Source organism: Emys orbicularis, chromosome 11 (genome assembly GCF_028017835.1).
Source record: "Emys orbicularis isolate rEmyOrb1 chromosome 11, rEmyOrb1.hap1, whole genome shotgun sequence".
In the NCBI taxonomy this organism is placed as follows: Eukaryota; Metazoa; Chordata; order Testudines; family Emydidae; genus Emys; species Emys orbicularis.
The window spans coordinates 41784649-41928827 of record NC_088693.1 but is presented as its reverse complement, the minus strand read 5'-3'; the positions used below and the strand labels follow the sequence as shown (position 1 = coordinate 41928827).

The 144179-nt window shown below is 41.9% G+C and overlaps 1 protein-coding gene across 1 annotated transcript; it reads left to right on the top strand.

Annotated features, from left to right (window-relative positions):
- The first annotated feature begins 74343 nt into the window (after window positions 1-74343).
- Window positions 74344-122978, top strand: CHN1 (chimerin 1). Its single transcript, XM_065413430.1, has 7 exons — window positions 74344-74595; window positions 89333-89417; window positions 105293-105466; window positions 106337-106414; window positions 107586-107723; window positions 118796-118901; window positions 122807-122978. The coding sequence occupies exons 1-7, from the start codon at window positions 74344-74346 to the stop codon at window positions 122976-122978; spliced, it is 1005 nt and encodes a 334-aa protein (XP_065269502.1).
- The last annotated feature ends 21201 nt before the right edge of the window (window positions 122979-144179 follow it).

Below are 144179 nucleotides of genomic sequence, written 5' to 3'. Positions count from 1 at the left end.
GCAGATTTGTGCAGGATACAATTTGTTGCACATAGATAGCTGCTGAGTGTAAAGTTTAAGGTATTTTTAGGGCCCTTCATTTTCAGTTTTTATTTTATTTAATTTTTCCTGGGAATTTATCAGTATTTATTACCACAACAAAAACAGGTGAAAATCAGTGCAAACCACTATTTAATAATTTTTCTGGGTGAATATCGGGGTTTATTTTGGTGGCTGGAAAGATGGGGAGGGGGGAGTACTCAGTAGATTAATGCTCTGAATTCCATTAATCAATGTGGTTTGCTGCAGAACTAAAGCAGAACTCAAAACACAGTGCCAGCTCTGAGTTTAAGAAAACAATAGATCTCTAATCCCCAAATAAAACTTTTCATTTGAAAAAACAGTTTACTGTTGTACACTTAGAACTATTAGCCCATAAGCATTTATGTTTAATAATTGGGTCACACCATTTGCAGTGCGTACACTCAAGTCTATCCTTTTCTCCTGTTCGTTTTTTTTAAACTTGCAAATACTTCCTTATGTTCTGAAATGTATTCTGATACAGATTTTCATTTTCTTCCCATTTTAGTGTGTCAAATCTTTAATCCATCATCTGCTAACAGTTTGAAATGAGTACATGGTGGGCATGAGATTCATCAGTATGTTCAGAGGTGCAACGCGCTTCAGAGCTTGCCTGCGTGCCTTTTGTTTATTGTGTGTATCTTCTAGACTAACACACAGCCTTATTTCAACAGGCAGCTTTGCATATACACACAGACTATAATGTATTATCGTAATACGTATATCTCATGCAATGATTGTATTTTCCTAATAAAACAAGTTATTTTTATATATTTGAATGATACAAAAGTAGGGGGAGAATTGGGGAGAAAAAATGAATAATACTTTTTGTAAAACCTGGGAATTTTCCAGCAAAAATCGGTTTAAACTGAAAATGAAGGGGCTTAGGTATTTTTTTTTAAATGGAAATGTTCCATTTAAAAAATCCTATTTCTCAAATAAGGTCAAAACGATGACCATTTTGAAGGATATTTTTACATCATAAAAGTAAAATTGAAATAATTATAATGTAGCATCAATGTGTATTTTTTGCCTTTTTTGGAGGCAGGGGAGTTGATTTCAGTGTCTTGCCCATAACAATGTTTTTCATTACAAGTACTGAACATACTGTACAGCTGAGCCAAAGTGGAAGTGAAAATATATTCAGTGAGTAGAAAGGTGTTAACCTTTCTCTGTGGTCTAAGCTCTTCCTGCTAGTGCTGAGCTTCGATCTACTCTTTCTCAACTGGGTTTCTATTAGCAGCCATGAGTGAGGTGGTGGGGAGCAGAATCTTCTTCTAAGTAACTGAATAGTTCTGCTGTATAAGTAATTTTATAAATATTAGGAAGATAATCCCAGAGGTTAGGGGGAGGGAGTAATATGTAATTTGGTATGGTACTAATTATGTTGTTCCTCTTGTTGAAATAAGCAGGACAATTAAAGAAAAAAGTACTGGCCAAAGAGTAATTGGCAATCACACCATAAATAATGTTTATTCAAGGTGCAAAGGCACATGCTGCTACAAGAGATAATGTAGAGAGACATTACCAGCAAATAACCCAGTAACTTGAAAATGGTTCTAAAATACGCCGACTATCCACTCTAACTCTGCTGAGGTCAATGGGGTTACACTGGGGTAACGCCAGGATAAAGGACTGGAGAATCAGCCCTTGTTTTTTGGTCATGTGATGGTGCAGCACAGCTAGGCATTTTGAGTGAAAAATAGCATTGTGGGTTAGTGCTGTAAATACTTCAGGATCTTTGAATTCTACATCAGATTCATATTGAGATTATAATATGAAATGTCGGTGCATTGTCCAAAGCATATTGTGATTGCCTCTCTGGGCTGTGTGTGCGTGCACGTGTGCGCGCATGAATATATATGTATAGTTAGAATCTGTCTTCAGGGCACCCCTTGCTGTCACAGCAGGGCACCTCACAATGAATTTAAAATAATCATATGTGAAAGGATATCAAGCCAGCCAAATGATTGAGTTAATTAAAATTACTGCCCTTTTTCGCCTCATAGTAAGACTCCATCCTAATCTTGTGCTAATTGCTAACAAGCCTGAATGAGCAGCATCTCTAAATACCCTTGTCAAAGCAGCCTCTGTGGGTAGCTAAGAAGCATTTGATCATGCTGAATGGGGGTATTTAATGTAACTTGTTAAATTTGATCTCAAAGACGAGTTCATATGAACAAGATTCACCCTGGGTGACTTCCCAAGGCACAGAGGACATTTCAGAATGACACAGTCAAGTGTGAGGCGCATGCCAAGTCTACACCATTTATCTATTCACCCACTTCAGTTTTATTAGCCATACGCCAAAGTTTAGAGGGGGAAATAGAAACAAAACCAGAGCAGAACCATAGTGACTTGTGTGTTCAGTGCCTAGCACAATGAGGCCTGGATCCTTCCTGGGCTCTCTGGGCACTACTACAGTACAAATAATAATAATTGATGACAAATACCACATGGGTACCACTGTTAGTTTCCATTGTCAATACAGGGGAAAGTGTGCTGACTCTCAGACCACAGAGTAGTAACTGGGGGTAAATGCTGACTTTAAAAAAAAAAAAAAAGGTACTAATTAGAACTGTGTGAATAACTGATTTTTCAAATCACTGGCAGTTCCAAAAAATAAAGTAAAATAAATTCTGTTTGGGACAAACACGAAAAAAAAGTCCAGAATTTCCAGCACATTGAAAAAGGCATTTTGTTTTGGGCATAGAACATATCATGTCATTCTCTTTCTGGCCCAATGACTATTTGAGTATTTTATAGAAAGTGGAACAGCTTCAATAGGAGAGACTGAGAGAGTTCTATCCCAGAATCCTCTGTAGCCTGGTGGTTAGGACACTCAACTCAGTGGGGGACACCTGGATTCCAGTCCCTGCTTTAGTGAATATTTAATTATTTATACAAAGTGGGACACCTTCAACAGAAGACATTGAGAAACCCCCAACCCTGATATACCCCATCACCCAGGACACTCACCTAAGATGTGGGAAACCTTGGTTCAAGTCCCTGCTCCAGAGCATCCCCATCCCACCTCATTCTTGGGCATCGTGCTGAAATCTTCTTGGTAATGTAGCCCAAGACACTGAAATGTTTCTTTTTGATGATATGATTCATTTAAACATTTCTGAAGTTTTCTCTTTTTTTTCATTTTTGACTAAAACAAATTGTCAAAATTGACCTGTATTCGCAGAATGTTTGTCTTCCCAAAGCTGCATTTTTCGGAGGAAAAAAAATTTTGGCCGAAAATTTTTGCCTAGATATAGAACTGACATAAAAAGTCTTTGCTAATACAAGAATCAACTTTTATGAACCCTGTACAAACCATCACTATGATTATTGAAATGATAAGGCAATTTACAAACTACTCTCAAAAATTTCTGAAACGCAAGGAAATTTACACTGACATTTACTTGGATGCAAGAAAAAATGAAGCAGTTGGGGACACAACTTATGCTTCATGTTAAATAAAATTTTCAATTTTAGTGGCCCCCAAATACTGCAAAAAGCAAAAGACATTATGGAGAGATGGGGCACAGCTGAACTGACCTTTCCAGCAAGAATGGATTTAATTAAAATGACCATTCTCCCTCAGCTGCTTCATTTTATTATGGCAATATCCATATTTCATCTCAGACAGTAAGTGGCTCCAATCTTGGAAGGCATGATTTTGCTCCTTTACATGAGGGTTGAGAAGAGTGAGAATAAGCATTATGAAACTCCATCATGGAAAGCAAAAAGGAGGGTTAAACTTACCAAATCTGTATAGTTACTTCGACAGCTAACTTTAGCTATCCCCGGATCTGTATTGACCAGGATGACATACGTGGTGACTCGGAGAAAATAGTGTTACAGGAACTTTGTGGTATCAAAAGAAACTTTGCAAAAGATCATGGCAAGGTCAAACAGTGCTTCCAGTTCTGATGAACTTAATGGCAATATCAACAACTAAATTATGAAAAATGCTAGGTGCTGACTAAAGAGATATGCCTATGGGGAAATGTTTATGATAATACTCATAGAAAACATTGCAGAAAATAAGAGGCATATAATTTCCTGACCTACGTTATATACTTGGCCTACAGAATACATACAAATCAACTCTATTCTAAAGGCACAATTCAGCTTCTGCTAAAGTCAATGGAAAGACTCCCATTGATTTCAGTGGGAGATGGGTCAGGCCCTTTGTGAATACATTCAAAAAATACAATAGAATGGGGTAATGAGACAACATGGGAGGTTATAAAGAAACAGGCATGTAAATTAGGTGGGCTCAGTTTATCTCCAATCCTGAATGGGTTCCCATTGTATTAGATGCTGTACAAACACACAGTGAAAGGTAGCCCCTGTGCAAAGAGCTTACAGTCTAATTGGAGAAAAGTGGATGTAACAGTTTGAAGGAGTGAGGGCAGTCAGGCCCAGGTTCAGAGAAATGGTAATTTCTCCTTTTAATTTAATTTATCATCCAGAAAAGTCAAGTCCCACACCCAGTCTGAGTGTAGTTACTCTCCAGCTGAGTTTTTCTTTGACAGTTTGCTCTAATCTTCTGCCACTTCACATTCTCATCTTGTTTGCACACTCAGATTTTATTGTGATTTGGATATTTTCTTGGTGTGCCATGTTGACCATTAATCCCATGACAGGCATCTAAGTTTTTTAAAGTTACTTATACACAGTTTTTATGCACAGTATTGCTGTGTGTATGTGTGTGTGTGTTTAATGCTTTCATTTTGTCTAATTTCATATTGTTTCTAATGTATAAAATGAAGTGGTTTGCTTGGCAGGAGGAGGGAAATTAGGACCTGATCCTACAAATTTTTATGCATGTGTTTGCCTTTAGGCATGTGAGTAGTCCAACTCAGAACAATGGGACTACTTGCATGATTAAAGTCAAGCATGTCTTTGCAGAGTAGGGGCCTAATTTTGCTTCTCTGGTAATATAGGCTTTCTGTTATAATCTAGACAGAAGTATAAAGCAAGTTGCAAGGCAGTGGTTACATAAGTTAACTCTTGTTTCTTCTATTATAAATTGTATTCTACATCTAAATTAATATATATGCACCAATGATTATAAAGGAAAATGCACACTTTAAAACATTATTGATCACTTCAATAATGAACACTGATTTTCTAAACTGATCAACCATCACAATAGCTCTTTATTTCCTGTGACTATGGAAGGATTGTTGTTGCTAGACTCTGCATCATATTTAATTTTTGACATCTTGGACTTTTAAAGATCCCATTTAAATGCCATCTCAACAACAAGGGCGAAATATTTATTTTAGTTTGACATTTCCCTGAAAAGATGTGAGGATGAAACTGAAGCGGAAATAAACTGTGAATGTTTTGCGCTTGATTATAGCTGGATCATCAATGACTGCAATGGTTAAGGTTGCATAACTGTTGAATTCAAAGCCCAAAAGATTTCCCAGTTCCATAGTCAGAGGAATGATGGTCTTGGGGTTAAGGCACTGCATTGAGATGTGAGAGAGCTGGGTTCAATTTCCCAACTCTGTAACAGGCATCCCAGCATCCCAGTTGTAAATTGCTTTTCTCAGTGCCTTGTCTGTAAAATGGGGCTAATGATACTCCTTTTCTGCCACCCTTTGTCTGTGTGCACATTTAGATTGTCAGCTGTTTGGGGCAGGGACTGTCTCGTACTATGTGCTTGTACAGCAACTAGTACAAAAGGGTCTTGATATTGGTGGGGCCTCTAGGTGCTATTTTAATACACAAATATGAAAGTTTTGGGTGCACAAGAAATGCAAGACTTGTATAATATTTCATTTACTGCTGAAATGTAGCCACCTCTCAGGTGAAATATGGCAATGGTTTAACAGTGCACAGCAACACTTCGAGAAACTTTAGAAGAGGAAGATGACTTGTAAATTGAAGATTTTTTAAAAAACGTGTTTCTAGATTATCACACGTACTTATGCCAAGAAAAAAATGGCATGTATCATTTTAAAAAAAATTCAATATGGGCATATAGTAGTTGGACAACGTTACTAATGTGGCTTAGAAAAGCACCAGCATGCACATGGTTTCAAGAGACTCCATTTCAGCATTTAAATAGGCTGCTTCCTCGGGTTGTGTTTAGATTGTTGGACCTTTCAATGTGTCTTCTTACACTATACCCACTGGAAAAGTACTGTAGTGCTGAGTGATTATTATCCTTTCCCTTCAGATACGCTATATGTTCTCTCCTATTTTAAAAAAAGTTGTTCTATACAAGATGTTCATTATGTGCCATCTTTTCTGAAAGTAAAATATTTAAAATGTTGTTTGTTTTTTCAATAGGTAGAGAACAGACCCAAATATTATGGAAGAGAGTAAGTAATGTGCTGCTGTGAATCACTGAGTCTAATGTGAGTGGGTTCAGTTCATGTTCAGTGTTGAGTAAAGGTGCCGCAAGTGCACCCCATGGCCTTTTCATCGCCTTTGTGTGTTTAACACCACAGGAATGTGGGGCTAGCTGTGCTAACACTTTTAATTTGCAGGACATTTTGCCTTGCAAAGTAGTGACTCTGCAACAGCCTACCCTCTTGGCTGTTCAGCATACTGTGTGTGGGACCTTGTCAAGGTCATGCATTACATTTTGATGGGTACATCTTGAGTGATCACTGTGAAATTGTGCTCTGCCCTGTTTCTGCCAGTCTGCTCGTTGGGCATGTACAGCAAAGAACTTTGCTCCACTTAATCACACTACTCTTGCTTCCCTGCAAACTCTAATTTGGGTATGGCATTTTGCCCACCTCACATCACCCCTGCAGTTTCAGATGGATACGGTATTCTTCAGTTCTGCATTATCTAGGACAATATAGTGCTGCTGTGCTTCATGTGGTTGGTTGGTTCACCCCAAAAGTGAAGGTCCTGCAATGAGTGTATGTGTGTGTAAAAATCTCTTTGGGGCCATTTGAAATGCCACATGCTATAAAAATGCACATTATCATTTGTATTTACTTGTCCTCCATTTCACTGCATTAAGCAAAGATTGTTCTGTTTAGCACAGAGAATGAAAGCAAATTTTATGTTTGTGTTTATTTTGGTATCAGTGTATGTAAATTTTGCACTTTGTTATGCAGATTATTAGTCAGATTAAATGGATCCCTTGAGCCCCTGGCAAACTAGCAAACTGTCCCTCAGTAAGTGTGAGTACCCCTAGCATAGAATATTAAGCTAATGGGTAACATGGACACTTGTCTATTAAACTAATGTAAGATAGCCATGTTATGAAAAGAATGCGCTTGTTCTGTAACGAAAGAGTGTTCTTCCCATGCTGTCTGTTAAGTGATTTTGACAGCTAAAGCCTACCAGCCGCAAATAATCATGCTGGCGAAATGCCAAGCAGAGAGAGAAATTAACATAATGAATAGGTTCCTGCTAATTACTGTAGTTTTTATGGAAGCTTCTTTTAAAAAGCCACATTTTTTTGTTTTTTGTTTTTCTTTTTCCTTAAAACCAAACAAAGGTGTGGTCTAAGATGGAAAAACAGTGTGTTTTGAAACAGCTTTGATTGCTAATAAAAATGAGTTTTGTTTGTTAGATTCCATGGTATGATCTCAAGAGAAGAAGCCGACCAATTATTAAGTGTTGCAGAGGGAAGTTATCTCATTCGTGAAAGCCAACGGCAACCAGGAACCTACACTTTGGCATTAAGGTTGGTAATTACTATTTTATTTTAAAAGTTATAGAATATTTGTTATCTCATGGTATTAAGATGAACTATTATTTAATTCCTTTATAGAATGTTTTGTAATAGTGATCATTTAATGACATTGTATTTTTGTGGCCTGGTTACTGTCCAGTATCTTCAAAGTACAGTACTTTAAATCTTTCAGTGAGAGGTTAATGTCTTGGATTTGAAATACTGGGATAACTCTCTATGGCCAATTGGTTTTATTTTAGTATAGATTTCCCGCCTTCTCTCTTTTCCCACTGCCTTTCGGTTGTATCCATAGATGCCACATCTGGATATTGAAAATGGAGGTGGAGAAGAATTAGAAAGTTCTTCTGTGATCCCATGTGACTAAACCCAACCTTGTATCAAGATTGGTGACCTGTTATAGGAGAGTAACTGGCTGTCCTCCAGTGACTCATGATACTACTCATACAACCTGTGTGCCAGCCTAATCTGGCCTGGGAACTAGTGTCTATCCTTGAACAGTTATGTGCCAACTGGGTGAGAATGCATGCCACCACCTCTATACCGCTATGAAAACTCAATCAGATTGTTTCCTAACTGAAATAGTTACAGAATGACTTTATAGTATCTTTTACAATTTTTTAGCTTTGTCATTTTATTGTTCTCAGAGATAGTATGTGAAATGAATTGACTCTTCAGTTCTACATACACCTCTACCCCACTATAACATGGACGTGGGGAGCCAAAAATCCCTACCGCATTATAGCTGAAACCTGGTATATCGGGGTAGGGGCGGCAGGGCTCCGGCGGTGATTTAAAGGGCCCAGGCTCCCTGCAGCAGCCGGAGCCCTGGACCCTTTAAAGCTCCGCACGAGCCCCGCTGCTACCACGCTATACGCGAACCCGTGTTATATCGGGTCGCGTTATAGCGGGGTAGAGGTGTAGTTTAACTGAGTATGGCCCAGATCCAGGAAAACATTTAAGCATATGCTTAACTTTAAGCACACAAGTAATCCTTCAGTAAGACTGCTCATATTAAAAGCAGGCATATGCGTTCCCAGATCAGCACCAGCTTTTCCATATCAGTGGTCACGCATGGTTTTTCTCATTATGACTGTACAGCTGAAAAGATTCTGAATTGGATAGCTTCTTTAGTAGCTTTGGGTCCAGTCCTGTAAACTGTACTCACATTGAGGCCAATAGTAAGCACTACTCAATGGGACTGGTCATGTGAGCAAGCGCTATGCAGTGTGAGGAAGGGTTGCAGAATTAGGCTCTTAGTTATGTTGAGTCCTGCATCCCATGTTTCACAGAGGGGAATAGAGAGCAACATGGATTATGGGCTTACATTTTCCTGGATACCAGCTGTATTGATGGTAGATGGTCTGCCAGTCTGACCTGGAGGAACATGCCGTCCTGACCCCAAATATGGCAGTCAGATAGGGAGCATGTCGGTGCGACCCACCAGCCAGACCTGAATATTTTTAGTGATGGAGCCTCTGTTTCTGCCCTTGCATTACTTCCAACCACTCTAAACAGACACCGTGTATAGGAAGCCTTGACAAAGCTAGGTTATGCATTCCCCACATGGTCTTTCCAAACCTGACTCCTGTCACTCCATGGAGCCAAATGTCACTATTTCTATTGAAAAAGAGCCCTCCAAACCCACAAAGGAGGAGACAAGATTTCCCCTTAATTTTGACCTGTATATCTGATGATACACCTGACATGCAGATCTTGCAAGTACTGTACATATTTAAAGGGACACTGAGAGATTGAGAGAGTCCTAAAATTTGATCCTCTGTTGTTTTTTTAATCTGTCCCACTTTGTGTTGTGGATGTTTTTTTAGCATCACTATTCTATAACAAGAACTGCAACCATTTCACCATTTCATAATCTCAGCTCTTCAGTGAGACAAGCCAACAAATAATGCTGTTTGCTGCTGTGCATAAGCACGCATACAGCACAAGCATACAATGTACAGGTTGCTCCATCCTTCCCTATCCTTGTCATCTATGTTCTTGCAAACAAACTGATAATAGATTCAAGTTGATGAGACTCCTGCTCTCTAAAGAGCAGGAAACTTTTGAATTGCAATCTCTGCCTAGCCATGTTCTTGTGAGCGCATAAGAATAAAATAATACACACAGTGGAAAACAGTATGATGTATGAGTTATCACATCACAAACAAACTCCTGGCCCAAAAAACTGTCTCTCTTTGGTTAGTCATTTTTGCATTGTACCCCTCCAAAAAGCAGGAATTTTAAGAGAGTTATTTGGATACGTTAACTAGTGAGTCAGTTAGTGGGTATTTAAAACAAACACACACAAAAACTGTTCTCCAGACATTCCATCTTCTCATACCAGATTTCTAAAATTCTTCCAAAATTTGTAACCTACTGTTGTTCTCTACAAGAGTTAAACTGATGAATTGCAGTTCCTCTGGAGCAAATATAGGATACCAAACTGAAAAAAATATGGTGAAATATCAGTAAATACCCACAGGTCTCACAAAGAAACTTATCCAGCAAATGTTTATCTTTAGGACATGCTGGACATCTGGAAGAGCAATAGCAATTAATGAACGTATTATACAACAAAAATAGAAATATGGCTGAAATATTGATATCCTGGAATAATACACTGGGGTGAATGCGTTTTCTTAGAAAAAATTACCGTATTTACATTTTAAAAAATAGACTGCAGTAAGATATTTGTCTTTGCAGTAATATGATTCGAACAGGAACATGAATTGACATTTATATTGATTCACATGTGTGAATACAGCGGTATTATTATTTTTCATGATCTAATGACTCCTTCCAGCCCTGTAATAAAAATAAATTCAAAACTGAACAAACTGATGCAGGCCTTGTTTGAATGGCTGATCTAAAGAGAGAGAGATTCTGTCACTGAATTTTGTTCCTGCTTCTGCAAAACGCACAGTGCTTTTGACCAGCAGGTGCTGAGGTTGCTGGGCACCTTGCATGATGATTCTTGGTGTGGCTTATTTTATTTGAAAATGAGTAATTTTTTCCCAGGGTAACAGATTGTACCTATATTTTAGAAAGAGGGAAAAACATGATCCGGGCAATTACAGATCTGTTAGTCTGACCTCAGTAGTATGCAAGGTTTTAGCACAAATTGTGAAGGAAAGAATAATTAAATTCATAGAGGTAAAGGGGATGTAATGTAATATGGATTTACCAAAGGTAGATCATAACAGCCTAACATGCTTTTCTTCTTTGAGAAAATAACTGATTTTGGAGATAAGGGAAGTACAGTAGATCTAATACACTTGGACTTCAGTAAAGCATCTGCTATGGAACCACATGGGAAATTATTGGTTAAATTAGGGAAGATGTGGATCAGTACACACATTGTAAGATGGATAAGGAATTGGCTGAAGGGGAGAAAGCAATGGGTTGGACTGAAAGCTGAATTATCAGACTTGAGGAGGTTACTAGTGGAGTTCCTCAAGGATCGGTCTTGGAACCAATCTTAGTCAACATTTTTGTTAATGACCTTGGGACAAAAAGTAGGAGTGTGCTAAAGAAATTTCCTGATGATAACAAGTTGGGAGACATCATCGATACAGAGGAGGATTGGATGACCTTGAAGACTGGAGTAATAGGAATGGGATAAAATTCAATAGTACCAAGTGCAAAGTCATGCTCTTAGGGGTAACAATAAGAATTTCTGCTTCAAACTGGGGGATCATCAGTTGGAAGTGACAGAGGAGGAGAGAGACCTGGGTGTGTGTCTCGATCACAGGATGACTATGAGCCACCAATGTGATGCGGCTGTGAAAAAAGGCAAAAGTGATCTTGGGAGGTATCAGGCAAGGCATTTCCAGTAAAAATAAAGAATTAATTCCATTGTACAAGGCACTCGGAAGACCTCATCTGGAATACTGTGTACGATTCTGGTCACGTGTGTTCAAGAAAGATTAATTTAAATCGTAACAGATTCAAAGAAGAGCTACTAGGATGATGAGGGGAATGGAGTGTCTATTTTATGAGTGGAGATGGAAGAGCTTAGCTTGCTTAATCTAGCAAAAAGAAGGCTGACCAAGAATATGATTGCTGTCTGTAAATACCTTATGGGAAGTAAATACCAGGGAGCGTGAAGAGCTATTTAAGCTAACTGATAATGTTGGCACAAGAACAAATGGATGTAACCTAGCCATGAACAAATTCAAGGTAGAAATTAGAAGGTTTCTAACCATCACAGAGGTGAGGTTCTGGAACAGCCTCCCAAAAGCAGTTGTGGAGCAAACTACTTAACTGGTTTTAAGAAAGAGCTGGACAGAGTTATGGGTATGATTGTATGACAGGATTGCTTGTGATGGTAAGGGATAGTACTCAACAGTCCAGGGGCTCACTTCCAGTTTCTGCCTTATATTCCTAAAGCTCATGCCACAAGGTTTCAGCTGGCCACTGGCAGGGGTTAGGAGGGTTCCCCTGTCCCCGAATGTATTCGGTGAAGTTTTTTCAATTTCCTTCCTTTGAGGCATCAGGGATGGCCATGGCTGGATATTGGGGATGGGTGGGCCAGGGCTGTGAGCATTCTCTCTGTGTCTCAGATGCTTGATTGGCTGGTTCTGGCTCACATGCTCAGGGTCTAACTGCATGCTGTGTGGGGGTTAAGAAGGAATTTCCCCCCAGGACAGATTGTAGTTTTTTGCATTTCTGTGCAGCATGTGGATGCAGGTCTCTTGCCAGAATTATTTGATTATGTCTCACTTAATCATTTGGATGTAGAATCATAGAATATCAGAGTTAGAAGGGACCTCAGGAGGTCATCTAGTCCAACCCCCTTCTCAAAGCAGGACCAATTCCCAACTTAATCCCCATATCCCTAAATGACCCCCTCAAGGATTGAACTCAAAACTCTGGGTTTAGCAGGCCAATGCTCAAACCACTGAGCTGTCCCTCCCCCCCTCCCTGACATTATTGGCACCTCAGGTTCTGGTGCACCTCAGTCCCTCCTGTTCTCTGCCAGTGGCGCACAATAATCTAGACTCCTGTGGGCTGTAATACTTTGATCTTATTTTGGCTGTTGGATTTAGTGTGGGGTGCTGGGTGGTGTAGGTGGCCTATGATACAGAGGAGGCCAGACTAGATGATCTAATGGTCCCTTCTGTCCTTAAACTCTCTGACTCTAGGAGAAAGGTTAGTGTCTTCAAACTTTAACATTATCTTTTTCAAGGTAGAAAATCCCCTTGAAAGCAACTTTTGCGGACAGTAAAGTATACATAGTGATGGATTTTACTACACAAAAGAGCGTAAGGCAGCTCTCCCTCTGAAATTTCGTTTTTCTGCTGGTTTGGGAAAACGTTTAATATACCAGTTATAAAGAATGTTTTCAAATTATGGCCAGGCTGTATTTATGTAAGAGGTAACGTCAGTTGGATATTACATGGCAGGAAAATGCTCTGAGACCTCTTTAAATGCAGTGTTCGTGCAGTTAACCTTAGTTTACTTTAAAGAAATTAGGATTTGGAATTATGCATTGAAATATAAACATTGTACATGCAGATGTCATTTTACTGTGATTAAGCATTAGCTTGACCATCCCGGTTTTACCAAGGAAAATGGCTTGTGATGTTGCTTTCCATTAGAGAAGCAAGTGATACCATATTATCCTGTTCGTTGCTCTCACTTTAAAATGTGTGAAAGTGAATCCACACACTCTGCTATCTCATATGCCATAGCTGAATATGAGTGCTTCAGATCTTTTTGGCAGCACTGTGTTTCCTACCCTTGGAGTTCCTAATGCTTCCAACATTTATTTTCCTTCCTAGAAGGAAGGAAGCAGCAGGCATATTCTTTCCATCAGCTGCAGGCAAGAGTTTTGCTCTTTGTTTCAGTTTTTCTCTCTCTGATAGAAGATATTCATAGTATACCCATGTTTCCACTAAGTGTGATGTTGGCTTTGCTTACTTACAACTAGTGTTTAACCCAATCCTTACCCTGTCACTGTGGTTACTATTACTACTGTATTCTACTCTTATTTCAGCTTTGGGAATTTTGCTGTGCATACCTTGGTAGGTAAAGATAATTTTGCCTGTAAACTGCCAGATTTTTTTATGGGACCACTTAATTTTTTGCCCATTGCTACAATGTCAGGATGAATGGTCAGCTTCATCTGCAGCCTGAAGGTGACTTTGATAGCTGTTGATCTATATTCTGAATATCATTTCCCAGACCAGAAATGAGGAATGCCAGTGAGATGTGTCTTTGCACAAAATCCTGCCCCCTTTGTCAAGACTCCCATTGATTTCAGTGAGCTAGGATTTCACCTTCTATGTCTAACTCCATGATTCAGTTTGATCTTTTCCTACTAGTATCACAGGTGGACCTAATCCCTTTAAGGGAGAGTGGTCCAGCCCACCTGTAATTAATTAGGCAGTGTCCTCTTGGGCCTCATGAGCATGGATGCTAGAAATCTGTTTGCTATGGGAAAATGTGGAAAAACACGAAATTTGCATTTTTACAGAGAATCTTTAGTTTTTACGTTTTGTGAAAAAATACAAATATATATTAACTATTAAATACATTTTGCTGAAAGTGCCAGTGTCATGTATTCAGTGCATGCAACCTTCCCCTCTTGTGGTTGATTTTTGAATGCACTTTAAATTTACATAGCTAAACATACTCAAGTAAACTGCTTCCAGCGTATAGAGGTTACTCAAAGGCGTATAGTGGTTCGGGTTCTAATGGATCTCAAATTTCACTTCAGCCTCCAGACGTGAGTAATTAAAGTTATGAAAAGACAGTGAAAACTTCCCTAAAGACGGTGTCACTGCGTTTGGCAAGGAAAAAGTTCTATGTTGATGGCAATGTGCTGTTATGTACTGTATGCAGAGCGGCTTTAGATTATGTTCGAAGGCAGACAGTTGTAGAACACATGGAAAGCGCTGAACATAAACTGAATGAAAAAACATGAGAACAAGAGGCTGAATCAGCAGGGCCATTGACAATAGTAAAGAAACGATGCACTGTGACTGGATCATTCCAGTGCATTAAAAAAATTTTTTTTTTCTAAAAATCTAGAAAACAGACAGAAGTAAGAAATACAAATTGCAATTCTATTAATTTTATTATAATGATTGATGGCACTGGTAGGCTTCGAACTTGCTTAAAAATAGTAAATATACCAATAAAACATTGTGTTCAACTAATACCTATTTATATTGTGGCTAGGGAAACTTAAGTTCAGCGTTTCATTTTAAACGAGGAAAAACACAGATTTTTTTTTTATCAGAGAATTTTGGTTTTTTAATCACAAAAAACTAGGTCCCTGCTGATAAGGGATAGCTGGCTCCTATAAAGATCAATGCAGAAGTGAGGGAAAGCGGCTTAGAGTCCAGAAAGGCTCTGAAAGGAACCCAGGGTGGCTGGGCAGACAGCATGGGAAGGAGAGTGAAGGCTTCCAGGGGTTCCCTGGACAATAACAATGATGAAAAACTGATTGAGATAACACTGGGTAACACTGTAGCAAGCTCTTAGGCAGATGTCAGCATTAGGACCCAGAGTTTAAGGAACTGGGAAGAGATGCAGCAACAGACTAACATGGAGTCAGTGGGGAGCTTGTTTGAAGGGAGGGACATTTGGGGAGGGGGGGGCATGAGAGGAAAGATAGTACATGGTTTAGGACATGGAACTCAGGAGACCTGAATTCAATTCCCTGTTTCAATTTCCAAGTTTCTGTGTGACTTTGGGGAAGTCACTTAGTCTCTCTGTGCCTCAGTTCCATCTGTAAAATGGGGATCACAGCACTTTCCTACCTCACCAGGACGTTGTGAGGATAAACACATTAAAAATTGTGAGATGCTCAGATACTATGATGGTGGGGAACCATTTTTTTATTCATGGATGTGGGGTTTTGCGGGGAGACAGACCTGAAGCTCCCAACATCCCCCACTTCACAGCTCTCACCCCCTTTTCATCCCACTCTTTTTTCTGTACTGTTCCAACTCGCACATTCCCTCCAACTGCTTAGACTCCCTTACTACTGCTCTGACAGTGCTCCATCTCCTCCAAAATTCCTTCCATCATCCCCAATGCTTTGAGGCTCCTGCAACATTCAGATCCCTATTGCTCTGAGACCCCCACCCACATCCTCTGCTGCTTGGAGCTCTCCTCCTTCTTGCCACGGGAATGCATGGAGGAGTAGTGGGGAGGTGGTGGGTCTGTAAGGTGTGCATGTACCAGCTGGATGCAGAGATGGTCAGGAGCGTGGAGATGCATAGTCCCTAGTCCAGATCTGGGCCTAGTGTATGGGAAAGAGGCTCTTCACATCCATCTGTAGCATAGGAGGCACAGAAAGGTGTGAAGTGACACATTGATCTCAATAAAATGTTCTCAGCTAAACCAGAACAATCCATGGGGATAGATTCAGCATGAAACAATAGCTCTGAGATGTGTGAACTGCTCTATTAATTTGGGTGACCCTTAAATATGGGGAAAAGATAATTATGACTTTGCTGCTGCCACTCAGAGTGTTCTTTCCTCCCACAAATTCTAAAGATAAGAATAAAAGTGAATGAAAGAAAATAAGAATCATATAGAAGCAATCCTGAAATCAAATCTGTTACTCGAATAGCAGAGTGACATTTGAGTAATGTTACAGGGTTGTCTCCTGAGCGCCTCTTCCTGGCTGCTGGCCCACTCCTTTCCCAAGCAATGTACAATGCAGGCCCCTTTCTTCCCAACTTTGCAATTTTATTTTCTATGACAAAGTTATTGGATACAGAACGTTCTCTGCCCCAACCAGGCTTCGTACAGCTTTATACCATGTTCTCACAAAGTCTTTTGCCTGCCAGAGCTTCCTACAGTGTTATCCAATGTTATCTCAATCAGTTTTTCAGCATTGTTATTGTCCAGGGAACCCATGGGAGCCTCCATGAATTTATCTAGTTCTTTTTTGAACCCTGTTATAGTCTTGGTCTTCACAACATTCTCTGGCAAGGAGTTCCACAGGTTGACTGTGTGTTGTGTGAAAAAAAACTTTCTTTTGTTTGTTTTAAAACTGCTCCTATTAATTTCATTTGGGGACCACTAGTTCTTGCGTTTATGAAAAGGAGTAAATAACACTTCCTTATTTACTTTTTCCATACCAGTCATGATTTTATAGACCTCAAATCATATCTCCCCTTAGTCGTCTCTTTTCCAAACTGAAAAGTCCCAGTATTATTAATCTCTCCTCATATGGCAGCCATTCCATACCCCTTTGTTTCCTATCTTTTAACCAGTTACCAATCCATGAGAGGACCTTCCCTCTTATCCACTGGTAGCTTACTTTGCTTAAGAGCCTTTGATGAGGGACCTTATCAAAGGCTTTCTGAAAATCTAAGTACATCAATGGCTATTAGCCAGGATGGGCAGGGATGGTGTCCCTAGCCTCTGTTTGCCAGAAGCTGGGAATGGGCGACAGGGCATGGATCACCTGATGATTACCTGTTCTGTTCATTCCCTCTTGGGCACCTAGCATTGACCACTGTTGGAAGACAGGATACTGGGCTAGATGGACCTGTGGTCTGACCCAGTATGGCCGTTCTTATGTTCTTATGTTTTCTCCTGTCTATGCATAGTTCTTGTCTTTATGAGAAGGAGTAAATAACACTTCCTTATTTTTGTGTACCCCCCTTTCTGAAATTAAATGCTACAGTGTTGGGCTGCTGTGATGTTTTCCCCGCCGCAGGGATGTTAACAAAGGGATGATGCAAGGGCAGCGAAGAGACTAACATTCAGCCAGTACGTTCTGTGGCTGGTGTAATCATACCTAAGGAGTCCAAGGCAATGGAGGGGGAGAGCTGGGCTGTGGTATGTGGAGGTGCTAAGAAATGGTTTTTTGTTTTGTTTGTTTGCCTGTTTTTTTTAATTAAATGCTTCAAAACTTTAAGGCAGCATGAAGGTTGCCCAGTCATGCCTCATGCTCTTCTATAATGCAGGGTGTGGTTAAACTCAAACCTCTGAAAACCAGGAAATGAGTTAAGGTTTTAAACTGCTGAAAAACAGGCAATACAAAGTTAAGGTGCATGCCACCCCCACAATGCAACATTAACACTGTCCTCTTTGGAGCCAGCAATAGTCACTGGGAATGGTTCAGTAAGGGTAATGCAAAGGTTAACAAACTACCAAGGGAAGTGGTGGATTCTCCATCTCTTGAAGGCTTCAAGTCAAGATTTATTAAGCTCAATACATCAGTGTCTGGGGTAAATTCTGTAGTCTGTGTTTTATAGGTCAGACTCTATGATCTGGTCCCTTATAGCCCTAAAATCTATGGATCTACAATAAGAACATATAAGGACGGACTAAGAGAACATGCCATTATTTGTGTTGTGTTCCACAGATAAGAATTCCAGCATTTATCTGTGTCCACTCCAGCTGTGTTAACTGTACCTGCACTGAATGGAGGAGGGATTAACGGGAGCAGCTTGGCAGAGCTGTGCCTGTGATATAAAGAGAAGTGCATGTGCACTTTGAAGGATCAAATATGCCTCATTTTTGCACTGAATTTTGTAGCTTGTGGCAGTAGAGGTACACAAGGCTGTCGTCTTGCTATGGGGATTGTCAGCAATGTGGTGGCATATATATGACAGCAATATCCAGGGGTGAGTGAAGACAGTATCTCAGAAGGAGTGCTCAGGTCAAGAGTGAAGCAAGTCCAGGATGGTCTGTGTGGAGTAAGCTCAGTGTTTGGGTGTAGGTAGCTCCTGTTTGCTACGCTTGATCTGAACCCATGGTTTGCCTTGGAAAAGAGACAATGTTAGACTTTATCCTACAGTGCTCATGTGCTCTATTCCCAATGTGTTCTGTGGCACAGTGGTTCTCAACCGGGGGTCCGTGACTCCCTAGGGGTCTGCAAGCCCTTTCGGGGGGGGGGGCGCGGAGCCCCGCAGCTGAAACCCGGTGTCCCAAACCCCAGCGCTGAAGCTGGGAGCGGTGCATCACTGAAGCCGTGAGTGTCCCCCCGCGCAGCCAGGAGTGGTGCAGGGCTGAGGCTGGCACCCCTGCCCCGAAGCTGGGAGCGGCGCGGGGCTAAAGTCAGTGGCCCCCGCCCCAAAGCTGGGAGCGGCGCGGGACTAAAGTCAGTGGCTCCTGCCCCGAAGCTGGGAGTGGCACGGGGCTAAAGTCAGTGGCCCCCGCCCCGAAGCCGGGAGCAGCGCGGGGCTGATGCCAGCACCCCCTCAAGCCCCCGAAGCTGGGAGCGGTGTGGAGCTGAAGCTGCAAACCTCCCCTCCCCAAGCCTGGAGCCCCAGGGCCCCCCCGAAGCTGGGAGCTGCACTGGGAGCCCCCCCTCTCCCGTAGACATCCCCTAGCTACCCCCCGCCTGCACCTTGAGCTACTCCCCTGCCTGCAAACAGCCCCTACCTACCCACTCCCTGCACCCTGAGCAGCTGTCAAACTTTTTGAACTAAGTCTCCCCTTGAGTTATATTTTTTGTTGCGTCCCCCCACAGACTGGATGGCCTCCTGAGTGAGTCGGGGGGGTGGAGGTTGCACGCTCTCTCTCTGGATCCCGCTGTGCGGAGCTGGCTCAAGCCCCCCAGTTCTTCCCCCCACCCCCCATAGAAGTAAAATTATGCCTGTGCCCAAGGGTCCCCCTCTGGCCCAGAACCCGGAGTTCCCCCCTCCCAATCTCGCTGGGCCCTGGCGTTTTTATAGCATGTTGAGGGAGGCCTCAGCAAGAAAAACGTTGAGAACCCCTGCTGTAGCATCTGTGAGGGTAGAGTCCTAATACATGTGTTATGGTCATGTGTTACAGGTTTGGTGTTTATCTTCACGCTTCCTTTCTGGTTTTAAGAGGTTTAAAATTAGCCACTCTCCGCATTCTGGAAGGGCACAAAACACCATTGGGCAACCTTAATGAAGTTTTGGGGCATTTAATACATAATTACTCTTGTAGAGTTGGTCTAAAAATTTTAAAGATCATGATAGAAGTTGAAAATTCAAAGTTGTTTCTGTTTCACAGGATTCAGAACACATTTTTATTTTTAAAAAAGTTTTCTGGGGAAATTCTTTTCATCAAAATCAAAATTTTAACTGAAATAAAAGCCATGGCCTCGGCCCTCTCATGGCTGCTTTGTACCTCTCCCATGCTGCGAAACTGCTAAAGCACCATTGAATCTAGCCAGTCAGAGAATTATCCTTGTGTAAGGAGAACCCCCCCAGGTGTCCCCTGGTGACATAGGCCCAGCATAAGTCAAATGCAAGGGGTGTTCCCATGGAGAAAGTGGGTGTGGCCAGGACATCTGGTGATTCACAATTGTCAGTAGAGCAGCTGGAAATAAATCAGAGCAGCTTGAGGGGCCTCAATCACATTAGTGTAAAATTTGGTGTAACATTCCCTGTCCCACTCCAGGGTTGGAGGAATGTAGAGATGGCTCAACACCACATTGGCCACATCCTTTCCAGGATCCTGCACCAAGTGTCTCAAGTGAACCAAAGAATCTCCCTCCTTGCGTATAGAAATTCTGTCAGTTTCTTTTAGTCTCACTGGTGGACACTTGACCATCTGTGTTAATCTGAGTCATTGCCTTCCTTCTAAATTTGTGAAGCAAGATTCCCTTACAGAGAGAGAGAGAGTGTAGGAACAAGAAACCACCCACAACCCTTCTCATTCTGTTTCTAACTCCTCTGCTTATTCACACCTTGTCAGACTCTCATGACATGAGATGTTCAGATTCACTTCACTTCACACTAAAGATTTTTACTCATGGAACCCAGTGTAAAGAGATGGAGTATACTGTAAGCATTACAAATCTAGAGCAACCTTCCAAATCACTAGATAAGTAGACTTAAGACACGGGACTGCGTCATCGAGTCCAGTCCACTGCTATTGCAGGCAACACCCTTGTATAACCCCATGCATAAATTTATCAAGGCAGTTGAGTTACACCAGGAATCAGTTTACCCCCATGTATCCCAAATAAATCCATGCCAGATTCACAGTGTAGCAAAGGTTTTTTTTGGGAACAGAGTGAACAATAATAGCAGGCCACATCCTTGTGTACAACCAAAATGCATAGAATGCCAATTGGGTGGTACACAAAGGCTCTTCTTTGCACTGTCCTAATCCCAATGTTGCTCTCTTCTTGCTATTCTTTTTGAGCTCTCAGTATGGTCTGAGGAGTACTCTAACTTAGTCTGGCCTGTAACAATGTGGGCTAAAAATATTAGACAACAATCAGTATTCCATAGGTGCATCCTGGTATGTCCCCTTTTTCTCTTGTATGCCAGCAGCAGGGTGGGTGTTTGGTGTATGAGCCCCGTGTAGACATTCCAATCAGGCTGGAGCTCAGGTTCTGAGACCCATACCTTCCCTGAGCTTCAGAGCCTTAGTTCCAGCCCTAGCTGGAACATCTGCATGACTCTTTTTAGCACCATAGCACAAGACCAAGTCTGTAGACCTGGGCTCTGAGACTCACTGCTGCAAGGTTTTGTTGTTTGTTGTGTAGAAGTACCCTATGTCAGCTCTACAGTACAGTCACCTTGGCTCGGGGGTGATCCTAGGTTGTGTGGATTGGGTTTATGTCCAAAATGGCTGCCCTACATCTAGTGATCTCACTTCAGTAGTGTCTTTCAGCCAAGAACCACAGAGCCCATCATAGTTAATTAAACCTCACAACTCCTGTAAGATAAATAAAACAAGACAAGATGAAATATGGGGTTTTAGGTTTTCTAACAAATATTTATTTCCTGTTCTAATAAGAAAGTGGACCGACAGTTTTCCCCCAAATAACCTTTTAAACATGAAGTTTCTCAGTTAGCTAGGTTATCTATAGGCTGTACTGAAATATGCTTTCCATTTTCATGGGGAGCTGTGTTTTGATTAGTCTTGATGATTACTTTCCTTCCTTGTTATTAGTTAGTTTGCATCTTTACTATTTTTGTTCCAGCTCGAGTACCCTTTTACATCCATACATGACGAAAATGCACTTCTGTTTAAAACCTTTCCTAAGGAAAACAAACATGTCATAGTTTGTCTCAAGGGTAGAAGTGAATTCACAGGACAGAAGAAAATGATAAAGCAAATGCATTTTTACCCATGTTTTACAAATATTACTAGCAGGAGCAAATTGTTGCCTATATATTGGAGTCTGTATGCAAGAATAAAAGTGTTATAACATACATTGTAATGGAAATGAGATATTCCTAATGGATGAAAAGACCTGGAAATTCCTAATTATTTCCTAGAAGTTTTAGATTTGCTTTTAAATGTCAGCAAAACAGTAGGTCCATGCTTAATGCCAAGACCTAGAGCAAATGATGATAACAATAAAACATCACTCACAATGTAGGTTTTTGTGATTGAAAGCTTGTTTAATAATTAGGATGAGGATAAAAAGGAAATGGGGAGAGAATGTACTTGTGGTAGGCGTTGAAGTGCGATCGCACTGTATGTTCTTTTGCGCTGATATCTGCTGCAGCAGGTTTAGTTGGTTACCATGGTTTCCTTTCCTGCAAATCCTATTGTTTCAATATTGTGAATAAATGGAAATAGGTTCTGCAGTCTGATTAAAAAAAGGTAATTCTCTTAGTTGTGATTAATAATCGCAAGTTTTGTTTACAAATGGGTATATTCAAAGGTAGGTGGCATTGGGATATAATTCTTGAGAGAAGTTAAATGTCAAAAAACTTACTAATTCTTAGTTTATTTCACTGATTTTATGTATTGTGCAGTAATTAGAAGTATATTTTAATAGACTGCACAGTAAAAAACACTGAAATTTTGAGGTGTATGTAAAGAAATTTGCCACTAATATTAATTATTAATATTAATTATAGAATGAATTTTTACTTTAAAGAGTACATAATCAGGGGTTCAGGGTCAGGGGTTCAGACTCCGGGCAGCACTTATCTCAAGCAGCTCCTGGAAGCAGCGGCATGTCCCCCCCTCCTGTTCCTTCATGGAGGCGTGGTGCCGGCCAGGTTGCTCTGTGCACTGCCCCATCCGCTGGTGCTGCCCCTGCAGTTCCCATTGGCTGTGGTTCCTGGACAATGGGAGCTGCAGGGCTGGCACTTGGGGCGGGGGCAGCGTGTGAAGCCCCATGGCTGCCCCTAAGTGTAGGAGCTGGAGAGGGGACATGCCGCTGCTTCCGGGAGCCATGCAGAGCCAGGTAAGCCTCTGACCCCACTCCCCAGCTGGAGCTCGAGGGCCGGATTAAAAGGTTTGATGGGCCAGATGTGGCCCACAGGCCATAGTTTGCCCACCCCGAGGTAGAATATCTCTGGCCTAATCCAGGGATATCTAGGAATTTCCTTAGATAGATACCCATGTGATTTCAAGCATCTCTATTTTTTCTTCATGGCCTATTCTATTCTCTTTATTAGGCCATGATTGATTGTTCATTTCTCGTAGGTATCACAGCAAATGTGTGATTGAGGAGGGGTTTGAAGGACGGGATGGTTTCATGTTTCTCTCTGTTTATCTGCACTCAGCTGTGCCAAGCCAATTTGTGTGTTGCTGTGCTCAGCCTCCTTTTGGTGGTCTGTAGCATGGTAGGGCCCTCTGAATAAAGAGTTCTCTCTGTTCCTGATGCATGCCTATTTGAGTGCTTTATTACCTAACGGTGGTGCTTGTTTTCTCTACGGTTTTATAAACTCTAACTTTGTGGGGACCTCATCCTGTGTTTGTCACCCTCCTCTTACTCCCATGGTACTGTCTTGTTCCCTAAAAGGCTCTTGCAGTTCTGTTATAGTGCATTTTACATTTTTCAGAGAAGCTGGCCTAGAAATCTCTATTCACTCCTGTATTTCCTTGGTTGTGATGTGGGTTGAGTGAAAATTACTGGATGACTAAAATTAGGGTTGTATTTTACGTATTCGTCCAGAGTGCATAAATCCAGGGCTAGATGCTTGTTGTTATGTTTGCATAAATCTAAATAAATTAGAGCTGTCGATTAATCGCAGCTAACTCGTGCGATTAATTTTAAAAATTAATCGCGATTAAAAAAATTACTCATGATTAATCACACTTTTTATTGCCCTGTTAAACAATAGAATATCAATTGAAATTTACTAAATATTTTTGAATGTTTTACTACTTTTTCAAATATATTGATTTCAGTTACATCACAGAATACAAAGTGTACAATGCTCACTTTATATTATTTGTATTACAAATATTTGCACTGTAGAAATGATAAAGAAATAGTATATTTCAATTCACCTCATACAAGTACTGAAGTGCAATCTCTTTATCATGAAAGTGTAACTTACAAATGTAGATTTTTTTCTTTCTATAATTGCACTCAAAAACCTGAACAATGTAAAACTTTAGAGCCTACAAGTCCACTCAGTCCTACTTCTTGTTCAGCCAATCGCTAGGACAAACAAGTTTGTTTACATTTACGGGACATAATGCTGCCTGCTTCTTATTTGCAATCTCATCTGAAAGTGAGAACAGGCGTTCCCATGGCACTTTTGTAGCCTGCATTGCAGGGTATTTATGTACCAGATATGCTAAACATTTGTATGCCCCTTCATGCTTCGGCCACCATTCCAGAGGAAGTGCTTCCATGCTGATGACACTCGATAAAAAAATGCGCTAATTAAATTTGTGACTGAACTCTTTAGGGGAGTATTGTATGTCTCCGGCTCTGTTTTACCTGCATTCTGCCATATATTTCATGATACAGCAATCTCGGATGATGACCCAGCACATGTTCATTTTAAGAACTCTCACTGGAGATTTGACAAAACGCAAAGAAGGTACCAATGTGAGATTTCTAAAGATAGCTCTAGCACTTGACCCAAGGTTTAAGAATCTGAAGTGCCTTTCAAAAATCTGAGAGGGATGAGATGTGGAACGTTCTTTCAGAAGTCATAAAAGAGCAACACTCTGATGCGGAAACTACAGAACTGAACTACCAAAAAAGAAAATCAACCTTCTGCTGGTCGCATCTGACTCAGGTGATGAAAATGAATATGTCAGTCCACACTGCTTTGGATCGCTATCGAGCAGAACCCATCATCGGCATCGACGCATGTCCTCTGGAATGGTGGTTGAAGCATGAAGGGACATATGAATCTTTAGTGCATCTGGCACGTAAATATCTTGCAATGCCGGCTACAAAAGCGCCATGCGAACGTCTGTTCTCACTTTCAGGTGACATTGTAAACAAGAAGCGGGCAGCATTGTCTCCTGCACATGTAAACAAACTTATTTGTTTGAGTGATTGGCTGAACAAGAAGTAGGACTGAGTGGACTTGTAGGCTCTAAAGTTTTACGTGGTTTTATTTTTGAGCGCAGTTATTCTTTTTTGTACATAATTCTACATTTGTAAATTCAACTTTCATGATAAAGAGATTGCATTACATTATTTGTATTAGGTGAATTGAAAAATACTATTTCTTTTGTTTTTTACTGTTCAAATATTTGTAATCAAAAATAATGTAAAGTGAGCACTGTACACTTTGTAGTCTGTGTTGTAATTGAAATCAATATATTTGAAAATGTAGAAAACATCCAAAAATATTAAAATTAATGGTATTCTATTATTCTTTAACAGTGCGATTAATCACGATTAATTTTTTTTAATCGCTTGATAGCCTTAAAATAAATGCAGACTTCTGACAGATCCTGAATTCACTGACACTAGCAGTGACCAGAAACCTGCTTTCCACCTTCTGCTGGCTGCATGACTGCGTCATTACCTCTCAGATGGCGATATTGCCACACTCCTTTGTTATCTCCAGGAGATACTAATTCAGTGCGCTCTGCTTGCAGTCTTGAATGCTACTTGGACTCTCCAACTGATGCAAATTGCAGCTGTCTGCCATTTAGATTGCTGAGAGTATGTTACACCTCCGCCTTGCTCTTTGCATTTATTGCCAATTTGCTGCCAGATGAAATGCAATGTGATTACTGTCTTCAGAACAGTTCTTTGCTTGGGTTCCAGTTATCTCAGAAAATGCCCTCCTCTCTCTCTCCTCTCCCCCATACCTATTTTCCACCCACTACTTGTATTGGCTGGCAGGAATGCTTTGGATGACTATCCCAAGGGTGAACTCATAGGACCTGGCTTTTGTCTAGGGTAGGTCGTGTCTTCTGGAATTTGCTCCTACTAGAAATATTTCTGTGCTTAAACCTGGCCCATAGAAGAATGCTTTATACAACTTATCTCTTTGTTCCAGGTTTCCATTAAAATCTGCTGTTGAATTCCCATTTCTGGCACTGTTATGGAAGTAAATTTGGGATTATTTGAGGTTTTTGACCTCAAGATTTGGGGGAAATGGTTGTTTTGTACTTGATCTATCTTATGTAAATGCATCTGGGGACTACTGAGATGGGCTCATTGTAAGTGTATGGAATGATGATAATCCTTTCCTAACCTTAATGAGTAATTAACTGGCTACTTGCAGCCTCCCACAGACTGGAATGCTTTTTTTCCTTATGGTTCATGTCTTCTTGCTGTGTTCCTGTTCTCCTTCCCTCCTCTTCCCATCTGTTGTTGTTGTCAGTTCTGTTTTCTTTTGGCTAGAGCTTCAAAGTTATCCTTGGCTGTTCTGTACATTGCAGACTTTTTCCTACTATTATAACTTCAGCACTTTCTGGAGATGTGTTCATTGCTTTAGTAGGTTTTGTTTTCTAGATAACCAATGTCCAAGACTGGGTTCAGTGTGTCTAGCGTATGTCAAAGCTTCTTGCTGAGCACATAGTTCATGTTTCACTACAGTCACTACTGTACTACAATTACCTACTGTAACTCATTCCACAGCAAGGGAGGATGGTCTTGTGGTCAAGGCACTGGACTGGAACTCAAGAGATCTTCCTTCATTTTCTGGCTCTGACAGACTTCCTGTTTTACTTTGGGCAAGTCAAGTAAACTCTCTGTGCCTCAGTTCTCCAGCTATAACATGGGGTAACAATACTTCCTTTCTAGGATGACCAGATATCCCGATTTTATAGGGACAGTCCCAACTTTTGGGTCTTTTTCATATATAGGCACCTATTACCCCCCAACTCCCTGTCCCGATTTTTCACACTTGCTGTCTGGTCACCCTATTCCTTTCTCTCACTATTTGTCTGTCTTGTCTATTTCATATGGAAGACTGGAATTTTGGAAAAAAGACCTAAAGGAGTTAGTGGGAGTTTGTCACCTAACTTTCTTAGACTTCTTTCAAAATCCCATCCAAATCTCTTTGGGGCAGGACCTGTATTTCACTGTGTTTATACAGTGCCTAGCACAATGGGGCCCCAATCTTGGTTGAGGCTTCTAGGCGCTATTGTAATTTAAATAATAAATAAAAATAAAAATCCAGTAGCTCAAGTGTCAGAAGAAGTGTTACCCATATTCTATGTTGTGTTCTCTTCTTGAAGAAGGCCACTATTCTAATTCCTTTCTGGCTCCCACCAGTAATGTTGCTCCCTCCCCCACCTCGTATCTTGAGGGCTGCAATTTAGACACACATCTTCCAGCCAGTCCTTTAGTTGCCCTTCTTCTATTGTCTGCCTTAGCAAATGGGCTGCTTTATAAATATGCATTTGAGGAACCATTTTTAAAGTTTATTACTCATGCATAAAAAAAAAGAAATCCTTCAGTGATAAATACCTTTTAAAGCTTTTTCCCCCCTGAAAAGAGCCTGTTCCATATTGTTGTTTTATCTCATTGTTTTTATCAAACACACTTTTAATTATTCAAGCACATAAAGCACTGTAAATAGTAAATGTATTAGTGCCAAATTTCTCCCTCACTTATACCTGTTTTATACTTAAGGTAATTCGATTGAGTTAAATGGCATTACTCCTGCTTTATGCTAGTGCTAGTGAGAGGAAAATCAGGGCCATTTCTTTTAACATTCATAAACTACCAAACGGAGTTTAATACATTTGGTAACAAATATTTTTATGTGTATATGCGCCACATATACGGTACACACATTTAGGGTGCCAGTTGGATGAAATCTTTTAAATTTATTCTGTTTCACTGAGTCCTACTAAAATGAAAATCACTGGTAGGATAGGTCATTTTAATGGGCATATTACTTTATAATGAGTGTTTATCATCTGTTCTCTCCCATTTGTTAATGCAGCAAGCATTTTAATGGCAGATCACGCATCACACTAAGAGAATTAAATTTTTATCGATGATGAAGCACCACAGAACAGCAATTAAACTATTCCTCCGCAATTGATTTATGTAACCGTGGTCAAGAGAAATTAAGGTGGAGGTGCATAAAAACAGTAGTTTATCTGTTTTGATTATGAGCATAGCACCTATTTTGACCTACTAAGATACGTTTCCCTGAATAGTATAATTATTACATTTAGTTAGTAATTTAAAGCAAAATTTATTCAAAAAGACTTCATAGTACAGAACTTTTTCTTTTTTAAGTCCTAGTAGGTTTTGCCAAGGGAACAGTGGGAAAGACTCTAGACTCTTTCAAACAGTAATATTTTCCTAAATAAGAGCTGACACATGTATATAAAACATGGCACCTTTCATCCAAAGTGCTCACCAGTATATACAAACTACTATGTATAGCTTTCACCTCATAAATCACTGAAATGTGGCCATGTCTTGTAAGGAAAGCAGCAGCTTTCAAATAGCACACAGCAATATTAAACAACAGTTCAGGACAGAAAAATAAGAATTCCTTTTTCAGTTAAAACTACAGGATGACTTTGGAATTTAGAATTAGAATTTAGCCAGAACATGAGGGCAAACACCTCATCTCTCATAAGAAGTATCATAGGCGTTTTAATGATTACAAATAATTAGAACCTTGGTTTTAAATTTCATCAAGACTACAGAACCAGAAGCATTTTACCACCCTTATTCAAAAGTAACTACAAGAATAGCAGCAGATGCTAGTGGTCTAACGGGGGCAGCATACTACAGCTCATGGGACACTGGAGTTGATTGCTACTCTCTACTCTGAAACTGGCCTGCAATGTAACCCTGTGTGAATCACTTAACGATTCATTTTCTTCATCTGTAAAATGGAGGCAAAGCACTTTGAGATCTCTGAATGAAAAGAGCTATGTAAGTACTACTCTATCATTATTATTACTCTATTACTCAGACATAGCCTAAACCCTTTTGAATTTTATCCACTAGCCAAGCATTATAAGTCTTATTCACTAAGGTTTTTGGCTTTGTGCACCATCAATACTAAAGCAAATATCAGTAAAAGCACCTTAGGGCAGGTTTTGAATCTTAAAATGTTTGTTTGTCTTTCACCTGCCATGCTACTTGACACTCTGTTCATCTATATGTACCAGATATCCTTAGATATCCCCAGTAGTTTGCCTTAGATATCCCCAGCCTCCCCTGGTTTATATAAATACTAATATTTTGTTAATTCCATTACTTGTTGCAATAAGAAGGCTTTACTTGCTATTGATTCCCTTTTTTAAAAAATCGGTAATCAGTTTTAACAAATTTGTGTTGCTATTGTTTATTAAATATTATGGTAGTCAAGCAATGAAACTTTATGGAGAACAAAACCAAGACAGCATGATCAGTAAATTGTATTGTGTGGTATACTGTTTACCAAAGAAATGAGTTCAGGCTGCAGGAATTTCAGAGGTCAAACTTGTATTGGAAAAAGTAACCATAAAATGCAATCACAGCCTGTAATTGGTCTTTAGCGAAACTGCAAACTCAATTTTGTCTAGTGAAATAGCCTATTCAATAAAAACCTACTTAAACAATTTGTATTATCCTGGTAGGAAAAGAATAAGTGAATAACATAAATAGTGAAAAGCAAATTGCACTTCTAAAAATTCTTTCAGTTTTAAATGATACAAAGGGGTATTAGGTAAGGACATTTCTTGACTTTTATAACTTAATACTGACCATTCAAGCCATATGTTTTCTTACATTCACAATTTAAATATTTATGTGGGTATAGGGAACTAATTTAAGAACAAGTTGTTTTTAGTATGAGAAAACTATGTAGGCAAAGAGATGGATTATAAACATGGTATGAAAACTGCTTAAATGAAACCAATGGGAATCACGCTAGTGTAAACGAAGGTGTAATGTGGACCATATTCTTACAGAATGTTATAGAATGATGGTCATCTCTCTATGATAACGACTGCAATGAAGTTTCCATTTCAAATCTGATTTTGCCCCCACCCTCCTACAATTTACCAGGAAAAAATTCAGTTCATATAGAACTCAAAATTAGAAGGCTAGATCTGAAATTAAGATAGAATCTTTATGCAAATGTTGAAATTTGGTGGACACCAGGTTTCTAAATTATGACACCCTCACTATAGAAGGGTTAAAACATAATTCCAACTTTTTGACCCTTAGCAAAAAATCAGAAGGTAAAATAAGTTTTACTAGATATCCCCAGCTGAGATGTTTTTCTCAGAACCAAAATTTAGTTGATTAATTTGAATTTTCAAAATTATTGATATTTTATTTAGTAACATTTCTAGAAAATTTCTGCTCCAGGCATGTTACTATAGACATCAGAGGCCTGCTAGAGACCTAAGCTTTCCTTTAAGAAAAAAGTAAGGCTTCTAGCCCTTTCCCCAGCGGCAATAGACCTCAAAGTGTAACCTGACCACTTGGGAGCTGCCAGGTCCAGGTGGGGCATTAGCTCTTCCTTTCCATGGGGTATATTCAGGAGAGGGGAACTAGTGCTCCTCTACCTTCACCACCCAATCAGCCACATGAGGGTCAGCAAATAGAGAAGCGGTGACTAGTTAGTGTGTTCCCTGACTGCTCCTGAGTCAGAGCTAACCGTTCACCTGGACCCCTCTGCTCCTGGCAGCTCCTACGCTAGCATTAGGTCTCTGGTGGGACTTTCCCGATGGGGTATAGGAGTAAGCACCCCCTTATGACTATATTAAAAACTAAGGAAGTTCAACACAAATAACTTTGCTAAGATTTACTTGAGAACTTCAATCTTAACTCTTGGTTTTCTGTGTTTTAACATTTGAGGGATTTTTAAAGTCTGCATCTCCTGAAAGGTAATTTACTCAGCTCATTGATCTGCACCTACTACTTTAATTTCATCTTAACAAATCTCTCTGATATATATATTGAAAGCACACAGGGACTTTGCATGTTATTGACTCTGATTCACCACTGTTACTCCTGTTAGTGTAAAGCCAATGAAATCAATTAAGTGATATGGGCATAAAACAGGAGTAACATAGTGAAATCAGAGCCAGTAAACTTTTCATCTCCATAAGATACTAATTTCAAAGCCAGTTATATTATTTTCATGGTATCTATTAGCAAGCAGGAACAATGTTAGGGAAAAATACTACTACACATTAATAACACAATTTTCTCCTAATAAATTGTCTCTAACATTTGTATAAGGTGACAAGTGAGAAAAATCAAAGAAACTCAGTTAAAGATAAAACAAAACATAATGTACTCCATTGTTTGTTATTATTTTATTACATGTATTTGTAAAGCACTCATCATATGTAGTATCAGCTAGGTACCGCCTCTGCTCTTGAGTCATGCTACAGCAATTGAGATCAGCTGCTGACACGCTAGAGTGTACAGTCTTCAGATTCAACTGGGAGGGCTGCTAGGAGGCAGTGAAGGGTCATCACTTGCGGACTTTGTTGCCCATCCTGATGAGACTGAGTCTAAGTTTGCTAACCTTCGGGGCATGCTACAAATCCTGTATGTTTCCCAGACGCTCTGAATTAGGAGGGTTAGAGAGGTGAGGGGGATGGGTGGCAGTTAGTGATGGCACTAATTCCGGATACAAGTTTGTAATTATATATATTTTGTAAACACACAAGTGCATGTGCCTAGAGCAATGCATAGGTAAATTTTTTAAACAGCAAAATATATTAAGTAGGGGCAGTGAAGCATACTACAGAGGTGGATGACTGGTGGTATGTTGTACAATTGGTTTCACACTGTTGCATTTGTACTTTTAAAATCCATATTCATAGAATATTCTCAAATCTGGATGGTTTTGCAGTTATTAAACATCCTCCCTATGTTTCACCAATGTCTGCTGCATAAAGAGCAGATAGCTGAGAGTCTGCATTACATCTCTTAGGGCTAAGGGACCTAATTGGTCTCTCCACTCCTTTATTTCTGGCCACTATTGCCACTTTAATCCACTTTCCCAGATTGTGTTATCCTCTCTGCCCCACTGGCAGCCAAATGGGCTAGATAGAGCAATCGCCTTTCAAGCAACTTCGAATAAAAAAAAGTCCTTTATCTTTAGGTCAGCTACTTGCAAACAAATGTGCAGTAGATACACTAAGAATGTTTTGATGACATGTCAAAGTCCATTTTTTATTCTCTTTCTTGGCAAAGCTTCCGGTATTCCACTGTTAACTGAAAGAGAGCATATATTGTATATGTCTTGTTTTCTGTTTATTAAACAAAACAAAAAACAGCTGTCGCTAAAGCCTCCCTTTAGAAGGAGAATATCAGGAAGTTCAAGCATAAAATCTGTGACCTACTTAGTTCAATAGCCATGTAGAAATGAACAAGGTGTAGTAATGTTATAGATATGGTAAAAATACCAAAAAAACATGTCCTGATGGAAAAATTGAAACCAAGATATCAATGTAGGTAAAATAAGATCGAAAGGATTAAAACACAATTTTTTTAACAGAGAGCTTGCAGCTGCACCAATAAGATACATGTTGTAATTCATCAGAATAGTAATATTATAGAGTAATAAAGAGATTTTAAAAGGGCACAGGGAAGCAAAAACTTGGAATTGTTGAAGAGAGAAATGCCTTCTGGACAATAATAAAAATAATAATAACCATGTAAAGAATCAGAGGCTCTTTCATGGTAAAGTTTTCTTTTCTCCTTACTAGTACTACCTTGAAAAAATACATAAAGAAGGAGTTGCAGAGAAATAGGCTGGATTGGAATGTAGGGGAAGGAGATAAGGGGAAGCTATTTAACTTTCACCTGTTGCAGAAAAAAGTTTATTTCAGGCATCTTTTCCAAATTAGTGTGTTGCTGTTTGGATTTCACAAACACACATGAGGTCCATTTATCAAGTACCTTGCTTATGAGAGAGCTCCTGGGTTAGGACCATGCACCTGAAACTGATTAGATACCTGGAGAAATACAGCTTTTCAGAAAGAAAGTATGTGGTTCCCTAAAACTGTGCCAAAGAGTGAACATGGAGGAAGTCTGGTCTGTTTGTGTTGTGTATGAGGGAGAGTTCAGTTTGCGGAAGTGGATGCTGGACAGCTGACATCACTGCTGATGCAGAATTAAGATTATGAATCATTCTCTAGTGCAGGGGTCGGCAATGTTTGGCACGCGGCTCGCCAGGGTAAGCACCCTGGCGGGCCGGGCCAGTTTTATTTACCTGCTGACGCGGCAGGTTCGGCCGATCGCGGCCCCCACTGGCCGCGGTTTGCCGTCTCGGGCCAATGGGGGCGGCGAGAAGCCGCGGCCAGCACATCGCTCGCCCGCGCCGCTTCCCGCCGCCCCCATTGGCCCGGGACGGCGAACCGCGGCCAGTGGGAGCCGCGATCGGCCGAACCTGCCGTGTCAGCAGGGCTGGCTCTAGGATTTTTGCCGCCCCAAGCAAAATCAATTTTGGCTGCCCCCCCCCTTTTTTTCTTACCCCACCCCCCAGCCCCGCCTCAACTCCGCCCCTTCCCCAAATCCCCAGCCCTGCCTCCTCCCCCCAGGCTCTCAAGCCTGGGAGGGAGGGGGAGCAGCGGCGCACAAATCAGCTGTTTCGCGCGCTGTGGCCGCTCGGGATCTCCCCCTCCCTCCCAGGTTTGAGAGCCTGGGAGGGAGAGGGAGCAGCGGCGCGTGAATCAGCTGTTTCGCGCGCCGTGGCAGCAGCAGAGGTGAGCTAGGGCGGCCGGGGCACATTTTTAGGGGCGGCATTCTGGCGTCGGCCATGCCGCCCCTAAAAATGTGCCGCCCCAAGCATCAGCTTGTTTTGCTGGTGCCTAGAGCCGGCCCTGCATGTCAGCAGGTAAATAAAACTGGCCCGGCCCGCCAGGGTGCTTACCCTGGCGAGCTGCGTGCCAAACGTTGCCGACCCCTGGTCTAGTGGTTGCGCTAGTGGTAAGATGAAGATCTCTGGGTGAAGGGGTAGAGGATATGTACTGTTAGGCACCTTAACTTTCTATTTCCTTATTTTTGAGTTGTGTGTCAGGTATGTTATATGCAGCATCTTTAAGATATCTTTTTTTCCAGTTTAAATTGAAAACCAGAATGCTTAATTTTAATTGAGAATCAATTATTTTACCTATGTTCTGTTATTAAAATACATACCTTTTCAAGAACATTAATTACTTCTTTTGAAAAATACATATGTGTCAACCTAATACTAATCATACAATTTTGTGCTTTCATCTGTTTAGGTAGGCTCCATTCAAAAGGCATACTTATAGTAGAGCACTTCTGTTTTGTGTTTTGTGTTTTTTTTGTTTTTGTTTTTAAACAGCAATATGCAGCTTTCATTTCAGAAATTAAATCTGAAGGAGGAGGTATTTTGTTTTTATGATTGATTTGGCCAGTTAGACAGCAGCATAAAGAAATCTAATACCCCAAACAGCGGCACTTACTGCTGTCTGGCCAAGGAGTGACATTGGAGTCAGAGGTGAAAGCAGCTTCTTGCTTCCATCCTCTCTGCAGGACAAGCATTGGTAGTTGCCAAATGCACACACTGATGTCCGTTCACGCATGTGCAGATGGCTTCAGAAAGCAAATTGTTCCAGGCTTTCAGTAAGATTTTTGAAAAGGTGCTGGAAGTCAGGTGGAGTCAACACATTCATTTATGGTTATTAAAAGGTTGCATCAAAATGCTATTCAAACCAGGCTGCAGAATTACTAGCATCAGATAGCCTATGGCTTAAATATCCTGTATATTACAAAGATTTGCTTGAAGCATAGCACAGAGGGCCTTTTGTACAAAGCTTGAGGAGTTAGTCCTTGGCATTTGGCCAGCAATAAAGAAAGCTTGCCCTTGTGCCATTCTGTCCTCCACTGCTCAGATTCTGGCAGCAGTTTGACTTCAGTGTAATTGTTGGCACTAAAGCTAAACTGTGCCCTGAATGGCCTCTTCTGACAAAAAGACAGGACTACAGAGGTCTAACACTGCATCAAATCTCTGTATTGGTCTACTGTAATAGAGGAGTCTGTTATGAGAACTTTTCATATCAGAGAAGCAAACAATAGACTACAGAGGCGCCGTACTAAAGAAATCCCTTAAACAGAGTGTGAAGTATTTTTCATTTTTTCCACAGGATAATGAAGTGTCCAAACAGGATAAGAGAACAAATAGCTCGTTCTAGGGCAGGCATTAGTTTGGCTCTCTATCCACAGTTGTTGTTGTTCTACTCTTCTAATTTCTGTATAGTAGTTTAATTTTATATTCCTCGTTCAGACCATACACAAGCATAGTCACAGATTTAAATGATAGGGTATTTTTATTGTTTGCAAGGCTTCACTTGCTTAATCTTTCTTTAAAAAAAAAAATATATATATATATATATGTATACTTTCCCATTTCATTGAGGCAGATTTGGAAATCAAACCAGAAACTTCAGACTCTACTACGATGGAAAACACTTTGTTGGGGAGAAACGTTTTGAGTCCATCCATGACCTGGTGACAGATGGATTGATTACTCTTTATATTGAAACCAAGGCAGCAGAATATATTGCCAAGATGACAATAAATCCAATTTATGAACACATAGGATATACAACCTTAAACAGAGAGCCAGCACACAAAAAACATATGCCAACCCTGAGAGATACATATGATGGCAAAGAGGCTACAGGAGAAGATGAGGTAGCAGAGAAAAGGGTAAGCAATTGTTAAAACACACTTTTTTTTATTAGTCTTTTATTTTATACTCTTAACTCCACTGAAGAATATTAAATATGTTTATAGGTGTTTAATCTAAATGGTTACATCAAATATTTTTGATGAATAGTAAGTTATATGTTAAGATGTTTTAATAATCGTTCCAAGTTTTTAAATGGAAATTTTTGCATATTGCAAATACCTCTGATTCATAAACTTTTATCATAAGGATCTTTGTTTTTTTTAAAGAAATGATTGTTATTACAAATGTCAATTCTCTGATAATCCAGATAGGCTAAAGATATTTAAACTTAGTTATTTACTGTGCAAAAAGACTATTGCCCTTTAATACAGAAATGTATTCCAAAATCTATTCAGCATTCCCCATACAGTGATAGTAAAGTTGTCCACTTTATAAATAAGTCTGTTCATTAACAAGATAAAATGTTAAAACATTTCACATGACTAAGTTCAGCCTGTCAGAAACTGACAGAACTATTTTTGGCCTCAACCAGGCTTATGAAGAAGGATATCTCTCTTCAGAGACTTGCATTATCAACTGAGAGCTAACTGCATTGTGGGGGGGTTAAAATAAATAAATACATTAGAACCAATGCAGGATACATTTCAGACTTTGTACTCTTGCAGAACATCTTTAATGTAATGTAGAAGACCCCAAAAACAGTTTCCATGTAGCTTTGTTAACATGACAGATATAAAACTTGTTTTTAAATTCATATTAATACATTTTTAAAATAATGATAGTTTTTAAAATAACTAGAGGAAAAATTGATTGCATTTGTTTATTACAAATATTTCCATTTATGGGCTTTTTAAGTGTGTGTTTAAAAATATTACTTAAAATATCTGTATATTCACACATATATAATATGCGCTGTAGACTCTCCTGTTACAATGTAATTAAGAGTTTTTTGCAAATTACTGTAAATCACAAAAGAAAATACTACGTTTAGGTTTGATTACACATTCATCTTCCCAATCAGAGATCAGGAACACATTTCGTGTAATCCTTACATGTATTGACATTCTGTGTCTACGCTGCTGTGACTGAACTTTTTTAATGTAGTAAATCATAGAATCATAGAAGATTAGGGTTGGAAGAGACCTCAGGAGGCCATCTAGTCCAAATCCGTGCTCAAAACAGGACCAACCCCAACTAAATCATCTCAGCCAGGGCTCTGTCAAGCCAGGCCTTAAAAATCTCTAAGGATGGAGATTCCACCACCTCCCTAGGTAACCCATTCCAGTGCTTCACCACTCTCCCTAGTGAAATAGTGTTTCCTAATATCCAGCCTAGACCTCTCCCACTGCAACTTGAGACCATTGCTCCTTGTTCTGTCATCTGCCACCACTGAGAACAGCCGAGCTCCATCCTCTTTGGAACCCCCCTTCAGGTAGGTTCAAAAGCTGCTATTAAACTTAGTCCCCCCCCTCTTCTCTTCTGCAGACTAAACAAGCCCAGTTCCTCAGCCTCTCCTCATAAGTCATGTGCCCCAGCCCCCTGATCATTTTCGTTGCCCTCAATATATTGGAAAATATAGCTGTCCATTTTAATCACCTGATTTCTTGCCTGAAACTAGCAGTGGTGTAGGTCTGATTTACCTGGGTTCTGTTCCCTGGTGCCATTGACTGGCTGTGTGATGTTGAGCAAATCACTTAACCATTCTGTGCCTCCGTTTCCTCATTTATAAAATTGATACTAATGCTTATCCGCTTTTGTAAAGTGCTTGGCATGACATACAGTTGAAAAGCTCTGTGAAAGTAGTACTGTGTGACCATCTCTGACTGCCAAAGTTCACTCACCAATGTGAAAGAGAAACAATATGCATTTGAACATGTCTCCAGAATTTATCTCTAGTCCCAAATGAAGCCTATTCCATTAAAAATAGGTTTATCTTATTTACAGACTTCATTTATTGGGAACAAGAAAACTGTTTCAAATCAATAGGTTGGGTCAACATTCTGAAATATCAGTTTGCCCCTATAAATAACAGCTGTAAGTAAAATACCTTTTTAAAATAGCATAGACCAGAGGTTCTCAAACTTTGGTCCGCAAGCTCCATTCAGGTGGTCCGCAGATAGTTCCCTCTAAGGTGCGTGCCTGGGCAGCCGCGCACAAGAGAATGAAGGGCCACCCACCTAATTAGTGGAGCTGCACAGGCGTGACTCCACTAATTAGGTGCCTGGACCCTGGAATAGACGTACATGTAAGGTGGGGTGGTGGCCTTGTGGGGAGGGGGCAGTGGGGTGAGAAGACAGGGTGGGGGGAATTTGGGACGTGCAGTGCTGCGGCGACCAGAGAAAGAGGCAACTTTCCCCAGCTCCAAGGCTGTGGCTACTGGGGAGAGACGGCCCTCCTTCCCAGTCTCAGCTCTGTGGCTGCTGTGGAGGGGGAGATACCCCCCTCCTTCCCAGCCCCAGCTCGGGGGCTGCCGTGGCAGGGGATAGAGGGCACATCCATTGCATTAGAAAGGTAAGGCTACTGATATTAAAATATGAGTTGTATGCTTTTATTTGTAGAACAAAAAAACTTTGTTTTTTTTATATAGCGCTTTTATCCAAAGCGCTTTACGATAGATAGCTAATGGTACAAACAACATTTGGAAAGATCATTAAGTGGTCCACCAAGACCCTCAGGAATTTTCAAGTGGTCTGCGAAAAAAAAGTTTGAGAACCACTGGCATAGACTGTCTAAATGGCCTTATATGCTTTTTCTTCAGTACTTAAGAAGCTTTCTCCTCTCCCAATGAACTCAGAGGGGACTCAAGGGGACTCAGAACCTCACAAGATCAGGCTGTTAGTACTGAATTCTATAGATCCTAACAATGGGGGATGTAAAATATTAGTAGAAAATGTCACCTGTTAATTACAGGTAAAGTTCAGTCCAGTGTAGAAGGCTGACACAAGGTCCTCCACACCACTTACACCACCTAATAATGGCTTACGTCATGTTGGAGGGTCTTGAGTGGGCTTTCTGCACTGGGGTTTCTTTCATTCTACAAGGGTTCGATTTAAGGCAAAACCTTGAACAGAAGTTCTGGAAATCACCAGGTCATGTGGGTGGTGGTGGTTGTGTGGTTTTTTGGTAAATTCAACTCTTATTGCATTTATCATACTTCACATACTCACCACTATTCAAAGCGAGTGCTATCATTGGAGTCATTTTGTGAAGAGGTAATAGAATTTTGTTGTTTAGTGTCATAACATTTTCTGCACTGCTGGAAAAGTTTGGACAGTGTAAGGATTGTAGAGGAGGTTATTATGGAAGGACACAGTTGTTGTTTTTTTCTTAGATGGATGCTGTCAAGTCAGACTTCCATCAATAAAAATGTACATATTTTTTCCTCATGGAATAGATCAAGAACTATTGAGTAGTTCTCTCAAATTGAAATTTTAGATGAAAAGCCTTAGACATGTTAGTCATGTAATTGCCACATCCCACACCCTTTGTTTGGAAGTTATAAGCAGCCAAACTTGCTTTGACTCCAAAATGTATAACAGTCTGGATTGGCCCGAAGCCCAATTTTTATGAGTCTGGTCTCATTATTTGGTTTGGAACCTTATTGATGTGGGCACAGAAACAATGGGTCAGTCTATACTGCCAAAAAAAAAAAAAAAAAATCACAGCAGCGAGACTCAGAGCCAGGGTCTACTGACTTGGGCTTGCGCTACAAGACTAAAAATAACAGTGTAGATTTTCCCACTTGCACTGGAGCCTGGGCTCTGAGGGTATGTCTACACTGCAATAAAATATCAATGGCTGGCCCATGTCAGCTGGCTGGAGCCTGGGTTCTGGGACCATGCGAGGCAGAAGGGTCCTAGAGTCCAGCATCCCATTTGAGGGAAGGGTTCCAGAGCCTGGACTCCAGCCCGACCCTGACATCTACGCTGCAGTGTTATAGCCCTGCAGCCTGAGCCCCGCAAGCATGAGTCAGCCGACACAGGTCATCTATGAGTGTTTTATTGCAGGTAGATATACCCTGATACCCTTCCCCCTCACTGGTGTGAGCCCTAGTCAGTTGACCTGGGCTCTGAGACTCTCTGCCATGGAGGTGAATTTTGCAGTGTAGATGTAACTAGTGAGACGCACACACCATAGCATGGATAAATGCAGAGGCTGCAACTTCATTTAAAACTATTACCAAACTGGAGTAATGCCCCCAAATTACCCAGCAGGTAATTTGTGGACTTCAGTTGGCACCCATGGCCCCAGATACTACAAACCTGAGGGTGGGCGTGTAGGCCATGCCCCCTATATACCCTTAGGCCTGCTCCAGGACCCTCACTGGAAACTGAACCAGGAAACCCAAAATGGCTACTCACCTATGCAGTTGTTCTGAGTTGGCTGAAACCTTGTTATAGGCTGAGTTAAAAAACCTTATGAAGTTAATAGATTCATAGATTCTAGGACTGGAAGGGACCTCGAGAGATCATAGAGTCCAGTCCCCTGCCCTCATGGCAGGACCAAATACTGTCTAGACCATCCCTGATAGACATTTATTTAACCTACTCTTAAATATCTCCCGAGATGGAGATTCCACAACCTTTCTAGGCAATTTATTCCAGTGTTTAACCACCCTGACAGTAAGTAACTTTTTCCTAATGTCCAACCTAAACCTCCCTTGCTGCAGTTTAAGCCCATTGCTTCTTGTTCTATCCTTAGAGACTAAGGTGAACAAGTTTTCTTCCTCCTCCTTATGACACCCTTTTAGATACCTGAAAATTGCTATCATGTCCCCTCTCAGTCTTCTCTTTTTCAAACTAAACAAACCCAATTCTTTCAGCCTTCCTTCATAGGTCATGTTCTCAAGACCTTTAATCATTCTTGTTGCTCTTTGGACCCTCTCCAATTTCTCCACATCTTTCTTGAAATGCGGTGCCCAGAACTGGACAGAATACTCCAGTTGAGGCCTAATCAGCGCAGAGTAGAGTGGAAGAATGACTTCTCGTGTCTTGCTCACAATACACCTGTTAATACATCCCAGAATCACGTTTGCTTTTTTTTGCAACAGCATCACACTGTTGACTCATATTTAGCTTGTGGTCCACTATAACCCCTAGATCCCTTTCTGCCGTACTCCTTCCTAGACAGTCTCTTCCCATTCTGTATGTGTGAAACTGATTTTTCCTTCCTAAGTGGAGCACTTTGCATTTGTCTTTATTAAACTTCATCCTGTTTACCTCAGACCATTTCTCCAATTTGTCCAGATCATTTTGAATTATGACCCTGTCCTCAAAAGCAGTTGCAATCCTTCCCAGTTTGGTATCATCTGCAAACTTAATAAGCATACTTTCTATGCCAATATCTAAGTCGTTAATGAAGATATTGAACAGAGCCGGTCCCAAAACAGATCCCTGCGGAACCCCACTTGTTATGCCTTTCCAGCAGAATCGGGAACCATTAATAACAACTCTCTGAGTACGGTTATCCAGCCAGTTATGCACCCACCTTATAGTAGCCCCATCTAAATTGTATTTGCCTAGTTTATCGATAAGAATATCATGCGATACTGTATCAAATGCCTTACTAAAGTCTAGGTATACCACATCCACAGCTTCTCCCTTATCCACAAGACTCGTTATCCTATCAAAGAAAGCTATCAGATTGGTTTGACATGATTTGTTCTTTACAAATCCATGCTGGCTATTCCCTATCACCTTACCACCTTCCAAGTGTTTGCAGATGATTTCCTTAATTACTTGCTCCATTATCTTCCCTGGCACAGAAGTTAAACTAACTGGTCTGTAGTTTCCTGGGTTGTTTTTATTTCCCTTTTTATAGATGGGCACTATATTTGCCCTTTTCCAGTCTTCTGGAATCTCTCCCGTCTCCCATGATTTTCCAAAGATAATAGCTAGAGGCTCAGATACCTCCTCTATTAGCTCCTTGAGTATTCTAGGATGCATTTCATCAGGCCCTGGTGACTTGCAGGCATCTAACTTTTCTAAGTGATTTTTAACTTGTTCTGTTTTTATTTTATCTGCTAAACCTACCCCCTTCCCATTAGCATTCACTATGTTAGGCACTCCTTCAGACTTCTCGGTGAAGACCGAAACAAAGTAGTCATTAAGCATCTCTGCCATTTCCAAGTTTCCTGTTACTGTTTCTCCCTCTTCTCTGAGCAGTGGGCCTACCCTGTCTTTGGTCTTCCTCTTGCTTCTAATGTATTAATAAAAAGTCTTCTTGTTTCCCTTTATTCCCGTAGCTAGTTTGAGCTCTTTTTGTGCCTTTGCCTTTCTAATCTTGCCCCTAGAATTGCTAGGTGTGAAAACACCCTTCAGTTAGCATAGCTGTATGGCTAAATTAATCACAACCCCCACCTAAGACAAAAGGGCTAAGATCTGGGTGAACTCACCCAGGAGTTTTATATAGGATGGGTGGAGGGATTTTTGCTGAGTATTATTTTAGGTAAATACGTGTGTTTGTGTGTATGTGAGGGAAAAGAGAAGAGAGAACAAACTGAGACACGGAGAGCAGCAAAAAGCGAGAAAGCCAAGTAGCAGCTTGTGAGTATGGTGTATGACCCTGGACAAAGCCAGAAAGAGAGTTGGGGTCTGATGTTGGCTAAAGAGGCTCGGGGCTGTAAGATGATAAACTATTACTTTGTTTCTGATTTCTCCTGCATTTGGAGAAGCAGGACCTTGTACATTCCTTGTAAATAAGCAAAATTGAATCGAAGAAAATACTGGATTCCATCAAGTACTACCCCCAGGTGGAACATGCCCATCTCCCCAAACTCTGACTGGCTGCTTGGGTAAGAAAGGGGCAACACAGCATATCGTACCTTCCTCCCCATCCACTTCCTCCAGGGAGGAGCCAATCAGCCACCCCCAGCACCCCATGGCAGCAGCTGTGGGAGGGATAGACTTCAGTGCCCAGATGTAGCATGCAATACTCTTCCTTCCTTTTTTCCTTCCTTCACGGCAGCACAAGGAAGGGAGGAAAGGGGAAAGAGAGAATCAACCCCCTCCCCGCACATACACATGCTGAATGAAAGTGAGAGGGGGAAGCAGAAAAAGGACACAGAGCACTGCCCTAGCTGCTCCTGGGTGAGATCCTTCACCCCCACACCCAGATATCTACACTACTCCCAGCCCCATCAGAGTCACACCTCAGCTAACAAGGTGAGCGTTTCAACAGTTTCTGGTTCACGTGGTCAATATAGACCCCACTAGTGGCTTCATGCAACACATTATGAGAATTTACCACTTTCAGCTAAGTTTTATAAAGAACATTAAAATTGTGTGATACACAATATGCATTTTTATATAAATGCTGTGTCACTTGTGTAAAATATAATATGTGTTTCAGAAATGCTTAGTGGAAAGTGACCCAAAACACTAGATAATAGGAAATATTTTCTTGCCTTTTCTAAAAACTGCCTGCTATATAACGTATGCAGTGTTGTTATAGCCCTGTCAGTCCCAGGATATTAGAGAGACAAGGTTGGTGAGGTAATATCTTTTATCGGACCAACTTCTGTTTGGGAAAGGTACTGAGAGTGTTACAGCTAAATACAAGATTAAGCAGATAGTACCTTTTCCCAACCTGAAGAAGAGCTCGTGTAGCTCGAAAGCTTGTCTCTTTCACCAACAGAAGTTGGTCCAATAAAAGATATTGCCTCACCCACCTTGTCTCTGCTATATAAAGATATTTTATGGATAGCAATAGCACACAAGACAAAGTACTTGTATCCGCAGTTAAGCTGCAGACCGTAGCCTTCTCCAGCAAACTAAACATTTATTGTCTGCAATAGAAACTTCCAGAGCCCCTTAAAAATATGTGTTGTACAAAAGTGAATACACTGTTGTATTTTTATGGTATGCTGATACTTATCGCTGTTTGTTTAAAGGCTGTATTTATAAAAAATAGGGATGTTGAGCGACTAAGAAAATTAATTGCGATTAATCGCGTGATTAAACAATAATAGAACACCATTTATTTTCCTACATTTTCAAATATATTGATTTCAATTACAACACAGAATACAAAGTGTACAGTGCTCACTCTATATTTATTTCTGATTAAAAATACTTGTACTGTAAAAAACAAAAGAAATAGTATTTTTCAATTCACCTAATATAAGTACTGTAGTGCAATCTCTTTATCATGAAAGTTGAACTTACAAATCTAGAACTATGTACAAAAAATAACTGCATTCAAAAATAAAACAATGTAAAACTTTAGAGCCTACAAGTCCACTCAGTCCTACTTCAGCCAATAGCTGAGACAAACAAGTTTGTTTACATTTCCAGGAGATAATGCTGCCTGCGTCTTGTTCACTATGTCACCGGAAAGTGAAAACAGGCGTTCACATGGCACTATTGTAACTGGCGTCGCAAGATATTTACATGCCAGATGCACTAAAGATTCATATGTCCCTTCATGCTTCAACCACCATTCCAGAGGACATGCGTCCATGCTGACTGGTTCTGCTCGATAACGATCCAAAGCAGTGCAGACCGATGCATGTTCATTTTCATCATCTGAGTCAGATGCCACCAGCAGAAGGTTGATATTCTTTTTTGGTAGTTTGGGTTCTGTAGTTTCCGCATCAGAGTGCTGCTCTTTTAAGACTTCTGAAAGCATGTTCAACACCTCATCCCTCAGATTTTGGAAGGCACTTCAGATTCTTAAACTTTGTGTCGAGTGCTGCAGCTATCTTTAGAAATCTCACATTGGTACCTTCTTTGCGTTTTGTCAGATCTGCAGCAGAAGTGTTCTTAAAATGAACAGCGTGCTGAGTCATCATCCGAGACTACTATAACATGAAATATATGGCAGAATGCAGGTAAAACAGAGCCGGAGACATACAATTCTCCCCCAAGGAGTTCAGTCTCAAATTTAATTAACATTTTTTTTTTTAATGAGCGTCATCAGCATGGAAGCAAGTCCTCTGGAATGGTGGCCGAAGCATGAAAGGGTATACGAATGTTTAGCATATCTAGCATGTAAATACCTTGCAATGCCAGCTACAAAAGTCCCATGTGAACGCCTGTTTTCACTTTCAGATGACATTGTAAATAAGAAGCGGGCAGCATTATGTCCCGTAAATATAAACAAACTTGTTTGTCTTAGCAATTGGCTGAACAAGAAGTAGGGCTGAGTGGACTTGTAGGCTCTTTGAATTGTTTTGTTTTTGAATGCAGTTATTTTTTGTACATAATTCTACATTTGTAACTTCAACTTTCATGATAGAGATTGCACTACCGTACTTGTATGAGATGAATTGAAAAATACTATTTCTTTTGTTTATCATTTTACAGTGGAAAGATTTGTAATAAAAATAATAATATAAAGTGAGCACTATACACTTTATATTCTGTGTTGTAATTGAAATTAATATATTTGAAAATGTAGAAAAACATCCAAAAATATTTAATAAATTTCAATTGGTATTCTATTGGTTAACAGTGCAATTAAAACTGTGATTAATAAACAGCCCTAATAAAAACTGATATTTCTCCATTGTTTACATTAATATAAATAACTAGAATGATTTAACCTCCATATAAAGCAGCTCTATACTCATTCTGTAGTGTATTTATACATAGATTGAGACGTTTTTCTTTGTCTTCAATGATAAAAAGAGGAGTATTAAATCCCTGTTGCTCAAATTGAAATATATAAGCAAACTGGAATTGGACAAGTCTAACAGCAGATGCAAAGAAAATTGTAGAAAGTTAAATATGACAGAAGATGCTGTTTTATTATCTGAATGGTACTTGTGATAATATTCACTAAAGGGGATTATTCCAGTAGATGGAGGAGAAAATAATTTCTGCGGGGCTCTGTATTTTATGAATGTGCCTCTTCATAAGCCTTATCCTGCAGCTTCATAGCTTCTCCCTAATTTTTCACCTCTTAGGTATAAAGTCTTATGTTTTGTCCAAGGCACAAGGGAAGAAAAAGCTTCTCTGTCTAAAGTAGGGATGAGCTTGTACCCAAACCACATGCTGCACACCTGCAGACTCTGTGGACGTTCTGATCAGGGTATAATACAGGCTTTGTGATACAGGCCTGCCTGTCGTCATGAGTGAGACAAATGGTGATGTGTAAAAATAATTTCTGGAGAAGAACAAACAGAGCACAAGGACACACAGGGCTTGATTGGGGAATAGCCGCTGGGGTTGTAATTTCACATTCCGTCATAAAAGCGCAGAGGAAATAGGGCAGCCACAAAGCACACCTCAACCATCAAAATAAAATATTAGAGTCCTAGGCCTAGTAGTAAATTTGGCAAGTGCCAGTGTCTGGAAATCCAAGGGTACATGAGATGTCTCTTTATGGAAATTAACTTTAATTTATAGCAGTAGAAATATTTTGGGTGAATTTAAAAAAATTATTGTGGTTGATGGGAGAGCCTTAATAGCTGGCTTTAGCAAAGGAGAAAGATTTAAAGACCATGAAAGATGCAAAGTTGACAAACTATGCAATATTGGGATGAGGATTGCAAAACACAAACCATCATGATGAGCAGAAGCCTTGAGTCCTGTAAGGGGCATACCAATATATTGTTGTGTGACTCAAGATAGTTTTTAATGGGAAAAGCATGAGACTCTAATTGACCACTTGTTATGTGATTACCTGAAGGACTTTGATTACCTGAAGGCCTTTGATTGCTTGTCATATACAATACAATGTAAATAGAAAATCAAAAATGATTTCTGACTTTCATGACCTCTGACAGAATTAATAAAGTTAGAGAGATAACTGGTGGGTTTGAGAATTGAAAAAGGGAGTGGACTTGACATGGCTGAATGCCCTGAACATATATTTCAGCACAGCAGCTAAAAATGTAATGATAGTTCCTCAAATAATCTGTAGGCTGTTCAGAAAGCAAAGTTATGCTGCCATTATGGTCCTTTGAGCTAGGGAGACACGCCTAAAGACTCTATTGAAAGTGTGTTCCACCTGAAGTGGCCTAATGCAGAAATGGCGATAGTTCCCAGTACCCCAGAGCTTCTTCTGCATTTCACTCCTTGAATAGTTGACAAATCATTGCAACTTCTCCTCCTTCAGAAGGTAATTATCACAGTAGAGTTAGTGGCCCGCAAGCAGATCAATTGATTCAGTTAAATACTTCATGTAAGATGATAGCTCTATTGAATTAATAAATATATAGATACACCTCTACCTCGATATAACGCTGTCCTCGGAAGCCAAAAAATCTTACCGTGTTATAGGTGAAACCGCGTTGTATTGAACTTGCTTTGATCCACCGGAGTGCGCAGCCCGCCCGCCCCCCCCCCCATGGAGCACTGTTTTACCGCGTTATATCCGAATTCGTGTTATATCGGGTCGCGTTATATCGAGGTAGCGGTGTAGTTACTTTGCCAAGGTCACTGTCAATTATCTGGCACTGATTTAAATTAATATTATAATTTTTTTACTTCACTAAGATATTGGCATTTTAAAATATTACAAAAGTGAAGTCTATCCGAGGTTTAGCTGTGCTGCTACATATCTTCTGTCTCTCAGAATGAAGTGCCTAGTTTAAACAGTTGCAGGTTAATTGTATGTTAAGATCGATGCAAGTTAAATTTAATAGTCATTGTTATTTACATAAGAAATGACTGACACTTCTGCAAGAAAAGTTACAATAAAAGCAATTACACTGGCTGTGAACAAGGACCTTCTAGTCCCTCGTGCCAACATATTGTCTGAGATGGAAAGAGTTAAGTAAAGTCTTGGAGAAGCAATCCTCCAACAACAATATTTTTGTTATATTTTTTTAATATTGATAATAGTGACAGCCATTCTTACCTTTCCATGATAAATTTGATTCTGCATGCAATGCTGATCAAAGAGATCTAGAACAGTAAATCTTTATAATGTTCCCAATATGCCTTAATTGAAAACAAGCTCTTCATGCCAGCTCCTGAGTCTAGTTAGTACTAAGAGCCTAGAGGTAGTGTAAATCTCTATATGCATTTCTAATACACCCATCACCATTGTATCCAGGAGCCATAAACAAAGTTAAAGTCACAGTTATATATGTCCAAAGGTAGACCTAGCTTCCCTCCCTAATTTAGGCTGCCATCTTGTTGAGGAAAAGTCTGCTTAAAGAGTTTCCAGTGGGCCTTAAATGACACAGGTCAGACTCAGGCAGATCTGCAGTGGTAGTGTTTTATGTAATAGTCCTCCTACAGGAAGAACATTCTGCCTCTGAGAATTTCACCCTTTGGTCAAAATTTCTGTGACATAGTATGGGGGAAGAGGTGGACGCGGACAACATTTAACCCTTTATCATTGAGAGCTTTAAAGCAAGGACCAGAAACTTGAAGCTGATCTGGAATCTGAATTGGAGTCAATGAAGAGCATGATGTATCCTTGTTGGTCAGTCTTGCTTAGCAGACACAGCATGTTGGACTAGTTGTAGTTTCCATGTGGCCTTCAAGTTGATCCCAATTAGATTGTATTGCAGTCGTTTGCCCTGGAGCTGGTGAAAGCATAGACCACCTTGCGTAGGTCCATAGATGGATGAAGACATTCTTGGACACTTGTTGTTTGGGTGTCCAGAAGCAATAATACGCCCAATAAGGGCTGAGACAGCACCACTTTAACAATCAAGGGCAGAATGTGCCCTCAGGAAGTGGCAAGGTCATAGCTGTTACAAGTTGTTTGAAATACTTTCTTTCTACCAGCACTGCTTCAGTCTTACTAGAGAGTGTTCATGGGAGGATAGTGGGGAGTGGTGTTAAAGCCTCTTTACAAGTCCATTGCAGCTACCCGCCCCCTGCTAGCAACAAAACAGTACCATTAAAAATGCAACTATCCTTCAATGGTAAATGCTTCCCTTTCAAATATGTATAAAGACATTGAGTGCTGAAGAATCCTGTGGATTAACTTGATGAGACTGTCAACTCTTTTCTCACAAATGTTCCCTCACAAGTCTCTAGATGGATGTCCATGACCATCATTCTGTAAATTTAGTATAATTTATAAATAAAACATAACTCTGTGGAAGGTAAAAAAGTCAAGCTATTTATTTTGTGCCTAGTGCTTCTTCTAACAGAGGCGTCCAAGACCACACAGCCTTGTCAATACCAAGAATGTCCCTCACACTGAAAAGGGACCCTTCTTTTTAGGTAGCTGCTTCTGCACAATCCATTTCACTGCACTTGGGCTGCCACATCCTCCTCATCTTTTATCTCCCCCTCTCTTCCCTCTAGCATGCACTGTGGGAGGGATTCCATTTAAAGGGATAGTACCCATTCATTCTGAAACAAGATCACTAATAATTATTTAAGCATACTAGCAGCCATTAAGAATGTTTTATTATTATTTAAGGCCTGATAAAAGAGGATGAGTGGAATAATAGGTGGTTTCCAGTGTGAGGACATTCGGAATATAAAGAACACTTTAAAGTAATATGTAAGGAATCCTTTCTATAGATTGTAGAGAGAGGTATTTTCCATTCGTGTTAACTGAAAGCAATTAACCCCTTACATTACTTTCATGCTATGGTTGTAGTAAAGCAGATACATACAAAGCAGATAGATAAAAAGACCATACAAACTGTTCTTGCTTTAGGAGCCAAAACTCCCAAATGAAATGTAAAGATATTTTTCTTACAATAATCCACATTCTAGCCTTGAAATTCCAATGTGTCTTGCTCAGAAAGGATCAATTAGTCACACTCTAGCCAGTCTCCAACTGTGGACTACATCCCAGTTCCCTGCTTCCTTAGTATTTCTGTTTCTTCCAATCTGAATTCTTGTTTCCCTTTTATCAACCCCTAATGAGCCTTAGGAGGGTTGTCGTGGCACCACAATCCTGACAAGCTGTAGGAACTTGTTGCTTTTCTTCCCCTGTGGGTCTTGGGATAGATGTGGGCCATAACAAGCCCTCGCAGCTATAGGGTGGATACATTAGGGAGCATAAACTTTTGGTGGAGGCCCCAAGGAGCTGTCCAAAGCAAAGAGGGTTTGGTGGGAGAGCTGAGGATAAGGTCTTCACTGCAGGAAAAGGCAAGGAGGGAGGCATTAGCACTTTCCTACCTTCTTCAGCAGACCAAATTCCTGTGGCTCTCACTAGCCTAATTGTCCTTCATCACAGAGGAGAAAGTTAATTGTCAGGTGGAGCAGGGAAGGAAGTGTTGCTTTTTTCTCCTGTCTTGTCCTGCTTTACCACGGAGCTGCTCTTGAGGCCCTCCCAAATCATTGGGTCTGTGGAAAGGGAATGAGGGATCAGGAGGACACCCTTACCCTGTGTCTTGCTCAGAGATATGAAGAGGCTGCCTGGAACAGAGGGGTACAGAGAACGATGCTTAGGATAAGCTCATGGTGCAGCAAGAGAAGTCAAGGAGAAAGATTAATTACCCCATATAATAGCTGGAAAATCAGCTCCGGTGTACAGTTTATAAGATAATATAGCTGTCTGCTCTGGAGAGATGGGCTTCCTGATACCCACGAAGAGATCTCCCATCCTGCAGACCCAAGCATGCCCCAAAAAGCGATCAGATCTCTCTTCCAAGCATAGTTCACCCTGACGTCTCCACCAAAGGACAAACCTATTGTAGTCCATGAGGGAAATTTTTATCACTGCAAAAATGCAGTGAAGTGGAGGAGGGCACAGAGATGTCAGAATCTGGGTGAGAACTGTGCTGGTGGGTAAAGAGATCAGATCCCTCCTGTGGGTCTCCTGAGATGTGAAGGAGAGAAGGTCCTACAGGAGGCTCAGGCAGCTCATCACTCCATAATGCAACATTGTGTTATCTTTATAAACTGTGCACAAGAGCTCATCTTCCATTTTAATAACTGGTTACAAAGAGGGATCTTCAGGGAAAATCATTTCCTTGGTTATTTGAGGAAATGGTGAGGGGATTTTAGGAGCAGTATATTGCGATTTCTGACACTATCTTTCCAATAGTCATACCTAGGATAAAGTGGGTCTCTTGGTCATTGTTTCTAAAGGTGGCATTTAATGGTAATTTTTACTTGTGCAATAGGCCTGCTTACATAAAATACTCTCAAATTGTGGTGCTTTGTAGCTGGTTTGCTGACTGTCAATTCCATCACTTGTCAGGCTGTTTCCTGGGCTGTATATGTTGTTTTTGTTTTGCCCTCCTTCTTCCATCTGCCTTGTTCTAATTATTTTCTATTACTAATCACTTCTACAGGAAACAGGCTGGACTTTTTGAATTAGGAGAACTGTAAAGGGATAATTTTGTTATTTACAAGTTTTTCTTACCTTGCTTTGATTTTATAATGTAACATTATGTAGCTGATGATAATCACCTGGAGTTATGACTGTGTCTAATCTCATAAACTAAGCAGAGTCAGGTCGGGTCAGTACTTGTATATGAGACTCCCAAGGAAAACCCATGGACTGCAGGAAGTGGTAGTGGTCATGGCTCTTTTCACTCTGAAACCGTCGTGAACCAACGCCCAAGATTCTAATGCTTTGTGTTTTAAGGATTAACATCAGACCCTTCTTCAGCTGTATAGTGAGAGATTCCTCATACATATATTTTACCACCTTAATAGGCTATCCCTTTTTATACACAAAGCTCTCAACCATTTTCTCCTTCCTGCTTAAGGTATGGAAATGTTTTCCCATCTAAATGAATAACAAATTTTATACCAGTTATCTTTAAATCATCCTGCATAGGAATCCACATCATCAGGCTTTTATGTAGAGCTCAAAATCGTTTGGTCATCCTACACCTTTCAATCCATGGTAGGCAGGCACATCTGGTGCAATTATAATTGTCCATTAATAAGTGGTTACCCCAACCTTGCAGACCTGTGGAGAGTAAAATACTTGGGTAGAAGTGACAGCAGAAAGAAAATAAAGCTATCACATTTGTGAGAGATCTGGACAGAAATGGTTAAATGAATTTTTTAGATGTATTGGGTTGTAAAAGAATACTGGAGCTATTATATACCCCATGGTTAAAGCTGTAATAGCCATCCTGTTCTGACCCCTATTTTTATTCCTTTCGAAGTGTCACAACTAATCATTTTTAAATTAAATTCTCAATGCTTGGTGTAAGCTCATAGTTGAAAATTTTCTTTTGAGTTTGAATAAAGTCAGGAGAGCAATTTAGTTACCTAGATAGACAGAAATGCTTGCTCTTATTACTGCCCACTTGTCACACTTAGTCCTCAGCAACTGCAAGGATACCAGATGTTTCAAAAATTGGAGTTAGAATTAGAAAGTTATAAACTCTTACAAACCTAGACTCTTTTTTTAAAATATTAGCGCCAATTATTTAGAGCTGTGCAGCTTTTAATGTTCTCCGATGTGCATCTCCTAATGTTTGTGAGCGCTAAAGGAACCATCAGATTCACAAATCTGACACTTGCTGGCTGGGTTATTTTAGCATTGACCCCTCAGCATCGATATCCCTGGCTTTTAGTGGGGCTAGTCATGTGCATAAAGTTAACCACAAGCTAACATTTGCAGGCCCAGATGATCAAATTATACTAGATATACTCAGGGCCGGGCCACAACATTTTGGCACCTGAGGAGGGGAGCTCAAATGACGCCCCCATGCCCCGTTGCTTGGGCCAAAACTTTGAAAGGTCTCAATTCTGCTTTCTTCCTGTTCTGCTCCTCTCATGGTACTGCTCTGCTACCTACCCCAATAAAGGAGAACTAACAACTTAAAATGCCTTGTTCAAAAATTTGAAGTAACACTTAACTTTCAAACGCCTGAACAGCAAATGTAACTTTTCTTGTCTGCATAGTAAACACTGGCATTTTTATCTGTTTGAATAATCAAAGTGGTGCTTTCCATGCCTTCTTGGTTGCAAAGATTTGAACTGCTTCCTGAAGGTCCACAGTCTGGGCCAGCTCATGCTCTATTGAGATGGTCCCAAGGCCGACCAGCCTCTCCTGTGTCATTGTGGAGTGTAGCTGTGTCTTTATTAACTTCAGCTTGGAGAAGCTACGTTCTCCACTGGCAACTGTTACAGGAAGTGTTAGAAGTATGCGCAGAGCAACAAAAGGATTTGGAAAGACGGTGGTCATCTTATTTGTGCACATATGTTCCAGAACAGCCTTTGGAGTTGATTCTGCTGAAAAGTATCTTGAAAGGGCTTTCAGTTAATCACCTAAATCACTCGCATCAATATCGCGCACGTCATCATGTGTCAACACTGTCTCTAGTGCCCTGTATTGCTGGTGTAGGTCTTCTTCAGGTCTGGTGAGGAATTTTGGAATATCATACAACATCCCAAATATACTGCTGTGTTCCTTGAGCTGCATGAAACGTTCAACTGACTGTATTGCACAATCTAGCACAGAGGTGGGCAAACTATGGCCCGCAGGCCACATCTAGCCTGCAGGACCCTCCTGCCCGGCCCCTGAGCTCCTGGCCCGGGAGGCTAGCCCCCGGCCCCTCCCCTGCTGTTCCCCCTCGCCTGCAGCCTCAGCTCGCCCCGCCGCCGGCGCAATGCTCTGGGCGGCGGGGCTGTGAGCTCCTGGGACAGGGCAGCTGCAGAGCTGGGGCCTGACCCAGTGCTCTGTGCTGCGCGGTGCGTGGCTGTCTCCAGCCGGGCGGCTGCCAGCCACCGGTGCTCCAGGCAGCGCGGTCAGGGGACAGGGAGCGTGGGGGAGTGGATGGGGCAGGGGTCCCGGGGGGGAGGGCGAATAGGGGGCGGGGCCGGGCCATGCCTGGCTGTTTGGGGAGGCACAGCCTCCCCTAACCGGCCCTCCATACAATTTCCAAAACCCGATGTGGCCCTCAGGCCAAAAAGTTTGCCCGCTCCCGATCTAGCACCTGGTTAAAGAATTCAACTTTGAATTGTTATTTGGGGTCTCTTACGGGATTATCCTGTGCCTCGTAATCAAAATGTCGTCTTCTTCAGTGACTCTTGTATTCTTGAATGGGTGGGAAAATAGCTTCAGTGTGAAGTTCCTCTGCCAACTTCTGTGCACTCTTCAGAACGTTTTGAAATCCCTCATCTGACTGGTAAGACTGTAGGTATGACTTTGCTTTGTCCAGTTGTTCCATTGTTCCAGAAATATAAAGGTCAACACCTTGGAGTCTCTTGCTTACAAGATTTCTTTCAAACAGTATGTCATGCCACAACACTAAGCCACACAGAAATTTGAAGTTATGTATATTTCTGTTGATTCCATTTCCCTCTGCCACGGTTCTCCCACGAACCGTTCCTGTCATAGCATTATCCTCCATAATGGCAACTACGGCATCATCTATCTTCCCAATTTGGTGTTTGATAGGCTTTATCGCCTCCACTAGACTTTCCCATTGTGTGGCACTCAGTGGTTTCAGTGTCAGAGAGGATGTTCCCAGATGTTGCTTCAAAATTTGCCATCGATGAGTTGATGCAGAGAAAAATACATAGATGCTTTGAATTACATTAAAAAATTCAGGAGCCTCACTAGAAGCTGATGCTGCATCACTGACCACCAAGTTCAATGAATGAGAACTGCATCGGACAAAAAAAGCTCGAGGGTTTAACTCTCGGATCCGTGTCTGCACTCCTCTGTTCTTTCCTCTCAGGTTGGCACCATTATCGTAGCCCTGACCTCTCATGTCAGCTATCACAATTCCCATATCTTCCAGCTTTTTAAAAAGCACATTTGTCATACCAGCTCCTGTAGTATCATCAATGTCAATAAATTCTAGAAAATGCTCTCTGACAGTCACCATTGCAGGGACATTTTCACAAGGTTCTGTTGTTGTTACAAAATGCACCATTAAAGTCATTTGTTCTGTATTGCTGATGTCAGGTGTGCAGTCCAGAATAACCGAGTAATATCTTGCTGACTTCAGATCTGCCACAATCTTCTGTTTGACTTTTGTTGCCAGTAACTGTATGATCTCATTTTGAATTGTTTTTCCAAGGTAGTGGTGTATGTACATTTTTTGGGTGGTGACTCTTCTTAGATGCTCCTGGAGTACAGCATCAAACTCAGCCATCAGCTCCACAATTTTAAGGAAGTTTCCTTTGTTTGGCACATACAGCTGATCTGAAGTGCCACGCAGTGCTAGGTTTTGGGTAGCAAGCATTCTCACCATGGCAATGAGCCTTTTCAGAACATTTTGCCAGTAAAGAGACTCTGATGCAATCTTCTCTTGATGCTGATCATCTAAGGTGGCCTTTAACCTTAGTCTCATCCCAAGCTCCTTCCACCTATGGAATGCTCTCTGGTGATTTGCTGCCTTCTCATGGCATGCCAGATTTCTAGCCAGATTTTTCCAGTCCTTTGTTCCTATAGAACCCAATGTATCTGGAACATTAGACTGGAAGAGTTTGCAACAAAAACGGTATGCAGCATTCTAGGTTTTTGAGTACATACGCCATGGCCTCTCCACTTTATCACCATTGGGGATTTCACGCCAGTAATGTGTTGGATGGAAACTTCTATTTTCATTGTCTTTGGGGAACGTGAAGTTTTTCACTTGCTGTGGCCCATGCACTACAAGAAAGTCCCTCAGGCTGCTGCTCAAGTGGGTACACAGTCCTGGATCATCTAGACTTAAGAAACTAAACTCAGCAGCAGCTGTTCCTTGCGCCTCCACCACACTCTTCTCTGATCTACATTTTTCTTCAGGAATGTGCATGGTTACATCCATTTGAGATGGAGATAGGGATGCTGCAGTAACTGCCAGGTCACCTGCACTCTGACTAACTGGAAGATCAGGCATCTCCTCACCACTCACATCCTCACTGGGGCCGGAAGGCTCACCATGAACATTTGTCTATGTATTTCAGGAGAGCTCCTTCCTGCTTAGATAGAAAAGCTTCCTTTGCTTGCTTTCTTTTCTGAATGCTGCCCCAGAGGGACGTTTTCTTCTTTCACTCCTGACTGCTGTTCTGTGCCAGCGATAGTGGCTCTCAACACTCAATTGAAGGGGACAAATAAGCAGGCTGGTAGCAGGGCCTGAGTGAGGGAAGATATCAGCATCTTAAGGGGCTAACTGGCTCCTACTACTTCAGTTAACTGCCTGTTCTCCTCAAGTGGGTTCAGGGAAGCAGCAGGAAACAGGAAGCTCCCTGAGAAGCTGGTGTTAATCAGTCCAGGCTCCTGGGGGTGCTAGAGAGGTACATAAGAGGCTTCTCCTCCTCTCTCTCCCTGCAGCTCCTGCTGCTTTCTGTTATTCCCTCTCACCTTTTCTCCTGCCTGACTGTTATGTCTCTTGTGCCCTCCTTCCTCCAGCACAGCACTCCACCATCTCTGTGCATCTAGAGCAGAGAGAATACATATGCACCAGCAGCAGACACAATTTTCTACACTCTGGGTCCTAGTGGCACCCCCTTCCCCCTCCGCCCCCCCCCCCAGTCTGGCACCTGAGGCGGCTGCCTCAGTTCGTCTCCTGGTAAGGCCAGCCCTGGATATACTTGTATACTGCATTCAGTTCATGATAGTTATATCAATTGTTAGATGGATATTGTGTCAAAGTAAAAATAAGAAACTGGTATGTCTATAGGATTTGGGTGTTTATTGTACGGTGACCAGAAGTCCCGATTTTATCGGGACTGTCCCAATATTTACTTGTTTGTCCCGCGTCCCAACCGATGTTCGGTCGGGACACGAATTGTCCCGATATTTTGCCCCCCGGCCCTGCCCCGACTCCGCCCCCTCCTTCCCCCATTGGATCCCTCCCCACATTCCTGCCCTTGCCCTGCCCCCAACCCCGCCCCCTCACTGCCCCATTGGATCCCTCCCCAAATCCCCACTCTGGCCCCGCCTCTTCCCCAAGCACGCCGCATTCCTCCTCCTGCCCCCTCCCTCCCAGTCTTGCGCTAATCAGCTGTATGGCGGCGCAAGCACTGGAGGGAGGGGGGAGAAGCAGGATGCTGCACCCAGCTCAGGGGAGGTGGAGGTGGAGCGAAGGCGAGCTGGTGCGGGGGGGCGGGGCGTGGAGCTTCTGGTGGGGGCTCAGCCCCCACCAATTTTTCCTATGCTCCAGTGGCTCTTGTTGTTTTTTGGGGGGGGGGGGGTTTGCCTTTTGCTTTTGTTTTTGTTTTTTCCTCCGCTGCTGGCTCTTGGGTTTGTTTGTTTTGGGGTTTTCTTTTGCTCTGCCGGCACCCCCGCACCCTCCCGCATCCTGATATTTCACGTCTCTCATCTGGTCACCCTAGTTTATTGCCAAGAATAATGTCCCACATTAAACCTTACTACTGGGTGTATGTTCGTAGTTTTCAGTGTGTGAATCAGGGATAGTAGCATTTAAAGAGCAAGCAGCTTTGCCCTTTCCTAGGCAAGAGTAAATGAATATGGAGATGAAAGGTTATATTGTTTGTTTCTATACTAAACATGGTTGGGAGGTGTTTAATAAGTGTTATGCATTATATCACGTCTCAAATGCTATTGGGTGAGGAGTGTTTTGGGTGATTTTACAGTGCAGAAAAGTTATCATGAAGCAGTTACCAAAGCCAATATGGAAGTGAGGTACATTTGCATTCAAACATTGCTGTGACTCAGAATCAGCTTAAAGTAGCAATATGTTTAATACAAATGCATGAAAATTGAAAGTAACATCATGTATATTTGTATTTTTCGTGGAGCTGAAATTTTTCTGATCCTAAATGACAGCTTTTCATTCAGTTCAAATTCCAAATGCTGTTAGCATTCAAACCTGCAGCTTCTGGCTTTGAAACTGACAAAAGACCTCTGAACTGACAACCACCTTTGCAATAAACAGAAGGTTTTAAGACAGATGCATTGCTCAGCAAGTTGATATACTAGCAGCTACTGAATAACTTATGTTGGGGCTACGGGTTAATTCTCTTAAGCTATTTTTATAGCTGAGAATCAAAACAACAATAAGTTTATCTATTTTATATGGTTTCAACCACTTAAAATGTTGATTGATATTAGTAGTATTAAAACAAGAGAAGAGTGGGGTTTTGTGGGTGGTTTTTTTGTTTTTTTTTGTTTTTTATTTTTGTTTTTACTTCTAGTCTGGAAAAAGATAATTAAAAAGAGCCTGGATAAGATAAAAAGGGAAAATAACTTGGCTGAATAAGCAGAAGAAAACACATCTGTTGGTTCAGTATTTAAAGTTGTAAAAATGAAATGATACCTTAAGCATGGATTTTTAACATCAATGTGTCTTGGTGTTCAGAAGAACAAAATATTCTTTCCAAAGATGTTTTACCTCAAATTCCAAATGAAATGCCAGATTTTTGTATTGGCAATAGGGGCTTAGGAGTGGTAGTTTCCTGGGCTTCATCTGAAAGTCATGTTTTAAGAAAGACTTGTGCCAATTAATTAAAAAAAAAATCATTGGGATAGAAACAATCTACTCTGGCTGCATACTGACTTTTTTTCCTAAGCCAAATAGCTAATATAACACAAACCTTTGATGGAGAAATGGGTTGATGGCAGCCCATTTTCAGAATGATACCATTTTAAAATGAAGAAGCTATTTAAATTTGTTTCAGAACTGCTGTTTTTCCCCTTTTGAGATGATAGTTTCTTCATCCCTGGAATTGCTGACTCTTGGAGTGAGAATTCCTAGTGGCAATCACTTCTGCCAGCAACATGGGTGAGTTTGCTGCCCTCTCACATAAACACTCACATGGCAGGAAAATTTAACAGGAGACAAAGAGGTAGTAAATGGGAAAGAAGACTAATATATACGAGGGTGGGGAGGAATTGAACCATTCAAATAGGATATAGACTGACTGGTTTCTAAGTCTAGGATATTAGTTGCTCTACTTTTAGACTCGCTAGTGCCTGCTAATCTAGTTTGAAACCAAGAAACCACCAAGTAATGTCCAAAAGCACCCAGTTGTCCAAGTTACCAAAGCCAGCAAGGTTGTTTTATGGGAGCAGCAACTAGAAGAGAACAAAAAGCATCTGAACAGCATAATAAAACCTGACTCCCATTAGAAGTTACAGGCATGAGAAGGTTTTTTCATCTTTTCATTTATTTTCTAATTTTCGTTGTAAGGGAGAAACTTTCTTTGTTTTGTCTTTGCTTTATTTTCCATACTTTACAATTTTAACAATATGATAAATATTGTATTTCACTGTGGTGGTGTAGAAGATCCCTGCAATTAGTAATTCTCTTCATTCCTCCTCCTCTTTTATCTTACCATTTTCTTCTTGTATCTCAGATAGGGCCCAAATTTAACAAGAGACCTAAGTACTTGCCTAATGTTCAGTACCTGAATAGTCTTTGGGCAGGTCTACACTATGGGGTTAAGTCAACCTAGTTACGCAACTCCAGCGTCAACGTAGCTTAGGTTGACTCATTGTGGTTTCTACACCGTGCTGGGTCGACGGGGGAAACTCTCCCGTCGACTTACCTTATGCTTCTCATTCCGGTGGAGTACCGGAGTTGATGGGAGAGCAATAAGTGGTCGATTTAGTGGGTCTTCACTAGACCCACTAAATCGACCCCCGGTGGATCGATCGCTGCAGTGTCAATCCATGGTAAGTGTAGACATGCCCTCTCTGAGCTCAGTTTGGGCACATGTTTATACCTCTTGTGAATTAGAGATTACAAGACTTTACTGGTGGTAATAATCTAAGGGCTTTATTTCTGAGACTTCTTTAGAATGTAGTTCCACTGCTGGAGATCTTGAATCAAGCTCTGATCTCATTTACTCTAGATTTAAATCAGAAGTAACATGGTTACAGTCAGTTGTTATTTCTGAGTTACTTGAGTGTAATGGAGAGCATATGTAAGGCAAATAGGATTTGATGCTTGAGCAGAATCTGATCCATTTTTTTGATTCTGTACTCTTGTCTGAAAGTCAATCTTGAGCCTGATGTAGCAGTTCACTGAGTGTAGGTGCAGCTGCACCCATGCAGAATCCTGCACTCAGGAAATGCAGGTTCAGGGCCTGGGGAAGTGCTGGTAGACACTTTGGACCACCAAAGTTCTGAGCGCTTTTCAGTGTTGGATGATCAACAAGGGACTTCAGAATGATGATGAAATCACATTATGATCTGCAAGAATGTTACCTGCAAATGTTACAACTCAAAAAAAAAAATTTGTAATAAAAATATTTTAAAACTATCAACTCATCTTGATTACTGGGGTTATATCCAGGATTATTTTAGCAAGGATTAGAGGGTTTAACACTTTTCAGTCTTAATTATGCTAAACAAGTATGATCACGAACTGAAAGTATGTTGGAGGGGAAAACTGTGACAACACATGTATCTTAGCAACATAGCTTACTCCGGAGGACATGGATGAATTCAGAATACTGGCTGTGCCAAAAGAACAGGTGTAGCATGAAATACAAAGAATGTTTAGAAATTAATGAGCTGCAGTTTTCAATTACAAAGTGTATTGAATCATTCTAGATTGAATTATTACACAGAACAAAAAAAGGCTAATATAAGGGGCAGAGGGCAGATTGCCATGAGAAGACTGATGTGGATGTGAAATAGTATGCATGAGGTAAGAAAATATTAACAAGAGATAAAAAGAAACGTGCATAATGCCTGCACACATTATATCCAGCTCTGAGCCTCCTATTCCTTGAATACTGCAAATTAACTCAAATCAAAGAGAGCTTTGTGGACCAAACAATTATTATCCCCAAATTTAATTTCTTTAATTAAAAAATATGTAGGGTTTTCATGTAAAAACTGCTTATGAGAACATGGCTCTGGAGTAGATCAGATAAAGAACTGTGTTTGTAAATTAATTTTTCCATAAAAATTTGTCACTATCAGAAATGTCACTTCTTGTAAATAGTTGAGAATTATTGGGGTTCTTGACAAAAGGAACTGTGTATGACAAAAGAGACTGTGTAAACTCTTTAAGGTGCAGGAATTGTGCCTTCTTTTATATTTGGAAAGTGTTTAGCATATTGTGGGACACTCCAGAAATAAGTCATAATTTTCCTCTAAGGTTTTTAGAACTAAATATAATTAAGGTGGAATTTGAATATTTATTTTATAGCCCTTATTTTCTTTGATTATTTAATGTGGTATATAACTGATAATGGACATTTGATGAAAGACTACTGTTAATGTAGTTTCTGCTTTTCATTATATTATGACTGTTATACCTATGCTAGAGCATGTTGTGTTGTGGGGTTTGTAAATGGCTTAAAAGTACATTCTGGATAAAATTTGCCATGAGGAATCGCAGCCCAAGAAATTTTTATGTGAGGGATAATACCTCACTGAAATAAATGTCAGTTGTCTGTTGGTCACAGTGATGCAGATCCCCACAAACAGGAGAAGGCAGAGGGGCAAGAGAAGGAAATAAAAGAAAATGATAAATAAATGTAATGCCATTAGCTGAAAAAAAGAGAATAAGTTGACAAAATGGAAAGTGAGGGTAGAGGAGCTGCCAATGTGCTCAGTCCAGGCAGTTAATTAGGGTCATGTGGCTACCGGGACTCCTTTCAGGATGCTGTTGCCCCAGGCAAGAACTTTCCAGAATAGTATCTGTAGGTGATAGGTATTTACCGTTTGAGGCTTAGAGGTGCTAGTATAATACAATCAGGAGCCCATTGTGCTAGAAACTGTACAGGTATGAAGTAAAAAGACAGTCCCTGACCCAGACATCTCATAGTCCTGGTTTGTGACAAGGTGAATGACACGTGTGTGTGTGTGTGGGAATGGGAGGATGAGGTAATAGTGAAACAAGCAAATTTGTGCAGTAAGCAACAGTCCTAGCTCAGTGCCTGCCTAGTCATGTTCTACTATGGGTGAAATCAACTCAGTAATGCTCATCTGTGCTGGAGACAGAGCTTTCTCACAAGTTATTCCAATACTGAAATGAACCCCGTGCACCCTCCCCCAAAGCTAAGGCCATCACAAACATCACCACCTTCTGCTCCAAGTGCAAGGTGCAGTTCTTTGACCTTGCCTTCGCTAGCATTAAACGTGCATGAGGAAGAGGATGAGAGAACAAACATTGCTTAATGCACTACTTACTGGAAGGTGCTCAGGTATTATGTGGTCACCACGGTATAAGAATCTGTATAGTAGTCTTGGGCTCTGGCGTGCATAGAAAATATATGCTTCCTCCTTATAGCAGCCATTCCAGATTATGAAGAATCAATATAGGACCCTTGGTTATTCACCCAAGAAAAATAGAAGTGCTGCTCCATTTTGTAGGCTGTGTATTTTTAGTTGAGTGGTGTTTAAGGGAATGCTTACATACCTATTTATAAAGACTGTTTAATTACTTAGTTATTCAAGTGACTGGTGTCTCAGATCACTAGATTTGTGGAGTAGTGAAAAGTGTCATGCTTTGGGTGCAAATGGTTGTAAATTCACTGTCACTTGGTAAGCTGGGTTGAAGCAAACAATATGTGTTTCAATACAGCCAAATGTAAGATCAGACATCCATGGGCAAACAATGTAGGCCATACTTATGTAACCCTCCTGCCCATCTAAGTTGGCAGCAACAAGGGCCGGGTTCTGTATCTAGGGGTTCCGTTTCAATAACGCAATCAAAACCGGCTCGAGCCCCCACCCAGTGACCTGGGACAATTACATACCACCCCCTGGGCACCTCTAAGAGGCAATACTTCCCCTCTCGCAAGCACGGCATCTGAGTGTAGCAGAAAATGTTTAATAACATGAGGTAAACGACATCAGCATTAAATTGGAAAAAACACCACAATCAGGATTCATAACACAAACCATGAGCAAAAGACCCACCCCAGCAAATTGGGCCGTGTCCTTTCCCTTTGGTTCTTGAACCCAGCAACCCAAAAATCACCCAGAGTCCTCAAAGTCCAACACCCCCAAAGTCTCTTGGGTCCAGCAACCACCCAAAGTCCCAAAAGTCCAACAACCCCCAAAGTCTCTGTCCCTGGTCAGTGCAGCCCCAGAGTAAAAGGGGGGCACGCAGGGTGTTAAGGGGCACCTTACGTGATCCGAGGCTGACTGGCTGTCTCTCCGTGGGGTTCCGCCGCAGCCTTCACCATGAGCCAGTCCACTCCAGCCGTCCCCGCAAATGGCTCTGCTCACCGACCTGTGAGCCGCTCCAGCCGTCCTTGCAAACGGCTCCGCTCGCCGTTCCTTGGGCCGCTCCAACCGTCCCCGCAAGGCTCCGCGCCGCTCGCTGCTCCTCCAGCCGTCCCCGCAAACTGCTCCGCCAGCTGCTTAGCAATATAGCTTCAGGCTCCCCCACTAGTTAACACAGCACTCAGTGATCTCAGCTCTTAGTAACTTTAGCTCTTTTGTGATTTCAGCTCTTAGTGAGTTCAGCTCATAGTAGGGGAGCCCCACTGCTGGTGCACCATTGGCCCAAAGTGAATTCAGCTCAGCAGCCTGTAACTAGACTCCTAATGGAATCAAAGTTAGCTCTGACATTCAACAGTGGAGAGAGAAGGTGGTGCAATTGGCATTTCAGGCCCTCAAAGGGGGCCCATACCATCAGGTACAAATACCTGTCCCCATTCTCTCTCAATTCACTAGGTTGTCTAACCCATGCCCCTTGTCAAGCAAGTGCTACTTAGTTAATGGTGAGTCCTTCTGTCATACAACAGTTCCACTGGCCTTGATTCACAGAATCAGGGTAACAAAACTTTATTCTTCCTGCCCCAATAACAGAGAAACTGGGGATCCCACACCAGCCAAAGTAACCACTTTCAGTTGCTGTTGTCTCATGCCAGGCGGGTGGGTGTGCCTATGCAAACAAGATCAGCCCCTGGAGTTCTTTTCCACACTCGCCATAATTCACCACCAGATGTCAGGGTAGAGCTCATCCTGACTCTGCTTACACTTACAGGATATCACAATGTCATCTGTGAAGTAGTCACTCTGCAAAAGATTTGGGGGTTATACTGGATACATGTGATCCCAGTGCAACACTGTGGTCAAAAGGGCTACTGCAATCATTGGATGTGTAAATGGGAATACTGAGTAGGAGTAAGCAAGTTACATCACCTCTGTATTTGGCATTTGTGCGACTGTTACTGGAATACTGTGTCCAGTTCTGGTGTCCCATTTAAGAAGGATGTTGTTAAATTGGAGAGGGATCAGAGAAGAGCCATGAGAATGACTGAAGGATTAGAAAAGATGCCTTATAGCGTGATTCCCAAACTATTTACTGTAGCGACCCACCAACTGCATTTTGTCTTTTTTGGGTTTTTTTTTTTAGACCCACTATTACATATGCAGAGTGTGTGTGTGTGTGTGTGTGTGTGTGTAGAGAAACTAATTATTATTTATTATTTTTATTTATTATTATTATTATTATTATTAATTAATAATTATTAATTATTATTATATTATATTATATTATATTAATTATATTATATTAATTATATTAATTATTATAACTACTATTTACTATTTTTTTAAATTCTGTAACTATGCAACAACAACATTGATTTTGTATTATCTTCATAAAAACATGACTGTATTAAGGAAAAGTAGTCTGCACTATATTGAGTATTACTGTCATATCCTGGAACTCATTTTAAAAAAAATCCGGAGATGTGGCCGGAGCTGGATTAACACACAGACAAACCGGGCACATACCTAGGGCCCAAATTCATGGGAGGAGCCCAAAATCATAGACCAGCACTGCCGCTGCCTTGCTCTGTCGAGGGGGCACTGACCACACATAGCAGCACCCTCTGCCCTGGCACTGCAACCCTGATGTTGGCCTGGTGTGGCCGAGAGGCCCAGGCAGAGTCGTTATGTTTGGAGAGAGCCTGTCCCATTCTTTTTCCATCCGTAGTGCTGAAGGGTATCTATGTGAACCGAAGACCCCCATGTACTCTGCCAATCTCTGGCTCGACTGCTGGCCATGCTGGCTCTGACTGAACTAATTGGTGGTTGCACAATGTCATCTTCTAGGGCTCCGTCCTGCAAGGTACTGAGTACCATAGCCCTGATCCAGCAAAGCACATTAGCATATGCTTAATTTGAAGTATGTGAGTAGCCCCACTGAAGCATACGGTCCCTGTCACTCTGCTACTGCACTCTAATGCGGGAGGGAGGCCAAAGGTGCTGTGTTGTGATGTGCTTCAGGCCCCATATTGCCTTAATATTCGTCCTGTGCTCAGCATCTTCTAGAATCAAGCTCCTGATGGAGACGCTGTAGAAGTTATTGATAGAAAATAAATGTTGCAAGAGGCAGCATTAACTCTGGGGGGTTTTCCTCTGGAAAATCCCACCATTTTGCAGAGTACAGTGCCCCCTTGATGCACCCCAAATCTGCTTCCCCAACAGCTGGCAACAGTGTGTCCCTCAAAAAAAATCCACTGAGCCCTAACTACATGGCTTTCACGCAGAGTGGTTTTTGCTATCTGAAGGGAAGGGAGAGAGTATGTCTGTCATGCTCCATTTTCCTCTGCCCCTCCCTCCTGCAGTTATTTGCCATGTTTGGCTGGTATTTGCCCCCATTTGATCCCCCTCTGTGCCCCTGAGTAAGTGATAGTGATTATATGAGCTGTCAGGAGTGAGGAAACTAAGCGTGCAGGCTGATGTTTTAGTTTTAACTCCCACTGCTGCACTTCTCTCCTCACTGCAGTATGAGTTAAGAGTGAGGTGACACCTTAATTCTGACCTTCCTGACTATCCTTTTAATAATGGTCAGTGTTTGTGATTTATCTTGTCTTACTCACATACAACTTGGTAACAACTCTGCATTTGTTCTGCTGTCACAGCTTGCTTTGTGCCTCTTGATTGGTAGTTGTTGCCTATAAGGGAAGGATTGGAGTAGATGATTTAACTAATTAAATACACCCATAGTGGGGGAGGCATTCCATTACGGGAGTAACCTGTAAGTTAAGGCTATTTTCCAGGGACGCAGGGGACATCAGTGGGTTAGACCAGTTTCATACAAGACAAAGAGGGTCAGTCACACAGTGGAGGTGCCAGTCTCCTGGTCCATGGAACATGGTGTTTGAGAACACCAGGCCTTGGGCCCTCAATAGGGGAATGGGCCCACAGTGCTGCCCCACTCAAGGGCATAGGAGTATTCTGTGCTGGGGTTCTGCAGAAGATTTATTGCCAGGCTAGTGTCTAGTCTAGATTGCATGCCTAGTGTCTTGGTTATTCAGTATGAATAAAGTTGTGGCGATTACTTTCAAAATGAAGCCATTGCAGCATAGGGTGACCAGATAGCAAATGTGAAAAATCGGGACGGGGGTGGGGGGTAATAGGCGCCTATATAAGAAAAAGCCCTGAATATCGGGACTGCCCCTATAAAATCGGGACATCTGGTCACCCTATTGCAGCATGGGATTTAACACTGAAATGGCAGCTACGTTCATTCTAAAACTTTTCCATAAAGTTCTTTGGAAATACTTACACTTGAAAAAAAACTTTAAGGAAATCCCTAGAATTCCCCCTCCCTCTGTTTCTAAAGATACAGTGGGCAAGTTTCTGACTTCACTAAATGCTGAGTAACTCCATTGAAGTTAATGGGGTCATGCAGGTCCAGAACCATTGCCGTTAGTTGAAGTACTCTGGATTTATGCCATTGTTGGACCCAGGCAACTATATCAACATAACTTTAAAAAAAAAAAAAAAAAGCAAATGTAGTTTTTTTTGTTTGGCAGTTGAAAAAGTATCTTGCTTTGATCAGTCATGTATTTGTACTTAAAAATAAAGCTGAATTTCTTCTAAATTGAAAATAATAGAATCATAGGAATGTAGGAATAGAAGGGACCTCGAGAGGTCATCCTAGTCCAGTCCCCTGCACTCAAGGCAGGAGTAGTAATAACTAGACCATTCCTGAAAGATGTTTGGAGGTTTTTAAGAACAGGTTAGATAATGACGGAGATTCCATAACCTCCCTAGGCAATTTGTTCCAGTGCTTAACTACCCTGACAGAAGTTTTTCCTAATGTCCAGCCCAAATCTCCTTTGCTACAATTTAAGCCCACTGCTTCTTCTCCTAACCTCAGACGTTAACAAGAACAGTTTTCTCCCTCCTCCTTGTAACAACCTTTTATGTACTTGACAACTGTTATCATGTGCCCCCTCCATCTTCTCTTCTGCAGACTAAACAAACCCAGTTCTAGACCTTAAATCATTTTTGTTGCTCTCCTCTGGACTTTCTCCAATTTGTCCACATCTTCCCTGAAATGTGGTGCCCAGAACTGGACACAGTATCATACTCCAGTTGAGGCCTTATCAGCGCAGAGTAGAATGAAAAAATTACTTCTCGTGTCTTGCTTACAACACTCCTGCTAATATATCTCAGAATGATGTTCATTTTTTTTTTTTTTGCAACAGTAGTATACTGTTGACTCATATTTAGTTTGTGATCCACTATAACCCCCAAATCTCTTTCCGCAGTACTCCTTACTAGGCAGTCATTTCCCATTTTGTATGTGTGCAATTGATTGTTCCTTCCTATGTGGAGTACTTTGCATTTGTCCTTATTGAATTTTATCCTGTTTACTTCCGACCATTTCTCGAGTTTGTCCAGATCATTTTGAATTTTAATCTTCTCTTCCAAAGCACTTGCAATCCTTCTCAGCTTGGTATTGTCTGCAAACTTCATAAGTGTACTCTCTATGGCATTATCTTAATCACTGATGAAGATATTGAACAGAACCGGATCCAGGATCAGTCTCTGAGGGACCCCACTCGATATGCCCTTCCAGCTTGACTGTGAATCACTGATAACTATTTTCTGGGAACGATTTTTCAACTAGTTATGCACCAAGTTCCATCTAGGCTATATTTCCCTAGTTTGTTTATGAGAAGGTCATGCAAGACAGTATCAAAAGTCTTACTAAAGTAAAGATATAGCACATTGACTGCTTTCCCCCCTATCCACTAGGCTTGTCACTCTGTCAAAGAAAGCTATTTGGTTGGTTTGACATGAGTTGTTCTTGACAAATCCATGCCGACTGTTACTTGTCATTTTATCTTCTAGGTGTTTGCAAATTGATTGCTTGATTATTTGTTCCATTGTCTTTCTGGATACTGAAGTTAAGCTGACTGGTCTGTAATTCCCCAGTTGTCCTTATTCCACTTTTTATGAGTTGGCAATATATATTTGTCCTCTTCCAGTCCTTTGGAATCTCTCCCATCTTCCATGAGTTTTTGAAGATGATCGCTAATGGCTCAGATATCGCCTCAGTCAGCTCCTTGTGTATTCTAGGATGCATTTCATCAGGCCCTGCCGACTTGAAGACATCTAACTTATCTAAGTAATTTTTAACTCATTATTTCCCTATTTTAGCCTCAGATCCTACCTCATTTTCACTGGGATTCACTATGTTAGACTTCCAATCACTACTAAATTTTTTGGTGAAAACTGAAACAAAAATGTCATTTAGCACTTCTGCCATTTCCACATTTTCTGTTGTTATCTTTCCCCCCTCATTGAGTAATGGGCCTATTCTGTCCTTAGTCATCTTCTTGCTTCTAATGTATTTGTAGTACTTGCTTCTAATGTATCATGTAATACAATGATACAGGAATAAAATTGTTTGCAGTATTGTGCATAGGGGAATACTTCTCAGTATCATTTACTGTTCAGTATAGTAAAAGGTGTACTTGGTCCTGCCTCAGCGTAGGGGGCTGGACTTGATAACTTCTTGGGGTCTCTTCCAGCCCTTCATTTCTATGATTCTATTGTTCTCCAGCACAGAAAATATTAGCTGTTTTTGGCTTAGAGTTAGTAATAGAGATAAACAGTCACGGCGGACTGTTTTTGACAGTCTGCACTTTCCACTTGTCATTTCCAAAAGGCCAGTTTTGATAACTTGCATCTAAGTAAACTTAAAACAAACCATGTTTGTAGTAACAAAATAAACCAGACTGTCCCAAGACTGAAATCAGCTATAGTGATTGGAGGGTTGTAAAACTAAGTTTGCAGAATAACAACTTTTTAAGTTGACTATGTGAAGATCTTTCTGATTTTAGAAGTGTGTTTATTAGTGTATGAGAACTGTGTTCAAGTAAAACTTATAGCATTATATTTCATATTTCCAAATCTTACCATCTTTTATACTAGCATGAATCTAAAATTCTTACAAAAGAACATTAATATTCTCCAGCTGCAATTCATAAAATAGAAACACAAAACACAATTCATGCTTTATGCACAGTGACTACACAACACATTTTAATGGCTTATCTCCTATTTTTAGCTTAATTTTGGGTTTATTAATTATTTTTTCAATTAAAGGATTACATGTGAAAGATAGAATTAAGGTTGAATTTTACAGCACAAATAGAGCCGGATGAATGTTTTTAACAAAGTTTTTTTATTTAAAATGGCCTATTTAAAAAAAAAAAGTTTTTGTGGGAAAATGTTGCATTTTTTTGGATTTTATCAAAATTTTTATGGAAAACATCAAAATGTAAATGATTATCTACATTTTTGACATGAAAAATGTTAACCATTTCAATAACTTTTTTGATAAGTTTTACAAAAAAATTGAAAACAAATTTCACAATAAATCTTTTAAAAACTAACATTGGATCCATTTTATCATTTCAAAATGAAAATACCAGGCATTCCAAAATTTGTCTCAATAATAGGTTTTCATTTTTCAGCCAGCTGTAAAAGCAAATTCATCTCTGAGTAGCTGTTAACTCAAACCGAGTTACACACAGAATAAATATATTTCAATATCTTCAGAGTATGGCTGCAGCAGTTGCACAGTATAGCTGTGGAAATATTGTATTTTTCTTGAAAATATCTTTCTGCAGAAATACATTGTATTTAGAGATGTGTTACATATTGATATGAGAGGTTGGGACTGTGTTTATTTTTATAAAGCAAAATTCTGTGTTGGAGCTGTGTTCAGATGTGATATTATAGCAGGACAAACGGCAACCACAATCTTAGTAGTTGAGATTGCATGATGCTTTCCATTCTAATCTCCTGTTTTTAGTTGCTCATAAGTTTCTAAATATTTTGCCTTCCAGGCTGAAATTTTCTATGCATCATCTCTATCTGTAGGTAAATTGTGTCTGGAAATCCTGAGTTTAAAAAAAAAAAAATCACGTTCAAGGACGGTGAAAAAAAAACTCGTCACAAATTCCAAACAGTCGAAACTGTGTGACCTTTTTGGAACAAGCCTATAGCTGAAATGCCTGGGAAAATGAGATTTGGAATGGAGATAGCCTTCAGTAAGGAGAAATGCCTAGTATTGTACTGGAAAAAATTGGGGCTTGGTTTAGCAATTTGACTGATTTATTACCCTTTGAAAATTGTGTACTGAGCCATAAAATACACTCATAAAGTGTGCAGGCAAGGAAAGATTTTCTGCACATATGTGCATGTCTAACTTAGCTATTTAGTGAGAACACTAGAAGGTGGCTAAGTGCATAGCAAATCGGGTTTCTTTTAAAATCTCATTCCCTGACACATGTGTAAGGGAGGCTGTGCTGCTGATTGTAAAGAAAATGTATATAATATAGCTGCTGACTATTATTAAAATACATTCCTTAGAGTACAGAGAATTTATTATATACAAAGTCTAAATCAAGAAAAGTATATTGAATCATTACAAGAGTAAAAATGCCTATGAGAATGACAAAAACTGCAAGATATTACATATGTGTATCTAAGGTTGCAAAAAATAGTATGATATTGTAATTGAAAGAGGACCCAGGTGGTCCTAATACTGAACACTCTATTATAATGAACATGCACAGGAAGCGAGAGGAAAGGTTGCCCACACGAGCTTGACTTTGGCATTTTCTGATTTTAGAGAGCTTATCTATGCATCTGGAATGGTCTATTATCATAATTTCCCACTGAGTAGTTTTATTTTATTATTTGACACATACTGAATGTGTTGGCTTACCATTTTAGAAAAATATCATGTATGATACCTATTTTATTATGTGGTGACTGAGATAAGCTTTATAACATGACTGTTGCTAGCTGCTCGGAAAGTGACACATTAGAGTGCATTGTAAGCCATGGAACACTGTACAAAACATTTCTGTAGATGATACATAGTAAAATAAGATCTCACTGGTTCTGAGACTAGCAAAAATAAGTGTATATATCCCAATTAAATCTTATTTAGAAAAACCAGGTCACAAGAAAAACTAGAGTAGCAAATACTGCAACAGTACAAAGGACTTCAAAATAAAAGAAAAAAGAGCACAACGGTCCCTTTTATTAGGTAGTGGTTATAGATGCTTGTATGTTGGTAAGAGATGCACTGTGATAAGAGGTCATGGTTGCAGGAGCAAAGAAGGGGCCACACTGGTGGAGGGAGCCAAGAGCCAGAGGATGGGTGGTAGGGTAGGAGCAGAGGGGAGTGTGGCAGGAGCTGTGGGAGGTGGGAGAGGGGTGCAGGAGCTATGGGGTGGATGAGAGGAGAGGGAAGGCAAGGGCCAATGGGTGGAGGGGCAGAAAGGAGGAGAGGGAGGCAGGAGGCCGAGGGGTAGGGGGTAGGGTAGGAACAGAGGGGAAGACAGGGCAGAAGCTGGGGTGGGGTGGCTAGGAGCCGAGGGGACAAACAGGCTAAGGGCACAGGAGCAGTAGGATCTGTAACCACTAAACCACATTTCCATACAGCAAATACCTGTGAAACCCACTGGCAAAGAGTGTATCTCATCTAGTCACTCTAGTGGCTGGTCCACATAGAGGATAACAGCCTACTAATAGTTACTCAGTCTTTTAGCTCGTATGGTAGAGGTCTGTAGGTCTGAATCCTGCTAATGACCCAAGCTTTGGGTCAATATGGCTTCGCATAATGGAATTTTTGTTTTTTCATTTTTTTTTAAAGTAGGAAATAACATACAAAAAAACTGCAATAAAAGAACATTAAGGTTGCAAAGCCAAGTACTCGTTAGGAACTGCCAGAATGAAGGTTTCCTGTGCAATCTTAATTTTGGCCTCTTATGCGTATACGTAGGAGTCTTTAACTGCATGATCACATACTATTTTTCCTAATTTTTTAATGCCTGATTTTGCAACTTTGTTTAACATAGTTAGATTGGTTTGATTGGATTACACCATATACAATATAAAAATACAGGTATAAGGTATGTGCAGTATTTGTATCTATATATAGTGTATATATATGTGTGTGTAATCATCAGAAAATAACCTTGTAATAAACAATGTGAAGCTACTTTATGCAAGACTAATAACCAATTGTAGGTAGATTTTTCTAACAATGCATTTTAATTCTAACACTACTTTATCTTAAAGCTACTTTTTAGATTACAAACCTTTTTCATAATTACAGCAGTGAGAGGGTGACCTTTCCCTGTTAGGTGGTTTTGTTTACCTTTTTATTGGTGTTCTCTAGATTTAATTTTCTAGGACCCAGAAATCATTTTCTACTAATGTGATTCTAAAGTGTAATTGAAAATAAATCAGTCTTTTAGAAATAGAAAAAAGGAAATTGACAACTAAGAAAAAAGTATGTCAAACTTTGCCAGAGGATGAAAAGGAAAAATCAGAATGATTTATATTACTTCTTAAGTAATATCATTTATTTATAGTGTTATAAGAACTAACAGTGGCATGTTCTGATAATTGTCTGAGTGCAAATTTACCATTAAAGAATGGCTGGCTTATTTCTTTTAGTAATGGAACTGGAAAATATATTATTTTCTTGCTAGTTCAGTGCATCTTCAGAGCAGTGTCTGTGATTTTATTTTTTTTAAAGGGGTGAGTGAAGTGAAGAGGAAGTTGGGGGCTAGTTGGCTGGCCTACTGGCATTAGTATTCCACAATGTCATCTGAGACAGATCTTTGGTTCCCAGGACCAGTCTCTCCTTTGCTGAGCTGGCTGTCACTGGGAGCCCTTTGGAACAGATGTACTCCACTGTTGTGGATTTACCTGTACATTATTTAATAGTGAATGCTGCCAGGTATGGTAGGTTAGGGGTGAAATTGTGATGTGTCATCTTAGCCAGAAATTTGTGGCTGGGATAAGCCCTAGAATTTCAGCACCCTGAAGTGTGTGAGTTGAATGGCCCATCCAGCTTCCACCTCACCTGTGTGAGCATCTCCTTCCCCACCTGCTTCCACATCTGTGCTATGGTAGCCTTTCCCAACCACTACTACCTGCCTGGGACCGTCCCCTCCCCACCACATCTATTCCACTATGTGTGGCTCAACAAACCAGGACAGAGATAAGAGAGCACAATAAATGGACACCGATTCACATTAGGTATGTCAAAACTAAGGCCAGATACCGCTGCGGAGAGGAGTGGTTAAAACCGATAGATCCTGGCAGCAGTTGGACAGTTATTTTTCAATAGAGTGATGGCAGGAACAGATCCCCAACAAGAAATTTGGGCAGCAGTATTCAGAGTCTGGCTAACCAATCCCCTGTCTGAGTTTAATTGAACTGCTTATGTGGCCAGTCTAGGAACCACCACTGCATTTCAACTGCAGCCTGTAGCCAACATGCTGGCTCATGGCTATTCAGAAGCAATATCCTAGCTGTAGCATTGGGCAAAGCATCTGTATTGCATCTAAACCAGCCTGGATTTGAGGTTCAGGATATTTTGCAAACCCGACAAGAGATATTGGCCAAGAAGGAAAATCAGAAAATCCTGCTCAAGCACCTTGATTCTCAAGCTCACATCAATTGGCTCCACACAGTTTCTGCCCTTCAGCCTTCACATCCCTGTGTGTCTTAGGCATCACACATAGACTGGTGGTGTATAAAAACTGGTCATCTCTCTCCCCTACTGCAGAGGGGGGGAGTGCTTGTGGTGTTGGAGTTAGATGGAGGAGGAAGAGTAAATGGGGATGGCACCCTGGCTAGTTGGTCAAGTCTGTGCATGCAGGGCCACAACCGTAGCAGCCAGCTCCTGCAGTGCCCTTAGCGTTCTGTAATTGTTTACACCAGTGCTAAATGGGTGTGAAACGCTACCCTTCTGACCTGGTAGCATTTTACACCCACTTTGCACTCATTTTGTGCTGATGTGCACAACTACGCAATGTGCAGGGCAACAGCGAATCTAGTCCCAGATCTTTGGGTGGAAAAGGTGGTTTAAAGAGGTGAGATCTTGGTGGTACATTTTAAGTGCTGAGATCTCCACTGGAGAGAAGAAAAAGCTGACACTTCCACTCAGTAGAATTAGTTTATTACACACATTTTTAAAACACATGTAATTGTCGGAGAGCAGCCAGGCCTTGCTCTACTTCCACACAACAAACACAAGAATAGTGTCATTATAAATGAAAAACAATCTGCACTGACTGCTATGCTCAGCATTAATCCGGTTTGGTTCCAGTTGCCAGCATCACTTCGTAGTTAGCAAAAAATAGAGCTGTTTCTTTAGTCTCTCCTGGGTTATCTTTTCACAGTATTTTTAAGCATGAAAATGTATTACTGTCTCCTCAGCTTTTAAATGGCAAAAAGATGCCATTTTGTAATGATGCATGACTCATTCATTGCTCATTATCTTCCTGCTGATATTTTTCCTTGAGCCAGCAAGTAAGTCTTACACGGGAGGAGGGAGAGTGAGTGAGTTAAGGAATATAGTACTTAAATACTATTGCTGTTTTTTCATTGGCTATCTGCCTTTGTAATGTGACCAGTCTAATCCATCCCTCACTGCTAAAGCCCACCCTGCCACCCCCTTCTTCCTAGACTGAGGTTAGCAGAGTGTCTGTTGCTAGAAACTGATTATATGCAGTATGTGAGCATCTTTCATTCAAAATGGGCATCAGTATATTGAGTAGGAATGAGAGCTTTTAGAAATGCATTAGTTTACTAAATAACATGTTTTTTTAAATGGATGAAGAGATGCTGAGCTTTCTTACATTAATACTAACTCCAATTTTATTGGTATATAGACCTTTACATTTTTCAAGCTCATATTAGAGCCTTTTAAAAACAGAAGCAAGAAGAATCTGCCTAGTTACGTCAGCCTTTTTATAAGAAGTGCATCATTATCATCACTATGAAAGTGTCTTTCTCCAGATCAGTTTAGGTTTCTGAAATGTTTGTTTCTGTTTTTTGAATTCAGATTGATCTACAGAGAGCACAGATCAATACAGCTTTTTATTTTTATTTCCTGTCAATTCTAAAATGCCATCCAAAGAGTCTTGGTCAGGGCAAAAAGCTAATAGATCTGCAGTTCACAACTCAAAACAAGAGAGCCGTCAACAAGATTTATTGATAGCAGCCTTGGGAATGAAACTGGGTTCTCAGAAGTCATCTGTGACAATTTGGCAACCTCTTAAACTCTTTGCTTATTCACAGTTGACATCACTTGTCAGAAGAGCAACTCTGAAAGAAAATGAACATATTCCAAAATATGAAAAGGTTCACAATTTCAAGGTAAGAATTATCCTACTTTTTTCAACTTATAACTACAGAAAATGTTTTTTAGTTCTAGAATAGCTTCAAGACTGCAGGCTTTTTAAAAACTTAAACACTTCAGCTAAAATATTCTTGCTAGTTAAAGCAATTAGACATTTAAAAACATAAATTAGTGGCAAAAAAATTGTGGAATGCTTAAATACATTTAATTGTTGTGATCCTACTTATTGTACCTGGGGTATCTATGTTCATTAAAATTGTTTCTATATATAGAGAAAGAAAAGTTAACAGTGAAATGCAGTGAGAAAGTTATCTTTTAATTATAATTATTTTAGTTTAATTTTTATTTGTGAAACAGAGATGTCAAAAGACGTTTGTTCAGTCTTTGATTAGAGGATTAAACAGATTTTATCTCTGTTGCTGGTAAATAGCATTGGATATAAGAAGCATGTTCTGTTGCATCTGGATTGAGCAGATGGTCTGCATTTCCCTTAGTTTCTGTCTTTTCTCCTGTGTTAATGAATTGACTCTGATGAAAGGAGTATGGCTTACCAGGGGACTATTGAAGCTGCTGACACTAGCACCTACTCTTCATTTTAATATAATTTGCTTTTACTTTTATGTAGCTTCTAATTATTGTTCTACTGTGTTTTTATAAATATATTCCTCTTTCATCCATTAAGAGATACGCATGACAATACATGTACTCTGTGTATATGATTGTTGTAACTATCATGTAAAGTCTTGGAAATTCAGCTTTTTGCAACCAAATTCATCACATAATAGGCAGTCTGTATATACAAAACTGAATAAGTGAACTGAGTGATTATATCAACTTTACACTGAGTGCCCAGAACACGGATTTTTTTTGTTGTTGGTTTTTTTCCCCTACAGATTTTTTTAAAATGTTAGGGTGGGGGGGGAAATCTTGAATATTTTGGCAAGAAATCTGATGACATTCACTTATTTCCTGTTTCAATTTCCATCTGATATTTTACTTTTACTTACATTTCCAGTAGTCGACACTCCTCATTTGATTTTTTTTTTTTTAATATGGCTTCTAGCTCTCAAGTTCATACCATCACTAAAATTGGAAACCTTTATGATCACAATGTTTTACTGAACAGGACTCCTCCAATAAGTATAATTTTGAAAAATGTATACAAAATTATATAAAAATAGAAAATTAGCATTTAATATGAACATTTGGCACAGAATAATCCTGCTGGCTGTCAATTAAATCCACAGTATATTTTTGCAAGAACCTGGGTTGTACAGGTGATTTAAAATGTTGCCTTGCAACTGAGACCTTTGCCTTAGATTTTGAGGATAATAATAGGTGCTAATAGATACTGATTTCCCATGAATACCCGTATATATAAAATACTTTTTATGTTTAATTTTGTATACCGCTTTCTTTCTTAGCTGCTGTATGAAATAGAATATATTTCTGTTCTGTTCTGGAAATACTCTGATGGTCTGATTCTTGTTAGTCTACTTCTTTTCTGAAATAGATTTTCTATAGCACTGTCCTTGTAAATTTTAATTTGTTATGCTAGCCGCTTAAACATAGTGCCTGATCTTAAGTAGTAAATACTGCACAAACTTTCCACTGTGAAGATTATTATTGTTATCACTGTTGTACTGCTCTTCCCTTAAATGTATTCCTGTTAGAAAAATACACCTATTAAAAGTACACCATTTCTTCCACCAAGCCATTACAATGAAGTCAGTGTAAACAGATACCTTTTGTTAAATAAATTTTTTAAAATCTGCTAATTCTTCACAAGAACAGAAGCTTGTGTGCCAGTGGTAAATTTGCCTGTTAAAGGGATGTTGTCCTGAATGATAGGCTTAAAGTCTGGCCGTCACCTCCATTTACAACGGCATTAAAAATCCTTATTTTTGTTTCTTTTTTTTAAACTATAAACCCTCCAAATTTATGGTGCCATAGATCTGAAACCAACAGCAAGCAGTAGATTATGTGGCTCCCTGCATTGTTGCTCAGTATGACAGTCAGATTGTCATCCTAAAAGTATAGATATAATCATTTTAAATCACCTAACTAAATATCTCAGGTCACTAGCAGGGTGGTGGGCTGTTTTACCAGCTCAGGAAAGGAAGCAAACACCCTGTCCAAGTCATTGTGAAGGTCCTTGCCTCAGGGCACGATTTATTGTTTGAACACAAAATAAAGCAACTTGATGGACCAAGCTGGATGTAGTCCCCAGAGGCCTTTTGCTTTGCATCCACCAACCAGGGGAAGAGAGGATACACACTTCAGCTTCCTCTTCCTTGCCAGCCATGTGATAGGCAGGGATCTCTTAACCCTTTCCAGGCTGATGCTCTACCTTGTCCCATCACTTTTTGCAAGGATAGAGGTGGCCTGGAAGACTTTCAACCTGGGAATGTCCTATTTTTTCCCTAGATTCCTTCTGCATCTTGCACTTGAAAATGGGAGGCTTCTTTACTTCCTGTCTGAACTGCTGCATAGCGTTGTGTACGTACATTCAGTAATATGCTTTTGATTCCTTTGGGGTAAAAGGCAGGTAGACATATCTGAGGTGTTATTAATTTATTTTATTAATTAGACTGTCTCACCAAGCACTTGAGGTAAGTGCCTCACTAGCACAGTTGGGGGAGAGGAAATGGAGAATTATTTTTGTTGCATGTGCTATTACAACCATGGCCATCACCTTGGAAAGCAGTGTGGAGGCTTATTGAATTCTTCTGCTGGCTACTGGGTGCATGCAAAATGGAAGAAGACTTGGCTGCTGCCTCTAGCAAACTTTAAAATACTTAGAAATATTGTAATGCAGTAGCAGAAATAATCTTTTGTTGAATAATGAGGTGAAGAAATTGTAAATACCAGTGGTGATGGGACTATATCACAAACACAACAGCTGTCCCCTTCAAATCATCCAGAGTTGTCACCAATAAATCTGCTAACTCCGATTTTGTTTGATGTGGAATTAGAAAAAGGGGTTAAAATATTAGAGTTCAACTGTGTTGACATAATTGTTTTTGGACGCACGGTGTTGTTTAAGCCACCTGAAAGTCCAGTTAGCATCCCAAAGCTATTTTCTGCCCTAAGTGGGCAGCCTGATTTGCTGTGGATGATTCTGAGCTCTGTAAGTAGGACCATGTTAGTACAGTTAATGATCACCATTTTGCAAATACTATAATATTTTCTAGATTGTTCAGTTATGATGTGATGTTTACACGTCTCAAATGCAAATTCATTGTGGCCAAATTCTGTTTAATTTATCTCCATAAGTAAAAAAGAGGGATGACAACTTATAAATGGCAAGCCAGAGTGAGTTTTTAATATATAACCTCCAGGGTAAGAGGTAAATGTTAAATATATTTATATTGATAAAATATAAGCACATCTGCTTTTCTGTTTTTTTACATAAACGTTATTATTAAAAGCAAAATAAGTAATTCCAAACATAGCAATTACAAGGAATTTGCTTAAAATGACATTTTATTTAACAGTAATTAAATAGTGAGACTTGAGAGTGAACTGAGATGATAAATGTGGCTTAAACTAGATCTGGCCATATTGAGTATTTGGTGTATTTTACTTTCAGTCCATTTATCCCATTTGTGTAGTCCAGCATACTGTATAATATTTCAATTGTCAAAACAAACCAGGGCCATCTGTTGAATCATCTTTATGATTCCAACCTGCCATCAACCATATCAAGGCCTCTCTATATTTAGATTTATTTCCCATTGTGGACATGACTCAACAACTACTGAAATCTGCTTATCAGTTTTGTGCTGCAACCCAATACCATAGAATGAGTGTCTTCCCTTTTGGGGCTAAAGACAGGTCTGTTCTGAGTGTTCGTTTTTTCTTTGTTTTTTGAAGCAGGGAAGAGAGGAATAGTTGAAGCTGCAGATGATGTTCTGGTTATGGTGGAAAAGCTTTGCCAAATAGGAAGGTTTTGCAGCATTTCCTAAAGTGATCAGACTGGATTTGTCTAATCTCCTCCTGAGGTTCATGCTGCAGTTGGATACCTCAACTGCTAATTCTTTGTCTGTACCTGTTACGTGTTCTCTTCTAGTTTCTGTAAACTGTGTTGTCCCAGGAGAGCACAATTGTTTTGGTAGTTTGTAGCTGGAGATGAAGTTTCTAATGTAGCTGAGACCTTATCAATTAAATAATGTTAAGATTAAGACCAAGGACTTGAACTGGCTGCAGAATCAGACTACCAACCAGTATTGGGACAGGGGCAGTAGAAATTGGATTATGCTCCTGGACAATATGATCTCACAGCCACATACTTATTCCAAACCAAATTTTGAAGACCAGATCAGACAAGTGATCTATAGAGCCATGCCCAGAATGAGGGACTTGAGGCTTGTCTTGGGTCCCTGAGCATGCGCAATAAAGAAATGTGAAACATTCTTTTCAGACTGAATGTATTGAGTTTGGGGGAATGTGCAACTTCTTTCCATGGGAATGTCTGCTTGATTCCACAGCCCTGAGAATCCCTCCACATTTTCCTCAGTTGAGCCACCCCCATTCCTAAAATGCTACAGTGATATAGAGCTTTTCCCTCTCTTTCTTCTCCCCACCCCATATCTTGTCATGGTAATATTTGTATCCCCCTGCCCTACCCCGCCATCTCCCTGCTGCTGAGGCTGAACATGCTGTTCCCATTGAGGTTGGGGAAGAATGATAATTTGTAATAATTGTTGAAGGACATAAACACCAAGGCAGGGGAAGGAGAGATTATTTAGGGTCATAAAAAGGGAATATAATCAGGAGGTATGGGAGGAAAGTAAGAAAAGGAAAAAAATTTAAGATGAACGTCAGGAAAACCTTCCTGTCAGGGAGATGTATTAAGCCTGTGGAATAATCTCCCAAGGGGATGTAGTGGAAGGCCCATCACTAGGCATATTTAAAACAAGACTGGACAAAACACTAGCAAATATACTGTAGGGAACAATTTTACAGTGTTAGGGAGTCGGGCTAGATAATCTAGGAGGTCTTTTCCTTCTCTGGATTGTATGATTCACAGTCCTTAGGGAATTGATAATTTTGATCTCCCTTGACTTGTTTGTGGGTATACCACCAGCATCTTGATTCTTGTGGAATGTGAATCTTGCTAGGAGAAGAACTCTGCAGATATTTCATAAATGTCCCTATTTCAAGGAGCAAAAATACTTTTCTACCTAGATTAGTCCTGTACTGCTTCACTGAGCAAGGAGGTGTTAATGTCTGTCGAAGAAGGGTTGGAATTGTATGTTACAGTATATACATTTTCCTGTGTTTTTTCCCTAGTATGTCGTCTTACTTATTTTGTGATGGATAAAAAGGAAATATGTTTCCAGAAGAACATTTATCTAACTTTTTTGTGCAGCATTTGCAATTGCCATGCTGTTGTCTTTGTTGTTATGCTACTTAGTGTCTGTCAGAGCATGACTGGTTAATTTAACATGCTTGTATTACTGGTTGCAAGACTACTATGGTAAATTACTGATGCACATGCTAACTTAATCTCTTTAAAACCAAAACTTTGTTCCATTGAGACACAATTTTCCATTTAATTTGTCAGCAGAGATGCTGATTAACCCTCTTTTTGTGGTTCCCTAGCATGTATCTAATATTTGTGTCATCATAACACAGAACTCAACATTGAAGGGCAAAATACTGTTCTCCATTACACTGAAGGCAAAGGGCTTGCACCGTGTCACTGAAGGCAGAATATGGCCTTAAAAGTGTTACCCAAGTGGAGACTGAAGTGAGGGCAGTTCTGTGTTAGAAAGGGTTTGATCATATAGCTATACCAACAGACCCCCTCTAGTGAAGAGACAGCTTATACCAGCAAAAGTATAGTTTATATCAGTCCCCTGAACAAAATAAGCTACACCGGCAAAAGCACTTGTTTGCCAGTATAACTGCATCCACGCTTGGGCTTTCTGTTGGTATAAGAATGTAGTGAAGAATCGCTGTCCTGACATTATCATCCTGGCAAAAATTTCTAGTGTAGACCTGGTCTAAGACTTATTAGAGTTGAAAGATGAAGTACAGCGCGTATGTTACAGAGAAAAAAACAACCATGTGGGAGACCCTTCAAATGTTCATTGGATGCATTTTTTTCATAGCTTCTCATACTAATCTATATGGTTTCATATCTGATTGTTTGGAAACTATGGGCCAGATCCTGAGTTGGTGTATTTTTGGCCTGGTTCCATTGAAGTAAATAGAGCTATACTGGTTTACAACAACTATGGATCTGGATCTATGCTTCTTAAATTATTTCAGAATATCTTTAAAGGAGTCACTACATGCAAATTAACATTCTGATAACAAACTGAGTGTCTCTCTAGTTTTTAAAAAACATAGCCAGTCTCTTTACACATTCTCAGAGATAAGAGAACCCTGAGAAATTTGAGGTTTCTTTTAGACATTTAGAACTTTAAAAATCATTCAAAGGTGAAAAAAGCTCTTCTTCACATAAATCCAGAGTGAAGAAAACTTTTTAAAAGTTCCTCAAGGCTTCAAGGAAGTTTTCAGAGATTCTGTATCTCTGCTTTTGAAACTAATAATAGATCATAAGATAACTTAATACCATGAAGGTTTAGGCTTTGGTGCATTCTCTCCAACAGAAATATTCAATTACTGGTACATTTGCCCTAGCTTTTCCAAGGCAATGTCTTTATGCAGCACAAAACTAGTTTACCACTTCTTTTCACGACAGTCCTCAATTTCAAGCTTTCCTCCTATGTTTAAAAAATAAAATAGCATTTTCTTCAAATCCTTGTTTTACTCAAACTACTGTATACAGACACAAGGAGCTTTACACATCTCTATTTCTAGGTCTCATGCCCTTGCACGTGCATGGCCCTGGGAGCTGACTAGCTCACTTACATGGTGAAGTTTAGAAAGGCTGTAATGAGGCAGTCAAGGCATTTGCCTCAAGGAGCATACACAGTGTGTCATAGCTTCTTATCAGTTGCTTTTCTCCAAATTAGCTGCAGCACATAGCAAAGTGAAGTCCCTTTATCATCTGCCCTTTCAGAGGAATATTTTACATTTCTTTTACTCCATAGCTTTAAATCTAAGAACTCTATTTGGTTTTCAACTCCAGTTTCTAACTGTTGTATTTTACATGGACACTGTATCAAGTGATGTAGATCTTCTGTTAAAATGGGGCATGTGATTCAGATTCTAAATATCAATTTAAAGAAAAATCCATTATTCCATTGCTCAAAGAAATGTCATCATTTTTGTTGAATTTGTAAAAAATTATACTTTCTCTCTCTCTCTTCTTCTGCTTCCTGCATTGGTCCTGCTATAGCACACTACTTCAGTATAATTCCCAGTTGTTCACATTCCTGCTGACATGATCAGCACAAAGCAGGAAGTAAAAAGACTTGACAGCGCTCCTGGCTTGGTATGAGTGAGGACCTGGAGGAATGTTCGCCTGCTCAACATTCAAGACAATGAGCTCTTTCCTGATAAAGGTCCTATTTATACTCAACTCTCTGAATGATGGTGCACTCCGTGCAGAATGTCCCTTCCTCTCAAGAAGTGCTGAACAAAGTTGTTGGCACAATTCAAGACTAGCTCTGGGAAGTTGACACCATCGTTGATACAAGTACAGTCAGCGCACTTTTAAGAGAGCGTATACCATAGCCTTCACTTCTATTATATCGTCAAATAAAAGCAACTATACTGTATATTAATCACAGTTCTTCCATTGATGCGCTGTGTGGCCTTGGTGGCCTTTTAACTTCTCTTTGCTTTTAACAACAAAGCATTATTTTAAAGATTATATAGGAATTTTGGCCAAATTGATATTTGAGTTGATTCATTTCTTATTGGCATCTATTTCCTTCACCCTTTGCATCTGTGTGACTTCATTGTCAGACCAGATATGGATATAGAGTACTTTTCTTATAGAAATTATGGCATGCTAGAGCGGCACCTTTATTCCAGTGCTTGGTAAAATCCATTTTGGCAGTGAGCATACTACAGGTTGAGTTAATCATTCAAGCTGACATACTTTAAAATGCCATAGAATACATTTACATATAAAAAATAGAAGAATATTGTTTCCAGTATTAACTACATGGAAAATTTAAACAGGCAGAATTTAGTTGCTGACATTGGAATTCAGCTAGGTCCTCTGAGCTAATAACGCCCTAGGGTTTGCCTATGCAGAGCTTTAGTCTGCACCACAGGGGTGTAAATTTTAGCCTGCACTAGCATGTCGCGCACAAACTGGTTGTGGGGTCCCTTCTGGCACATACTAAAAGTTCCCTAGTACATGTTAATGTAGTAGGACTTAATTGCATTAATTCACACTAGGGAACTTTTAGTGCATGTCAGCAGGGTCCTCGCAAGCCAGTTAGTGCACAACACACTAGTGTGGACTAAAATTTGCAGATGCAAACTAAAGCCCTGTGTAGACAAGCCCTTAGTCTTGTCTACACAAAAGTGGCATCAGACTACAAATTATTAGGAACTCTATTTCCTGCAACACTTTTCCCTTGGAGGTCTTCCCTCCAACCACTGGCCAGGCCTCAGGCCACTTAGCTTATGAACCCCAGGAGGTACCCTTGCAGTGTTGTTCTATGTTATTTTTTAAATTAATGCATGACATATTTGCTAAATGTATGGATTTGTCAGAAACTGTTATTCTGACTGACACCTAAATGAGATGCACATACAATAAGCTACATTGCAATATAAAAAGTATGGGTGTCATCTGACACAGATGAAGAAAAAGCTGATGCCCTCAGGAACTGGCATAGTGGCTACTGGCTTTAGTTTATAAATCGTGAAGACTTTTTTTGTCTCAAGGCACAGTCATTAGGACTATGGTTTGTATGCTTCAGTGGTAAACTATACATACCTCACTTGTCACATCCAACCCTCCGTACTTCTCATTGCTGGCTTTGATGAAGCTCTCCAAATTAATCTTTTTCTATCACATCACATTTCTGAAGCATTTTTATTGCATTCCTTCATAAACTCTCTTGTTTTTTCTAAATGTTCGTTAGAATAACTTCTAGAAGATTTTGCTGGTAAAATAAGAAAGCTAGAGTTTCTTAATTTGTTTAATTTTGAGTGTAACATAAGTCTACCTGTTTTATTCCATTAGTGATTATGAATTTTATTTATATGCTGGGTCATTCTTGTCTCTCATATTACAGTCAAGCTATCCTAAGAGCAGCCTAATAATTTCAAAAGGCAAAAGATAATATGCAGAAAGATGGACCCCAGAAAGATATAGATAGCTAACTCTTATGGCTGGTATGTCACTGACCTATTTTACCAAGGCCTCAAATATCACTGCAAGTGAGACCTGCTTGAGGATGTCATGCTTGTGATATATGCTGTCATCAGAGCCCTCGGTGAAATTATTTATTGGGACTCTTTAAATGTCTGACCTTGGACATATAAGCACTACCTAATGCTCTAATTAAACTAATTAAATACAGTACAAGAATAGATATGATTATAAATCACTGGAGTGCAGCAGTTTTTTTCCTATGTATAGAAAAATGGCTTTCAGTAAAGAATTAAGAATTCTGCAAACCTCAGAGACAAGCTATCTTTCCATGTCCCATCACAGTTTTGTCAATCTAATGTACCCCATTTATACTGTGGAGAACTCAGAATAAAAGTGCCTAGAGTTAAACATTTAAATACAAATGGAGGACACTCAACTCTGAAACTTGTTTTCCTGTTTGATCTGACAGAGATAGTCTGTTGTACTTTAAGCCATAATATGAGACTCTCCTATTTTCTCAGGCTTTGGGGAGGGAGCTGTGGTCGAATTTAGTGTGCTTTTGAGGCAGGTTTATTCTTTTAAAACTGGTTAATTAAGTCAAATTTTATACATTAGCATTAAATTTTATAAATTAAAAATAGATCTTGATAAATTGGTTGTTCCCCCTCTTCCAAGAACTTCCTGAATGAAAGATCATGGAAAAAGCACGACAAAAATAAGAATTTTTTTGGAGTGTGAAGCTACAAATTGGCAATTCCGCTTTCACATCTTATAAGGCAGTAAAATCTGCGTACGGCAGTTGCTTTTTATACAGGGGAAAAAAGGTATAACTTCTGGGATACTACTAGTTTTCAGCGAGTCAGGGAAGTCAGAGATTAATAGATCACAGTATTCAATATTCACATTCAACTCTGTAAATAGAAAGAGCCTCATTTTTTAGAATCGTTATACAAAAAGTGGTGACAGGATTTGTATACAGCCTGGGATAAGAGAGTGTGAGGAGTCTAAAATAATCCCAAGGTATTGGGCCTGAGTAGCAAAGTAGATCTTGTTATTGTCAACAGTGAACAAGAATTGGGGGAAGTAGGAAGGGGTTGAGAGGATGCATCATCAGAAGTTCACTTTTAGCCATGTATGTTTGATTTGACAATGAGTAATGCAGGAGATGTCAGAAAGACAGTCCTCAGCCTGGACTGGACGGCAGGAGAAAGGGCTGTAGTAGCCAGGTAGATTTGTGAGTCATCAATAGAAGGATGGATATTGTGTAAAGGTAGAAAAGGAGGTGACAAGGCTGGGCTTTGTTCCATTCCCACATGGAGTGGGAGAGGAAAAGAGGAGGGCCCACCAAAAGAGATGTTGAAGGAGAACCAGACTAAGATGCGGTCATGAAAGCAAGATGCTAAGAAGTAGGATATGATTGGCAGAAGCAGCAGACAGGTCAAGAGGGATTAGAATGGAGGAGAGGCCCAGGCATTTGGCCAGCATGAGGTTATTAGAGATATTAGTGAGGGCAGTTTCAATGGAGAGGAGAAAACAGAAACCAGATTGCCAGGGATCCAGGAGAGAGTTATAGGCAGGGCTGGCGCTTCCACTAGGTGACCCTAGGCGGTCGCCTACGGTGGCAGGTTTTGGGGGGCGGCATTTTGCCGTCCTCGTCGGAAATTCAGCGGCAGGGGGTCCTTCCACTCCGGGTCTTCGGCGGAAATTCGGCGGCGGGTCCTTCACTCGCTCCGGGACCCGCCGCTGAAGTGCCCCAAAGACGTGGAGCGGAAGGACCCCTGCCGCCGAATGCTCAGAGGAGGAGCACTGCCGCCTAGGGCGGCAAAAACCCTGGCGCCGCTCCTGGTTATAGGAAGGGCTGTACGTGGCCCATTCAATGATTTTGCGGGTGAAGTGAGAGAGAGACCACTAACTGGAGAGGCACGTGGCATTAGATCCGTTTGGGAAACAAAATTTTCATCCTGTGCGGAATTTAGTTTCCATTCTGAATTGGAATGAAAAGTCAAAATATGAAACCATTTCAGGGAACAAAAAATTCTGAAAAGTTTATAACTGCAAATGCTAACATGAATTTTTGAGCAAAAGGAAAAGAATAAAAATTTCAAAATAGCATTTTTGTTTTGTTTTTCAAAACCAGAAAATCAAAAAAATTAATCAAAATATACATTTTTCCCTGGAAGATTTTGATGTCAACAAAATCATATTTTCTGGCAGGAATTTTTTAGCTCTGTGTGGCATCAAGGTATTACATTTTGGATGGGCTATACCAGAGCATGCCTATATTGTAAGGAAAAATAGATGCTCAGGAAGAAATCAAAGAGGCCATGATGGATTAGAGGAGGAGACCATATGAAAAATCTCGGTGGTGGTGGTGGGAAATGGTGATTACAGCTACTGAACATGTCATGCTTGGCTTGAAGTCAGAAGTCAGCCAGATCCTGTAGGGAGAGGAAGAGGTAGGGTTTCAAGAGGGAGGCCATGGAGTGTAATTCAACGAGGGTGGCAAAGTACGGTTCCCTGGCAAATTACATAATAGAGCTGAAGGAACAGAGAGTAAATTTGTGCCAATAGTGGAGGAAATCCAAAGGACTTCCTCCAGAGGTGTTTGACAGCAAAGGGGCAGGAATGGAGGAAGCAGATGCTGAGGGTCAGCCAGGCAAGAGGTTAATGGGATGGATTACACAGTGTCAACAATATTTTTTAATGTGTTTTTAGTTACATATCAAGGCTGGACAGTGATACTTCACAAGCAGCCCATTGACTTCAGTGGAACTACTCATGGTGCAAGGTATTGCTAAATATGAGTACTGGTATCACAGTCTAACCCTAATATAGTTACAAATACCCTATGGTTAAAAATACCAAAGAAGATACCACAAAAACCTGATTGTCATAGCATTAAAAGCCTGACTCTATATAAAAATCACAATGACATTCAGGAGTAAGTTTCCAGACTGACTCTTAGATTTACCTAAACACCTCTCATATAGCAGTTACATCTTTTTCTTTATTGGTACCAATTTCTAGGGGACTATGGACATCTTAATAATACCCAAATGTTTACCAAAATTTCCATGAACTGCTCTGAATACTCATTTTGTGTGAGATAAGTGTCATTTTGACCTATTCCTGCTCCACTGGAGTCAGTGGAGCTGTGGATGCTCGACACCTCTGAAAATCAGGCCACTTCAGATCCATAATTTATATCCACTAAATACTGTATGAATTTAGATTCTTAACTTAAGGCACCCACGTTTTTAAAAAGTTCACCTTTCTCTTTGCTACACCCACTTACGATTAGATATTGCATATATATGTGCAAGATGACCCTCTGTCAATATCTAAGCAGAACTGAATGAGTTAAGGCTAAAATATTCTTGACTATGAATTTCATTACTTTGTGATCATCAGTTACTGATTTCATTTAAGTTCATCATCTATTACAAGTAACTACTCAAAGTCCTTTACATTGGTTAACAAAATAATGATTTTCTCTGCTAAGAATCTTGTGGTTTTCTAAGCAGGAAACCTACTAAAATAAATCAGAGGCAGCTCATTGTGGCTAAAGGACTGGAACAAGCAGGCAAGACTGGAATGAGACTAGCATTGGCTTCTTCCTTAGCTTTGAATCTGTTCTTGCTTAAGTGGATTCCTGTTCATTTTCCACTTACTAAATTCATGCATATAGGTTTTCAATATGTAACATTGTTCTGAAAAAAGGCTAATCCTTTATACTAAACCAATGAACCTCTGAGTGTGTATTCAGCATTTCTATATAAACTCCTGGGGGAATTCTGTGCTACTGCGCATGCACATAATTAATGAGCTGCACATATTTTTAATTTTTTGCTCAGAAAAAAGCTTCTGCTGAAATGTTGCTGCAGTTCCGCATTTTGCCCCCCAGAGGGCAATGTGGTGATAGAACACAGCAGCTGCTCCAAGCCAGCTAGGAAAGAGAAAGAGCCTGCCTTCTTCGCAGCACCTGTCGGGCCAGGTCAGAAGACAGGGGCTATGGGGAGACAGACAGTGTGGGGCTGCTGGGGTTTCAGACGGACTCGTAAGGGCTAGTGGGAGAGGACAGACTGGGGCAGGGGCTGAATGGGAGTGGAGGCACAGGGCGGAGAGAGGTGCAGGGCCACATGGTGATGGGGGAGGGAGTGCAGAGCTACATAAGGAAAGGGGAGTGGCTGAGTGCGGGAACAGAGACATGGGGACAAGAGAGGGGGTACAGAGCCACATGGAGACAGGGGAGGGGTGCAGGGCCACATGGGGATGGGGCGGAGTGGGTGTCTGAGTGGGGCGAAGGGACATGTGGACAGGGGGTGCAAGGACACATGGGGAGAGGGGCAGATGTGCCTGACTGAATGGGAGAGGCTAGGGATCAGCTAGGATCTGCATGGGGGAAGCTCCCTAACAACCCCTCCCCGCCTCCCAAAAAAACCTGTTCCATAGTTTCCCCACCCATATCCAACAACCCTCCAAGTTCACACCCAGGCTCCTTCCCAGCAATCTACTTCCCTCTCCCTCAGCATCTCCATTACCCCTGATTTCCTCCAAGCCTTTGCACTGCTTCTGATGGGTGCGGGAAATACAGTTACATATTGTAGTTTAAATGAATTACTCAGAGTTCTGTATTAATATGCCTAGTAAGGAATCTATTTGGCAAAAAAAATTCCTGAATTTTTTGTTGTCTGTATTGTTACAGACATACTTGCTGACAAGTATTTTGAAATAAATGACCAAAAATAATTAAAACCGGTGTGATTATATTGTTATTTTGACAAATAAAATTTGCAGAATTTTAAAATATGCACAGAATTTTTTATTTTTTGTTGCCGAATTCCCCCAGCAGTATATGTTGTACCAATATATTTGCCTAGCAGGGCTCTTTCTGATTTAGGCACAAGCCCTGCAGCCCCACTACATATATCATGCAAGACCATATGTAGAGGACAGGCAGCATAAATCCCAAATGAGGGGACCCCAATTCCCTTACATACTCTTCTCTGTGTTGGAAAGCAGTTGCCGTTTAGTTCCATGTACAGCACTAATGCACAGTGCTGAAATCCCATCCCTAGTGGTGGTCAGGGGAGGAGAGGCACAGCAAACTGTGGCTGTCTGCTAGTTTACATATCCTGGCTTAGAGAGCCTAGACCAGCTGCACCGATCTAGGTCAGGTGGGGCTGATGATTCCATCACTTGACCCTACAGATCTGTTCGTGTGAAGCAAAGCCATTTCCTGAGGACTAGACTCCTTTGTTCAGGATGGCCCTCGGGATGGAAAGTTCACCTTTTTCCATAAGGCTATAAGAATCTTGGCAGTTAAATCTTTCTCTTAGATTGTGTCATCTTTTCCTTCAGTGGTAAGCCCCAAACCAGAATTAAAGGAAATGAATGCAAATATTACCTTAGTAAAAAGGGAACTGTGGCCCATTTATACGCATGAATATTATGCCTGTGAAATAATCTAGTCTGTCCTTTCTGCTACTGTTTTCTAGGTTCACACGTTCAGGGGTCCACACTGGTGTGAATACTGTGCCAACTTTATGTGGGGCCTCATTGCTCAGGGAGTAAAATGTGCAGGTAACTGGTTTATTCTTTGCTTCTTAAGACAATCCTGATGCTGTAAAGCCTTAGACATACTATCTATTTCATAATAAATTGTGCACCTAGGGTCTGATCCTCCTGTTAAAATCACTGGAAAGATGCCCTTTCATTTCAGTGATAGTTGTATCAGGTGCTACTATCGACCATTGAACCTTACATCTAAATGCCTTCCAAACATTCAGAGATGGAAATAATCTCTCTTTCCTTTCTTTCAGTATGTAGGAGACATAGCTTGAATGAGTTGTTGTATTTATTTTGTAATGGATGAGTCTGTGTGTGGGGTGGGTGGGTATGAGAAACTTATTGGGGATCTTAATGAAGCTTGTAGACAATAATCAAACCTCACAACACCTGTGTGAGGTAGATATTTAGATTTATTTTACAGATGGATAAACTGAGTCAGAGCAGTAAAGTGCCAGAGTTAGAAAGGGAGCTGGGTATAGAACCCAGGAGTCCTGACTCTGTCTTATTTGTGTGTGTGTGCTCTAACCACTACACACACATGCTCTCTAATTTGAAAAAATAAATTAATGGATTGAGAAGAATTGACATAAACATGATTAAAATGGGTGTATACATAAATTTATAAAAGCACTCAGAGGCTATGTTATAAATGCCTGGACAGACAGATACTGCATGCATTTGGGATTTAGTCTTTCTGTTGTAGCTGAAGAACTTAGGTAAAATAATTCAGCAATATTATTGATATCCTCTGAAAAAGGAGAGAAACCAACTATTTTGTTTAGGAGAAAAAGATCAAAGTAATTGAAAAAACAAGTTACTTTGTTTAAAATGTTCCTTACAATTTTCCAGTAACTAATTTTATAAAAATAGTATAAAGAAATGTTGATGTATGAAGAGCTGCATTTGTTGCCCTGGAAACTGAATTTTCAAGCTAATTTAAGAATTTTTTCCCTGTCTAAAGCTTTCTGAAATCTTGTCTTAAGCAAATAATAGGATTTTTATAGCATCAATGCAAAATGGTAGAAATTTCAACATAAACAAATGTGTTTATAGAAAAGCTATGACTGAAAAACCTTGAAAATATTCCACAAGAAATGTTTGATGTGTAATGTTTTTTATTGTATCATTGATGCAGATTTTTTTGTCAGCAGAGTCTAGTGTCCATAAAGTTTTAGCTTATTAGTTTTAGAAATAACTGAAACAAATGAAAGAACATTCATGTGCAGTTATATTCTGTGAAAATGGCACTTCCTTGCTCAGTAGTCCTACCCCATGTTTATTCAGAGTTCTAGCTGCATACTGTACTCATTAAATTAATGTTTTACCACATTTTGCTTTTGTTAAATCTGCACAGCCAATGCAGCTCTGGGAAAGGGAGCTTGATTTTATTCTGCTTCATGCATCAGCAACAGAGATGTCAGCTAAATTTTCAGAGTAGACACTTTATAGTTGATGATACATGAGCCAGAAAATACACAGCTCTCTGTTTCTGATCTCATGTTGAATTTGCAACGCTGGCAGTTAGGAAAAATAACAGGCTTTTTAGTTTACATTAAGTAGCTTTGATCTGGAAGTTCAATAAAGACAATAAATATGAAAGTCTACAGTGTCACTTTTCAGAGTAGTTGCACGCTTTTTGTGGAATGAGCAAAAAAGATCAGTTTTATAATTAAACTGACAGTACTTTTCTTTTTACTATTTTTATTTATAACTACTCTAGACAACATTGTTTTCTTATTTTATATTTTAATGCAGATTTTTTCCCAAAAGATCCTAATGGTTTCCTTTTCTTAGCTTGTATTATGGAAGTGAGAATTAACTAGTGCTTTCTCTTTTTCTCTCTTTGGCTCTGTACAAAGGTGATTATAATAAGAAAGGAACAAAAAAGGAAAAAATGTAAACTAGATGGCTTTAGAATTTCAAACATAATTGAACTTTTCTGTTTGTCTAAAGTTGTCATACCCATGTCAATAACACCCAATGAATACAGCAAATTTTTTTTTATTTTTAATTCCATTTCATACTACCAATAAAGTGTACTACAGGATAAAGCCCACTAAGAGATTACTATACTTCTTGAATGCTCAAGGCCACTTAGCCTGTGATCATAATCTTTATGATGGCTGTCATACCTTATCTGAGGAATGACAGGATGTGCGGTGGTAAGATACTCACAGGTTTCACATAACTCTCCTTGCTCTCTCAACCCCCTGGCAAGTCACTTGTACTCAGCCCCTGGTGGATGGAGGAGAGAAAGTGCCACGTGTTAATAAACAGCAAACCCTCTCACCAGGACAAATGACTTCTGAATGGAGGCCAAATTCTGTCATTTTCAGCAAAATGGATGGTGGCCAGGAAATGGACCCTCAAAGACAGAGGTGTTATGTGGAGGAAATGGGAACCATTAAGGGCTCCGGCTGTGATGTTGAATGTGTCTGGTGGATGGGTAGGGAAAGATTACTTAACATTCCATGAAAAAGTTCAATTCAGTAAATGTGGTTCTCCTCTGAAAAGTGGCTGTGTAAAAAATGTCACCTTCTAAACTCAGCAGATCTGCTCCCCATGTGTGTTCAAAGTTGCATCTTGCTTACTGTATGAAGAAAAATAACTTGTACTGCTTTTTAATCCTGTTTCACTCTCCTGAGCCAACACATCTAAGTGTGAGTGAACTGGATTCTATTCCTTTTTGTGCATCATCAAAAGATTGTTTACTTCTTCCAGTGAGCTAGAACTGTGCAATTGAGAGGCTGCACTGGTGTAACTGAAGGCATAAATGAAAGAAAGTGTGGGTACAACAGGTGTAAACGGGGGGTTAATTTTCCCTGTGAAATTGTTTGTTTTTCTAAACTGAACACCTTTGATATGGAAATCGAGAGACAATAAACGGTGAACCCCAAGACACCCGTCACTTTTCCGAGTAGAAGTCCACATTAAAAATTACAGGATTGAGCAGGATGCAGCCTGCTAACATTCAAACTGGTCTCTGTATCACTCCGGGAAACTCCAGAAAGTCTGACTTGTGATCTGTGTGATGATTTTATTGAAAATGCTTTAGGAACAAAACTGTGCTGATTATAATATTCTGTACTTTTTACTGAGTTTGCTTTTTTAAAGCAAACAATTACAGATCATAAGATGAATCTATTAGTTGTACAAAAGTGATACTTATTACAGCTGTAAATTAATACTGCAGGGAACACTCAATCATTTTGAGTCCTGCTCTTAGCAAGATACATAGGAATAAAAATGCAGGGCATTCCTGGATTCCCTTTATAAGGATAAAAGTCACCCATTTCAGAAAGTAGGAGGAGGAATGGAAAGAAAAAGTAACGTAAGGAGATTGTTGCCATTGGCATATAGATTAATTTATGGCATAAGAGCACAAGTAATACTTAAAAAAAATAAACTAGAATCAGGATAGACCCAACAATACATATCATGCCATACCAGCTAGCTAGTATGTCATAGCAACTAAAACTGTACTTATTCATTCCTTATTACAACTCAGCATCTCCAGCCAGAACAGAGCCTGGGTAACTTCTATGTTCTATGCCCCATATACAGTATAATTATCTCTCCAAGGCAGTTTGTCCCTACCCCTTGTGTTGATTGGCAGGGAAAGAAGAGTGATTATAGACATCCTCCTGCATGAGGTCCAGGGATAATCACAGTATCAGTACCTCTCTGCTGAGATTGCCAAATAGGGAAGGTGGTGGTGCCGGTGGTTTTTGTGACGTAAACAATGGTCCAGTAGGAACTTGTCTCACCTAGACCAAAAAACCTGTGAGAGAGAATTGTGAAGAGCAGGTGGCTGCCATTTTGACTGATAAGGTTTCATGATTAATCTGTTGCTCCTCTGCACTTCTTGAAACAAGATGATTTTTTTATTTCCAAAGTTAAGACTCAGTTTTGTCCAGTTAAGCCTCCATTCCTCCACCAACTCCGAACTGTGCCTTAAAGATACAGTCAAGCCCCTCTTCTTTCTCCGTCTACTTTCCCCTGGGTGCACAAGCAACTTCTGTCTGTCTTTGTTTTGTTTTTTCCTCTCTACCTCCCCTCTCCCACGACCCTATAATACATGAAATCAAGGGTAGATTCATCTTGCAGCACACTGCTTTTGCTCCTGCACTGTACACTTAACATTTAAGAGCACAGTCTATCAGCATTAAAGGACAGCATGGGGAAGGAACATGAGCAAAGAAAGACTCATGCAGATACCATTTGTGGTCTGAAGCCATCACGGGTGGGAGGTGGTTTTCTGGCAGAATAGACAGTCTACTCATTACCAGAGAACCATGGAGTAGGGAAGGCAGTTTGGGAGCATATCATGTATGCTTGAGACCTGTTTTTGTTCTCGTGCCACTTAGAAGAGCAGCCCAGATCAGTAGTTGCACTAAGGCTCCTGTCAGATCAATACAGTATGTCAACAAATGGTGTTTGTTATGGGTATCATAGCATTTACAAGTAATGCTAGTTGTCAATGCTCGTAAAACTAAAGAACAGTAAATGATTACGTGCACTGCAGAGAGAGTAAACTTTAATTTTTATATTAAAGAAAAGAGAATTTAACTACCATAAAAGGAAAGCTACTATTTGATGAATGATTTATTGGGGCAAATTCCTTTATATCTGTTCACCCTCATTAAAGCAATACTAATAGTTAGCTCTTACGTAGCACTCATCACCTGCAGATCTCAAAGTGCTTTACAAAGGTGGGTAGTGGTTTTAAACCCTTGTGTCAAATGGGGAAACTGAGGAACAAGTCTTAAGTGACTTGCCCAAGGTGATACAGTGATTTAATGCCAGGCCCAAGAATAGAACCCAGGCCTCCTGCCTCTTTCCCACACCACTCTGCCGTTATCATAAATCTATGGAGAATCTCTTGGAACTCTTAGAGGAAAATGTAAATCTATCTTTCAGTACCTTAAACCGTCCCCCCAGAAAGACAAAATACATAAATGTCTTTCAGCTTAATTTATAAATATAATTATAAAGTATATTCCATGTGATATAATTTCAATAGAGCATGCTCAGCAGCCACACTTACCAGTAAATCATAAGCAAAAGGAAATCTAAAACTGACTAAATCAAATCAACAGCATAGCTATGCGCATTTTATTCTCAGCAAATATTTGTAATGGGTACTCATAGGGCAGTATTAATATGCATATATTTTTTGGGCTCTGCTCATGCATTAATATGATCACATTATTTCTTCTTTCAGCTCAATGGACTAAAATCAATATTAGTTGCTTCAGAAAAATTGTGAAATCTTTTTCTGAGCTTCCTAGAAAAGCATTGGCTATGTCAGGCTCTTTTTCTAAAGGCAATATCCCTCATAAAAGTAATACCACAGCCTATCCAAACTCCTAGAGTAAGATCAATATGCTATTAAAAATAGTATAGCTTACCTGAAACTTTTTCAAAAACATCTATAAAGGCTGTTTTATTCCGAAATTTGTAAACTTGTCTACCTGCTCATGAATTTCTAAATGTACTTTTTGGTGAAGGATGGCTGCAGCTTGATGATAACATACAAAAGAAACCTATACTCAACTACAAATCCAGCCAATGAAATGATCCACTTATATGATGACCTTATTGAAGTCAATGGGAGTTTTGCCATTGACCTCTGTGGGGCCTTGATTTCACCCATGGTCTTTTAAATCTTTCCTTTATTCTGGACTTTACTGGGCAATATGTTACTTTATGTAATTTGTGTGGTTTTAACAAATAAGGGTCAAATTTTTCTTTTAGGGCCTGACCCAACTCCCATGGAAGTCAATGGAAAGACACTGATGGACCTCCACAGGAGTCGGATCAGACCCTTTGTTTGGTGTAAATCAGCATTAAATCCACTGAAGTAAACTGAGTTACTCAGGATTTACGTCATTGTAACTGAAAGTAGAAATTGGCCGTAAGCATGAAATAAAACAAACTCATGGGTCTAAAGCCTGCTAATCGTATTCACGCAAGTAGCCCAATTGAAATCAGCAGGACTACTTGTATGAGTATGGCAAATGGGTTTTAGAGCCTGATCCCTAGAGGTGCTGAGCATTTGAAGCCAGTGGAAGTAGTGAGTGCTCGATACAACTCAGGATTCGGTTCTCTTGGCCCTCCTAAAAATGCAGGACTCTAAGATGTTGCAAAGCAGATGTGCTGCACTCTGGGATTTAAGAAAAAAAGACGACAATTTGTTTTAATTGTTTGTAATTTGTCTTACAATACCCTGTGTTCCAGCCTCCCAAATTTAGGCTGAATATCACTACTGTAGAAAGTTTGAACAATGGATTGCTCTGGGATTTTGCAGTACTCTGTTGGAAGGCAGCCTGTCATGTTACTCATGCACTTTTTACCTTGCTTGAATAAGCAAACAGTCATTCTTATATTGGTGTGTAACTATCACCAACTTAAATTCTCATCAAGTCCTGAAAATGAAAGTCTACTGACTAAAACAATACCATTCTGCTTCCACAGAGAATTGTGAACTCAGAGAAAGGACCCTTCCTATGACAAAAGCATAACCAAATGGCTACGTTTCAACTTATTTATTTAAAAAGCAACATTATTCTTGTTTTAAATGATGCATTTAAACCTTACAAAAATATTAATTTTGATTTGTCAAAGGACTTCAGTCTCAGCTAAGGACCAAAAACGTAGCTTTTGTTATTTTTTTAATAAAAAAAAGCCTGCAAAGCATAATAATAATGGTAATAGAAATGTGCTCTGCCTTTTATAAACTTCTGTTAAAGCATGATATATTCCTCAGGAGTGTTTATAACGCTTGTAGCAGTGTTTTGGTGTATGAGAACCAATGAAGTGTAAAAAATGAAGAGCATAAAGATGGAAAAGCAATGTTGATTTTTAAAATGTTTCTGGTGTTAATGAGACCTGATCCAAAGCCCCTTCAAATCAATGGGAATCTTTTCATTGACTTAATTGGGCTTTGAAGTGGGCACCAAAAGGATTAGCAGTAACACAGGTAATTAAATTTGGTTTTTTAGAGATATGAATTTCAGCTTGAAAAGGTCCCTGCAAGCTAAACATTTTAATAAAATAGCACTTTGCTGTATGCAAATATCCTTAAGATGACCATGGGAAATGTAAAGATTGTTTTAATTCAAGCACAGGACATTTGTAAATACGTGTTTTTCATTCTTGTATACTTAAAAATTAATTATCCTTGTTCTCACAATACTGTAGCTCTAAGATATCTCTTCTCCCATCAGCGTGGGTAGATGTGTGCTCACAAGACCAATCCAATTCCATAAATGGGGGTTAGCCTTTCAACTTGCTCACACATCAGTTGAGACAGACCTTTAAGAATCTAAACATTGTTTCTGCAAAATGTTTTGCTCCCTGTTTAATATTTAAATCTTTAAAGATAAACTACTTGCAGTATGCTGTATCGAGTGGCTCTTGCAGCAATTTTAGTACATATGATAATTATGCATACAAAAACTGTATTAAAAACATTATGAAGTGCAAAGTCAGTCACTCAAAAGTTAGGAAATGCCAGAATTAAGGTTGCACGTGCACTCTTAGTTCAGCCCCCTTGTGTGTTTGCATTATCATAGACTTTAATTATATAATCACATACTGTTTTTTCCCCAAGACCCATGCCTCATTCTGGGCACAGAATGGATGGTACTCACTTAACAAATGGCTGTTCTGTATTTTGTTTTCTCCTAGTTGCTCAGTGTTGTGGCCCCAGGCCTGCCTTACTACACATTATTCATGTCTGCTCTGTAGACTGAATTTTTAATTTCTTCATGGGCTTTTCCACTGTGATTTTCACTATAGTATCTGAATGCTTCACAAACATTTAATGAATTTATTTTTAAATACCCCTGTGAGATGAGGCAGTGGTATTATCCCCATTGTACAGATAAGGAGCCGAGGCACAAAGAGATTAAGGTCAAAAGTGTTCGCTAATTTTGGGTACCCAATTTGAAACACCTAGGATCTGATTTTTTCAGAGTATTTAGCATTATATAGCACTTCATATGTTCAAAGCAAAATTCCCAGTTTCTCTCAGATGCAACTGATTTCAGTTGCATATGAGAGCGCAGCACTTCTGGAAATCAGCCCAGACTCTCAAGTTGGGCAACCATCAGATAAGGAGCATGCAACTAGTGACCACCTGTCAAAAGTCTAATTGAAGTCACTTGCCTACCACCACACAGGAACTCTGTGGCACAGGCAGGGATAGAATCCAGTTCTTCATGGCAGCAATCAACTGCCTTAACCAGAAAGACTGTCCTTTCTCTTTCTGCAATCCCCTCCCTCCCTCCCTCCCTCACTACCCACCTTCCATCTTCTGCAACAAATGAAGCTGAGGTCCTACAGACAACAGCCTTCACTAGACAACCCTGATGATTCAGCCTCAGAGCAGGTCCATCATGTGCACTGAATGAGATAGTGGAAAAAACAGTATGTGATCATGTAATTTAAGACTGTTGTCATAATACTAATGCACAAGGGTACATCCAGACTTGATCCCTTGTGCCCCATCCCCTCCAACTTGTCATGCCCCAGTCTTTTCCTCACCTCTGTCTCCTTGTCCCAGTCTCCTCACCTAGCCAGTTCCTGTCTCCACTCCTTAGACTTCTCATCTCAGTCCCAATACTCTTGCCCAGACAATCTAGTACCCTCCCTCACAGCTCCTCGTCCAGTCAGTCTCTTGTCCCTCTCTGCCCAAATTCCTTGTCCCTCCATTTTACAGAGGGAGAAACTGAAACACAGGATGACTAAGGACCAAATCCTAAAAGCATGCAAGGGACCAGGCTGTGCTCTGGAGTTCTTCACAGCCTAAATAAGGAAGGGTTAGGCCCCTAACCTCCTGCCATAGAGTGGTGCTGTGCCACAAACACTATGAAGTCTCAGAAGCACAACACTTTCTGTAGAGGTTCTATTCCCCCTCCAGGAAAGAGAGTGGCTGGTGGATCTGTCCTCACCCCCAATAATTTTTCCAACCCCCACCATGTGTTGGGGTGGAGGGAAGCCAACAGAACAGAACTCCACAGTGTGCAGAGGGCCATCCTCCTTGCACAAGTCTTCTGGTCCTGCCCCACTGGGCCAGTTCTGCTAGGTCAGGGTCTTCTGTGTAGGAGGAGGCTGTCCTCTACAGTATTTGCCTAGGATCACAGAGGAAGTTTGTGGCATTAGTAGGTGCAGAACCCAGAATTCCTGGGTCTTCATCCTGTGCCTTAATCACAAGACCACTTTCTTTTCTTTATGGAAGGGAGCTATTCTTACACTTAAAGAGTGAAATAGAATTGTAAGCAGTCATTTTGTCTGGAACAGGGTTCATAAATTTTATAGACTCATAGACTCATAGACTTTAAGGTCAGAAGGGACCAATATGGTCATCTAGTCTGACCTCCCGCATGATGCAGGCCACAAAAGCTGACCCACCCACAACAGAATCTTCCAGCCTGCGACCCCTGCCCTATGCTGCGGAGGAAGGCGAAAAACCTCCAGGGCCTCTGCCAATCTACCCTGGAGGAAAATTCCTTCCCGACCCCAAATATGGCGATCAGCAGAACCCCGAGCATACAGGCAAGATTCTACAGCCGGACCCTCATTTTACCCGCGATGGCACATTAATGCCTAATTGACTAAAATCACGTTATCCCTTCAAACCATTCCCTCCATAAACTTATCAAGCCTAATCTTGAAGCCAGAAAGGTCTTTCGCCCCCACCGTTTCCCTCGGAAGGCTGTTCCAAAATTTCACCCCTCTGACGGTTAGAAACCTTCTTCTAATTTCAAGCCTAAACTTCCCCACGGCCAGTTTATATCCATTCGTTCTCGTGTCCACATTACTACTGAGCTGAAATAATTCCTCTCCCTCCTTGGTATTAATCCCTTTGATATATTTAAAGAGAGCAATCATATCCCCCCTCAGCCTTCTTTTGGTTAGGCTAAACAAACCGAGCTCCTCGAGTCTCCTTTCATAGGAAAGGTTTTCCATTCCTCGGATCATCCTAGTGGCCCTTCTCTGTACCCGTTCCAGTTTGAGTTCATCCTTTTTAAACATAGGAGACCAGAACTGCACACAGTACTCCAAATGAGGTCTCACCAGCGCCTTGTATAACGGAAGCAGCACCTCCCTGTCCCTACTAGAAATACCTCGCCTAACGCATCCCAAAATCGCATTAGCTTTTTTCACAGCCACGTCACATTGCCGACTCATAGTCATCCTGCGATCAACCAGGACTCCGAGGTCCTTCTCCTCCTCCGTCACTTCCAACCTATGCGTCCCTAACTTATAACTAAAATTTTTATTAGTCATCCCTAAATGCATCACCTTACACTTCTCACTATTAAATCTCATCCTATTATTGTTACTCCAATTTACAAGGTCATCCAAGTCTCCCTGCAGAATATCCCGATCCTTCTCCGAATTGGCAATACCTCCCAACTTTGTATCATCCGCAAACTTTATCAGCCCACTCCTACATTCGGTTCCGAGGTCAGTAACGAATAGATTGAATAAAATCGGACCCAAAACCGAACCTTGAGGAACCCCACTGGTGACCTCCGCCCAACCCGACAGTTCACCTTTCAGTACTACCCGCTGCAGTCTCCCCTTTAACCAGTTCTTTATCCACCTCTGGAATTTCATATCGATCCCCATCTTTTCCAATTTAACCAATAATTCCTCGTGCGGCACAGTATCAAACGCTTTACTAAAATCGAGGTAAATTAGATCCACCGCATTTCCTTTATCTAGAAGGTCTGTTACTTTCTCAAAGAAGGAGATCAAGTTGGTTTGGCACGATCTGCCTTTCGTAAACCCATGTTGTAATTTGTCCCAATTGTCATTCACCTCAAGGTCCTTAACTACTTTTTCCTTCAAAATTTTTTCCAAGACCTTGCATACTACAGAAGTTAAACTAACAGGCCTGTAGTTACCCGGGTCACTTTTTTCCCCCTTCTTAAAAATAGGAACCACATTAGCTATTTTCCAGTCCATCGGTACCACCCCCGAGTTTACAGATTTATTAAAAATTATCGCCAAGGGGCTTGCAATTTCTCGCGCCAGCTCCTTCAATATTCTAGGATGGAGATCATCCGGTCCGCCCGATTTAGTCCCATTTAGCTGGTCAAGTTTGGCTTCCACCTCTGATACTGTAATTGCAATCGCCCCTCCTTTATTCCCCTCTGTCTCGCTCCCTCTATTCCTAAACCCTTCATTAGCCTTATTAAACACCGACGCAAAATATTCATTTAGATATTGTGCCATGCCTAGATTATCCTTAATCTCCACTCCATTTACATGCTTCAGCGGTCCCACTTCCTCTTTCTTTGTTTTCTTCCTATTTATATGGCTATAAAACCTCTTACTATTGGATTTAATTCCCCTCGCGAGGTCCAACTCTACACGGCTTTTGGCCTTTCTCACCGCATCCGTACATGCTCTGACCTCAATAAGGTAGGTTTCCTTGCCGATCTGTCCCCTCTTCCATTCTTTGTACGCTTTCTGTTTTTTCTTAATCGCCCCTTTGAGACGCCCGCTCATCCAGCTAGGTCTAATTCTCCTGCCTACTAATCGTTTCCCCTTTCTCGGGATCCAGGCCTCGGACAGCTCGTGCAACTTCAGCTTGAAATAATCCCAGGCCTCATCTGCCTTTAGCTCTCTAAGTATGTTAGCCCAATCCACTTCCCTAAGTAGTTGCCTTAATTTATTAAAGTTGGCCTTTTTGAAATCGTAAACCTTAGTCACAGTTTTATTTCTGTTAATCCTTCCATTTAGTTTAAACCGAATTAGCTCATGGTCACTCGAGCCAAGGTTGTCCCCTACTACCATTTCCTCAACTAGGTCCTCACTACTCACCAGCACCAAATCTAAAATGGCATCCCCCCTCGTCGGTTCAGCTACTACTTGATGAAGGAATTCATCTGCTAGCACGTCTAGGAACATCTGAGCCCTATTATTGTTACTAGCATTTGTTCCCCAATCTATGTCTGGGAAGTTAAAGTCCCCCATGATCACACAGCTCTTATTAGTTTTTACTTCCTTAAAAACATTAAATAGTTCTCTGTCCGCATCCAGGCTAGATCCCGGCGGTCTATAGCACACCCCAAGCAGTATCTCAGGGGAGGCTCTAGTAGTTCTTTTACCCAGTGTAATCATTGCCCAGACAGACTCTGTCTTTTCCATTCCATCACTTATTATTTCTTTACATTTTAGCTCATTATTCACATACTGATTGAATGTGACATGTTGAACTTTTATTGTTACCAAGAGATTGAGCACTTTACAATAAATTCTAAGTGACAAAACTCTTTAGCTTTACAAACCTATTAAGAAAACAAAGTGCTTTTTGTAATAGCACATGAATGACTGAGCTGGAATTAAACTAAGATACAAACACTGGCTTTTGCCGTTGTATAAATGTAAGCGGGGGAATGGTCCCGCTATTGTGGGGAACTTTCCTGGCTTCTGCACTACCCCGGTGAAGTGGGCTAACGAAAGGATCCGAGTCCTCGCTCCCACTTCCTTTACCCAGAGGCCTCCCTGCCCTTGAGGACTCCCCTTCCACTCTCCTGTCTGGCAGAGTCCTCGTAAACCCCGACAAGGCTGGGCCCAGGATTCCTGGGGGGCTTGACCCCCAACCCTGCTGTGGTCACCTAGGACAGGGGCTAGGGTGTCCCCACTCCGGGGTATTCTCTCTGCACTGGGCACCTCCCTGACCCACTGATCATTTTATACAATTTAAAGCAAATACAAGTTATTTAATTAACAATTACTTTTTAAAAAAGAATAAGGAAAAATGGAAAAGGTTACAGGAAACACATCACCCTGCTCTGAGGCAGGGAATATCACAAGCAGTGTCTCTGGAACGTCAGGGCAGTTCACAGTCTGTTCCTTGTAGGTCCCGGGCCTCCTTCTCAGGCCCTGGCTGTGCTGCAGGGACGCTGTGGGTTGGACACTTGCTCTGGCGGTGGCCACACGCTCTCAGGCTCTAGGTGGCAGGACCCTTCTTCCCAGCATCGCCCCCGCCCTGTCAGGGTTACGATCCCCCTCCAAGTCTGGCCTGCAAGGCCTCTTGGCTGAGGTATCTCCCTGCGCTGGGCCCACTGCCAGGGTCCCCCTCACTCTCCCCAGCTGCTCACCGCACCCAGCTCCGGACTGCTCCAGCCCCAGCTCCAGCTCCACTCTGCCTCAGCACGGCTGCTGCTGCTGCTCTGCCTCCAGCTCCCTGGGCTGCTTCTCTGGCCCCTCTGGCTCTGGTTGCTGCAGCTCTGTTCCCAGGGCAGGTCTGCTCTGCAGGCTGCTTCTGTAACTCTGCTTTGGGGCTGCAGCTCTGCTCCCAGCAACTTAGCTCAGGCCCCTGCTCTCTCCTGGCTGTGCTCTGGCTTTGGGGCTGCAGCTCTGCTCCCAGCAACTTAGCTCAGGCCCCTCTCTGTCCTGGCTGTGCTCTGGCTTTGGGGCTGCAGCTCTGGCCCCTCTGGATCTGGCACGGTTCTGCTCTCCAGCTCAGCTTGGGCCCCTGCTTTCTCCTTAGCTCGGCCCCACTCAGTCTGACCCAGGCAATTCCAGCTCACACGGAGGACGGGACCTCCCTCGCCTCCTGACCCTCTGATTAGCCTGCCCGCCCTGTCAATCAGGCTGATCTGGAGCATTGGCCTCTCCCCATTGTTCCTGGGGACTGTCAGTCTCAGGCTCCTGATTTGCCATCGACCCTTCCCCTTTTAGTACTGGGAGCAAGCCAATCAAAACACCCCCACTGAATGTTAGTAAGGGGGCAACAGTCCCCTTACATAAAGGAGAACGACATCATCTGTGGACTATTTACTGTAAATTAAAATATCAACAAAACCAATGATAATCAGATACAAAGGTGACTCCTCTATAGACACTAGATATTGGGGGGGAGGGGGGCAGAGGGAAGGGAAGGGATACTGTAAATCTTCACCAAGGCCCCGAACCTCCAAACTCCAACATGTGTTTAACTTTAATCCTATGAGTAGTCCCCTTGAGATCAATGAATAATTGAAATCAATGGGACTACTCATGGTAGGAAAGTTAAGCACACTGGAAATCTTTGCTGGATCAAGGCCTAAGCGAGTGAACACTGTAGGCTCTGTGCTGTTATGCTATGGCAATTCAGCATGTCACTTTGTAGGATTGGACTCTGGGTGACATTTGCATTGCCAGTTACCAATGAAAGTTCAAGATACTCAGCATCTTGCAAGACAAGGGTCCCTACTGCAAGACAGCAGAGACCTGATAAAACTCCCAGTGAAGCCAGAAGGAACTAGGTTGGGCTTTAGACAAGGCAAAATGCTGTTCATACATCATCGCACAAGACTTACAGACTCAAATCATGGATATGAACATTCCGTTAACTTAGAAGGAACTGCATTGCTCAGCTTGTCTTCACTATGCTTTCTTGTAGTATTATTGCTGGTTTCCCTACTTTTTTCCTACAGATGGAGCATTAGTGTTGATAGATATGCCTGGCCCATTTTTGTACAGAATGAATGTTTTTTTCTGCATATCTGATTTCAATTGAATTGTACTCTAAAATGAACCAAACCTTCATTAGTAAAATGTTTATAATGAAACTGTGGAACTGTTCTTTAAATAAGTTCTCCCCAAATTCATTTTAATTTAAATAGAATTATTTGGAATTGCCAGCTTTCTGGGCTTTCTCTTTCAAAAACCCAGTCTATGAAACAACATTGGAAGTAATACCTCCTCCCCTACCCTGCTCAGGGTTAATGTCTCAAACTAACCCTAAGGGTGTGTCTACGCTGCAGGACTCTTTTGGCAGTGTGTAGTGTACATACATGCATAGCCCTCATAGTACAAGTATAAACAGCAGCATAGACAGTGAAACATGGTTTAAGCCAGTCAAGACACACCTGAAGGATGTGGGTATAAACCCAGAGTCTGTACCTAGACATCCTCTACTGGCCCAAGCCGTGCCGTCCCTATTTTTAGCTGTGTAGTGTCCCGTTACCTCTCACTGCTGGTCCCCTTCTCCTTTGCAGGGAAAGACTCCAACAGTGGACCGGGAGCGGGAGGGAAGAGGGGAAAGGCTGCCAGATCCCAACAGCTGGAGCTTTTCTCCTATGCAGGGGAAGACTCCAGCAACTCCCCACTGCTGGGGCCATTCCCTGCTACAAGGAAAGGCTCCAGCAGCTGTGAAAGGCTCTGCCAGCTCCCCCACTGCTGAAGCCCTTCCTCTGGAAGGGAGTAAGCAGCAGGGAAAGAAAGGCTCTGGAAGTGGGGAGATAGCCGGGAAAGGCTCTGGCAGCGGGGAAACAGCTGAAGCCTTTGCCTGCTGCCTCCCATTTGCCAGAGCCTTTCACTGCCCCGTGTAGCTACACACCACAGTGTGGATGCAGTGTGCTTTTGACTGCAGTATGTAGCTATACATATACTGTAGTGTAAACTTAGCCTAAAATAAATATAAAGACCAGGGGAAGGGATTAGATCATGAAATAGTCACATAAAGTATAAGAAGAGAAAAACATTACAGAGTAATAGATCTCTTCCCCTATGGAAAAGTCCTACAGAATGTAATGGGGATTAAACTAATAGGGTTCTGTTGAAATTACTGTAAAAACCTATGCGATTTGATGGAGAATTATAGACTTTGACGATTTGATTTTCCATTGGTTGATTTCTGTTAAATCCTGTAGTAGAGGAAACGTCTGGTTTTGCATCTTAGAATGGAATGTATTCAGCTAGTAAGTGTTCTTTAAAATCTGCACCAGTCCTTTTCAGCTTACTCACATGAGCGGTCCTTACAGGAATGAGGTCTGCGGGATCAGACCCTGTAGAAGTAATACATACTTTATTATATTAACATTACAACACATTTTCACCCAACATTGGGTTAATTGTCTTTTCATTTCTTCTCCCAGATTGTGGTTTAAATGTTCACAAGCAGTGTTCCAAGATGGTCCCAAATGACTGCAAGCCAGATCTGAAGCATGTCAAAAAAGTGTACAGCTGTGACCTTACAACGCTAGTAAAAGCACACATCACTAAAAGGCCAATGGTAGTAGACATGTGTATTAGAGAAATTGAATCTAGAGGTAAGACATCGTTAATGGACTTTGGTTGCTTTAATGATAATCCCTTTAGATTGATCTGGGTCATTTGGGTTTTCGCTGAATTCATGACTGCTCAAAACAGTTTCAAACGGGGCATTTTATGACTGCCAATTATCCTACACAGTTCATATCATACTTGGTGTTATTTGTTGGTTCACAAATATCTGTGATTTTTTTTAAAAGCTCTGCTGAAATTACTTAATTTCTTTCAAGGACTTCTCTAATTAATACATAAGAGATGGACAGATGCAATGCGTGTTTTATGATGCACAGTATATAGTACTGTTTTGACATAACTACATGCTTGCTAAACTCCACTCTTGGATGATCTCCTATCTTATTGATGTACATGTGCATCTTCCTCTTCTTTATACTTCCCATGGTATTTTAATCAGAAAGATTAACACAGTAATAACTAGACTAGTCGGTATTTACATATTTCATCGTCCTTGTTCTCCCAGCCCACATTTAATATTCTTTACTAGAATATATGGTTTGCTTCTAAAATATTTACTGTACATCTAATATGTTAATCTCAATTAGCTGATTAAAAAGAATTAGCTTGTAATTGGGCTAATCTGTTTTTTCACCCCCGGGAATCATTATCATAAACGTGATTACACAAAATGATTGGGAGCTGAGCCGAACAATGCGGTTGATGCAAGGGTCAGGGTTAAAGGGATGGGGGTGAAATTGTATTCCAAATGAAAAACCTGGTAAAGCTTTTAAAACCTAACTAACCTTGTTGCCTCATTGCCTTAAGTGAAGAACCTGGCCAGGGACAAGCCAGTTTTAAGGGAGGTGCAAAGTTAATACTAATTTTAATCAAGTGAAAATGTTCTCTCCTAACAGGTCTTAATTCTGAAGGACTATACAGAGTTTCAGGCTTTAGTGACCTAATTGAAGACGTCAAAATGGCATTTGACAGAGGTATCTGCTTTAGTATCTGCTGCAACTTTTTTGCCGGCACATTGTGAAGGGTTCTGTTCAGCCCAGGGGTTCCTCAGCATAGGCTCCATCTGCCTGTTGGGCTCTGCAGATGCAGAGGCTGGTCATTATGCTGAGTGGAGGGGTACCCTCCCATTGGAAAGACACACAAATCCCATTTTGGCCTGGGTTGCCAAAAGTTGCCCTTTTCCCTTCGGCAGAGTTTGTGTCTCCACAGTGCCTGACTATGACAGTTAGGCTCTTTGCAATGATGCCATTGGGTAGGAAAGTACTGAACGTTCTCAGTTATTGCCCTGATTTACTAGGGAACCCCCAAGCTCCTCTCTCAGTGGGACCATGAGTCAGCTGGAGAAGAACCTTAAAGGAGCAGTGCAACTCGAAGCCCTCTCCCTGGATGATAGCTCCAAAATAATAAAGAACGCCTGGGCTAAACATCCTCTTCCACCAAAGGCAATGAGAGAAGTAAGGAGTTCCCACCCTCAGTACCCCACAGTAGCAATCGGGGGCGGGGAGGTGCTCCCTCCCCATATGTTTTTTTTTTTTACTGAGCCAAAAATTCCATCCCTCTTTGCCTCTCCAGGCTACTGGGGCTACACAAAGAGAGCTCAAGTAATACCTGCCTTCTATGTGGTCCTAGCTAGACTTGAGGTGCTGAACAAATTCAGGCCCTTACTCAGTGCCCACTACACTCAAGAATAAATAGCACTACTGCTCTGAGAGGGTGAGCACATGCCTGTCCTAGCGACTAAGTACTAAAAACATTTTCCTTTTTGCAAACGTTCCTCATTTCCCATTCAGTGCTGACAAATGTGTTTTTGGCAAAGTGATATGTTCAAATATAGTTGATCTGCAACACATTTTTACAACACAGACCGTCACCATTAAAACAGTCACACGGGTTTCTGCATAACGTTTTTTTGTTAACCTGAGATTGAAAAAAGGACTGGTCTCTGTACAAAAGGCATTAGGCTTTATCCTGAAAAAGTGAAATTCACAGTCAAATAACAGTTTTTATTGGTTAGTTTACATACTCCAGAATCTGTGGCTGTGCTGATCTTAATAATTGCTAAACAGTATAGATTTTTCCATTGAATATTAGTCTAGATCTATTTATATTTTTAAAACATTAATGTCAGCTGCTTTCTATACACAGATGGGGAAAAAGCAGATATTTCTGTGAATATGTATGAAGATATCAATATTATCACTGGTGCACTTAAATTGTACTTCAGGGATTTGCCAATTCCGCTTATCACATACGATGCCTACCCAAAATTTATAGATTCTGCAAGTAAGTATAAAATAACATTTTTCCTGTTTTTCTTTCTGACCCTTTTTCTCTCTGTTTTGTTTTTTAACATGTGTTATTAATTAAGTACTACTTAAGCGCTTCACATGGGTGCTATAAATTGAGATGAAAGCAGGACTAAGTATGTGCCATAGATTATAAGAATGTTGTATTAAGTGATCTTTGTTTCAGTTTCTCCTCCATTTTTCTCAAATGTTTCCTTTTCACTACACATACTGGAAAGATATGATCTTCTTCAAATAGTGTCCCTATGGGTGCTCTACTCTTGGTGTGCATGCGCGCTACACACCCTCAATAGGAGATTTTCATTAGCAGTGTCCATTCAGCCCACACATGTGCTGTTGATATCCTTGTGCTCTGTACCAAGGCTATATCAGACTGCGCAAGCAAACCACCCCCTCAGTTCCTTCTCAACCACCTGATTGGAGACGGAGCTAGTGTGTCCGCTTCTTGTCTACCATGGTAGTTTTGCGTCTTGTTAGTTAGTGTAGTTAGTTTAGTATTTGTTTAGCATTTGTGTAAAAAAACAAACAAAAAAAACCCAAAAAACTTTTCTGGTTATAGAGACTCCCTCTGGGGAAATTCTCCTTGTGATGGACATGCCCAGTTCACCAGGGTTCAAATGCTGCCTGTCATGTAAAGAGGCCATCCCAGTCAGTGACGGACACGCTGCCTGGGTGAATCGCACATGCTGCAGAAGTGCAACTTCTGCCTAGTCCTGAAACCTAGGGCTTGGAAGAACCAGGAAGTTACACTCCGACTCCTCATGATGGAGCGTTCCCTCCGACCCGCTTCAGAAGCAGGTCAGGATCCCTCTGGACATCAGTCTCCAGGAGCCTCTAGAGCCCCTTCCACCTTCCTGCAACATTCTCCTAGGAAGCTTTCAGAGTAGCAGCCGTGTTAGTCTGTATCCGCAAAAAGAACAGGAGTACTTGTGGCACCTTAGAGACTAACACATTTATTTCAGCATAAGCTTTCGTGGGCTACAGCCCACTTCATCAGATGCATTTGTGTAAAAAAAAAAACAAAAAAACCCAAAAACTTTTCTGGTTATAGAGACTCCCTCTGGGGAAATTCTCCTTGTGATGGACATGCCCCGTTCACCAGGGTATGTATATATATTTCTTACTATATGTTCCATTCTATGCATCCGATGAAGTGGGCTGTAGCCCACAAAAGCTTATGCTCAAATAAATTTCTTAGTCTCTAAGGTGCCACAAGTACTCCTGTTCTTCCTAGGAAGATAAATCCTTAGAGCCCTCCTCCAAAGCCTCTCCAAAAAAGGAAATATATTTCCTCTCCCAGCCAGTCCCCCTCATAAAGGCCTCTGTCTCCAGCCAGAACTATGGCCTCTGAGAGGTCTTCCTCAAAGCTGGGTACCATGGGTGGGAAAGGCTTCTCCATTATGGGGGATGCGGGAAAACGCCACGGCTCTAAAACTAAACAGGGCTCCAGGAAGACCTTGGTATTGTCAGCTGGGGACGGTACCAAACATATAGGATCATTACCGTCATCTCAGACTCCACTCTGTGTGCCCTTCCCACATGGTACAATGTAAGTCTTCAACCTTATCAGCGCCAACGTCAAAGCCTTCCACAGCTCTGGTACCGTCGGATAAGGACAAACACTCAACACCACAGGATTTCAGATACCAGAAGGAACTGGCAAAGACTGCTGAACCAGAGTCTCCATTGTTAGCAGGTACTGAGCATCTCTTGGTACTGGGAACTTCTTAATCTCCAGATCCCTTTACATCTCTGCTGCCTTCGCCCCGCCCCATTCTCTGGGAGCTCCTCCATTAAAAGAAGAAGATGATGATGATGATGACTGATCCTCTGTTTCTTCCATTTCAGTGCAGGGTTCTCTGGTACACCCTTACACTAACCCCATCTCCTGAAGGGGTATGGAAGGTGCTCCGGAAGCTCATCACTCCTGGTTTTAATAATCCTGGATGCCACCCCTTTCCCTGTATGCACCTCAAAGGCCATATTAGGATCCCCGGGAAGCCTATTGTTGGCAGTTCTCTAGGGCCCTGACCGTATCCCATCGGGACGATAGGGAGACCCAAGCTTCCCCACCCCAGCAGCAGGAAGAAACATTTGAGGAGCAGGAGTCCAGGGCAACTAAGGCCTGGTCTACACTACGACTTTAATTCGGATTTAGCTGCCTTAATTCGAATTAACGCTTGACCCGTCCACACAACGAAGCCATTTAATTCGAATTAAAGGGCCCTTTAATTCGATTTCTGTACTCCACCCCGACGAGCGGAGTAGCGCCAAAATCGAATTTGTCAATTCGAATTAGCGTTAGTGTGGCCGCAATTCGATGTTATTGGCCTCCAGGAGCTATCCCACATTGCACCATTGTGACCGCTCTGGCCAGCAATCTGAACTCGCATGCACTGGCCAGGTGGACAGGAAAAGCCCCGGGAACATTTGAATTTCATTTCCTGTTTGCACAGCGTGGAGAGCACAGGTGACCACAGAGAGCTCATCAGCACAGGTAACCATGCAGGCTGATAATCGAAAAAGAGCACCAGCATGGACCGTACAGGAGGTACTGGATTTGATCTCTATATGGGGAGAGGATTCAGTGCTAGCTGAACTGCGTTCGAAAAGACGAAATGCCAAAACTTATGAAAAAATTTCCAAGGGCATGATGGAGAGAGGCCACAATAGGGACACAGATCAGTGCCGCGTGAAAGTCAAGGAGCTCAGACAAGCCTATCAAAAAGCAAAGGAGGCAAACGGTCGCTCCGGGTCAGAGCCGCGGACATGCCGCTTCTACGCTGAGCTAAATGCATTTCTAGGGGGGGCCGCCACCACTACCCCACCTCTGACTGTGGATTCCGAGCTGGGGATAATCTCATCAGGTACACCTGATGATTCCGCGGAAGGGGAAGAGGAGGAGGAGGAGGACGAGCTGGCAGAGAGCACCCAGCTCTCCGTTCTCCCCAACAGCCAGGAACTGTTTCTCACCCTGACTGAAGTACCCTCCCAAGCCTCCCAAGCCAGCACCCAAGACCATGACCCCATGGAAGGGACCTCAGGTGAGTTTACCTTTTAAAATATAAAACATGGTTTAAAAGCAAGCATTTTTAATGATTAATTTGCCCTGAGCACTTGGGATGCATTCGCAGCCAGTACAGCTACTGGAAAAGTCTGTTAACATGTCTGGGGATGGAGCGGAAATCCTCCAGGGACATCTCCATGAAGCTCTCCTGGAGGTACTCCAAAAGCCTTGCCACAAGGTTTCTGGGCAGTGCAGCCTTATTCCGTCCTCCATGGTAGGACACTTGACCACGCCATGCTAGTAGCAAGTAATCTGGTATCATTGCCTGACAGAGCCTGGCAGCGTATGGTCCCGGTGTTTGCTGGCATTCAAGCAACATCCGTTCTTTATCTTGCTGTGTAATCCTCAGGAGAGTGATATCGCTTAGGGTAACCTGGTTGAAATAAGGGAATTTAATTAAGGGGACTGAGGTGGCCGTTCCTACTGGGCTGTTTGCCTGTGGCTGAAAAGAAATCCTTCCCTGCATTTAGCCAAGTGCAAGGGGGGGGGGGGGAGGATTGGCCCAGAGCTTTTCGCGTTTTGCTAGCAGGGATCTTCCCTGATACCAGCCAGGCGGTGGGGGGAGGGAGAAAGCACTCATCCCAGAGAATTCATGGCGGGTGGGGGGGGGGTGTTAGTTTGGTTCCTGCAGGGATCTTCCCTGATACCAGCCACGCGGTGGGGGGAGGGAGAAAGCACTCATCCCAGAGAATTCATGGCGGGTGGGGGGGGGGGTGCGTTAGTTTGGTTCCTGCAGGGATCTTCCCTGATACCAGCCACGCGGTGGGGGGAGGGAGAAAGCACTCATCCCAGAGAATTCATGGCGGGTGGGGGGGGGGGTTGTTAGTTTGGTTCCTGCAGGGATCTTCCCTGATACCAGCCACGCGGTGGGGGGAGGGAGAAAGCACTCATCCCAGAGAATTCATGGCGGGTGGGGGGGGGGTGTTAGTTTGGTTCCTGCAGGGATCTTCCCTGATACCAGCCACGCGGTGGGGGGAGGGAGAAAGCACTCATCCCAGAGAATTGGATGGGGGGGGGGGTGTTAACCTTCAGCAGCAGAAAACAAGCTAACAGGAAAACTGCAGCACAACGGGCTTTGCTTGGTATGTGGGAAAGCAGGGCGCAGAAGCCTAAAGACAGTGGCTTACCATGGCAGCATGCAAGGTGAATTCTGTTGCCCCGACCTGCGTCTGTGATCTCTAGCAGCAAAGCCACAGGCACTCAATATTAAGAGGCAAAATGCGACCTTGCACAGAAATCACATGTGCTATGTAATGTGAATAGTATACACCGTGAAAGAGTATAAGCATTGTTCTGAAAAATGTATCTTTTAAAAAAATTCTCTCCTTTTTTCACTCCCTCCAGCAGGTGCAAATGTTTCAAGCCTCCCTCCTCCTTCCCGAAGGCTATCCCAGATAAGGCGTCGTAAAAAAAAGACGAGAGAAGAGATGTTTTCCGAAATCATGCAATCCACCAGGAATGAAAGAGCTCATCTGAATGAGTGGAAGGAGACGGTTTGCAAGTATAGGAAAGAAGCCAGTGACCGTGAGGACAGGAGGGACCAACGTGAGGACATGAGGGACCAACGTGAGGACATGAGGGACCAACGTGAGGACAGAAGGGACCAACGTGAGGAGAGGAGAGACGCTCGAGATGAGAGGTGGCGGCAGGAAGATCAGAGGAGTCGGGAAGCAACGCTGGGGCTGCTGCGTGAGCAAACAGACATGCTCCGGCGTCTGGTGGAGCTTCAGGAACGGCTGCTGGAGAACCGAGTGCCGCTACAGCCCCTGTATAACCCCCCTACCTCCTCACCATGTTCCATAGCCTCCACACCCAGACGTGTAAGAACACGGGGGGGGAGGCTCCGTACACCCTCCCATTCCACCCCAGTGGACAGCCCAAGCAAAAGGCTGCCATTTTTTTAACCTTTTTTTACTGGGCTTTTCCTTCCCGCAGATCCTCCTCCCAAACCCCACTCAGGTTCTGTGCCGCTACAGCCCCTGTATAACCCCCCTACCTCCTCACCATGTTCCATAGCCTCCACACCCAGATGTGTAAGAACACGGGGGGGGAGGCTCCGTACACCCTCCCATTCCACCCCAGTGGACAGCCCAAGCAAAAGGCTGCCATTTTCTTAACCTTTTTTTACTGGGCTTTTCCTTCCCGCTGATCCTCCTCCCAAACCCCACTCAGGTTCTCTCCCTCTTTTTATAATCAATTAATAAAGAATAAATGATTTTTAAACAATGGTGACTTTATTTCCTTTGAAAGCAAGCTGGGGGAAGGGGGAGGGTGGGTTCCTTACAGAGAATGAGTCAATAAAGGGGGCGGGTTTTCAGGAAGGATAAACAAACATAAATTTCACACTGTAGCCTGGCCAGTCATGAAACTGGTTTTCAAAGCTTCCCTAATGCGCAGCGCTTCATCGTGTGCTCTTCTAATCGCCCTGGTGTCTGGCTGCGAGTAATCAGCAGCCAGGCGATTTGCCTCAGCCTCCCACCCTGCCATAAAGGTCTCCCCCTTGCTCTCACAGAGATTGTGAAGCACACAGCAAGCAGTAATAACAATGGGGATATTGGTTTGGCTGAGGTCTGAGCGAGTCAATAAGGATCGCCAGCGACCTTTTAAACGGCCAAATGCACATTCTACCACCATTCTGCACTTGCTCAGCCTGTAGTTGAACAACTCCTGACTCCTGTCCAGGCTGCCTGTGTATGGCTTCATGAGCCATGGCATTAAGGGGTAGGCTGGGTCCCCAAGAATAACAATTGGCATTTCAACATCCCCCACGGTTATTTTCTGGTCCGGAAAGTAAGTCCCTTGCTGCAGCCGTTTAAACAGATTGGTGTTCCTGAAGACGCGAGCGTCATGAACCCTTCCCGGCCAGCCCACATGGATGTTGGTGAAACGTCCCTTGTGATCCACAAGTGCTTGCAGCACCATTGAGAAGTACCCCTTGCGGTTTATGTACTGGGTACCCTGGTGCTCCGGTGCCAAGATAGGAATATGGGTTCCATCTATTGCCCCACCACAGTTAGGGAATCCCATTGCAGCAAAGCCATCCACTATGACCTGCACATTTCCCAGAGTCACTACCTTTCGTAGCAGCACCTCCGTGATTGCTTTGGCTACTTGCATCACAGCAGCCCCCACAGTAGATTTGCCCACTCCAAATTGATTCCCGACTGACCGGTAGCTGTCTGGCGTTGCAAGCTTCCACAGGGCTATCGCCACTCGCTTCTCAACTGTGAGGGCTGCTCTCATCTTGGTATTCTGGCGCTTCAGGGCAGGGGAAAGCAAGTCACAAAGTTCCATGAAAGTGCCCTTACGCATGCGAAAGTTTCTCAGCCACTGGGAATCGTCCCACACCTGCAACACTATGCGGTCCCACCAGTCTGTGCTTGTTTCCCGGGCCCAGAATCGGCGTTCAAAGCCTATAACCTGGCCCATTAACATCATAATCTCCAAAGCACCGGGGCCCGCGGTCTCAGAGAATTCTGTGTCCGTGTCCATGTCCTCATCACGCTGGTCGCTGCGCTGCAATCGCCGCCTCCTCCTCCTCCTCGCCTCTTTTTTCTGGTCCTGTGTAAGCATAAACTCCACGAGAAAGCGCGAGGTGTTTACAATGTTCAAGACTGCGTTCTGGAGCACAACGGGATCCATGCTTGATGCAGAATGGAGTCTGCAGAGTTCACTCAGGAAAAAAGGCGCGAAATGGTTGTCTGCCGTTGCTTTCAGGGAGGGAGGGGGAGGCTGTACCCAGAACTACCTGCGACAATGTTTTTTGCCCCATCATGCACTGGGGTCTCAACCCAGAATTCCAAGGGGGGTGGAGACTGCGGGAACTATGGGATAGCTATGTAAAAGCTACCCACAATGCAACGCTCTGGAAATCGATGCTACTATGGTAGCTTGGACGCAAACCACCGAATTAATGGTGCCTAGTGTGGCCGAATACATTCGAATTTATAAAATCGGTTTCCTAAATTCGAATTATATAAATTCGAATTAATCCTGTAGTGTAGACATACCCCAAAGAAGCCACAAGTCAGACCACCATCTCGGCCTCTTTGCCAGATGAGGCCCTGATACTTCTCCCCTGCCCCCCATCTGCAGCCAATTATTTTTGCCAGTTCCAGGACCTTGTTAAGTGGGTGACAGACTCTCTAAACCCATCTGATGTGGCTCCACAACAGGCATCATCAAAGCGCCAGTTTTGATGGGACCATCAAGGGTCTGAATTTCCAACCCTCATTAGTCTGCCAGCTTCAATGTTTTACCTACCTTCTCCCATTTGGCAACAGGCTCTTCCACTTCCAGAACGCAGGGGAGTGTATCACCTCAGACAAATGGGTCCTGGGAGTAATATCATCAGGCTACGCCATCCACTGTACTTCCCTCCCTCCTCATTCCCCTTCCCTGCCCCTCTTCAGGGACCCCTCTCACGAGTCCCTAATAAGGTACAAAGTAAATACCTTTCTTCATTTAGGAGCAATAGAACCGGTACCTCCTCAATACAAGGGAAAGGGCTTCTATTACAATTATTTCCTCATACCAAAGAAGAACAGAGGGTGGAGACCAGTTCTAGATCTAAGACTCCTAAACAGATTCATGAGTCCCCAGAAATTCAGGGTGGTGACCCTAGCAACTATAATTCCTTGTCTAGATTCAGGGGATTGGTTTCAGCTCTCAACCTCCAGGATGTATACTTCTATATAGCAGTGCACCCATCTCACAAGAGATTCCTCTGATTTGTGTTAGGCTAGAATCATTTCCAGTATCAAGTGCTCCCCTTCAGCCTCTATGCTCCGAGAGTATTCTCAAAGGTTCTGTCAGTAGTGGCTGCTTACCTGCTTCACCAGACTATAGTGGTATTTCTCTGGCATCCAGGGCACCTCTTCCCGTGGACAGGTTCCGAATATTATTAAACTTGTCAAATCAATTCTTGACAGTCTCCAGACCTCAGTCAGAAACTGCCTTCAACTTCTGGGTCACATGGCCACTTGCACTTTCGTGACAAAGCATGCAAAATTACACCTCCGCTGTTTTCAGGGGTTGCTCAGAACGGTTTACTCGCCAAACATACAGTCTAGGCAAGCAGGCATCAGTTCCCCAGTGGGTGAAGCATTCCCTAGACTGGTGGAAGGTTCATCACTATGTAGGGGGTCTCCTTCCTCCAACTTGCACCAACAGTGACTAACCACAGACGCATCTCTCTTGGGTTGGGGGGTGCACTTTGGCTCCCTGACAGCACAGGGCAAATGGTCACCTCAAGAGACCACCCTCCATATCAACCTCCTGGAGCTGAGAACAATAAGAAATGCCTGTATGCATTTCCTACCTCTCATCAGACACAGATCTATCAGTCATATCAATCGACCAGGAATGACAAGATCCCCTTCCCTCTGCACCAAAGCCATAAAATTGTGGAATTGGTGCATAAAGCATCACATAAGGATTTCAGCAATGTATCTGCCTGGCATACAGAATGTCACTGCTGACACACTCAGCAGGTGCTTCTCCGAAGAATACAAATAGGAGATGGATTATCAGGTTCTACACAGAATCTTTCAGACTTGGCGGTTTCCAGAAGGAGACCTTTTCGGCACAACCACAAACAAAAAATGCCACCTATTTTGCTCAAAGTGGGGGGAGGGAGGGTTAGGTCACAATTGACTGGGAGACGCCTCCTCTTGCCTTGGACAGACAGACTGTTTTATGCCTTCCCTCCAGCGCCTCTCATCCTCAAGATGATAAACAAGATCAAGCAGGAAAAGGCCAGAGTGATTCTCAGAGCCACAGTGTGGTTGAGGCAACCGTGGTTCTCTTACCCATTTCACCTCACTCTCTATCCTCCAGCAGATCTTCCAGCCATCCCTCAACTCCTCTCTCAGGACACTGGACACCTGACGCATCCCAACCTGGGCATTCTTCACCTTACGGCGTGGTTCCAGGATGTTTGTGGGGCTAGAATCATGCTGCTCTACGGAGGCACAACTCATATTGTTAAATAGTAGAAAAGTTTCCACCAGAGCTACTTACCTCCAGAAGTGAACAAGATTCAGCCACTGTTGAAACTCCACAATGCTGCTCCTGATTCTGCCCCACGTCCTCTCATTCTGGAGTACCTGCTACAGCTTAAGAAATAGGGACTGTTCCTCAGTTCCATCAAAGTTCACCTGGCAGCCCTAACAGCCTTTCATATTGCCGTTGAAGGTTTCTCTGTTTGCTCATTCCACAACCACAAGATTTATGAAAGGCTTGGGGAATCTCTTCCCAGAGATAAAGGTTTCTGCTCCTGCTTGGGACCTGAATATGGTTCTCAAAAGCCTCACAAACCCCCTGTTGGAACCCATGGCCACCTGCTCCTTATTGAATTTATCAAGGAAAACAGCCTAGTGGCAGCTACCTCAGCCCACAGTCGGAGAGATTGGGGCTTTAATGGCAGACCTCCCCTTTCACAACATTTCACAAGGTTAAGGTGTCCTTGTGGGCCCAGGTTTCTCCCTCCAGTAACTTCCGAATTTCACCTAAATCAGACCATATATCTGCCCGTTTTCTTCCCAAAACCACATACTTCAAGCGGGAGACTGTTCTCCACACTCTAGGTATCAGGAGGGTGTTATCCTTCTATCTAGAAAGAACTAAATCATTTCGTAAATCCAATAGATTATTTCTTTTGATTGCAAACAGATGTAAGGGTTTCACCATTTCTACCCAGAGACCCTACATGGATTTCTGAGTATATTATAACTTGCTACCAGGCTGTCAATGTTCCACCCCCTATCAGCGTTTCAGCACACTCAACTAGATCACATTACATCTATGGCTCTCCTTGAAAATGTTCCCATTCCAGAAATCTGCAAAGCCAGTACATGGTCTTTGGTACATACCTTCCCTAGACACTGTGCCTTGGTTGATGCGTCCAGGTCTGGTGCTGCAGTTGGCAATGCAGTTCTCTCTCCTGTGCTGGAACTCAATTCTGAAGCCCCTTTCTCCTACTGGGGATACTGCTCAGGAGTCACCAAGAGTGGAGCACCTATAGGGACACTACTCAAAGACAAAGAGGGTACTCACCTTATGCAGTAAGTGTGGTTCTTTGAGATGTGTCCCCCTATGGGTGCTCCACTACCCACCCTCCTTCACCTCTGCTTCAGAGTTTCTCCTGAGACTCAGCGGTGCAGAAGTAACCGAGGGGGCAGTTCATCCAGGCAGCCTGATATAGCCTGGGTACAGGGCATGAGGATACCAACAGCGCATCTGAGGGCTGAATGGACAGTGCTAATAAAAATCTCCGATTGAGGGTGCCTGGGGCGGGCACACACACCAAGAGAGCGCTCATAGTATCTTGAAGAACCACAGTTACTGCGCAGGATGAGTAACCTCTTTTCCTGTCACCAAGTGTTGAATGATCCTATTTACCTGACAATGTCATAATTCAAAGTAGCCTTAATTTTATTTTACTGGGAATGAGGTAATCTATGAGAGTGATTGGTAATGAGATAAAGGACCCCTAGAGATGAAATCTCAGACCCATTGAAGTCAATGGCAAAACTCGAATAGACTTCAGTAGGCCCAGAATTTCACCTCTAGGTCACTTGTGCAAAACTAGTCCAAGTCAGTAGTCCAAATTACTATCTTGACAGCTTTTTCAGTACCTATGAGGAATGTCTTGGTGGACTCAGTTCAGTTACTAGTGGACAGGAATTCACATGTGTCAGCTTATCACAGCTCTTCTCCTCTAACATTGTTCCTGACAGTGCATTGGGAAGGCCATGGAAACTGTTGTGACAGAGTCATTCCAGAAGAGACCTTCCAGAAAAAGGGGGAGGCACATTGATTAAAGCAAAACCAAAGCTCATTGACATAATCTGGAGATAAACAGTTAGATTTAATCATGAGGACTCCTTTCAGACCTGTCACTCCCCAAACCTACCATGTCTCTACTTCTCTGCTTGAAGTCTGGCATTGTCTGCACTGATATTTAAATGTTTCTGTTTCAGAAAGCATGGATCCTGATGAACAGTTGGAAACACTTCATGAAGCATTGAAACTACTGCCACCTGCACACTGTGAAACCTTAAGGTATCTCATGGCACATTTAAAGAGGTATGTGGTTTATTTTAAAAGAAATTAGATGAATTCATCTGAAACAAAGACCAATCTGCAGCCTCTACACAAGTCTGTGTAAGCCCCATAAGATGTATTTGGGGCCTTGTAGAGGCTTCTATAAAGCAAATTCTGAGTTGTTTTTGTAAATTTAACACAGCACTACAATTTCTCCAGTGTCATTTGTTATAGCAGAATGAACAAACAAACTTAAATACAGTAACTCCTCACTTAACGTCCTCCCAGTTAACGTTGTTTTGTTGTTACGTTGCTGATCAATTAGAAAACATGCTCGTTTAAAGTTGCGCAATGCTCCCTTATAATGTCGTTTGGCAGCCGCCTGCTTTGTCCACTGCTTGCAGGAAGAACAGCCCGTTGGAGCTAGCTGGTGGGGGCTTGGAACCAGGGCTGGTGGGGGCTTGGAACCAGGGTGGACCGGCAGCCCCCCTGCTCCTGCACTCCGCTTATCCCATCTTCCATAGAGCGGTGGGGACACACGACAGGGCTCAGGATGGAGGGAGCTTGCTGATCTACTTAACAAGGCAGTGTACTTAGAGTGAGGTCAGCATACTTAAAGGGGCAATGCGCATCTCTCTCTCTCACACACACGGTGTGTGTGTCTCTCTGTCTCTGTCTGCTATGCTGTCTCCCCTCCCTCTGTTCATGCTGCCTTGTAGAGTGTGAGGCTACATTAACAACGAGTTAACCCTTGAGGGCTCAGCCAATTGCTAGTTCATCATTTAGCAGTAAGGCATTCCCTGGGAAATATCCCACCCTCTGACTTCACCACCTCAACCAAGCTTCACAATCATCATCACTGTGTACAGTATTAAATTGTTTAAAACTTATACTCTGTGTGTGTGTGTGTGTGTGTGTGTGTGTGTGTGTGTGTGTGTGTGTGTGTGTATATATATATATATACACATGTATAACGCGGTCAAAAAATCTTACCACGTTATAGGTAAAACCGCATTATATTGGGTAGGGAAGGATGTGCCTCCCCAAACAGCCTGGCCCCGACCCCTATCCGACCCCCACCTACTTCCTGCCCCCTGACTGACCCCTCAGAACCCCCGACCCATCCAACCTCCCCCCTCTCCTTGTTCCCTAACCGTCCCCCGAGACCCTCTGCCACTTATCCAACCCCTCGGTGTGTCGGAGCCGTCCCTAGAGGGGTGCGGGGCCCGGGACAAATCAGCCCTCCCTGCTAGTCTCCTCACTGTCCACCCAGCGCTCCTGCCCACCACTCGCCTCCTCACCCCACCTACCCGCCCACCTCCCCATTAGTCTCCTCACCGTCTGTCCGGCGCGCCTCCCCCCGTCCGCCTGACCGCTGCTCTCCTGCTCGCCGTCTTCCCGCCCGCCTGCCTCCTCACCCCCCTCCTGCCTGCCACTCACCACCCCACTTGCCCACCCGCCTCCCGCCCGCCTCCCACCCTTAACACGTCGCTCAGAGCAGTGTGTCAGAGCCTGATGCACTGATCCGCCAGCACGCACAACCCCATCCCCCTAGAGTGCTGCTTTACCGCGTTGTATGTGAACCCGTGTTATATCGGGTCACGTTATATCGGGGTAGAGGTGTAATAGTCTTTTGTCTGGTGGAAAAAATTTCCCTGCAACCTAACCCCCCCCTATTTACATTCATTCTTATGGGGAAATTGGATTAGCTTAACATTGTTTCACTTAAAGTTGCATTTTTCAGGAACATAACTACTACATTAAGCGAGGAGTTACTGTATGTCTTAAAAGAATAGAGTATTAAAATACACTAAAACAGATAGACAGACATTGTGCTTTCTCCCATCTTCTGCACTCTCCATAGGCCTTAAGGACTTAGACCAGTAAAAAACCCACAGTTTTGATGCAAATAATAATAATATGCCTAACCAATTTTTATTCTATTTGTAGGTACTATAAATATCTACAAGGAAAAAAACTATTCCCCTTCTGTTGTCAAAGTATATACAAAACCACAGAGTAAAAAATGGAATTGGCATATTAGCTACTGTGCCCATTTTAATTTGTGACATGTACCTATTGTCAACATGTACCTATCGTCATGAATAATCATTTCTTGCCGCATAAATATTTTCATTTTAAGTCTTTTTAGTGAAAACACAGTTGCACTGTGTGATTTGTTGAGTCTGCTGAGTATGTCCAGCAAAATGCAACCCCAGGGCTGCTGCATGTTCTGGACCAGATATGTCAGTGTCCACTTATTTCAATGGAACTTCAAATGAATATATTAGTATAGCCTCAGGAATGGAAGACCAGCAGCAAAGTAGTTAAAAAGCAAACTTTACTATTTGTAAAGCTGATTTTTCATATCCTATTGTTCAAGGGTTGTTGCTGATCTGTTGATTAGCAGATCAATTTATAAATTCTTACGCTGCTGGCATTTGCTAAGTATAAGGAGGAAGGGGCAACACAATTTATAATATTTCAATTATTTTTAGTTTCTGTTGTTTAATATACTTACTGAAAAGAGTTGTAGTGAGGGAACAGCTAGCTCACTCGCTTGTTGCAAAATTTAGCTAATTAGCCATTGATCCTTTATTTGGAATCATAAACTAGGAAGCAGGGTTTTGGAAATACCAGAATAATATGTCAAAAAAAGAGGACATCAAATTCTGACAACTATTGTATAAGCCTGAAGGGATTTTATTCAGCATAGGAGATTAGATAGTTCAGCAATGTGAAAGAACTTAAGTGTTTTTATAACCCACAAACTTCCTACCAATGGATATTTAGTCATTTACAAGAATCCTTATGGAGATTTGTTTTATGGTAAAGCAGCAGTGTATATTAAGTCCTTTGTTTAGTCTGCGAACAAACTCATTTACAAATCTGAATTTGTTTTATTGAGAAAGGCAATTAACTGCCATAAACCAAAGCAGAAGTTTAGTGTCTCTAGACAGCATGTTGTTTACTACTATTATGCCAGTAACCAGAATTTGGGGAGACATTTATTCTGTGTCTCCGCACTTCTTAACCATATCCTGTCTGAGAATACTCTATATATTCTGCTCTGTGTGCATACGTGGTAAATTATATTCTGTGGTCCACCCAAAGATCATATAATAGCAGATGGTGAGCTAGGGAACAGGCACTGGTGGACCCTACATTCCAGATAACCAGCAATAGGAAGTTGCTACAAGTGGTGGCAAAGCTGCACTAGCAGTTTATAACCCCACTCTATTAGGGACCCAAGAGCTGTGTGATGCAGCCAAGGAGGGGTGGGGTAAGCCTGCCAAAGCACTGACTTAGCATATTTGTTAGATGGCCTCTACAAATGAGGCTCCAATGCGGCCCTGATGGATTTTAAAGCAGCCCCAGGCTGAGTCCCCGTTCAGGTGCTGCTGTTCTTGTCTGTGCCAGGGGATGTAATTTGCATCACTTGTGCCTGTGGGAGAGAATCTCACCCCACATAGTCCAGTTGACCACTTCATGTCATGGTTAGTTTGCAATGTATATATCAAATGAATTCAGATGTGAATAGAATAGAATGCATGAGAGAGAAAAAGTTTGATCAGGTTTCCCCTATCCTATAAGTGGTAACACTACATTTGTGGTGAATTTTAAATTGGTAATCTTATTATAGTCCTGTAAAGAGGATCTTTACACTAAGTTTTGCCTTCCCGCCTAAATGGCCCTCAGTACGTTTATAAATGGCAAAAGTAGCATTACTGTGCACCCATGTTCTGATTTGTAGGAACATCCCCCCACACACACCCTACATAGGGCCTGTGAAGCAGTCTCTCCACAGGTTTTTGGGAAAGGTAAAGAATGCACTTTTTGCTCCTCCCCTCTGCCCAGGGGTTTTCAGACACATGTCGATGTGCACTGTGTCATCAACCAATATTTGGTATAACATGCCTTGTGTTTAACATTGTCCTCCTTTACAGGGTAACTCTTCATGAAAAGGAGAATCTCATGAATGCAGAGAATCTTGGCATTGTTTTTGGACCAACCCTTATGCGAGCACCAGAACTAGATGCAATGGCTGCACTGAATGATATCCGTTACCAGAGACTTGTGGTGGAGATGCTTATAAAAAATGAAGACATTTTATTTTGAATATTTTGTTTTGTTCTTTCTAAAAAAGGAAACAACAATATTCTGTGGAGGAAGGAATATTTTAATGTAATTTAATTGGCTCTTGTAGCTGAATTCCATATTTGCTAGAGCTTTTGATGTATACAGGATCAAAATGAAGGAATTCGGTGTCGCTTCTGTAGTGCCATTCAGCTGCTGTTGAAAAAAGGTTAACACATTTTCCAGTACTAGTAATCCTGGGTGTTTATCATGTTTAAAGCAAAAATCTAAAGCTCGATTGCATGATTGGCTTCCTGTTCTCCCTGTTTTGATGAAGATCTTTCTGCAAAAGAAACAAGAGAACCGGTGCAGCATCTTTTATAAGCATCTTTGTTCTGGATAGTTTGTGATTGTAATTTAGCATGTTTCTCAGTGTAAACCTATTGTGAATTTGCTTTTATGTTCTATGTAATTGGTTTCTGATACTAAAAAAGAATGATTTCTGTGAAATGGGGCTTCTGGCTGTATGTTGACATTTCCTATCATTGTTTTCCCACTTTCTTGGGTGATTTCTTCCTGGTTTCTCTCAGTTCTTTATCATGTAATAATTTGTTTTTAATAGAAACAAAATGTGTACTTTGTCACTTTAAGTAATTCTTCACGCCTTTTATCGTGGTTGCAGTAAAATCTGCAACACTGTACAATATTTCCTTTATCGTTGTTTCAATTGTAATTTTGTATTTTTATCTGGCATGCATATATTAATTTATTAAATTTTGCTATTAGAAATCTCACATTGTGCTGTGTTTTCTTTTAAATTAATGAAAATATTTTCAATGCCTTTGTTTTCACATTTATGTTCACAAAATAAAATATCAACTCATTTCTTGTTGAGCTATTTGAATGATGTGTGATATTTTGGCACTCAGAATATACTGAATGACCTTTGACTGAAAAGAGACAATTTATATTTCTGTTAATTTTTTGGTAGGACATTCCCAATCTAAGTAGCTTGGAGTCTGACACTTGTTAAGGTTCCCATCAAATTCTCGTGATTTTATTTGCAAAATTCTTTAATCAGCATCCAGAACATTTTGCAAGAGCTCCTCAGCACCTCTTAAAAAACAAAAACTAATGAAATTCTGCAAAGCCTCCAGTACTATTAATAACTTTCTATGAATTTTTCCAAAAATGTGTACAGTTATTTGCTTGTACATAGGCCAGTATTGCAATTTACAGTTACACAAATATAGGTGGCCAGAATAGGTGAATCCATTACTTATTTTCAAATATACCAAACTATATTTGCTTCAGGCTTAAATTGTTCAACACTGACCCCGACACTTCTGTCCTCCCCTCCCCTCCCCTCCATCTCCTCCATATGAAGGGGAAATGACCAAAAATGATAAATAATTCATCAATCTAGGGAAGAGTAATGCATACAAATTGCTTCTTATCAGCCTTTCAGTAGTACCAATGATACAGCCACTCCATGTATTCACATTTTATTCTCTAGAAATGCTCCTGAGTGTGACAAAGCAATATTATTCCATCCAACAGCGTAGAGTCTGACTGCACATCTCTAAGCAGCTTAACACCGAGAGTCACAACACAGTAAGTTTTAGTAAACCTACAAGCACTATTTTCTCAGTTTTCACAATTTCTATAAGACTGGTACTCCAGTGAATTTTGATTGGAATTGTTGGAATTTTCTGTACTGTTGTAATCACAGCCCTAAAAAACAAACAAACCAACCAAATGTTTTCATGTTAAGGTTTCTGACTCACTCGTCACCAAAAAATGGCAGACCAGATTTGTCCAAGTGCAATATGTGACTATATCAGGTCTTCACCTCCTCAAATATATTGGACCTGATTCTCCATTGCCTTGCACGTGTGTAATCATTTACACAAGTGCAAAGTCAGTGCACACTGGATGTCAAATGTTACCATTCTGATTTGCATTTATGGAGCAAGCAAAGCAAGGTCTGATGCTCAACTTAGTGGCATTTCTCAGTCTGTAAAAAGATCACTTTGGAACACTGCAACCAATCCATTTCAAAATTGCAGGGAATGTTCTAAGCATCAGTGGGCACAATACTATTTATTTTGGTACAAATCAGAACACCAGAAAAGCCAGATTCACAGGAAAAGCAGGAGGCCCAAACTGCCTTGGGCTGCAGACAGAACAATCTCTCCGTTGCCCCATGCTGCTGCCTCCATGTATCACACAAACAAACAGCACTCGAGTCATGCAGCAACGCGCTGGGCCGCTGCTCCGGTATTCCTTTTTTAGGAAGGACTTGAGCACTGCTAGTGCTCCTTGCCCTGTAAGCCTGTGCTCGGTGGTGGAGAAGTGTGACCACTTGCCTCCCCCCGCCTCCATCAACGGTCAGTCTCTTCTGTGCTGTGGGAGTTGGGCCATGGCAAAGCGATGAGCGAGCAGCCACCCCTGCCCAGAGGCTTCAGGAAGTGGGGACTGGCCTGGTGTGGTGGCTAGGGTGACCAGATGTCCCGATTTTTATAGGGATAGTCCCGATTTTGGGGGCTTTTTCTTATATAGGCTCCTATTACCCCCCACCCCCTCTCCTGATTTTTCACACTTGCTGTCTGGTCACTCCCTGCTCAGCGGAGTGTGCTGCTAGGTTAGAGCTGGCTGGGCCCAGCACGCTCAGGATGTGGCACTCCGGAAGCACTGGGCTCCAGCTCCTCTCCCGGGCAATCAAGAACACAGCTGCCTAGCCGGCCAGACAGGACCTTATCCACTGGCATCCCCAGGCTGGCAGAGTAGTGGGAGGGGGAGAACCAGCAGGCTGCATCCTAGCAGAGACTGGTGGCAGGGCCGGCTCCAGGCACCAGCCCACCAAGCATGTGCTTGGGGCAGCGCCTGGAAGGGGGCGGCGCGGCGGGGCGCTCCGGCCGGTCGGGGAGAGGGGGGCCCCGGCCAGGCTCGCCGCCCTCCCCCCAGCGCTCCGGCCGGTCGGGGAGAGCGGAGAGCCGCGGCGGGCTCTCCTCCCTCCCCCCGGTGCTCCAGCCGGTCGGGGAGAGCGGGGCCGGGCTCTGCGCCCTCCCACCGGCGCTCTGGCCGCCGGGGCTCTCCGCCCTCCTCCCGACGCTCTGGCCGCCGGGGAGAGCGGAGCTGTGGCGGGCTCGCCGCCCTCCCCCCGGCGCTCCGGCCGGTCGGGGATTGCGGGCCCGCGGCCGGGCTCGGCGCCCTCCCCTGCCGCAATGGGGGGGGAGCGGGGGGGGCGGCCGGTGGCTTTTTTGCCTAGGGTGGCAAAAAAGCCAGAGCCGGCCCTGACTGGTGGGCTCCTGTTTAGGCCATGCCAGGTGCAGAACAGGCTGCTGCACTCAGAGCTATTGCTGTGCCAGCTGCCCAAGACAGACAGTGTGGATCCTGGGATGCCCAAGGCCAGGACCTGGGCCTACTGCTGCCTACTGGGCACCTGCTGTTGCAAAGAGCTTCCTGAGCATGTATGTCCTGGTGGTGGTGTGATTTGCCTAACTGATCCTGGTGTGCCGGTACCAGTGGGACCTGCTGCTCTGGACTGAGAGCCTGGCCAGGATGCTGCTCTTCACCATGAATTTCATCATGGTCTCCTTCCCTTACGGCTCAGGCTACTGGTGTGCAATAAAAAGTATGCACCATTCCAGCACTTTTTTGGGAAGCCAGAACAGCTGTCCAGTACTTTTATTTTTAGGACTGGAGCACTAGAGATAACATTGCTAAAGTTAATACAAAAGGCTCAAAGATATGCCTGTGCTCATCTTATCTGTCACAGCACTCACTGCTGGATTTATACGGCGCTGCCATAACAGTTTCATGTGCCCTCTGCCATGTTCATACCTGGCTGCTTTAATGGCCCCTTATCCCCTCTGCTGTTTTTCTAATGCACTGCTCTAACAGCTCCATACGCCCTCTGCTGGATGTATACTGTGCTACTCTAATGGCCCCATATGCTCTCTCCCCTGTGTAAATGACCTAATACACTCTCTGCTGTTATACCACACTGCTCTAACAGCCCCAATTCTCAGGTTTTTGATGCAATGCCCTCCCAGTGTTGTACTCCTAAATCATCTTTAGGTCCATGATCTTTTTTTTTTAAATAATGTTTGCTGGCTTTTATGAGTTCTTGACTTGTTTGAACTGCTGCACCTGTAGATGTGTTATCTCAGATGCTTCCCTGCATTTGGATTGCTTTTCACCATGCTGCCAGTGCATAACACCCTCAAAGCCAGCATAGACAGCCATGTGAGCATTGCCCTTTTGTAGGGACATCCTCCAATGTGCTAGAGCTGGTATAGAGTCCCGTACAACCAATTAGCAGCAGCCAGCATAGTGTGGCTAGAGAAGGCGTCATCACTGGGACTTCCCTGTGTGCTGGCAATCCTGTTGTAATGACACTTTGGGTTTGTTGACACTGCATGTGAAGGTGTGACTGTAGCATGGATCGGTATACCCATGCGAGCTATAATCTAGCCAACACAAGTAGTGTACATGGTACAGGCTAGCATCTGAGACCCTGGTTCCACAACTGACTGTACTTGAGTGGCTAGCCTGTGCTGAAGCCCATGCCACTATGTCTACATCATTACTATCGTAACTCACATTAGCTAGACTAAAGCTAGCACACATATGCCTACCCATGCTACAATCACACTTTCATGTGCAGTGTAGATATACCCTTTGCATCCTTTGGCAGAGTAGGTTTTAGTGGATTGTCCAAAGGACACACAGTGAAAACTTTTGTTCTGAATTCCTGTCTGTGCAAAATCCATCTGTTCAAGGCATATTGCAGGAAGTGCATGGTAAACAGGAGTAATTCAGATAATTTTATCAGCCTTTGTCTATCCATGCTTTCTCCAATATGAAGTACACCACTCATCCGGTCCAAGTGTGCTAACAGATTGATGCTGTTGACAGTAATGACTGTATGCCTCACTTTTCAGAACAGCCTTTAGAAGCACTGGCACATCTAGAGCAACATTGCCAGTTGCTCAGAAGAAAACTGGATTGGATCCAAAATGAGTTGGAGACGACAAACTCAAAATATCAGAAATTGATTGGACTCAATAACCAACAGCCAATGAGCAAGGGGATTCATGTAAGCTGCTATTGAACTTGCCCTGGGCACATTCCTGTTCGCTGCTGGTGCTGGAAATGCCATCCCTTCTTGGAGTGATAGGAATTATCTAGCCTGGGAAGTGTTCAGTCTTTAGAAACTGACGCATATTGCCTCAAAAAGCCACATGCAACTGTAAAATTAATCCAACATATCACAATCTGTAGCTCCTCCTAAGGGCCCACAACCAACTTTAGAAAGCCACCAATAGTCATGGGCAACCTTGGGAAGACTGGCCCAGGAACGGAAAGAAGCTAAACTGCCATCAGCTTCTAAGAGGAGGGCGGGGGTCAGCTCTTTACTTAATTTCCTTTGTTTACACATCCCTCTTTAGAGCTAGATAATGAGTAATTAAGATTTTTCTCTGCAACTACTATACATATGGACTTCTGGTTCATGTATCTGTTTCTCTCCTGTAATAAGCACACTCTATTTTCCCTCGATCACAAAACGTGACTATAGATAGACGAAAATACACACCAAATATTGATAATAAAACCTCTGACTATGTTAAGCAACAAATAATCTCAGGGCTGTGGAGTCTGCATAATTAAGACTGTCAGAATGTTTCTGATAAAGATGTACTTACCCAAACACCAGAGTGGAAAGCACATTCTGGAATGTACAGTCATCTACAGTGAAATATGTGAATTTATTCTATTTAATTTTACATGCTTCGTCCATTAATGTGAAATGATTTTCCTCTTTTAAATAATAAAGCTAATTAAAATCATTTCAGTAAGGTGATTATTTTTCATTAAGTTTTGTCACAATGTATTAAGTGTACATTAGGTGGTTACTGACTTGCTTTTCAGTGCTTGAAATATACTTGTAGCATTTCATTTACAAAGCTGTACCTTACAGTCAGATGGTTGGGCCCTAATTTGCATTAGTAATAGGGAAAGGGGCTTTGAGGGACTAGTACAACTATCAAAATATTTGATTGACTTTTAATTCCTAGAGACCTGTTTGGATTTCAAACCCTGCAAGTAAAGTGATTGTTCACATCCCAGAACCACTGCATTAAGGTGACATAATTCAGCATGACTGACTGTGCCTGCCTAAGAGAAGTACAATCCTGGGAAAATGTATGGGACTGCAGGTCAGGTTTTAAAATACATGGGCTTAATGAGGGATTGCTTAAGATCTGAGTTTAAAAAAGAAGCCAGTTCTGGAGATGGGAAAGGAAAAACCAAGAAAGACTGCTCAGTCCAATTTGTGGGGAAAATATAAGGGAAAAGAAGCCGAATAAGTTCATTGTAACCAAAGGGGCATGTAGGAATAGTACTAGGGGAAAGTAAGTCCATTAATAGGGGCAGAGAAAGAGGATGAAATTAATGACTCAAAAATAGCTAAGGCACTGAATGTCTTTTTAAAATCTGTCTCTAACAGGGAAAAATAAAGATAAAATAGCAGAAAAGTTTAGGGAGGAATTGTTTAGGGGAAATTTTGGGTGCATAATTAGTAGTGATAGCATGAAATGGAAAAAAAAGGGAAATTTTAAGTTATCAGAAAAAAACTTCTTGGCTGTGAGGTATAATAAACTGCAAAATAATCTCTCAAAGGAAATAGTGACTGCGTCATTGCTTGAGCCATTTAGATCTAGACTGGACCAAATACTAGAATATGTACAGTGAGCAATGTCAGGGCTGGCCTGACCATGAGGCAAACTGAGGCGGCCGCCTCAGATGCCAGACTGTGGGGGGGCGCCACTAGGACCCAGAGTGTAGAAAATTGTGTCTGCTGCTGGTGCATATGTATTCTCTCTGCTCTAGATGCACAGAGATGGTGGAGTGCTGTGCTGGAGGAAGGAGGGCACAAGAGACATAACAGTCAGGCAGGAGAAAAGGTGAGAGGGAATAACAGAAAGCAGCAGGAGCTGCAGGGAGAGAGAGGAGGAGAAGCCTCTTATGTACCTCTCTAGCACCCCCAGGAGCCTGGACAGATTAACACCAGCTTCTCAGGGAGCTTCCTGTTTCCTGCTGCTTCCCTGAACCCACTTGAGGAGAACAGGCAGTCAACTGAAGTAGTAGGAGCCAGTTAGGCCCTTAAGACGCTGATATCTTCCCTAACTCAGGCCCTGCTACCAGCCTGCTTATTTGTCCCCTTCAATTGAGTGTTGAGAGCCACTATAGCTGGCACAGAACAGCAGTCAGGAGTGAAAGAAGAAAACGCCCCTCTGGGGCAGCATTCAGAAAAAGAAAGCAAGCAAAGGAAGCTTTTCTATCTAAGCAGGAAGGAGCTCTCCTGAGATACATAGACACAAATGTTCACGGTGAGTCTTCCGGCCCCAGTGAGGATGTGAGTGGTGAGGAGATGCCTGATCTTCCAGTTAGTCAGAGTGCAGGTGACCTGGCAGTTACTGCAGCATCCCTATCTCCATCTCAAATGGATGTAACCAGGCACATTCCTGAAGAAAAGTGTAGATCAGAGAAGAGTGTGGGGGGGGGGGGCGCAAGGAACAGCTGCTGTTGAGTTTAGTTTCTTAAGTCTAGATGATCCAGGACTGTGTACCCACTTGAGCAGCAGCCTGAGGGATTTCCTTGTACTGCATGGGCCACAGCAAGTGAAAAACTTCATGTTCCCCAAAGACAATGAAAATAGAAGTTTCCATCCAACACATTACTAGCGTGAAATCCCCAATGGTGACAAAGTGGAGAGGCCATGGCTTATGTACTCAAAAACCTAGAATGCTGCATACTGTTTTTGTTGCAAACTCTTCCAGTCTAATGTTCCAGACACATTGGGTTCTACAGGAACAAAGGACTGGAAAAATCTGGCTAGAAATCTGGCATGCCATGAGAAGGCAGCAAATCACCAGAGAGCATTCCATAGGTGGAAAGAGCTTGAGATGAGACTAAGGTTAAAGGCCACCTTAGATGATCAGCATCAAGAGAAGATTGCATCAGAGTCTCTTTACTGGCAAAACGTTCTGAAAAGGCTCATTGCCATGGTGAGAATGCTTGCTACCCAAAACCTAGCACTGCGTGGCACTTCAGATCAGCTGTATGTGCCAAACAAAGGAAACTTCCTTAAAATTGTGGAGCTGATGGCTGAGTTTGATGCTGCACTCCAGAAGCTTCTAAGAAAAGTCACCACCCAAGAAATGTACACACAACACTACCTTGGAAAAACAATTCAAAATGAGATCATACAGTTACTGGCAACAAAAGTCAAACAGAAGATTGTGGCAGATCTGAAGTCAGCAAGATATTACTCGGTTATTCTGGACTGCACACCTGACATTAGTTATACGGAACAAATGACTTTAATGGTGCATTTTGTAACAACAACAGAACCTTGTGAAAATGTCCCTGCAATGGTGACTGTCAGAGAGCATTTTCTAGAATTTATTGACATTGATGATACTACAGGAGCTGGTATGACAAATGTGCTTTTTAAAAAGCTAGAAGATATGGGAATTGTGATAGCTGACATGAGAGGTCAGGGCTACGATAATGGTGCCAACCTGAGAGGAAAGAACAGAGGAGTGCAGACACGGATCCGAGAGTTAAACCCTCGAGCTTTTTTTGTCCGATGCAGTTCTCATTCATTGAACTTGGTGGTCAGTGATGCAGCATCAGCTTCTAGTGAGGCTCCTGAATTTTTTAATGTAATTCAAAGCATCTATGTATTTTTCTCTGCATCGACTCATCGATGGCAAATTTTGAAGCAACATCTGGGAACATCCTCTCTGACACTGAAACCACTGAGTGCCACACGATGGGAAAGTCTAGTGGAGGCGATAAAGCCTATCAAACACCAAATTGGGAAGATAGATGATGCCATAGTTGTCATTATGGAGGATAATGCTATGACAGGAACTGTTCGTGGGAGAACAGTGGCAGAGGGAAATGGAATCACCAGAAACATACATAACTTCAAATTTCTGTGTGGCTTAGTGTTGTGGCATGACATACTGTTTGAAAGAAATGCTGTAAGCAAGAGACTCCAAGGTGTTGACCTTGATATATCGGGAGCAATGGAACAACTGGACAAAGCAAAGTCGTACCTACAGTCAGATGAGGGATTTCAAAATGTTCTGAAGCGTGCACAGAAGTTGGCAGAGGAACTTCACACTGAAGCTATTTTCCCACCCATTCAAGAATACAAGAGTCACTGAAGAAGAAGATATTTTGATTATGAGGCACAGGATAATCCTATAAGAGACCCCAAACAACAATTCAAAATTGAATTATTTAACCAGGTGCTAGATTGTGCAATACAGTCAGTTGAAAAACGTTTCATGCAGCTCAAGGAACACAGCAGTATATTTGGGATGTTGTATGATATTCCAAAACTCCTCACTATACCTGAAGAAGACCTACATCAGCAATGCAGGGCACTAGAGACAGTGTTGACACATGATGACATGCACGATATTGATGCGAGTGATTTAGGTGATGAAATGAAAGCCCTTTCAAGATACATTTCAGCAGGATCAACTCCAAAGGCTGTTCTGGAATATATGTGCACATATAAGTTGACCACCCTCTTTCCAAATGCTTTTGTTGCTCTGTGCATACTTCTAACACTTCCTGTAACAGTTGCCAGTGGAGAACGCAGCTTCTCCAAGCTGAAGTTAATAAAGACACATCTACACTCCACAATGACACAGGAGAGGCTGGTTGGCCTTGCAACCATCTCAATAGAGCATGAGCTGGCCCAGACTGTGGACCTTCAGGAAGCAGTTCAAATCTTTGCAACCAAGAAGGCACGGAAAGCACCACTTTGATTATTCAAACAGATAAAAATGCCAGTGTTTACTATGCAGACAAGAAAAGTTACATTTGCTGTTCAGGCGTTTGAAAGTTAAGTGTTGCTTCAAATTTTTGAACAAGGCATTTTAAGTTGTTAGTTCTCCTTTATTGGGGTAGGTAGCAGAGCAGTACCATGAGAGGAGTAGAACAGGAAGAAGGCAGAATTGAGACCTTTCAAAGTTTTGGCCCAAGCAAGGGGGCATAGGAGTGTCATTTGATCTCCCTGCCTCAGGTGCCAAAATGTTGTAGGCCAGCCCTGAGCAATGTGCCTGAATTTTCAGGCAGATAGCCTGGATGAGCTAATATTCCGTTCCATTTAGGTTCCTATACCACATGCATGTGAGTACCTTTCCTGTTTTATCAGCTATGATCTTGTGACTCTGTATGTTGGCAGCACTAATGATATCAATGATACTAGTAAATATATATATTCTGGTATGAAGTTAGTACTGTTTAGCTCTGTAGATACTGATATGCCCCCATCACCAGCGTTTCTTAGTACAACCTATTTATCCTCACAACACCTCTATGGTAAGGATATTATCCCCATTTTATAGGGGAGAACTGAGGCACAAGAAAATTGTTACGTCCCAAGGTCTAGTAGGAAATTTATGACAGAACTGGGACGTCAGCCTAGATCTCCTGTATCCTAATCCAGTGCCTTCACCGCAAGACAATCATTCCTCTATCAATTTATTTGAATGATGAGGATATCTGCTACCTGGGAAGGTGGAGACAGACTCTTCTAAAGCCGCTGTAGTTCTTCTGGATCAGCTGTTAAATAGTGCTGGAGAGGAATGCAATCAAATCCCTCCTCCCTAGGGATTAAGAAAATTGCTTCAATATCGCCCCACATCTTCACCCGCCTGGGGATCAAAAGAGTCATGATTTGTGTTGTCTTGAAGTTGTGATGGTTGTGCTATCAAACCAAGCTAGCGGCAGTCATCTTAAGTGCAAATGTGCATTGTGGAAAACTGGAGGCTGCAACAAACAGATAGCTCAGTAAGAGGGAAAAAAGCCAACCACCCTTCTGAGACAATAAAGTGAACTTCTGCTTACCCCTGCAATACATTGGTAGGAGGGAACCCTTTTATTTACGTTTTAGTGTTATACCAAATTTTTTTTTTCTTTTTTAAATGGCAGAAGACCAAGTAAAAGCTCCTAAAAGGCCTGTATTCTCTGGGGTGCTGACCTAGTTTTTGCACGCTGATGAACATTCTGAAATGTTTTTATTATAGATATATTGTAACAAGAAAAATCATCTAGTGAGCCTGGCAATATTTGGGTTTTTTAAGTCATGCAAAATTACTGCTTAGCAACTGCACATCAGATCTGGAAAGCTTATGTAATTCCAGAGAATGAGGGTAGGAAATATGTTGCGGATTACGATTGCTAAGCAAACAGGTATAAGGAGGAGTTCATTATGCTTAGGTAATATGCTATAGTTGCAGGAATGTAACAACCACCACCACAAAAAGGAAAATTAGTGAATGACCAGGCTAGCAGTAAGCTTCTTACGGTGCTTTCTGTTGTAATGACAGCAAACTTCCAAGTGCTCTTCATTGTACACACACTGAATGCTCCAGGGTTTGTTTGTTTAATTTTTAATCAAACTCAAGTCTTTAAAGTGTGCTTATGTCAGAAAAGTGATGATGTAAAATGAGCGCCTTCATACTCACCTGATCTGCACCCTGTGGGGCAAACCCTGACTTGTCTTCCATGGCCACAACAGGCCCAGCCTGCAGCAGAACGAGGGCAGGATTTGGGAAGTTCATACCCAAGGAAGTCTGTACCCCCTGTGCACCATGGATCCTAGCTGTGTCTCACTTTTAAGCTCTCTAGTCACTCTTCTGTAAATATTGGAGATCTTTGTAACAGTAGGAGCTGAGCTTGTGTTGCTGTGCACCGCTCTCACACATAGCATACCTGGATATGTTTCTTTGCATTATGTAAGATTCTAATTACTAAATCTGATTCACTTTGGTTTATGGTTACACTTAGAACTAGAACAAGATTTTAAGCAGTTAACACTGCTGCTCAATAAGCACAAACCAAGTCTCAGTTTGCTTCCAATCACGGAAGAACTCAAATTAGACTGCTCTCCAGAGCTCTTATAAAGTCTGCTTTATTTCCTTCCTGTGGCATCTCAAACCCTCCCTTGTTTTCTATAGATAACATTGACAGAGACCCCATATTGTAACTCACTCTTCTTGATACAAGTATTCTGACAGGAGATCCATAAATTGCTCCAATCAATATTACTGATTCTACTTTTACAGTACTGAATTTACTAATTTGTTTCTCTCAGGAGAGATACCAGTACACTGCTCAAGGAATTTGTTTAAGGACTCTGTTTAATTTCTCTGTCCTTTTGTATTACTCACATGTGTATTGCATTACTCACAAAGATAGATTCAACTCCCTCTCATATTCTCTAGATCATTGTGTTAGTCGGGTCTTTATTTTCGGAATATATCTACTTCTTATCGCAGTGGATTGGAACAAATGGTTTTCAGGCTTCTGGGATTCTTTGATTAATGCTTTTCCTGAGGCAACTGGGGATTGTTTTTGAAAAATACACTTGGCAGCCAAGAAGGATTTACTTTTTAAATATTAAATGAACTCTTTTTCCCACTCCTTATGGTTTCTGGGATTTTGATTTTGAGTTTTTGTTGTGTGTGTATCTGAGGTTTTATAATTTAGTAAATGTGCCAGTTACCCAGATAGGATTGTTCAAGGCCATTACAGTTATCCAGGTTGTGAGGGTATTCATTACCATAATGCACTATCATGAAGCTCACTTTAAGGATCCCTTCACTAAACCCGAAAGAATATAGCAAAGTATTAACACATCCATACATTGTTGCTTGTTGCTTTTCTGCTATGTCTGTTGTGTAAAGAAGGGCTTTCATCATTTTTGTGCACCTGCCCCCTTCCCTGTTTAACTACTTTGGCTACAGACTTATCTGCCAACATTATTATATGAGCTATACTGTGCAATATAACTCATGTAATGTAGATTCTACTTCTAGTGATGGTCCCTATTGGGTATTCCACACATGGATGCGCATGTGCACCAGGTCCCTGAGTCTGGAAGTGTTTCTTAGCAGTGTCCATTGACCCACACGTACGTAGTGCATCCCTCATGCTCACAGACGAGAGTATAATAGGCAGTGTGGATGGACGCCTCTGCAGTTCCCTCTTACTGCTGCTTGGCCTGAGTCAGAACCCTTGTTCCTTCATGCTCTTAGCTTTTACTACAGACCTTACAGCAGCACAGCTGTAAGTCTCCTACGTAGCCGCTCTATGTCGATGGGAGAGAGCTCTCCCATCGGCATACTTAAGCCAGCCCCAACAAGCAGCAGTAGCTATGTCAGCAGGAGAGCGTCTCCCACTGACGTAGTATGGTCTACCCTGGCACTTTTGTTGGTGAAACTTATGACGGTCGGGGGGGTGTTGTTTTCACACAGATAAAAGTTTTACCAACGAAAGTTCTAGTGTAGACCTAGCCTAAGAGCGTGACTACTGTTGCTCTAGATAGTTGTATATAGTTATAGATAGTAGATTTAGAGTGGATAGTTGAGTTAGCGAAGTTCTTTCCTCATTTGAGGACACACACACACACCCCCGGGGACTATGCCCCAGATTCTGGGATTTTAAAACTGTCTCTCCTGCCCGCGCTCGTTATCCGTGAGTGACAAGCTCCAGAGGTGCCTTTATTGCCTCGGTGAGGCTCACATCACAGCTCACTGCTCCATTTGCAAGTCCTTCTGCCCCAAACCTGGGAAGCTTGGGAACTCCGCCTCCATAAGTTTTTAACGGAGGAAACTATGTGACTGTGTGCACACTTGGATCCGGGACCATCGGACCTCCCTGTACAGCAGCTATCACTGACCGTCCCCACAGTTGCTTCCTCTTTGCCGGATGAGGTGCTTATTTCCCTCTCGCGCTCTCTGCCGGACGACCACCGTCAATGCCAGGACTTGCTCCAGTGGACTTGGGGATTCCCTTGGAGGAGGTTCAGGCCCAGCACCATAAGCTCCTAGACATTCTCCAAGCTCAAGGGCCCTCTAGGGGGGCACTACCTATTAACAAGGCCATTCTCCAACAAGCACGGGCAGTGTGGCACACCCCTGCCTCCTGTGCCCCCACACCTAACCAGGCAGAGAGGAGGTATTTTGTACCTGATAAGGGGGCGGATTTTCTTTTTTCTCCTCCACCCCCTCATCCAGCTCTCTTGTCATCCATGCAGCAGCAGAGCGGGCACACCAGCACCCAGAGAAGTCGACCCCTCCGGACAGGGCAGCAAAGCATAAGGACCTGGTAGGGAGGAAAGTACATTCCTCGGTGGCACTACAGTTCCAGATCGCAAACTGTCAAGCTCGGCTAGCTAAATATGATTTTAATAACTACTGTGACAGACCCAGACCAGTGGGGTACAGGAGTCTGGTAGAGGGCAAATATACTGGTCACTGGATGAGTAGTTTTCTGTTCCCTGAGTGACCAGAGAAGGGGCTGCACTAGAGTAATCAGGAACCTGCTAGAACCAGTTAAGGCAGGCTAATCAGGGCACCTGGGTTTTAAAAGGAGCTCACTTCAGTTTGTAGTGCGAGAGTGTGAGGAGCTGGGAGCAAGAGGCGCAAGGAGCTGAGAGTGAGAGGGTGTGCTGCTGGAGGACTGAGGAGCACAAGTGTTATCAGACACCAGGAGGAAGGTCCTGTGGTGAGAATAAGGAAGGTGTTTGGAAGAGGCCATGGGGAAGTAGCCCAGGGAGTTGTAGCTGTCATGCAGCTGTTACAGGAGGCACTATAGACAGCTGCAGTCCACAGGGCCCTGGGCTGGAACCCGGAGTAGAGGGCGGGCCCGGGTTCCCCCCCAAACCTCCCAATTGACCTGGACTGTGGGTTCTTCCAGAGGGGAACGTCTCTGGGCTGTTCCCCAACCCACATGGTGAATCTCTGAGGCAAGAAAATCCGCCAAAAAGCGCAGGACCCACCAAGATAGAGGAGGAACTTTGTCACACTACACTAGACTGCACTACACTAGACTAGCAGAGTTAAGGGACAAGCTGCCACCGGACCAACAACAGCAGTTTCAGGCACCAGTAGATGAATGGTGCCTGGTCACCAAGGTGGGCCTCCAGGCAGCTGTGGTCGCGTGCACAACAGGGGTTGTCATGCGCTGGGACTCATGGCTCCCGTCATGCAGCTTCCCCAGGGAGGTGTAAAATATGACAGAGGACCTCCCCTTTGATGAGAACAAGCTGTTCCATGGCAAGACGGACGAATCCCTTCACTTGTTGAAGGACTCCAGAACACATTATGGTCCCTCGGGATATATACCCCGGCCCTGCAATGCAGATAAGAGAGGTAGCTGTTCTGTCTGCACCCACGCACTCCCTACCCAGCCTACTACCAACGCCAGCAGGAGGCTTCATGAAGATGGCACCACTCTCAACGACCACACTTCCCTGCATCTGCCACAACCATCTCCTCAACCCTCTTCCAGGAGCAGCCAAAACCTCCCCCGATGCCACCCTCACTGCCCCATATTGTCTTGGGGGGCTGTCTTTCCCTAGTCGCCCACAACTGGGGCAAGATCACCATGGACAGTTGGGTACTGGAGATCATCCACCATGGATACTCCATAAAATTTCTGTCATTCCCACCACATGAGTCCCCCTTGGGAACTCTTTCCATCAACACATTCTCCAACAAGAAGCAGACACTATCCTCCTCAAGGGGGCCATAGGCCATGTCCCACATCACTACACAGGATGAGGCTTCTATTCCCCATAGTTCCTCATCCCGAAGAAAGAAGGAGGGCATTGCCTCATTCTCAATCTTTGTGTGCTGAACATCAGAAAGTCCAAAATTCTGTATGGTGACTCTGGCATCCCTCCCGCAGGGAGCCTGATTTGTGACTCTCGACATGAAGGATGCCTACTTCCACATGGACATTCACCCAGCCCACCACAAGTTTCTCTGTTTTTGAGTAGGACACCAACACTACCCCAGAGATTGCCGCTGAGCCTTTCAGGTACCCCTCATACTCCTCTGATTCAATGCAACAAACTCAGTGAGGATCAGCAAACAAAGAATTAAAGTCAACCCAAGAACCTAGTTCAAGACCATCATAAAACATATATTAAAGAATCATAATGTTTCTAACAGGCTGCATTTTCTAAGTGAGATAAGCTGTAGTTTGCAAATCTCTTCATCCCTCCTGCGGAGCTGTAGGTAGTAGTACTCTTCTGGCAGCATGAAGCTTTGCTATTCCTTACATGCCAGCTGCATATTGTATTTCAGGGCAAAGACATTGTTTTCAACGTTGTTACAATAAACATTATCTTGGTAACAGAAAGTTTGCAGGTATGGGGTTTAGATCATGAAAAACTGGCTTGCATGAAGCAGTAGAGGTGCTTTTTTAAGTCAGCACTTTTCAAAGAACTCTCCTTTGGTACAAAGTCCACCTCTAAAGGAGGACATGTCCGCAAGCTCAAATATCACTTGGCATGTGAATGAGTAATCCACTCCCTTGATAGAGGGGGAATAGTCAGCTACTTCTGCCAACCAGTTTAAGAGCTGTTGATCAGCTTTAAATTGCACGCTGACCTTGGCTAGAGGTTAGTGGTGCCTCCATAGGTCCCCATTGGGAAAAGAGGTGTGGAGAACTCAGGGCCTGATTCTGATCTCCTTTATAGTGGTCACCGGAGTTACACAAAAAGGTGAGTGACATCACCTGTAATGTAAATGACTCACTGGAGAAGCTAGGAACATAACTGCTCATGTGGAAGGCTTGGGGTGGTTTATTAGATGTTCCATTCTTATGTGTGAGTGTTTTTATTAACAACCTGTATTTTCTTTAGCTTAGGGGTCTTAACCTCTTTTCTCTGCTCTGTGACCTGGTGGGAGGAAAATAACCCTGTTGTTCTAACCAAGGTGTGTTTTCCATCTTTAGGAGACAACCTGTCCACTAAAAAGATTGTTTAAAGTTGATGATGATGGAATTGTTAAGAAATAGCCACCCTGCACTTTGTGAGGACAGCTGACATGAACAGCCATGTCTCTCATTGATGCAAATAATTCCAATAGGGGTGCTATCTAAAATCTTTCTCCCAAAGGTTGCTGTTGCTCTAGAGTCATAGTCTCTTTTCAGTATGATGAATTAAGTAGTAAATATATTGAGGGGGGGGAAATACTTTGCTTCCTTCATCAACAAATGCTACCTTACAAATGCATAAAGCTACTTGAGAGATGCAACCACTTGTTATGGGTATGTTTATTATACTGTAACTGGGGTCCAAAAGAGGCCATTCATATGGGGTCTTTATGCTGTTGGATGTTTAAATGTACATTTAAAATGCAAGTATTACCTTCAAATATCTGCTTACAATTAGCTGAAACCTCTAGCAAATATTCCATCAGGACGCTCCTCCTTCTCTCTCCACTCTTTTCATGCACACACTTGTCCCTTTTGCATAACCTTTTACAAGCAGCCATCACTGTCCATGCTGATTTCTAGCATTTTTACTATAACTTTATTACAGAATAAAATCTAACTAAATTTAAAAAAAAAACTTATTGCAACAATCTCATTAATGGTTAATCTTGCGTGAAACCCTCTAAGGATTACTACATTAGGATTTGATTAACTGTAGGATTTGACTAATGGATTTGACCTCTCTCATAGTTGTCTCATGATATAAGGGTTTGTCTATACACAAACTTGCATTGGTTTAGTTAAACCAGGGCAGCCTCTTGTGTGGACACACTTACATCAATTTAAATCTAATTAATATCAATTTAACTTGCCCCTGTTAATATACCGATGTAAGCCAGATTTAAATCAGTGAGGGTATCCACACACAAAGTTCCCCAATGTAACTAAAGTGGTTTAAAATCACTCTAGTTGAAGCAGTTCCACTTCATGTGTTAGACAGGACCTAAATGGATGTTCTCTTGTGCTTTTACCATGCCTTCAAAAATCTCCAAAATAGCAGAGGATGGAGGAGAATGTTCTCTGCACCACACTGTAGTGTTCTTCTCTGGTAGATGTCCTAGCCAGCGCTGTAGGGATCCAAATAGGGTAACCAGATGTCCTGATTTTATTGGGACTGTCCCAGTATTAGGGGCTTTGTCTTCTGTAGGACCCTATTACCCCCATCCTGATTTTTCACCCTGGATATCTGATCCAAAGGGAACTGCAGCCATCCCTCCTCATTAAAAGGAGGGACATCACAATGTGATGGGAGTTTTGTGGGGGGGAAGGAAAGAGGGATCCTTCAAGATATCCCCTAAAAAAGATTCTTCATGTCCAATAACTGGCCAGATTACATTGTAATAATTTTTCCTAAATGGAGAATTAATTCCAAAAGATTTTTAACACATTCAGACAAATTATCATAATAATAGAAAATAAAGATAGTAAAGACCTTTTAGATCACTGAGTCCACTGTCCTGGAAGAGCAGGCTATACAGAAGCCCCTGAGAGAAGATGTATTACATATTAAATTTCTGAGTGTTAATTTTCACTGAAACACTCCATATCTGCCAGGACGATGAGACAAATATCTGAAAAAATACATTTGTCATTTTAAAATGATAAAAAGCCTCTGCTCTTTGTTTTGATGCTGATTTATCTTTCACTTATATTGCTTTATTGGCCTGTGATGGGGCATTTGCCTTACACTGGCCCATAAGGGGTTAATAGAACCCTAGGGAAGTTGTGCAGGAGCCAGCCAATTAGAGAGGGGCTGTGAGGACCAGCCAATCGAGGCCGGGCTGGCCCTTATAAGAAGAGCTGCAGGGCAGAGCAGTTTCAGTTGCTCATTGGAGCTCAAGGAGGGAGAACTGGCTGCAGGTGGAAGAAAGCTAGCAACTTGGACAGAGCAGTGCTGGACAGGATCAGGGGAGTAAGAGTGAGCTCCTGGCTGACTGCTAAGACTGGCATGCTAAGGCCCTGAGATAAGGGCGGAGAAGGTGTGGGGGCTGCAGGGAAGTGGCCAGGGAAATAGACTGTGAGGTTGGAGGGGACGCAGCATGTGGCTACCATCTACAGGGTCCCTGGGTCAAGACCCAGAGTAGTAGGTGGGCCCAGGTTCCCTCCCCTCACACCACCACTCACCACTGAGGAAGTGGCCAGACAGCAGGCTGCAGTTGCCACTGAGGGAAGTGTCTGGACATCAGACTGCCGTTCCCCCGGAGGGGGGGAGTGCAGCGTGTGGCACAGCTGGAGGACTGTATCCTGAAGAGGACGGCATGATCCTTGGAACGACACGGGTCCAGGAGCAGAAATGACGGTGGTGAGACATCATCAGAAGAAGGCACACTGGCTAATAGAGCTAATCCCCGGGACAGCCAGCAGGAGGTGCTGCAGTGGTGAGTCGCACCCCATCAAATGGCCATATTATGGCTATATTTACTAAGCTATCCCCAATAACTCTCTTCAACTGAGGGAATTTAGCTGTGAGAACATGTGTATAAGGTGGATTTAAGGTTGCTGCAACACCACAGAGCTGCCTTCTTCCCATGCCAAGTGTTAGAAAACGGGGCAATAAATGTTAATATTACAAGAAAACACAAGCCACAAACTCATAAAAATAAGGAAAATAACCACTAGGGTGTGGCTTCATGCACAACACAACCACCAAGTCTTCCCTCCAGTGCTTCATTTGTGCCAGTGCTTGCCAGTTTCTGAGCCCAGCACCTCTAGGTTTGGCAGTTCAAAGCCCCAGCATCTCTGTGCTTGCTGTGTCAGTTATGAAAGTAAAAAATATTGCTTGAGCCTCGGTGCCTCTTTCATTACAAATTAAGCACTGCTTCCCTCTGCATTCACAGTGATCGTTATGGGGACCAGGAGCATCACAGTACCTTATCCCCATCTGCAAAGTATACTTCTAAAACTGTTTTTTAATACTGTAATAAGGAGCTTGTCGGCCTGTCTTGGGGTTTTTATTAGTTATGGATCATCAGCAATTTGTTCGATGTTATACAAACATATAAGAAGACATGATCTTTGCCCCAAGGATCTTACAATCTGGTTAAACCACAAAACAAACAGTTCAGAATGCACCAGGTGATCATTCTCTAGTACCATTAAAAAGTCCATATTTACCACTTGTTACCAGCAGAATGTTGTGCACATATTGGTAAAGTTCCTGAAATAACCAGGAAAAACACACGCTTTGGTGTGATGCTAGGCACTAATGAATTGTGTGTCAAGAAATTCAAATATAGTTTGTCACATAGAGAGATTAAATTAGTTCCTGAGAGCTACCAGCACATTTACAGTAGTTCCTGTTCTGACCAGAGAGAAATACTGTGGTATCTCAGATAGCATAGGGAGGTGAATGTTGACTTTTAAATGGCAAAGATTGTAGCCTTAGGTAAGGTGAGGTTCAGACCAGGAGTGGCAGAGCCTTCCCAAAAGTGGGGGGGCCAGGGGCCCTGTGGCCCTGCTCCACCCCCTCTGCCCAAGGCCCACCCCTGGCTAAGCCAGAAGTCGGAATGGTCTGGGAGCCGTGGACCCTCCAGCTGCCTGGGGTGGGGGGCTGAGAGCAGCCCCCAGCCCATACCCCTGCCCTGCACCCTCCACCTGGTTAGATCATTTCATTCAATAAGCAAGGGCTTAAAGAGAAGAGCTACCATGTGTGAAGAAAAAGAGGGAGCTAGTTCTAACCCTAAGTGCCATCTTGGATATTTTCAAAATATATTTTAAAAAAATCAAATAAACTAGTCTCTGCAAATGAATCCAGTAGTAAAAGAGCCAGTACTGTAGGGCTAGCTGTTCTGAGGATCGATCAGAGTTGCAAAAGCATTTCTGAGGTTATGTAAGTTTATTTTGGCTGCCCAGTGCTCTCTTATTCCAGATGTGATGCACAATGATTTAACACGTCTGTCTCTTACTTTGATGAGAGAATTCCACTGGAGGCAGACGACCTTCCTATGTATGTTTGAGTTTTTAAATCCATAGCTCAGATTATTTGTGGAATATGTCATGTAGCGCTTGATGTGCCAGTGAGTTAAGACCTGTTATTAGTTTTGTGTTTGGTAGCTGTGATGCTGAAAAGGGGGTTGTAGTTAGGGCTGTTGATTAATCGCAGTTAACTCGCATGATTAACTCAAAAAAATTAACCACGATTAAAAAAATTAATCGCAATTAAGTGCAGTTTTAATCGCACTGTTAAACAAGAGACTACCAATTGAAATTTATTAAATATTTTGGATCTTTTTCTACATTTTCATATATTTTCATATACATTTTCTTGTATTCTGTGTTGCAATTAATATCAAAGTGTATATTATTTTTATTACAAATATTTGCACTATAAAAATGATAAAAGAAATAATATTTTTCAAT

What these genes read in the sequence shown, in the direction of transcription:
- CHN1 (XM_065413430.1), top strand. Translation starts at nt 74,344, where the DNA reads ATGCCATCCAAAGAGTCTTGGTCAGGGCAAAAAGCTAATAGATCTGCA. An exon ending in TCAGGGAGTAAAATGTGCAG is followed by an intron (nt 89,418 to 105,292) that starts GTAACTGGTTTA and finishes TTCTTCTCCCAG; the next exon opens with ATTGTGGTTTAAATGTTCAC. An exon ending in TAGAGAAATTGAATCTAGAG is followed by an intron (nt 105,467 to 106,336) that starts GTAAGACATCGT and finishes CTCTCCTAACAG; the next exon opens with GTCTTAATTCTGAAGGACTA.